At 41.4% G+C, this 144,179-nt stretch overlaps 2 protein-coding genes across 2 annotated transcripts; both read right to left on the reverse strand.

Annotated features, from left to right (window-relative positions):
- Positions 1–4,228: 4,228 nt before the first annotated feature.
- Positions 4,229–66,733, reverse strand: PGGT1B (protein geranylgeranyltransferase type I subunit beta). The gene is made up of 9 exons (XM_043554157.1): positions 66,560–66,733; positions 57,884–58,002; positions 40,399–40,466; positions 36,133–36,284; positions 34,182–34,314; positions 27,826–27,871; positions 18,270–18,454; positions 11,772–11,880; positions 4,229–5,671 (listed from the first exon to the last, which is right to left on the reverse strand). The coding sequence occupies exons 1-9, from the start codon at positions 66,697–66,699 to the stop codon at positions 5,490–5,492; spliced, it is 1,134 nt and encodes a 377-aa protein (XP_043410092.1). The 5' UTR covers positions 66,700–66,733; the 3' UTR covers positions 4,229–5,489.
- A 3,795-nt stretch (positions 66,734–70,528) lies between these two features.
- CCDC112 (coiled-coil domain containing 112) lies at positions 70,529–103,745 on the reverse strand. The gene is given in 14 exon segments (XM_043573337.1): positions 70,529–71,274; positions 71,482–71,600; positions 73,062–73,157; positions 73,872–74,285; positions 79,080–79,470; positions 79,874–79,949; positions 82,601–82,690; positions 86,066–86,187; positions 90,745–90,781; positions 90,784–90,865; positions 97,312–97,429; positions 101,171–101,284; positions 101,936–102,685; positions 103,738–103,745. Coding segments are annotated over 14 exon segments (2,460 nt in total). The 3' UTR covers positions 70,529–71,231.
- Between the last annotated feature and the right edge of the window lie 40,434 nt (positions 103,746–144,179).

A 144,179-nucleotide genomic window follows, 5' to 3' on the forward strand; every position in this document is an offset into this window, starting at 1 on the left:
AATTTCTCTTCTGTCCCACTGGACCTCCAATTCCTGGGCTGATACCAAACTTTTAATAAGGGAGGATTTAAAAGTGTGTTTTAATGTCTGGTAGGGCTAGTTCCCTCTCGTTCTTCTTTGTAGTTTCCATAGCTTTTCTTGTATGCTCTCTCAAATAGAAGCAAACATAATTTTCCTTGGGAGAAAAGCATGTTTTTATGTTGAGTCTTCCTATCTAAGGATAGGATACATCTTTTCAACTGTTAAAGTCTAATTTTCTATCAAGAGTTTATTTTTTAAAAGTTTTCCTTAATGCGGCACCTGGTTGGCTTGGTCGGGAGAGCACGCGATCTCAGGGTCGTGAGTTTGAGCCCCGTGTTGGGCTTAGAGAGTCCAAAAAAAATAATAATAATAATAATAAAGTTTACATGGTTTTCTTTTTGTAATTACAAAAGAGATCTTCAAGTACACCTCCTAACTAGTTCAGGTTTGTATATATATGAAATCTTTTATCCTTTTTAGTAAACATTTTTATTGAACTGTAATTATACATACAGAAAAGTGCACAAACCGTAAGTGTACGTATCATAAAGCGAATGCACTTATGTAACTAGCACCTGAACGAAACAGAACGTTACCAGCACCATAGAAGCGGCCTCATACTCTTCTAGGCCTCGTTGAGCTGAAGAAGGCAGGTGAAAAATAATGTATACGATTCCACTTCCATAAAGCTTAAAAACAGACAAAACTAATTGATGGTGATTTAAGTCATGATAGTGCTTACCTTTGGAGGGGGAGGTGGTGACTGAAAGGGGGTGCTGATTTTTGACACCCGTAAGTTTTGCCTGTTTTGAACTTCATTTAAATGGATCCAGAGTTAGATACTCTTTTGAGTCTGGTGAGCACTTATATATATGCATGAGTTTTGAATGTATATTTGTACGTAATTGCTACTTTACTAAGTTCTCTTAGAGCATTTCAACAAACTTCTTTCAGTTTTTCAGATATAAATGTGTATCTGCAATTCTTTTCCATGAAATTCACATGGCTTTTGTCAAACTGCACTGGCTAAAATCAACACAATGCTAAGTGGCAGAGAGAGATAGGGGCACGTCTTGTTCTCGACTTTAAGTGGAAAGGTTCTTTTGTTTTGAGGTTAAGGTGCTGTCTTTTGGGCAGAGGTACAATGTTAATGAATTACTCATCGATTTCTGTTAATTGAGTACATTCAGCATGAATCGAATGCTCAATTCTATCAAATGCCTTTCCTGAAAAATGGAGAAAAAATGATTTTCTTCTTAACTCTTTTAATACAATGAATAGTAACAGTCTACTATTGAATTACCCTTGCATTCCTGTAATAAACCCAACTTTGTTATGATGTATTATTTCTTGAAAGTGCTTTGGGGTTGTTGGCTAATACACTGTTAAAGTTTTTGCATTGATATTTGTGAGCGGTCTATAATTTTCTCTTTGGTATGGTCTTTGTCAAGTTTTGGAAACAATGCTATTATATTTGCTTTACAAAATGAATTTACAAGTCTTTAAATTTTTTTTTTTTTTTTTCACTTTGAGGCTCAAGATTCTTTTTCTAGCTTCTGGAATTGTATAAACGCCAGGATTATTTCATCTTAGGGTTTGGTAGAAATCCCTTGAAATAATCAAGACCCAACACTTTTTTTGGTAAGGAGTCCTCTATTAGTTTCTTCTATGATAATTGATTTAAATTTCTGTATCTACAAGGTAAACCCTGGCAATTTCAATTTGCATTTTTCTAAGAAAAGTTAGTCTTCTGATTGTATAAAATTATTTAAAGTAGTCTTAGAATTTTGAAATTTCTGTTTTATGGTTATTTCTCCCATGTCATTTCAACCTTTTGTTCTTGAATAGGTTAGGTGGTGGTAATCTTCCTCTCTCCCTTTTACAAATTCCTTTCTTCTGTTTTCTTTTGGTTTGCTTTTCTGCTCCAAGTTTTTAAGATTTAATTTTCAGCTTCTTCCATTTTTAATGCTACAGTTCTAACTACTATAAATTTCCTAACTGCTTTTTAAAAGAAATATATTGAAGTGTTCATCAGCCCTGTGGTCATGTCTTTCTGGTGTGCTTGCCCTGTTTATTCTTGTCTTTGGAGGAGATTTGATTGTAATCCTTCTCACAGTTTTTGTTGTTTGAAGTTTTCCTGTACTTTTTAGAAGAGAGGAGTGCTCTTGGATTTTTCTTAGCTCCTGTCCTAAAGCTTCTTGTTCATTCTGAGAAAGTAATCGACAGGACATCAGCAATGACATTCCTTCTCAACGTTGACCTGGACTTTCTCTTTTCCTTGTCCTCTCATACCTGTCCTGTCCAGCTGAAATCCTACTTTCAGCAGTTTTCTCCCTGTGCCAGGCTTTGTGTCATCAGTTCTGAGACATATACAGCCCTGGGGCCCAGCTCACTACGTTGCTAGCACACCCACTGGCGGAGGGAACCTGTAGGAGCCTGGCCAGTCTCTGCTTCTGGTGACAGGCCCCCTGCCAGGCTGCCAAGAAACCGTGCTGTCAGCGAATAGCTGCCTGCTTTCCCCTTCCCCACAGGCAGACGCCGAAACTATCTGTCGGTCAGTGGTCTGTCCTTCCTTGCTTGCCTCACTCTTGAGGGTCATGGGGACAACTGTCATCTAGTTTTGTAGAACGGGGTCTGGGGCTATCCTGGTTACCCTGTATTCTTATGCTAAGGCTCAGAAAGTACACTATTGCTGTCATCTTCCTGGAGCTTAACCCCTGTGAAAGCTCTATTACAGAAGAGATTTCAGTAACAATCATTTTATGATGGTTGTGACAGAAATTATACTTAGAAATTTACTGGATTTCAGGTGCTATGCCAAATGCTTTATATGCATTATCTCATTTAATCCTTGAATAACCTCAGGAGTTAGTCCCCCCCCACTCCCGGGTCCAAGATCATACTGCTGAACTGGCAGATCTGGGATTTAAACCCAACTCATCACACTCCAGAGCACCTCCTTACTAAACTGACTCTCAAATATTATCAGGTGCGACCATTTCCAAACTATCTACCACTGTAATCAAAACCTCTATGTGAACTGAAATTAAAGAATAGCTATTTCAAGATCTGATAAATACACACACACACACACACACACACACACACACATACACACACACAGTATAGGTCAAATCTAAAGACACTGCAGATGATGAATAGGTTGAACTGTGTTGTGTGACCTGATGAATCTTGTTCTCCTGCAGATGCTCTAAACAAAGCTTCTACCAACATCTGAAAAATACCATACTCAGGGTAGGGGCAGAACACAGGGAACAGAGTTCTTGTGGACTTCCTCTTTCCCTGCTCATTGTAATAGCACTGCTAAAGAACAAAGCATATACGTGAAATATTACTTATCGCTTAGTTTATACTCTTCTTGTAAATAACTATTTAGAAACAGGAGTAGTTTCTCTGTAGGTTCACTGGGTTGTTTCGGTCGGCACGCTGCTATGGAAGGTAAACACCTACTGGGCCACAAGGTTTCATAAAAAGGCCCCATTCAGAATCATAATGTAATTTATAATCTCATGCTATTAAATTATACAAGGAGCTAGGAGATACTTCTTAATAGTTTTATGAAATACTTTTAAACTTGGACTTCCCTCGCATTTACAAATACAGTTACCATTATTACTAACTTTCTTACCTTCTAACCACTGATGGCAATTCAGAAAAAGCAATCAGGGCTTTTTGTAACAGATCTAAAGCCATATCATATATGCTATTTTAACTTCTAATGTTTAGGAAGTGACTTAGTTTGAGATGGGGATGTTTTAATTTGCCAGGATTTAAATAGTAGCAACTGAAATAATTCATCGAAAGATAACATCTCTTGTTAAGCTTATATTTTCCCCACAATCAGAAAATGGATTTTATTTCTAATTAAAAACATAATAAAGTTGACTTTGGCAAGGTGAGGTTTAAGACTAAACATGCCAACTACAAATGAATCATTTCTCCAAGCATATACCAGATTTCCCTTTGGAAGGACCATTATTTAAGAGTATTTCTCCCTCCAATTTAGGAAATAAATTAAAATTTAAATATTTTAATTCCTAAAGAGTAATGCTAGTAATTTAGTTTTTGTACTGATAGTTGCAGAATAATTCAACATTTGTAATCCCCACGACTTTAACTTAAACCCAGCTTCTTTAGTGAAGAGATCTTCTCCATTTCGGTACTCGTCTCACATCTTTGAACGTCATTCAACAACAGTGATGGAAGTGATTTATTGATAAACTGGTCACGAATGAAGATGAGTTATTATGCCATTTCCTTTACAATTAGGTAGTTCAAAGAATTAAGAAAACAAAACTGAAAGAAGAAAAGCGAAATCCCAGTCCTTAACCCCTAAAGAGAACGTTTCCCTTCCACTTACCTGAAAATATAAAAATATAAATGACCATGTATGGAGCTGCACCATTAAATCTACTTTAGTGGTTCTGGTTTTTTACTGAGATTTTTACTTATTTGCTTTGAAAAAATTAGAAAATTGTCAGTGTGAAATCAGAACCACTAACACACTAGAGGCAACAAACTAAAAAAAAAATCTAAATGGCTAAAAATAACTCTGTTATAAAAGTACAAGTATAATTTACAATATCACATATTTCAGAAAAATAAACAAAACCACTAGATGTCTTTCCTTCTAGATGACTGTTTTCTCCCCAGAAAGGAAAAGCAACTAATAATGAACTTAAAATCAAACCTGTTATTCACTCCAGCAACATCTAAATAAGTGACCCACATAGCACAAAACCTTCTCATTCACAATCACATACAGTTAAATTATTTTTTCCTTAGTTACATAATAGTCTTCTTAAATCAATGTCCACTTAGAAAATTACTATATTAGTTAAGCCTATTCATCCTTGCTATGAAGTTCATTTCATTTATATAGGCCACGTACGTTTACTGGCACACTTTACTTAATAAGACAAAATAAGTCATTCTTCTTTTTAAAAATTATGGAATCATCTGTTTTCAAAGAAGAATCCTAAATACTTCATTCATTAAAGCAATTTTTTACCATCAGCTGGCAAGCTTTTCAAATGATCACTAAGTGTTCACCCGCAGATTATCAACGCTCTGTGAACTGTAAACTTGTTCTGAAGATTTGTGTCCATTTTACAGTATGATACAATTCGCACTGAAGAGTTTTTTTAAAAAGATAACCTACATACATACAGTTAATTTGCCCAAAGAACTTCTTAGAAATACAGTATAAACATTTAAGAACCACAACAGAGTCCGCTGTGGTTCAAACTTCAACAAAGATTTTCTTGAAACCCAGTCCAAAGGTTACTGGCTCAAGACCATATTCCAAAGTGACATCAGCACGCAATCTGACTGTGAGACTCTACCTCTTAAGAAAAGAGCACACTTGGTTATACATGGCTTTGAACCTTGAGCTACAGTTATGCTACAAACTCCCTGCCTCCCCCCCACCCCCCAAAAGAAGTCAGTCACGTGGAGATGTGCACATTCTCGGAACACTGTTTAGAGTCCTTGGTTTTCCAGCTCTGATGGAGATCTCGAAGGCGTTCAGAAGTCCGTGTGCTTACATTCAGGGCAGGATGAACTTTGCAAATTCCACTTTCCTCCATTAGTGACAGGCCACAGATCCCAAAGTATGCATGTAAAGCATCTGAAAACAAAGCATTTTTTTTTCTTTTAATCACAACAGGCATTCTTATTTGTATATGTTGCAAAGTATTACAGCGACATATCTATGAGCCCATAACAATTTAGAAAAATGTTAAATGCAGTTCTTGAAACATTTGCTTTCTCAATCTCTGAAAACACCAATTAAAAAAAAGATGACCAAAATCAGATATTTTATTCAAGAAAATACCACTAACAAAGGTAAAGAGTTCTCAAATGAGGAGGTGACACTCCCAACATCCTCTGTGATGAAAACACCAAGGAGAGGAGCCGTGCTACAAGACTTCTCACTTAGTGGGTTTTCCCTTTCACTTACTACAGAAAACAGAAACAAGGGGCTTTAACTGTGTATCATAAAAGGAAAAAATTTCCTTAAAAATGAAAATAACCCTGTGACTGTAAGTAGCAATACTCCTCCCTACTACATTGTACCTCTGACATTTCCTAAACCAGTAAGTACTATCCCAATACTGTGTTCAGTGAAAGAAGCCTAAACAAAATAATCCGTTCTGGAATGCTGTACCATATTTAGTTTTCCTATTTAGGGGAATGTCAGTCATTCAAAAAATGTCTGACCTGACAGTAAAAACAAACTCACATTCTATGTGGTTATAAATACCATAACCTTTCTTTTATACTGGCCTCACTACTGGTGCCCATCTTTCAGGGGGCACTGGCCCTCTTCCATTCACGTGGCCACTGAAATCACATGGCTGTTGCCTGCTGGACAGCCTTATATGGACCCTGAAGAGCTCAGAGCTCTGCAGTTATGGGAATACTACAAAAAACAGGCTTTGTAGCTGTCAAGCCATCATATATGGCCTCAAGAGCTACGGATGTTCAAAAACACCTTCCCGATTCAAACTTTTGTCAAAAGAATTAAAGAGAATGTTTTACTAACATATCATTTACTTTTCAAAACAGGAATGACAGCTGTGCTCACTCAAAGTTATCAGTGAAAAAGTTATTCTACTAACAGAGGCCCATATCAATCCTCTTTAATGTCTTTTCACAGACTGCTTAGGTTTCTTCTGGCTCGCTTTTCTCTAATTTTCAGACCACAAAAAAATAAATCTGATTTCCCCTGTTCTATTTAATTTTCCTTATAGTTACTCTAAAAACTTGTCTAGAAAGGAGGAAACTTTTATGGTCTAAAAATGAGGGAACTTTTCTAGGGAAAAATGCAACTGAAAGAGAAACAAAATCCATCCAGAGTAACATAAAATAGGATCTTCTACTTTCCACGTAATATAAAAATAAAACATTTTTTTCTCAAAAAGATTTTTGTAAAAGCCAATGAATCAGCCCTTAATTGTTTCAAACCTCAAAGAGAAAATTTTTTTTAAACTTCCTGATCTGTATGTGTATTAAAGCATGTCAGATGCTGAAGTATATAGTTTCTTCATAATAAAAGTTCATCCTTTTCTTCTGTAAATGTATATAAAATTGTTTCGTGTCAAATCTCCTACTAAACCTACTAGAACCAAGAATAAGCTAATTTTAAAGACTTGTTAGAAAGGATTTTCCTAAAGGCTCTGTGAATAGGTCTTCCAGATGAATTCAATTTATTATACAAAGACTTTCACTTTCTATGCTTTGCAGTGTACAAGTTCTGGAGACATTTTACCACATCTGTACAAAGTATTAAATTTAAGTATTTACACAAATGTTAAAGTTAGCAACTGATTGCTAGAAAAAAGCTTCAAGAATTTTCTTTTAAAAACTTATTGTAAATACTCAAAATGTATTTCAAATAGGTTTATGTGTGAAATGCTTTCCAGGGGCACCTGGGTGGCTCAGTCAGCTAAGCATCTGACTCTTGATTTCAACTCAGGTCATGATCTCAAGGTTCGTGGGATGGGGTCCCGCACTGGGCTCTGCGCTGACAGTGCAGAGTCTGCTTGGGATTCTCTCTCCCTCGCTCTCTGCCCCTCTCCTGCATGCGCGTGCTCTCTCAAAATAAACAAACATTTAATAGGAAAAAAAAAAAGAAATGCTTTCTAAGATACTGTCATTTCCCTATTCCTACTTGTTAAAATAGTACATTGTCAAAATAGTTCAAGTCCTGATGAAAAATAATGGCATCAATTCTGTTTTCTTAAGGTAACACTGTAACATATTTATAGCTATGGTTAGATACTAAATTATTTAAAGCTTGTTTATTTTGAGAGAGTGAGCATGCACAAACAAGCAGGGGAGGGGCAGAGAGAGAGGGAGAGAGAGAATCCCAAGAAGGATCCACTCAGTGCAGAGCCCACAACCATGAGATCTTGACCTGAGCCAATATCAAGAGTTGGACACTTAACCAACTGAGCCACACAGGTGCCCCTACAGATACCAAATTTAAAAATATTATTTCCCTTTATAAAAACAAATAAAGAACTCATACAACCCAGCAGAAAAAAAACCCCAAGCAACTCAACTGAAAAATGGGCAAAGGATTTGAATAGTTATTTCTCCAAAGAAGAAACACAAAAGGCCAACCAATGCTCGACATCAGTGGACACAGTGACCGTTAGGGAAATACAAATTAAAACCACAGTGCCATGTGACTCCCGTTAGAACAGCCATCATCAAAGAGAGAAAAGATAACAAATGCTGGTGTGCATGTGGAGAAAGGGGAGCCCTCCTACGCTGCTGGTAGGAGTGTAAATCAGTGCAGCCACGAAACAGTATGGAGGATGCTTAAAGGATTAAAAACAGAACTACCACACCACCCAGTAAGTCCACTCATGAGGGTGTACACAAAGGAAATGAAAACAATAACTTAATGTTGACACCCTGATGTACACGGCTGAATTATTTATAGGAGCCAAGATATGGAAACAGCCTAACACTCCATTGACAGATGGACAAAGAACTTGCAGTATATACACAATGAAACCTGATTCAGCCATAAAGACCAGGGGGAATCCTACTACTTGCGACAACATCAGTGGACCCTGAAGGTGTAATGCTAAGTGAAATAAATCAGAAAAAGACAAATACTGTATGATCTCCCTTCTATGTGGACTCTAAGAAAAAAAAAATAAAAAAAAGACACCAAACTCCTAGAAAAAAAAGACATCAGACCCATGCTTACCAGAGGTGGGGGCTGGGGCGGGGCATTGGAGGAAGGTGGTCAAAAGGCACAAACATCCAGTAATAAGTAAGTACTGGGGATGTAATGTACAACATGAGGACTACAGCCAAGGCTGCTGTACGATGTACAGGAAATGTGTTAGGGTAGTTAATCCTAACAGTTCTCATCACAAAATAAACTGTTTGACCTTTATTATTTTCTTCTTTTTTTCTGGCATCTACATGAGAAGCTGGGTGCTAGCCGAACCTATTCTGGTAATCATTTCACATAAATGTAAATCAAACCATAATGCTATATGCCTTAAACTCACTAAGTGATGCATGTCAATTATTTCTCAATAAAACTGGAAAAAAATATTCTTTTGCTTTAGAAATTAAAAGCACTGTACATTTTTAAAAAAGAAAGCATATTTTGGGGGTGCCTGGGTGGCTCAGTCAGTTGAATGTCTGACTCTTGATTATGGCTCAGGTCATGATCGCAGAGTTCATGAGTTTGGTTCTGCATCAGTGGGCTCTGCTTAGGATTTCTTTCTCTCTCTGCCCCTCCCCAGCTCTTTCTCACTCTCTCAAAAACAAACTTAAAAAAAAACATATTTTGCATAAAAATACAGGTAAGGGAGAATGTGAGGAAATATTTCTGCTTGCTTCAGGTACAAAAGTCTGATTTCATGAGCCCCATATTTATTATTTTCATTCAAGTACATATTCCGACTATAGCAGTTTTATTAATGGAGATGACCTGAAGAGATTCTAAACTAATAATAAAAACCATGGTTCTACTGCAATGCTATAAAAACAATCATTCCTTGTATCTAGTTTCATATATTTATAGCTAATATTTTATTAACTTGCTCATCCATAATGCTCTGAATTATTTATAACAAACTTTCAAACTGACTTTTGGGAAGGCTGTCAATAGAGTAATTTTGCTACAGGTGAAAACATAATGGGGAGGAGCAGGCAGGCCTGGAGAATAACACTAGAGGTGGGAGAGGAGCCAGATCTCAGGAGGGCCCTTGTGGGCCATGCGGAAGAACCCACTCAGGGAGCTAAGAGTCTCTGGATGATTTTAATGGATTTAAGAGTTCAGATTAGACGTTCTCAACCTTTTTTTAAAAAATATATATACTGATGTCTACATTTTTTTTAATGTTTATTTTTGAGAGAGAGAGACAGAGCATGGGTGGGGGAGGGGCAGAGAGAGAGAGAGAGAGAGAGAGAGAGAGAGAGAGAGGGAGGGAGGGAGAGAGAGAAAGAGAGAAAGAGGGAGGGAGGGAGAGAGACACAGGATCCAAGCTGTCAGCAGAGTCCGGTGCGGGGTGAGATCATGACCTGAGCCGGAAGTTGGACGCTTAACTGACTGAGCCACTGAGCCACCCAGGCACCCTGTTCTTAACCTTTTTTGCATGAGAGATCCTTTGAGAGTCGGGAGGAAAGCTGTGGCCTTTCCCCTGTCATTTAAGCACGTGCACACGCACACACGCATGCACAGTGTCAACGTGAGGAGGACTAGACCAGAAGCAGGAAGACTATGATACTAAGACTATTGCAGAACTGTAGGCCTGAACCTGGCCTGGGGCCACTCAAGCTTTGAGGTGGGGTGGGGCACAGAGACCAGGCTCAGTTGCAGGCTGGGTCTGAGGGGCCTGTAGGTGGCATCTGAGGAGTAACTGAGCAGGCTGTTTTATATCAGAGTATGCAGCTTAGAATGAAATCTGTCTAGGTTTGGGAAATGGCAGAATTATCTACATTTTTAAAAAAATGTCATTATTAATAAAGATTATCCGTTATTTGTAAAGAACCCATTTGAAAGTACAATCGACCCTTGAACAATGTAGCAGTTATGGCCACTGACACCCCGTGCGGTCAAAATTCTACATAGAAGTTGGACTCTCATAAAAGTTAGCTACTGGCAGCCTACTGTTGACAGGAAAGCCTCATAGGTAACACAATCAGTAAACACATACTCTGTATGTCCTACATATTATGTATTATATTCTTCTAATCAAGGAAGCTCAAGAAAAGGAAATGTTATTAAGAAAATAACAAAAAGGGGAGCACCTAGGTGGCTCAGTTGGTTAAGCGTCCAGCTCAGGTCAGGATCTTGCGGTCGTGTGATTGAGCCCTGACTTGGGCTTCTCACTGAGTGGAACCCACTTGAGATTCCCTCCATCCCTCCCTCTTTCTCTCTGTCTCCCCCGCCTCCCCTGCTTGCTCTCGCACATGCACACTCTCTCAAAATAAACAAGAGTAAAAAAAAGAAAATACATTTACAATACTGTGCAATACTTATTGAAAAATTCCATTTATAAGTGGACAGGTGCAGTTCAAACCCGTGTGGTTCAAGGATCAACTGTACTTACTAAATACAAGAATCTTTTTGTTCGTTACTTCGTCATTCCTGAGTTTGGAAAACAATAAATATCACATTGTCTGAATCTATGTGGCTCTTGAGTTTTAGACAATGAATGGTAAGAGTTTGAATAGCAAAATATTCTTCTAAAAACAATAACCTGAATCTGCTAAAATTCAGAAAATAGTTTGGACAGTGAGGGACACCTAACTTCAGGATTAGAGATTTTTGATTTAGTGCCTTCTGAACAGAAATAAGAACCGGTTCCCTTATGGATTTAGGCATTTATTCTACTTAGCTCTAGTGACAGCTAGATTCTGGACGGACCAAATGATCCTCTATTACGGACAGGGCCAATTCAGACCATCTGCCTTACTGCCTCAAACGAAAGAAAACTTCGGTAAATGAAATGGAAAAAAAGACAAACGATATCAACACATCTTGATAACACAAACTTTCCTTTATGCCCCTCAACATGATACATTTTCACCCAAACTTAAACAATTTACCTTTTTAAAAACTATTATTTAAGTTTACAACTGTGGCTAAATTTTCTATCTTATGCCCTTTCTGACAAAGATGCCTGAAGATCTATCTACTCAAGAAACAAACAAAAGTAAAATTGTTCTAGAGCCCTATACACAATTACCTGGATGACTATCTGGCCACTTGGCAAATCCTCCCACGAGCCGATCTTGAGTTGACAAGATGTAATTTCTATTTTTCTCAAAGTTAGTGTACTGAAAAATTTTCAGAAGCTGAAATGACAGGACAAACATACATTTACTGCATGCAACTTCCATATTGACCTTTGGCTCAATTTTCAGATACATATCAATTAAATACACTTTTGTTTAGCTAAGGCTCTTAAAAGCAGGCCTCTGGAGACTTGAGCACTTAGAATCAGTTAACCACATTATCATTTTTATCATCTGATCACTACTCTCCTTTCCTTGACCTACTCACGATTTACATTTTCTGAATCACACCCAACTAATCTCTTTGCATCACATTCAGCTAGGTTCAAATCACAACTTTCCCAATCTACTCAACTTAATCCGTCATAAAAAAATATTTTTTTCATGTTTATTTTTGAGAAAGGGAGGGAGGGAGGGAGGGAGGGAAAGGGAGAGAGAGGAAGGGGCAGAGACATGGCAGGGTGGGGTTGGGGGGGGGGGTGGGGTGAGGGTAGAGGATCCCAAGCAGGCTCCAGGCTGAGAGCCACAAGCTAGATGCAGAGCTTGAACCTATGAACCACGAGATTAGGATCCCCACCAAAGGTAGATGCTCAACTGACTGAACCACCCAGGCGCCCCTTAATCAGTCATCTTAAAAAGTGCAATTTTATGTACCCATATTTTAATTCTTATGATAGGCTTTTACAATTCTTATGGTAGGCTCTTTGTTATATACTGGTAGTAACTTAAACCAAAAATATTTCAAAAAAGAGCAACAGAAATTATTAACCAGGTGCTATGGGAAGTTTTGAGAGTAGTAAAAAATTAAACCTCTGTAATCAGGAAGTGTAATTTTAGCATCAAAAAAACTATGTAGCTTGGGGCACCTGGGTGGCTCAGTCGGTTAAGTGTCCGACTTCGGCTCAGGTCATGATCTCGCGGTTCGCAGGTTCCAGTCCCATGTCGGGCTCTGCTGACAGCTCAGAGCCTGGAGCCTGCTTCAGATTCTGTGTCTCCGTCTCTCTCTGCCCCTCGCTTCCTCACACCATCTGTCTGTCTGTCTCTCTCTCAAAAATAAATAAACGTTAAAAAAAAAAAAACAAACTATGTAGCTTTAAGTTTTAGGACATGTATTTGTGATCTCTCTCAAGATCCCATTAAATAGAAAAAAAAGAATAAATCAAACCATGAATAGGGGTGGGGGTGGAGTAGTAGCAAGGGAGTTCAAAAAACTTCTGTAAGACACAAAGCAGCTGAAAGCATGTTAATAAATCAGAGAGCCATACAAGATATTAGTGATTAAAGCAGCATTATTTCTCAAAAAAAGAAAAACAAAGCCTAAAACAATTATGATACAAATAAGAAACATACTTATTCACTCTTTTAACTTAGTTAATACAATGTAAGGAAAGAGACTCTATACAATCCACCAACTAGGGCTGGGTGGTTCAGCTGGCTGAGTGTCACACTTCAATTCAGCTTATGATCTCATGGTTTTTGAGTTCAAGCTCCACATTGGGCTGGGCTCACTGCTGTCAGCACAGAGCCACTTTGGATCCTCTGTCCTCCCCCCACGCCCTGGCCACACTTTCCCCACTTGCGCTTGTATGTGCTCATGCACACGCTCTCTCTCAAAAGTAAACATTAAAAAAGAAATCCACCAGCTAGAAACATTTTCGATCAAGTGGCCTATAGGTCATTACATAAAAAGAAGAAACTATATAATCTTAACATTGTACTTGGTTCAGCAATAAACAATATTTACATGATCACAGTAAGTGCTGACTCTTGGTTTTCTAATTTTATTTTATTTTTTTTAAGTTTATTTATTTTGAGAGAGAGAGAGAGAGAAAGAGAGAGAGAGAGAGAGAGAGAGAGAGAGAGAAAGAGAGAGAGAGAGAGAGAGAGAGAGAGAGAGACGGTCAGAGAGAGAGAATCCCAAGCAGGCTCCATGCTGTCAAGTGCAAGAGCCCCACATGGGGGCTTGAACCCATGAACCATGAGATCATGAACTGAGCTGAAATCAAACGTTGGGGACACTGAACAGACTGGGCCATCCCTTTAGTTTTCAAATTTTGTAATCAACCTACAGGCAAAACATAAAATATGTGATTATTGTTGCTGAATAAAATATGTTACTTGACATTATAAAAATAAAGGTACTATGACAGAATTAAAAGGTGCAAAGAGGAAAAGGTTCAGAACTAAAAAATAAATAACCAGTAACAATGTGTTTTTAAAAAGGAAGGCTAAATCTTCATTTTTCATGTGAGGAATCAAAGATAATGTCTAAAGACAAGTCAAGAAATCAGTTAAAGTTGGGGCACCTGGGTGGCTCAGTCAGTTAAGCGTCCGACTTCGGCTCAGGTCATGATCTCTCAGTTTGGGGGTTCAAGCCCCGCGTCGGGCTCTGTGCTGACAGCTTGGAGCCTGGAGCCTGCTTCAGATTCTGTGTCTCCCTCTCTCTGACCCTCCCCCATTCATGTTCTGTCTGTCTCAAAAATAAACAATAAAAAAAATTGTTTTTAAAGAATCAGTTAAAGCTATGGTGATATCCGTAAGAATTAAAAAAATTTAAAGATGCTTAAAAATGGTTGCTTTCAGAAAGTTGTCAAAGACTGTACCAAGGTCATATCCAAAAGATTCAATAGCCAACATGAAGGAGCTTCAACTGGCTAAAAATGGTACAATCTGAGCGTCAAAAAGAACAATGTATTAGATTAAAACATAAAATATGTTGGGGGGCATGGGTGGCTCAGTTGGTTGAGCATCCTACTCTTGATTTCGGCTCAGGTCATCATCCCAGGGTTGTGGGATCGAGCACCACATCAGGAATTGTGCTGAGCATTCAGCCTACTTGGGATTCATATTCTCGTTCTCTCTCTCTCTCTCTCTCTCTCTCTCTCTCCCCCCCCCCGCCTCTCTTTGCCCCTCACCCCCACTTGCGCTCTTGTTAAACATTAGCAACATAAAATATGTTAACCCCAATGGCTGTTAAAATGATTTTGTAAAAAAAAAAAAACAAAACAAAACTAGGGGCGCCGGGGTGGCTCAGTCGGTTAAGTGTCCAACTTCAGTTCAGTCATGATCTCACAGCTCGTGGGTTTGAGCCCTACATCGGGCTCTGTGCTGACAGCTTGGAGCCTGGAACCCGCTTCATGTTCTATGTCTCCCTCTCTCTCTGCCCCTCCCCTGCTCATGCTGTCTCTCTCTGTCTCTCAAAAATAAACAAACATTAAAAAAAGAAAATTAAAAAAAGATGGTGGGCTTTTTTTTTTATACACCAGCAACAAACAATCCAAAAAGAAATTATGAAATCAATTCTATTTACAATGACATATAAAATAATTCAATATTTGGGAATAAACTGATCAAGGACTACAAAATACTGCTGAAAGAAATGAAAGATCTAAGTAAATGGATGCTCACTAAAGGAGGATTTAACACTGTTAAAAGTCAATACTACCAAAAATGATCTTCAGATTCAATGCAATATTTATCAAAATGTCAACAGCCTTTTTGGTAAGAAACGGAAAAGCCAGTTCTCAAATTCATTACGAGATTGCAAGGTGCCCTGTATTAAGGGCCCAAACAATACTGAAAAAGAATAAAGTTGAAGGACTCATACTTTCTGGCTCTGAATTTTACTACAAAGCTGCAATAATTAAAACAGGAGGAGAATGGAGTAGGGACACACAGACCAAAGGAACAGAGAACCCACAAAAAAAAAACCAAAAACAAAGCGAAACCAAAAAAAACCACATGCATATGCTCAGCTGATTTTCAACAAGGGTCCTAAGGCCATTTAATGGGACAGAGAACAGTCTTTTCAACAAATAGTCCTGGAAAAGCTGGATATCCACCTGTAAAATAATGAAGTTGAGCTCTCATTTTTATACCATATACAAAAATTAACTCAAAATGCATCAGACCTAAAACTCAAGGCTAAAACTATAAAACTCTTGGAAGAAAATACTGGGGAAAATCTTTATGACATTGGCTTTGGCAGTGACTTCATAGATAGGACAACCAAAACCACAGGCAACACAAGAAAAAAAAACAGATAAACTGGACTTCATCAAAATTAGAAATTTTATACATCAAAGAACATCAACAAAGTTACAAGCAACCACAGAATGGGGAAAAAATAGGTGTATATCACAGAACTTGATAAGGCATTAATATCCAGAATACCTGAAGAACCCCTACAACCCATCAACAAAAAACCTAACAACATGATTAAAAAATGGACAAAGTCCCTGAATAAAAATTTTGCCAAAGACACACAAATGGCCCATAAGCACATCAAAAGAGGCTCAGTATCATTAATCATTAGGGAAATGCAAATCAAAATCACGATGAGATGCCACTTCACACCCACTGGTGTGGCCATTATAAAAACCAAAACCAAACAGAAAAATCAAGCGTTATTGATCATATAGAGAAACTGGAACCCTCATATACTGCTAGCAGGAATGTAACATGGTGCACACCCTCACTGTGGGAAACAGTATGGCAGTTCCTCAAAGAGTTAAACATAGAACTATCATAAGATCCAGCAATTCCATTCCTAATATCCAAAAGAAATGAAAGAAGAAAGTCAGTTATTTGTACAGCAATGTCCAGAGCTGCCTTATTCACAAGAGCTGAAATGTGGAAATAAACCATGTCCATCAACAGATGAATGGATAAACTGTGGTATAAACATACAACAGCATATTAATCAGCCATAAAAAGGATTAAATTTTGATATATGCTACAACATGGATGGATCCTGAGAGCATTATGCTAAGTGAAATAAGCCAGACACAGAAGGGCACATATTGTGTGATGCCACTTATACAATGTCCCAAGAATAGGCAAATTCATAGAAAGTAGAACAGAGGTCACCAGGGGCTAGGGGAAGGAGCGAGTACAGAGTTTATACTGAGGATAACCAAAGTTTTGGGTATAGACAGTGGAGAGGGTTCCATAACACTGTGAATGTATACCTAATACCACCAGATTGTATTCTTACAAATAGTTAAACTGATAAATATTATATTATGTATAGTACACCACCATAAAAGAAAAAAAAACGCTGATGGGGAACTTTACGGTGGATAAATCAGGTATGATGATTCTGGAGCACTTTGATCACAGGGAGATAAACAGAAATTATGTGCCTCTTGACGTGATGCAATAGGAAATATACATAATCACTGACTAGTTAATGATTTCATGGAATTGTGGTTGATTTTTCAGATGTGATAATGACACCATAGTTCTGTTTCTTAGAAAGTTATTTCTAGTTAGGAATTACACTGAAAATTTTCCAGATAATACGAAAAATGGTATCTGGAACCTGCCCTAAAATAATACAGTGATGGGGAGGGAAGGGAGCTGGAATATGGATAAGACTGGCTGGCTTTGTGACAAAAGCTGATGAGTCTAGCTGTGGACACACAGGGGTTCATTACACTGTTCTACTTTTGAATATGTTTGAAATTTTCCCTAATTAAAATCAAAGGGGTACACTTGAGGAATGGCAATAGAAGTGAGGAGAGAGAGGGAGATATACTTAGTTTTACATCATTCTGTTTTCAGAATTTATTTCAGAATTTTAGAAAATAGGATATTACATAAAAGATGAATGGACTTTTGTTAGATTTCAGAGTATCAGAATTAAATTATATATTTTAAAAGCGAAAAGGCAACTTCAAGATAGAGAAAACTTGTGGGTACTTAGTGGCTCATAACCTTATGGCATTAGGTATGACAAAAGGTAAGAGATGGAGGAAAATGTCAATCCGTTGGGGTTAGGCAAATAAACTGATAAAAAAACTAAAAATCACAAATAGTTTTTAAAGAAATGACCCATGGTTTACCTTTTCAGATTAATAACTTCCCATAAAGCCTTTTTTGGGATCACGTTCAGACAGAGCCCTACTCTAGAGAGACCACTGGTCATTTATGGTAACCAGTTTCTTACGACCTTACACCTTGTACCTTACGCTTTTTTACTACATTCTAGGCCACTTAAGTTTTATAAGAATGGAAATTTTCAAGAAGCACAACAGGTAATGAACTCTATGGAAAAAACCATACACAGAGTAGCTTTGCCTGAGCAGCAGAAGAAATGAAGCGGCCTGAATGTAGCAGTATTTAAAATTTTTTTTTTTTAACATTTATTTATTTTTGAGACAGAGAGAGACAGAGCATGAATGGGGGAGGGTCACAGAGAGAGGGAGACACAGAATCTGGAACAGGCTCCAGGCTCTGAGCTGTCAGCACAGAGCCTGACACGACTCTCGAACTCACGAACCGCGAGATCATGACCTGAGTCAAAGTCGGACACTTAACCGACTGAGCCACCCAGGCGTCCCAGAATGTAGCAGTATTTAATGAACATGACAAAGACCAAACCTTCTAGAGCACAGTTTATATCAACACAGAGCACAGGTTTCTCAATTTGACTTTTTTTTTCTTACCTTTAGAGTTGCTCCTACCCAAAAAGAGTAACAGGTGTCTACGGGCTTATTAGGTCTTCCATGATAACCATTTTGTTGCCTCATTATACACCACCTCTTTATCCGGTTCAATTCTTTTTCTGAAAAAACTTCTTCTAGTTTACCCATCAGACACAGTGATGCAATGCCACAAAAAGTCGATCCTCCTGTTAATTGAAACCACACAATACTTCAAACTTCAAACTAGATACCCACGAAAACAGTATAAAATGGCCGGAGGAAAAAAAAAATAGTGGTTACGAGTAAGACAGTCAGATACGAGTAAATTTAGAAGACAATTAATTACACCTTTAAAATAACCACAAAGCACTGAAGTCTTCAATATTAATTTGAAGAAACAGAAAATGACTGAAAATAATATGTAGCTGTAAGAAATACTCTACTTATGAAAAACAAAAGACTTGGGAGGGTAAGGAACGTGTTCAAAATTACACGGTTTAATGGAAGGGCTGAAACTCAAACCTAGGACAACTCCTCCCTGTCCAGGTCTCTGTCACCCAAGTCTGATTTAATTCCTCTGAAGATGACCCAATGCTCATGAACCGTGGTGCCACTTGCCTGAGACTACGGACTAATTATGACATGTAGCACAGACAAGCTAGAAGTGGATATGCAGAAAGACCTACTCAGCTTAAAAAATTTAAGGAAGGAAAGTCTGAGTGAGAGTGCTGGGGGTGGGGTGAGGAGAAAAGCCTATCAGGAAAGACATGCACGGTGAGTCCCATTCACTGTGGTAGATTGAAGGACGCACCCCAAAGAGAGACACGTCCAGGCCCTAATGCCTGGACCACGTCAATGTTACCTCCTATGGCAAGAAGGACTTTGCAAATGTGATCACAGATCTCTCATTGGAGGGATTGTCTTGGACTATCTAGGAGGGCCCTAAATGCAACCACAGTGTCCTTATGAAGCAGGGCAGAGGGAGATTAAACTACAGAGGAGGCGCTGTGACTATGGACTGACTTGGCAACACAGCGGGGACACCGGCAGCCACCAGAAGCTAGCAGAAGCAAAGGAAGAGATTCTCCCTTGGTGCCTCCAGAAGGAACCAGCCCTGTCAACATCTTGATTTTAGCCCTGTAAAGTGCAGTTCAGACTTGTCTTCCAGAACTGCAAGAGAATACATTTGTGTTGTTTTATACCCCTAATTTTGAGGCAAAAATGTTACAGCAGCAACAGGAAACCAATACACTTGGAAAGGTGATTCCTTTCCTTTGGAATTGAAAAGTCAGTCTTTTTCCACAAAGGAAAAGAAACAACTTTGCACTGGCACTATCTGCTGTCAAGTCCAAACAATATGAAAATACTTATATTTCCAATTTATCACAACTTCAGCTAGTGATAAATTTCAGCAATATACATGGATGGTTTCTAATATGCTTCTTCCCTTTCCCCTTCCCCTTCCCCTTCCCTTCCCTCCTTCAACTTTCCTTTTGCTGTTACAATGCTTGCATGCATTCTCTGGCAAAGGAAAGTGTGCATTCCCTCTAGAAAACTCAGGGCAGCCATCACATTAAAAAAAGTCACTGTCAGGGTACCTGGGTGGCTCAGTCGTTAAGCATCTGACTTCAGCTCAGGTCATGATCTCATGGTGAGATCGAGCCCCGCTTTGGGTGAACTCGAGCCCCGCTTCGGGTGAGGCCCATTTCTCTCTCAACACCCCCCACCACCTCGGCCCCTCACTCACCTGTGCCCTCTCTCTCAATAAAATAAAACAATAATACTATTTAATCCTCAGAATTTTTTCCAGTGACTTGAGAGATCTATGTTAGTCATGAATGAATTAGAAAAATAAAACAAATTTATAATAACCTTTTAGAATAATTCCTATTAAGCAACTAATTTTATTGCCTCTTTAGTAACCTACCAATTTCAATTTCTCTTTCATGACAACCTGGCCACGACTTCAGGTATCATTACATCATTAAAAATAAAGTCTCCAAAAGATAACAAATATTCATTAATTACAAAAAAGTAAGGGGGCCTGGCTGGCTCAGTCAGAGGAACATGTGACTCTTCATCTCAGGGTCCTGAGTTCAAGCCCCACGGTGGGTGGAGAGATTACTTAAATAAAATTTTAAAAACAAAGCCAAAAGAAAACAAAACAAAAAACTACCAAAAGTAAAAAGAGGCACTTAACTGTTACTCTCCAAATTACTTGTTAGGATTCTTTAAAAGCAAACTGGCACAATTCAAAGTAAAAATACTCTTTACTTTGCCCAATCACCAGTTTTGCACAATGATAGCTTCTTAAGTAAGTCTGAGCTCTGAGTAGCCAAAAACACTTACTACAAAGTCTATGCTTTAAGCTAAAATTCATTTACCAACATTTACCCCTGAGAGGCTCTTGTTTTACACAAAATTCTAAAAAAGTATTTCTAAAACCTGGATTAAAAGTATTATGTTAGAAGAGTATTAGAGGCAGATATAAACACAGCAAGAAAAGTCAGATAACATCTCAGTAAGTCAATTAAGAAACACCATAAAAAAGTAGGCACAGGAACTCCTATTTAAGTTTATTTATTTATTTTGAGGGGGGCGAGAGAAAGAAGGAGGGAGAGAGACAGAGAGAATCCCACGCTGACAGCACAGAGCCTGACACAGGGCTCGAACCCATAAATTGTGAGATCATGATCTGAGCGGAAACCAAGAGTCAGACACTTAACCAAATGAGCTACCCAGGTGCCCCAGAAACTCTTTTTTCTCTCAGGATTCATGATATAAAAGTAATAGGCCAGAAAAGCTAATATGATTCCATGAGTCTTCCAAAATATTTCTACTTAATCCAGAAGAGAAACAGTCAACTCTCTGACATAATTTCCTAAATTACTTATGTATTTATTTATATATTCTATATATTCATATATTTGTTTATATAATAATTATTATTTATTTAGCCCCCAAAGAGCTAAATAAGGTTATGTCAATGACCCTACAAGCTTCAAAAAATTTCAAGAATATTACATCGTTAAAGTATAACACAAAATTGCTTCTCATAATAATTATCTGAATTCAAGAGAAGGTTAAGTTGTGTTCATTATGCCTTGGTAAAATACCCTTCTTTACCGAAGGCTATTATGGCAAGAGATATTAACACACACACAAAGAGAAAGATCAAAACCGCTGAGTTTGCCACCTGAAGCACGACACTTCGGCCACATGGATAGTTACCATGTGCAGAATGCTGTAGTCACAAGACATCACAGATGGAAGGGACCACCGAGGTCGGGTCTCTCTAACAATCTACCTCAGTTCTCCCAGGGGCAGGGTGAAGGAGGTATTCCTGACTCTAGTCCTGGATGCTAGGACTTACCTACAGTTTAACAGTATAACAGGTGTAAGTTAACTAAATGCTCCCATAAGGTGTTAAAACCCAATTTTAAGCATTCTCTTAGTATTTATTTGCATGTACCAAATTATGTGAAGGAATCCACGTACTCTGAAATACATAATTTAAGATGGTTAACAATCACACAGCTAGGAATAAAATGGTACATAAATAACAGTAACTATACCATTTTATACTTAAACACCTGGAAAAGGTAAAGTGAGGAAAACTCAAGGGAACTGAATGCTTAGGTGAAATTAGGCCCAAAAGTTGAGTATTTCTCTTTTGGATTAAAGAATAGAGATGTTCTGGAAGACTCATGGAATCACATTAACTTATCTGACCTATTACTTTTATATTATGAATCCTGAGAGAAAAAACAGCTTTAATCCTAGCAAAGCAGGAAAACCCAGTTCTTCCAGACACAAGAGCATTTTACCCTACAACTGTACTAGCGCGTAAGCCACTCACTCACTAGGATAAGAAGGGATCGTCATATCTGATGGTCACAGCCTAGAAGGATATCATGTGCCTGTGTTGTCTGCAGGACGAATGGGTTCTCGGCAGCAGCGGGAGAAAAGCAGATGAACCACGGCACAGGTACACAGCCCAGACTCGGCCTCCCCAGCTTCAGGACGCAGAGAAGGACAGAGCACAACCAATTCAAATACTTACTGGACAACCACAACGTACGAGGGCAAGCGGAGTCAGACACGAATGAGACATCTGACACAGAAGACAAGGCACATGCGAAAATGGTATGAGCCAGGTGTTACAAGGAACACAGAAAAGGGAGCAGCTGCTCGGGGCTGGGCGATGAGATACCACGGACAGCCTTACACAGGGAATGGAACAAGGCACAGGAAGACAGGCAAAACTCTGGAGGTTTCAGGGGAAGGGAAAAGAGGAGCAGCAGGTGGAGGAAAACACTTCAGGCAAACGACGGACAGTATTCGCCAAGCCCGGAGGTGAAAGGGCATGTGAGGACATTTGGGGAATATGTGTTCTCTGCAGCCTGGAATGCATGGCAGGGGTCACTCACGAGCGGTCTACAAAGCTAGGCTGGAAAGGGGCATGGAGAACTAAAATGAGAGCACAAAGTCACTGCTGAGAAGCACCTGGGTGACTCAGTTGGTTGGGCAGCGAACTCTTGGGACTCTTGATTTCGGCTCAGCTCATGGTCTCCAGATTGATGGGATCAAGCCCCACGTCAGGCTTTGCGCTGACAGTGTGGAGCCTGCTTGAGATTCTCTCTCTCCCTGACTCTCTGACCCTTCCGTTTGTGCTCTATCAAAATAAATTAAAAAACATTAAGAAAGAAAGAAAGAAAGAAAGAAAGAAAGAAAGAAAGAAAGAAAGAAAGAAAGAAAGAAAGAAAAGAAGAATAATGAAAGAAAGAAAAGGAAAGGAAAGGAAAGGAAAAAAGAAACGAAAAAAGAAAAGAAAAAAAAGAAAGAAAAAGAAAGAAAGAAAGAAAGAAAGAAAGAAAGAAAGAAAGAAAGAAAGAAAGAAAGAAAGAAAAAGAAAAAGAAAAAGACACTGCAGAGCAAGCACAGGGTTTCATCTGGGCTGACACGTACCAGATACATAAGCCTACTAGGTTAAGTCACACTCAGTAAAATGACAATGGCTAATGTGGTGGTTTGGTATCATGTCAACTTGGCTAAGCCAGGATTCTGCTTCCCAGAATCCCCTTCCCTATCCGGTCTGGAGTCTGAAAAATCTGGGTAAGACGTGTGAGAAGGAAGAGAAGCAGCAGCCACTATCCTGGCTGGGGGTTCAGGGAGGCGGGGGACAAAGGCAGAGGTGCTGGGAGGTTTCAACTCGGCCCTCCGCCCCCCCATCCCCCAAATATTCAGAATGTGAGTCCGCTTTACTCCCTGCCCTGGGGACCCGAGGCCCATAGCCAGATGCCGGAGCAGCAGCCCCCACTGGAGTCCACTAACACAGTCCTGTTCGGGCAGCCCCATGTGGCTTTCCAGATTCTCCAGCCAGGTCTCATGGTCCACCTGGGCCAGGGCTTCACGAGGGCTTGTCAGTGACTTTTCTCCGACAAATCAACTTCCCCTTTTAGGCCTTACTTCTCCATCCTCTTCCAAAACTGTGTGTAACCTTATTCCTACAATAAATCCCTATTCTCTACTACTCATGGTGGTTTTGCTTCTCTGATCTCATACAAAGATTCCCACTCTCAGACGGCTGGTGTGAGGATTAAAGAGACTAAATGGTAGCTGGCACAGAGCAGCTGCTCAATAATAACTTCCTGTCCTTCCACTCTGTAGATCAAGGATTAAAAACTATGGGGGAAAACTGGTATAAATGCAAATAAAAAAACAGAACAGCAAAATAAAATAGAACATGAGATCATATGTCCCAAATTCTGGATATCTGGCTCATACGGACAGAAAAACCAGCAGATCTGGTAGTAGCTGTTGGGCATTCCTGAATAGCAAACACACGCTTGGGTGAAAGAAGAAAAAGATGTTTTAAAAGTGTGCAACTTGAGATGAAGTGCTCTGAAGGGAGAGGTGCCTGGCAGGCAGGTGGAAGGGAGCTTGTACGTCCAAAGCAACAGTACAGATCTGGACAGAGAGTGCTGGGAGCCATAGCACAGGGATGATTAATAAAGAACCAACCATTAGTTCATCCAAGTGTGTGCCACACTTATACGTGTGGGGGATAAGGAGTGACTAAAAGAGGCAAAGATCTCTGTTCTCAGGTGGGGACAGAGAGACAATGAACAAACCGATAAAATATAATTCACAGAAAAACAGACAAGGGGATAGGGAGCAGAGCATGTGCATGTGATGTGGGTGATTTGCAATCTCAAAAATGATCATTAAAAGCAAATCATCTGAGCCAAGACTTGAGAGATATGAAACAAAGCCAAATGTAAGCTCGAGGTGAGGGTGGAGAACACAGAACAGCAAGTACAAGAAAGAACAACCTGGAGATTCAGAAAGATGAATGGCTCAAAGGGAAGAAGAAAGGTGGGTCGAGGTACGGGTGAGAGGGGAAGACACAAACACAGTGAAGGAGCCAGAGACAGCCTGTGAGGAAGCCAGGCACTTGGAGCGTATGCTTCCAGAAAGGAGGGGAGAGGCTGACAGCTCCCGGGGCTTCAACCAACAAAATGAGGAGTGAGAAGGCGACAACGGTTTGAAATGTCAACCACTCAAGACTTTAAATGAGAAACTTCCAAAGTTGCTGAAGGCTTACACAGAAGGCTGAAGAACAAGCCACTCGTGCAGAAAGGTGAATAGTGTATTTGGACTGCTAGTCTAAAAAGATTAACAGAAAGAAGAAGGGAGAAGATAAAGACGAGAAGGGCGGCCAAACTGTAGGCTGACTTCTGAGAAAGAGTTTTTGCAGCGCAGAGAAGGAATGGAAAGCAGGGAAGGAAAGCCACAGCCACCATCTAACCTCACAGCACACCAAGAACACGGTAATACCTGACCTGTGTAGGCGCACTGTGTAGGCTCACTATACAGGCTCATTGTATAGGATCACTGTGGTAGACACACTGTGTAGACGCACAGTGGTAGACTATGTAGGCACACTGTGTAGGTTCACTGCATAGACACACTGTGCAGACACATTGTAGACGCATTATGGTAGACTGCAGGTGCACTGCATAGACACGGTGTAGTCTCACTGTTTAGACACACTGTGTAGATGCACTGTGTAAACTCACTGTGGTAGACTGTGTGGGCACACTGTGGTAGACTCACTGTGTAGGCACCATGTAGACACACTGTGTAGACACAATGTAGTAGGCTCACTGTGTAGACACACCATGTAGACACAATGTGGTAGGCTCACTGCGTAGACACACTGTGTAGGTGCACTATGTAGACACACTGTTGTAGGCTGACTGTGGTGCCCTAAGAGGGGCTCCTGGTCAAAGGCCATCTTGCTGGAGATTCCAGACACACAGCTCTGCTCAGCTGTCCCAAAGGTGGAGGGAGCAGCATCCCGGCATACCTGGAGCCCACTCACAGGACACCAACACACTGTGGCACTCTGAGTGGGACGCCTTTGGGTCCCCAACCCACAACTTTAGAGAGAAAAGAAAGATATAAGCTTTCTGGCTGGAACCACGGTCCATGACTGATGATCTTGATGGGCGTAATCCTATTCAAGTCACACAGACTTAAAATCACGCCTAGCGTGACTCGGCAAGATTTTTTCCTGACAGGATCTGTCAAAGAGTATCATGTCTGAGCGGCCCTCGGTTTCCTGTCCCGGCGAATGCAATCCCAATTGCCCGGGAACAACAGCGTCTGTTCCACAGTCTCCCCTACTGGTAACGTCTCCCCTCAGCCAGAGTGCCTGTTAATACCCTCTACAACAGCGAGCACGAGACCTTCTCTTCTGGGAAATTCGCAGACACCAGACTTCCCCTTTGCACAAGTACGGGTACACATCCCTCCTCACCAAGTGGTGGTGACCAGTGATAGAAAGACTATGGCGGCTTGCTGCAGCCCCGATCTCACACAGACTCAGGCACACATGGAATCATGGCGTCCCAACTACAGGATGGCTTCAGAGGAAACGCTGACACAGTCCGCTACATACCCCTTAGCGATACACACTTTACAAATACCTACATCGAAGGAGGGAGTAAAGATGTGTGACAGGGAGGAGAGACCTGAGAGGACAAGGTCCCCCGGGGAAATCCAAAGATACGGGGCCAGAGAGTGTATGTAAAAAGTGTCCTTTTATAAAACGTGTTTTATAGTTTACAAACCACTTTCCCCCTTACCTCTCAGAATCCTAACAACAATCTTAAAGTTAAAGAAAGATCCAATTATTTCCAGTCTGTCAGAGAGACTGAGGAGCCAGGTCCCATTGCGGGTACCAGGGCTGAGACCCATTCTCACTGCTCTGCCATGCTGCAGGCACAGACAGGTTGCTGTAATAAAGAGGAAACCTAAGGAGTTCACTCAGAGAGCCTCCTTGATCTAGGCTCTCTCTCTCTCTCTCTTTTTTTTCCCATGTTTATTTATTTTTGAGAGAGACAGAGACAGAATGCGAGTGGGTTGGGACAGAGAGAGAGGGAGGCACAAAATCCGAGGCAGGCTCCAGGCTCCGAGTTGTCAGCACAGAACCTGACGCGGGGCCCGAACCCACGAAGTGCGAGATCATGACCTGAGTCGAAGTCGGATGCTCAACCAACTGAGCCACCCAGGCGCCCCTAGGCTCTCTCTTTTTTTTAAAAAAAGAGCGTGGCTGGGGCGCCTGGCTGCTCCCATAGTGGAGTGTGAGACTTTGATCTCGGGGTTGTGAGTTCGAGCCCCACACTTGGGGGTAGAGATTACCCAAAAATAAATTTTTTAAAAAAAAGAAATTTAAAGAGCATGGCAGTTTATTTACTCCTACATGCGAATAGTCAATTTGAAAGACATCAGGCTACTGATGTGCTGACAAATGAAGTGCATTATCTCCCTGTATTCTGGTTCCGCCCAAAGTGGGGAAAATGGGGAAAGGAGAAATTGTATCAATGCACATACTCTATGCAGCAAAACGTTTTCTGACTATGACTAAAGACTATTAGATTAAAAATGTTCCTTTCTTGGGGCGCCTGGGTGGCGCAGTCGGTTAAGCGTCCGACTTCAGCCAGGTCACGATCTCGCGGTCCCTGAGTTCGAGCCCCGCGTCAGGCTCTGGGCTGATGGCTCGGAGCCTGGAGCCTGTTTCCGAGTCTGTGTCTCCCTCTCTCTCTGCCCCTCCCCTGTTCATGTTCTGTCTCTCTCTGTCCCAAAAATAAATAAAAACGTTGAAAAAAAAATTTAAAAAAAAAAAAAAAAAAAGTTCCTTTCTTCACAAATTCATGCCTAACAATTCTGCATCGAGCCCTTTAGCGTTATGCCAAACAAGAAAACTTGGTGTTTTCTAGTGCTAGCTTGAGAAATCACCCCAGGATATTTTCATGCAGCTAACACTCAAATAGGTAAATAGAAAACATTACTAGAAAAGTATGAATATCCCGTCTGAATAATCTCTGATTACTGACCAAGGAGCGGTTCAAACTGGCACAAGTTGTCAAAAGAAAGGAGTAGGAAAGAAGACAGCCAGGCCGTGCCACAGGCTGACACAAACTTCTGGGGGCCTCCATGTCGAAGACACCATGATGTTATTTAAAGGGACAAAAGAAACTACACGTTCATTTATGTTAAGATGTCTTACCATGAGATTCAAGTCCAGCTCCCTGTGCCAGCCCATTGTCATAGGACTGAAAAAGAAAAACATCGTTCAGTTTAATAGGGAAAGGATAAAAAATAAGTAAGTCCTCATGCTAATTTTTTGTTTCTTGATCCACTTTTATTTCTCCCTTATATCTTCTAAAATACTCACTCTTTCCTACAAAGGGGTAGTTCGAGCATTTTCAAGTACCTGATCTTATCTTATCCACCAAGTGAAATCACTAAACGCATACAGTTTGCACATTCTGAGATAGATTGTTCAGATAGCATCTATAGATTTGACTTCTACCAATAAAAAGACCCAAGTCTTACTCTTTTCCTATTGCAAGAATATACAAGTTTAAGGAAAATGGAGACTCTATGCTCATAAAATATTATAAACATGAAACAAGTCTATTTTGAGACTTTTGGGCAGCCAAGGATCACAGTGCCTGCCTACCTTTGGATCTCCCCACACATCCTGCAAAATCAAAACAGAACAATGCAACTATATAAAACTGAAACCTTAGAGAAGCTGGAAGACACACGAAGCTATAAATTACCTGCCTGTAGAAAAAGAAACGTCAAATCCCAGCAAGCTGCCTCTTACATCCCGCCACCTTTCTGCAGAGAGTGAGGGAAGTATACGGAAAATCGTGAGGAAGGGAGTGGCAGGGAGCCAATGGGAGGCCTGAGACTCATCTAAAATTACTGCCAAAAGGAGAAGGTCCACCCTAGGCTGGAGGAGGACAGGCAGTCTTTGCTTTGTGCAGATCTGATATTACGAAGTCTGGGTACCATAACTTAAACAACACGATACAGATTCAAATGTCAGTCCCCACGGTGTATTAACTGTGGGCAACTGCGCGGAGTACAAACTTGATGCTAGCACCTCAGCTCACAAATCGCTACGTGAATAACAGATGTGCATCACAATCAGTAACCAATCCAGTCCTCTTTTTCAAAGTCTGTTAGTCACGGGTCACTGCGCTTATTATTCAGTTCATGCACGGACAGCAAAGCGTAGGGGTGCGTTGTCTCTTTGTCTTAGTAATAAACCCACATGACGTTTTCCAAAAACAGAACCAGAATAGACTGGCCACCAAAGATAAAAGTGCAGTAAAGAAACGAAAAGCAGTACCACTAGAAGTGAAAATGAGATCAAACACGGAGCTTAGAAATAGCTGATCATAAGAATATGGACAGCACCACTGTCTGGGACGAGATACGACGTCAGAAGAGTAAGTGAAGGCAGAGCATCTAAGTGGGGACAATGGCCATGATGACAAGGATGGAGACATTCTAGAGAAGGGATGCTGGCAAAAAACTTCACAGGAAAGGAATCCTTCAAGTTATTTCACAACAATGACACCACAAAGGATAAAAGGTTGGATGCTGCTACAAACCTAGGAAGGAGTCCAATCATTTACCATGACAGAAAAGATGTTTACCCCATATCGTAGGTTACACAACAAAACCAAGGCAAACACCGTTCAAACTACTCCCTCTCCCTCCTCTCTCCCTCTATACATATACTTTTTTTCCCCCCAAACACTTTAACTCTCACTATTTCTAATGTTTTAAATGACAATGTACTAAAACTAGTTTCACCACTAAAAAAAATTCTCTGTACATCTGTAACTGCTAGAGAGTTTGACATTGTGGCAACAAGTTGGTACGGGTCACAGAGCAGTGCTGATTCCTTCCTGCCCCCCATGACTCAGATCACTGTCCTCACTTCAGCTGAAGTGACAGTGACAGTCTCTGTCACAGTCTGGCTCCACCATGCAAAGCGAGCGCTGCCTGGACGGCCCAAGTTCTGGCAGAACAGAGCCCTGACTGCTGGAAAGGACCTCAGAGTCTACAGCACTCACAGGGCATGACTTTGGTAAATCAAGTTAACAAGGAAGGGAGACAGGCCCTCTGCAGATCAGGTAATAAAGGATGCTCAAAGGAGCAACATTAAGAGACCCTGAGAAACAAGAGAAACAACCTCTCTCCTACCAGAAAATCATGAACACACAACACTTTCCCCAGCATGAAAAACACAAACACAAAACAACCACAAAATCAAACTCCACAAAAACTCATGAAAGAAGTCACACTTGGTTGATTGAAAAGAGTGCACTCTGGGTTTTTTAAAAATATTTATTTTTTGAGAGAGAGAGAGAGAGAGCGCGCGCGCGCGCCAGCAAGGGGCAGAGAGAGAGGGAGAAAGAAATTCCAAGCAGGCTCGGCACTGTCAGCACAGAGCCCGGTGTGGGGCTCAATCTCACCCAACTGTGAGTTCATGACCTGAGCCCAAACCGAGTTGGAAACTTTACCAACTGAACCACTCAGGCACCCCAAGAGTACACTCAGATAGGGGCTTGTGTAAGAAAAAAGAATATCCATGAAATGACTAAACAGACAAATCTTTATGAAGTAACTCTGGAAAGAAAACACAGCAAAAGAATGAAAACATCTCGGTGTATGCAAATCTGCCCCCATTTCCCCAAAATGGCCATAAAACAGAAGAAAATTGTAATACAGCACCCCAAACTCAGGTGCTTACTATCAAGCAAGCAGCTGGGGGTATGAAAATGAAACTGAAAATTAAGAACAGAAAGGACAAACAGTAGGAAGAAATGAAGTTCAATGACTGCAGGGAAGAAACAGAAGAAAATAAGGAATAATAAGACCAAGGAATAGTAGTCTCAAAAGAAAAGACAATAAGGGACACTGAAGAAAAGGCAGAAAACAGCCAACAGACTAAAACTGGGATACAGAAGTCAAAAAGGTCAGAGAGAAAATGACTGAAATGAAAGACAAGCAAAGAAGAAAGAACATACACAAAATTGGAGTACCTAGAGAACAAAGCAAAAAACGGACTGGAACTTGGGGTTAGCTAACTATGGGCTATAGGCTAAATGTGGCCTGTGGCCTGGTTCTGTAGAGTCCTGGGAGTGCAGAAAATGGTCAAGCTCACTCGAAATGCAAATTAAAAATACACCGAGAGAGCACTTCTCACCCACACAAGACGGATAAAAATTAAAGAGGACGACAACTCATTCCACTGAGAGGCAGTGTGGAAAAGGCACTCTCCTACAGTGCTGGGAATATAAACTGGTCCACCCCTTTTTTGGAGAGAAAATGGCAACATCTGATAAAACTAAATATGTATTTTCCTTTAGATCAAAAAACCGCACTATTAGGAATTCATTCTGAAAATCTGTCTCCAACACATAAACGCATATGAAGATGGTTATTAGTTTCAACACTGTTTACATTCGGAAAATATGTACTCCACCTATGGAAGAATTCAAAAAAGTCATTTATGGAATGGAATAGTACAAAACTAAGTATCTTAGTTTTTTTGATAAGAATGAACAATAAAAACGTACACATCTGGGGGTGCCTGCGTGGCTTAGTCAGTTAAGCATTCGACTCTTGATTTTGGCTCAGGTCGTGCTCTCACGGTCCCTGAGTTCGAGCCCCATACTGGACTCTGTGCTGACAGTATGGAGCCTGCTTGGGATTCTCTCTCTCCTCTTTTTCTCTCCCCCTCCCCCCCATGCTCTCCCTCATTCTCAAAATAAATAAATAAACTTTAAAAAAAAAAAAAAAAAGGTACATATCTGCTCATCAAGAAGAAATACAGGAAGACCAAACCAAACACTAATGAGATTGGTTCCCTACAGAGTGGTGGTAAAAACAAATGTTAGGAAAGGGGGAGTTAGGAAGGGAGCAAAGACAAAAGGGACAGGAGACAGGGAGTTACACATCTTGGAATATCTCTTTTTGTATAGCTCTCACTTTCAGAACCAAGTCAGTATTTCAAATATTAAGTAAGTTTAAAAAAATTTTTTAAAATATTTATTTTAGAGACAGACAGAGCACAAGCAAGGGAGGGGCAGAGAGAGCCAGAGACAGAATCTGAAGCATGCTGCAGGCTCTGAGCAGTCAGCACAGAGCCCGACATGGGGCTTGAACCCACGAACCATGAGATCATGACCTGAGCCAAAGTCGGATACTTAACTGAGCCACCCAGGTGCCCCCAAATAGTAAGTAAGTTTTTAAAAAAATCAACAAAATTGGGGCAAACTCTAAAATGGAATCCAAACAGAAACAAACTCAACTATATTTAAAAAAAATAACATAACCATAGTAAAGGGGGGAATAAAAGAAGTAACTCAAGTATTTCTTAAATATGGTATTTTGATTTACATACCCTCAGGTTCAAAACAAAGAGACAATGTATTCTGGATAACGGTAACCAGGTTGGTCACCATCAGAGAAGGGAGTTACAAAAAAACAAAAAAAAGGAGGATGATTAAAAAGGAACTCTGTGGAGGGCGCCTGGGTGGCTCAGTAGGCTAAGTATCCAACTCTTGGTTTTGGCTCAGGTCATGATCTCATGGTTCAGGACATCGAGCCCCGCAATGAGCACTAACTGACAGCACAGAGCCTGCTTGGGATTCTCTCTCTCCCTCTCTCTGCCCCTCCCTTCCTCCCCACCCTCTCAAAAATAAATAAATATTAAACAGAAAGGAACTCTGTGGTGTTGGACTAAAATCCGAGGCATCAACAGGACTCACGGTTTTTAATACATATGTAAAGTAACAGAGGGGTATGTGTAAGGGAGGGTGTGTTTGTGTATAGATGCATGCATGTACACATTTCCCAGCTTGGCTTGCTGAGAGAGGGGCTAGAAGCAATGCTACCCAGGACCATGATCATAGCCAGGGCCCAAATCCTCATTTCTACACACCATCCTCCGATAAGAACCAGGGCTCCTTGAAAAAATGATCGATTCCTGGGCTATGGCTAGGAAAGTAAAAGATGAACCTGGAATATCTTGTGGCAGAAAGCAAAGGGCTGCTCAAAGCATACAGGGGGAGAGACAAAAAAAGACACAAGCATCTGCTTGAAGGGGTTCTCACTGGCTGAATCTGGGACAATCTGACCATTAAAATATATAATGATAGTAACAGGTAATAGCCCACTGGATCAAATAAGAATCTGGAGTTCAAGGTGATATGGATAGACAGAGGTAAAGAGAAAGCTTTTTCTAAAAGCAGAATTTCAACTGAAAATTACAGAAGAAATGACACAGCTGGAAAATCAATTGCATACCAACACTAGCAGACAAAGAACCTGTTAGCCCAGACAATCTTATTATAGTTGGATAAAGTCTGATGAAGGACAGATTATTTGACAGTCTCCAAAACATCTCGCCACAAGATATTGAATCCTTCTAGGTGGAAAAATTCTAGCTCTACAGAGAAGAATACGGCATACACCACCTTAATTGAGTGATCAAAAGTTACTATCACTGGTAACAGGGCAAGTCAGTATGCTACACTCCCAAAGACAACACGCTGAGGAGTGACACAGGGTCACTTCCTTAGTGTTCATGCCAAACCACATCATCACCTATCCTTCTACAGCACATAAATCTCTGTTTCTTTTAAAACTCCTTTCAGGCTCTGTTCTTTTGGACTCCACAGGCTTTTAAAAATGCCTGATCCACATTCTATAAAATCTGATCCACATTCACACATTCAATTAAAAACAATTTCATTCCTCTAAGAAATTAATTTTCATTTTGAAACACTAAGTGAAAGTTGAATTAACAGCCGAAAATAGTCTAATCTTTAAAACTAAAAACTCAGTATTCGGGAAGTAATAAACTTGGGAAGCAACACTTCTACGTCTCCAGTTTCATATACGAGATGAAAAAGTAAAGCAAAAGATAATTCTGGCTGAGACTGAGCTTTCCTTACTACTGCCAATGAGAAGATTAAATTGTACTGTGAAAGAATAACATTTCCATTTGATATTCTCCTTAAAAATAAACCTTAGATTGAAAAAAAAAAAGCACACGTCAAAGTATTAACAAAAATGATCCAAAAATCTATTGCTAGCCCAGTCAATCTTGTTATATTTGGTCTCTGCTAGTCAAATGACTTATGGAACTCCCACCTCACACCAAATATAGAAACAGTCTCCTCAAAGACACCATAAATCTCTACTATGCTTGGCCAGGGCTCTCCACTGACCCCTGTGAGGACAGTTTATCAAACATGTGCCTTTGAGATTTTGCTTCTTTTTTCTTCTAGGGCTGACCAATCTCTTTCTAGTAAAGACATTTGTTTCTTCAGACATAAATTACATTTAAATTTTAATGGCCAATGAATCAATCTGCCCTTCACAATTATTTCTATATGGCTGTTCTGATTATACAAAGTATCTAAAAAGCAATGCTACTAACCTGATTTCCAGATTCTTGGTGGAAGAAAGAGGAGACATGCATTTTACTGCAGCTCCCATATAGCAGCAATAATGATGTAAAATAGTCGATTTATCAACATAACTCACCATACTTCTTCTAATGTAATTGATGGCTTTTTTCATATCCATGCCAGACCAGTTGTTGAGCATATAGCAAATGCAGGAAGCACAGTATACAAATCGCATGTCATTTTCACTGCCTTCAGGGACTGCGCAGAAACTGGAAGTAATAACAGTATGACACAAGATTACATGGCAGCAGAATTTATTTTTTTTTATTTTCTTGCTGGGTGGGTGAGAAACACGCACTTCATGTCTTTTGTCACAGAAAAACCTATTATTAAATACAGATTTAAAAACCATATACTACTTGTATTAAGTCAACAAATAGAACTAGTACTCGAAAAATATAAAATGATCTCTAAATCACCCTCTGCTCCCAAGTTCTGATTTCTGGGTAGCTTTCCACACTACCAGTTACTCCTTACCAGATGCTACCACTCAGAGTAAGTTTATTTGCCCCCTACCACAGTTGTGGCACGCTAGCGTGAGAATGGGGGGAAAGGAGCAGGTAAAACACAGGACCTACTGAATAGTAAGAAATTCCCAAACCCAAGTTTTGATGTGTGAAATTTCTTCCAAATGTATATGTAGATAACCACTAACTGATCATATTGTGCTGTAATTCAATTTTTACCTATTCCATTAATTTCAAGAGAAGTAACAGTCTGTGCCTGGTATCTATTTCTTTATTTATAAACAGGGATACAGTGGCAATAATCAAAGACTACACCGAAACTTGGAGGTATCAGTCACATATGCTGGCTGAGGTCAAGATTCAGTTTTGCAGTATTTCCAATTAATGATAAAATATCTTATGTGTCTACATTAGTCTTCCCCTCACCGAGAGGGGTGGTTGTTTTTTCTTTAATTGTATTTATCATCATTTGCTTTGACAATAACCTTTATCTTTCAGTTAATGACACCAGTGTTTCAAGATTTTAAGTAAACTCTACACCAAATGTGGGGCCTGAACTCACAACTGGGAGGTCAAGAGTCACATGCTCCACTGACTGAGCCAGCCACATGCCTGAGGGAAGGTTTTTTGTTTTTTTTTTTTTAAGTCTAGAGAGAGAGAGAGAGAGAGAGACAGAGAGAGAGAGCGTGCACGAGCAGGGGAAGGGCAGAAAGAGGGACAGAGAGAATCCCTAGCAAGCTCCTCCATGCTGCCAGTGCAGAGCCTGATGTGGGGCTCAGCCTCACGAACGTGAGATCACGACCTGAGCTGAAACTAAGAGTCAGACGCTTAACCGACTGAGCCACCCAGGTGCTCCCCGAGAGCAGTGTTTTTAAACCTTGACAGGAAAATAGAGCTATTAATAGATGGAGCACTGACTTAACAATATAGCAGAATTTGTTTACGAAATCTCTTCGCTAAACAGGATCACTACTACTTTGTCATTTCCTAGATTTGAAAACAATTTTCCCCTTAAAACTCTAGATATACCATACAAACCACCAAATATTAATAAATACACTAAGTTCTTTTTCTATCTTTTATAAATGTCATTGAAACCACTTACACTAGCATCTAATATTCAGCGTTCATCCCTTTCTCCCCCCAATCACTATGTCTTAAGTAATAAAAGTTCAGACTAAATGTATGCTTACTTCAAAATACCATTTTTTTCACCGAGAAGGTAAATTAAAATCCATGTTACAAATGAAACCATTCAACCACTTATTTATGAATCTATTTACTGTGTCACTTAAAAAGAGAGGGAAGAAAGGAGTTCTGCTAGTGTGATTTCTCTTTACTCACATAAAAAAATCTTGGATCTTTTTTTTCTTTTTTTGATTAGGCATTTAACTTTATGTATGTACAGTGAACTTCAGGTGGTTCTAATAAGGGTTTATGATAAACCCTAAAGTTCTAGTACAGTACTGTACCCATTTTTTACTTGTATAAAATGTTTCCAAGAAAGAAAGAGAGACAGAAAGAAAAGGGAAAAAAAAAAAATCAAAGAGTGACCCATACCTCCCATCTTCCAGCTGAAGAGCTCTCAAGCCCGCTAAGCAAGCTTCCTTATTTACTCGGCTTAGGTCATCTCCAAGAATAACTAAGCACGAAAGGCCAGTGTAGGTCATTGCTATGTGGCCACTATCATAAGGATGAGCTGTTCCAGGATTCTAAATTCAAAATAAACATAATGTTAATGAACTAGTAAACTGAAAACTTACTTCATTAAGCAATCTAATGCAAGGTTTCAGGAACTAGGAAAATGCAATGTTTATACTGATTTGTACTGACACCTGATTGAAAAAGCAAACCTCCATTTTACATGACTCAATGTAAGTATAATCACATACTTTTCAGGCTACACAATTCTTAAACTTATCCTGCAAATCTAAAGCTTCAGGGAAGTAGTGCTTTTACACAAATAAACCAAATTATTTGAACTTCAAATGTCATCAACCATATCACTGATAACTTAAGTCTCAAGAAGTTAGAAAAGCATAGAGCTTTTCAAACAGAAACAATTTATGAAAGAAATAAAAATCCTTTTACTGTACAAATCCAAATTAAAAACCATAGTGACCACCATATAAAAATATTACAAAACAACAAAACAACACAGTTGAAATAATGAGTCTTTAAAACATATTAGCACTTAAAATAACAAAAAGCAAAGAGCTCTGTTACCAAAACTGAAAAAAATCTCTAGAAATAAAACAGTGTAACTTTTAAAATTTAGAGCCCAACGCATCCTGCTGGCAAAAAGTGTTCTGGAAGACTACCAGACCAGCAAATTGCTGAGGCGGAGCAGAGAAGTCTTACCAGGAAGCATTACCACGTTGTGTCGGATTTGTTTTACCACTCTGACTGTTTCAACAAAAGATAACCACAGTTATCAAAGAACTCTTAAGCTACAAAATATGTGACTCATATAGGAAATCCTGTAAAGACCCTAGGCACTGGCACTGGCATTGATAAAATCTGGATTTAAAAAAAGTGTTTACTATGCCAAGTAACTTGATGTCCCACAATATACAAAGCATTCAGAGTTTTAGGGGGACCTGGGTGGCACACATGATTAAGTGTCCAACTCTTGAGCTTGGCTCAGGTCACAATCTCACAGTTTGTGAGTTTGAGCCCCACGTCGGGCTCTGCACTGATGGTGCAGAAGCTACTTGGGATTCTGTCTCTCCCTCTCTCTGCCTCCCTCCAGCTTGTGCTCTCTGTCAAAATAAATAAATAAACTTAAAAAAAACAAAAAAAAGCATTCAGAGTTTTACAATTAATTTCAAATAATCAGCTGATCCTATGAATCAGTCACTAAAAAAAAAATATTTCACCTGAAAAATGTAAGATTTCACAATGTACTAATTTATATAAGTTTAAGAATGTCTTAAGCGCTTTTTTTTTTAAATTGAAGTGTAGTTGACACACAACGAAGAACATTTTAATTTTGAAAGAATAAGAGTGTATTTTAAAATTCATCTCTCTCACTGGTTTCCCTTCTATCTCAGTTTAGGTTCATCAACAATTGCTCCAAATTCTAGAGTAACTGCTCAGCATACTGGAAAGCTAAAGTGAAGCTTGTACCAAGGTTCTGGTTCAAGCAGACTCCTCACCTACTATAATAAACGTTAACTTCGGGGCACCTGGATGGCTCAGTCAGTTAAACCTCTGACTTTGCTCAGGTCATGATCTCATGGTTCATGAGTTCAAGCCCTGAGTCAGACTCTGTGCTGACAGCTCGGAGCCCGGAGCCTGCTTCAGGTTCTGTGTCTACCTCTCTCTCTGTCCCTCCCCCACTGATGCTCTCTCTCTCTCAGAAATAAAAACATTAAAAACAAAATTTTAAAAAATTATAATAAATGTTAACTTCTACAACCAGTGAAATGCATCAAATCTTGGCTATACTACTCACTGGCCTGTTTCATTCCTCCTACTAGAATGTGGATATTAGTACCTCCCTCATGGGGTTATTGTCAGGGTTAAATAAAGTTACTGTGATAAAGATGCTGGTTACCTTGGTGACGATGCAAGCACAAGGCAGATACCCAAAGGGCCAGTACTTCTTGGGAGTCATGAACTAGGGTCCCGGAACCACCAGGCAGGAAATCACATTATTTTTCTGCTCACTGACCTTCTGTGGTTCCTCACAGAACAAGTTTGCACAGTGTTCAAGACCTTCTATAATCTGACACCACCCTACCCATCCGGCCTTACTTCTACAATTCCTTATATGGTCTCACAAACAAGCCAAACAAATTTTCATCTTGGTAACACTTAGAATTCATTCTGAGTTCCTCCCTTCAACTGAAACTCTGGTACTCCCAGCTATTCTACTCCACATTTGTAACAGCCTTCTTACAACTCCCACAGCCCATTTCATTTCTTGGTACTTAAAGTAAACACCTACTAGGTTAAAAGTACCAGGGGGAATCCAAACACAAATCAAATGTGGAGCTTAACCTTAAGGGCAGATCAAGTAATTACAATACGAAGTAGGACATAAAAGCGTCATGAGGGAGACAAAGTAACACAAAGCTTTAAATAAAGGATTCTTGTCTGTGCCAGAAGAGGAACTTGGAGGGTGGAGAGGGGTGGAGAGGAGAGGAGAGGAGAGGTGAGGAAAGGAGAGGAGGCTTCATAGGTAGAAAAAAAGTAAAAGCAATGCAGACAAAGAAAATTCTGGGTATTTAGCATGTACTGGGGACAACACATAATTTAACAGACAATACAGAATTTGTGAAGGAAAACAGTGAGAAGAGTAGGTGGAGAGGCTCCATCAGTGTTTCCCGAAAAGTTCTCTATGGCCCTGGAAGGTCCTGGGGCATTTACCAGACAGGGTGGTTTGGTGAATTCGGAAGAAAAATTACTGACACTACTGTATTTATGTACTGTGTCGGGAAATCCCATGTGCCTCCTCAGATTCTCGCCGACTCTGAGCCAACTGCTCCTGGGGGGCCTACGTGAGTCCACTGGAGTCTCCTGCTCCTTCCACCACTCAAATTCAGACGACCACAACGTGGCATGGAGTAGGACCCAACCTCCCCCAGAAGATGCCAGGGGTCTAGGTGAATTAGGGCCAAAAAGAGGTTTCGGGAGACTCTATAAACCAAAGCATTTAAATTTTATTCTTGTTATTTAAAAAAACGTGTTGGGGGTGGCGCCTGGGTGGCTTAGTTGGTTGAGCATCGGACTTCACCTCAGGTCACGATCTCGCAGTCTGTGAGTTCTAGCCCTGCACTGGGCTCTCTGCTGTCAGCGTGGAGCCCACCTCGGATCCTCCTCCCTTCCCCCTCTGCCCCTCCCCCACTCGCTTTCTCTTTCTCTCTCAAAAATAAATAAGCATTTAAAAACAAATAAAATTGTCTTCAGAAGGGGGTACAGAAGGGGATTGTCTTTTACAAGTAATGTTATCAAAGTCCAGCTTTATTTCAACGAGGGCAGGTAAGAGTCTGAATAAGGTACAGCACTATAAAGCAGTTGTCATGACCACACGGCACGGCACCCAGACAGCCTGTCCAATACGAGTAACGGGACAGCCATCTTCCTGAGGACCAGCATCAGCGGGAAAATATTACATGTACAGCAAAAAGGGAACAGATTTTGTGAATTCTTTGTTTTTAGATTCCTTGCTAAAAGCAGCGGGCACACGTGATTAGACACATCTTGGCAAATTACCGTGACCCTGACACAGGCAAGGTGATCTACAGTCTAAGGCAGAGGAAGAAAGTTGAACCAGTACCTCTATGAAAACATGCTGCCTTCTCCCAAATTACTGCTATTTATTCTAAAATTAGGAAGAGAGTATGAAAAAACAGGCAAAAGACAACCTGCCTATTGCCTCAAATTCGTTGCTCTTCACGTGTCTTCAATCACTGCCTTGGCAAGAGCTTTTTGTTTTATTCTTTAGAAACAGGAGCCAAATGTAAAGTCCTTCACTAACACAGAAGTTCACTGGCTTCCTCGAGAGCAAGCACCAAGCACAGGAGAGCTGTATTTCCAATTCTCCAGGAAATCACCAGTAATTTTGACACACGAACAATAGGAGGAGAGACATAATACTTGTGACGGTAGCAAATTCTGCGTGCACACATACTGTGCATAGTTCCAGGAAGTAGGGTGGGTATCACTTTCCTTTAAGTAAAGGTCATAATACACATTAGCAGACAATATTTAGCTATAATGAAACACAGAAGCCTGGCTTCTGTGTCATTTCTTAGTTTTCTTTCCCACTAAAATCCATCCATCTCCCTCCTCCCTCCTCCCTACCCAGAAAGAACTCACCTTTGATGGGTTGAATGGAATACCCAGGTATGAAGAGCCTCGGAAACCACAGCGATTTAGATTGGATCCTAGAAAATAAAACCATGTACTTATTTAAAGTATATTTTATTTTTGAACAGACTCTAAAGCAGATCAATTATATATTCTTTCAGAAACTGAGTATTTTAGTACCAAAGCTTTGTCACTGTCTCCATTTTCATTCTAGCATGTGCCAGGTGTGTTCTCACTTTATGGGAATCTCACTTAATTTTCCAACCAGTCAGAGACAAAATAATGATTTCCTACCACATACCTTTAGTTTATAGCCTACCTCACTGCAGGCAAAATGCTTTCAAACCTTTTCTATACGATTATTTTTCATGTGATCAACATAATCAACCCCGTGTTAAAGAGCAGAAAACAGAAGCTCAGAGGTTAAGTGACATGTTCAAAGTAACAATCAGTTAATTACACATCTGGATCTGGAATCCTAACTTCCCTTCCACTGCCTTTTTATTTTAACTTACTGCTTCTTTATATGTGAGCAAACTAAACATCTAAGATGCCCTAGTCACAAAAAAATGTATGTACTTTGTATTTTAAATTTAAAAAACTTTTTTTTTTTATTAATTTTTGAGAGAGACAGAGAGAGCGAGCAGGGGAGGGGCAGAGAGAAAGGGAGAGAGAAAATCCCAAGCAAGCTCTGCACCGTCATCACGGAGCCTGATGTAGGATTCAAACTCACAAACCACGAGATCATGACCTGCGCAGAAACCAAGAGGCAGGTGCTTAACCGAATGAGCCACCCAGGCACCCCCCGCCCCATACTTTGTATTTTAGTATGGACAAACCTTTGTTCTGAGTCCAATGATCCACTCTACTTTGTTTTTATTTTTTATTTTAGAGAGAGAGCACGCACACATGCAAGCAGGTAAAGGGCGGGGTGGGGGGTAGGGAGAGAGAATGTGAAGCAGGCTCCATGCTCAGCTCAGAGCCCAACGTGGGGCTTGATCCCTGGGATTATGACCTGAGCTGAAATCGGGTCAACTGAACCACCAAGGCACCCCATCCACTCTGCTTTGAAGTACTAGGAACTTGAGAAAGAAAATAAGCTGGAAACGAAGTCACATCCATGAAAAGGGAGCCCTGTGCATTGGTGGTGGGAATATAAATTGGTACAGCCATTATGGAATACAGTATGGAGGTTCTTCAAAAAATTATACACAGAACTACTATACGATTCAGCAATGCCACCACTGGGTAGATAGCCAAAGGAAACAAAATCACCATGTCAAAGAGATATGTGCACCCCCATGATCGCTGCAACATAATTTATAACAGCCAAGACATGGAAACAACCTAAGTGTCTATCAACAGAGGAGTGAAAAAATCTCTCTCTTTCTCTCTCACACACACACATACACACACACCCACTGGATGAGTGGATAAAGAAAATTTCTCACACACACACACACGCGCGCGCGCATGCACGCACATCCAGAATGTTAATCAGCCATGAAAGAGCAAATTCTGCCTTTTGTGACATTATGGATGCCACATGCAATAAGTCAGAGAGAAACAAATATTGTATGTTTTCACTTACATGTGGAATTTAAAAAGGCTGAAACATGGAAACAGAGCAGAATGGTAGTTGACAGGAGCTGGGAGAAATGGTGAGATGTTAGTCAAAAGTACAAACGTCTACCTATAAGATGAGTAAGTTCTGGGGAGCTAATGCACAGGATGATGACTATAATTAATAGGACTGTGTTATACACTTGAAAGTTATTAGGAGAGATCTTAAATGTTGTCACCACACACTCACACAGGGTAATTATGTAAGGGGACTGTGGTAATCATTCTGCAATATATTCATGTATCAAACATCATGTTGTATACTTTACATTTACACGTGTTATATGTCAACAATACCTTTATGAAGCTGCAAAAAAAAACCTATAAATGAATCAGTTATACCCACAACAAGAAAATGGTTATGGGTTTGATTGCTGTTAGAAAATCAGCATGATAGACACAGAAGATAGAAATGTAGTATCAGCAGACTGTACTGTATCATTAATAAAAAAAAAATCGTAGATTTATAAATACGTTCTGACGTGAGAAACCAGTTTCATATCTCTTAGGACTGGAACATGACTAAATCATAGTAACTGTTTTTCACTCTATTTTTTCAACACAGGTACTCTATTCAGCTTTCTATCTCTCATAAACTTACAACAGTAACTTAAACATTAATTTCTTATACAATTTAGGGAACTTTATCCACTAAATTTAAAATTCTCCACTAACTACCTTACACCATTAACAAAAAAATCTGAAAAAGGGTTATTACCTAATGGTGATGATATTAATGAACATAGTTCTCTTATCTCTGCTAAAGACTTTTAAATGAGTAAGCCACTTAAGACTCGCTATTATATAATAAGAGTCATAAAAAGGCTCAGACTCTGAACGGATAATGCTACATCTGAGAATTGACTCCAGGAACTTCCCATATGAGAAAGGTCGTATGCACAGAAACACCCAGGGCAGTATTACACTGGTGAAAATTTAGAAGCAACACAGAAGTCCAAGAGGTTAAATATAATACTATATCTCATCAAAGGAACATGATACTGCTAATAATTAGGGAAAACTATGTAGCAACATGGAGAAATGATCAAGTTAAGAGAAAAGGTAGGATGCGAACATTTATGTGATTATGTTTACAATTAACCAAAGGATGCTTATCAACAAAGCCCAGAAAGGAATAAACAAAATAATATTGTGTGGAATGACAGGAGAGTGAATTCTGTTCTTTGTATCAGTCAGTGTTGTCATAACAAATTATCACAGAACTTATTAACTTGAAACCACACCCACTTGTTATCCAGCAGTTCTGTAAGTTCCAAAGTCCAAGATCAGCCTCACCAGGCTGGAATGGAGAGCCGCCAGGGGCTGCACTCCCTACTGGAGGCTCTGGGGGACAGTTGGCCCCAAGTTCCTTCCGCTTGTCCAGTGTGTGGGACTGAGTCTCCACATCCTTGATCACCGCCAGCTCGGGCCCTTGCCACTGCTCACACCTGGGCCCCTGGACCCAAGCATCTGCAACGGGGCTGAAATCTTTCTCCTGTCCTAGGGCCTCCCCTGTACATGGAACACCTACAGATCATCTCCCTATTTTGAGGTCAGCTGACCGGTAACCTCAACTTCATCTTCAAAGTCCATGGTGCTTAGTGTTTGAATAAGTACGGTACAGGAACTTAGGGGAGACAGAGGGCAAGGGGGAACATCTTAATTCTAACACAGCTTCCAAACTCCAAACTGGGTGTAATGTTATACTTTTCTAAAAATAAACTGTCTTCACCAAGTCACAGATGTCTTTATCCCTTTATCACCACTTGTTTTAATCCCTCCTAATTGGGGGAGCGGCATGTCAAAGGTGTATTTTCCCTAGGCTTAACATTTCATCAGATGCTGAAATTATCTTAATTCCTGACATATTTTTTTAATGTTTTTTTTTCTCTCTTATTTCCCCTTAGGAATGCCCTTTTAAAGATCATCCTTTTTTTTTTTTTTAATGTTTATTTATTGGGGCACCTGGGTGGCTCAGTCAGTTAAACATCTCTTAGTTTCAGCTCAGGTTACAATTGCATGGTTCCTGAGTTCGAGCCCCACATGGGGGTCCATGCTGTCAGTGCAGAGCCTGCTTGGGATTTTCTCTCTCTCTCTTCTCCTCTTCTTCTCTCCCTGCCCCTCCCCCGCTTGTGCCCGTGCATGCGCACTCTCTCTCTCAAAATAAAAACTTAAAAAATGTTTTTAAATGTTTATTTATTGGGGGTGGGGCAGAGAGAGAGGGAGAGAATCCCAAGCAGGCTCAGCAGAGTCAGTGCAGAGCTGGATGCGGGGCTCAATCTCACAAAAAATAAGCCTTAAAAAAAAATGGGGGTTGGGGGAGAAAGTTGTGCATCCCTGTTTCAGGTCTGAGTATATACTTCACTTTGGAAGCCTACCTTGAGCCCCCTCCTAAAAGGGTCCTGCCTCAATGTTGATGGCTGCTGAATGCTGCTGAATGAAGGCTGGGGTGGCTGTGTCAATTTCTTAAAATAAAACAATGTCTCCTGAATGCCTGACTCTTCCTATCAGGCTCTGCAGCATTTTATCCATAGAACTGCTTTCAAAATTCAATCTTCTCTAAGAGACTAGAAATCACTTATATATAAATCTTCAGGTACCTCTGAATTATAAGGCAAAGGTTTACATTCAAACTTAACAGAAATTTCTTTTAAATGTTTTTATTTTTGAGAGAGAGAAAAAGAGCACACACGCATGGGAAGGGGCGGAGGGAGAGGGGGACAGAGGATCCAAAGCAGCGTGGACGCTGATGGCAGCGAGCCCGATGTGGGGCTTGAACTCACCAACCGTGACATCATCCATGACCTGAGCCCAAGTCAGAGGCTTAATCAACTGAGGCAACCAGGTGCTCCTACATTCAAACTTGTTAAAAGTTCTGCAGTGAAGTCATAATCAAAAACCAAAAAAACAAAACAAAACAAAAAAACCAAAAAACAAAAATTCAATCCTCTCAATTCCTGCCACCACTTTATCACCTAGGTTTATGTAATATTCTAAATCCTATATTTTTGAGGTGCCTGGCTGGCTCAGTCAGTAGAGCATGTGACTCTTGATCTTGGGGTTGTGAGTTCAAGCCCCATGTTGGGTGTAGAGACTACTTCAAAATAAAATCTTTAAAAAATAGTAATAGATCCTGTGCTGCCATTTCAACAATCTTCATAGCACTTTCACCAGGGGTAGGTTCCATCTCAAGAAACCACTTTTTTTGCTCATCCATAAGGAGCAACTCCTCATCCGTTCAAGTTTTACCATGAGATTGCATGAATTCGGTCACATCTTCAGGCTCCACTTCTAGCTCTCCTGATGTTTCCACTACATCTGCAGGGACTTCCTCCACTGAAGTCTAGGACCCCTCTAGGTCATCCATGAGAGTTGGAATTAACTTCTTCCAAACTCCTGTGAATATATTTTGACCTCTTCCCAAGAAACACAGATGTTCTTTGTGGTATCTAAACTGGGGAATCATTTCCAGAAGGTTTTTATTTTATTTTACCTAGATCCATCAGGGAAATCCCTACTTATGGCAGCTACAGCCTTACAATGCATTTCAATAAGACCTGAAAGTCAAAATGACTCCTTGACCCCTGAGCTGCAGAATGGATGCTGTGTTAGCAGGCATGAAAACAACATTCATCTCATTGTACATCTTCATCTGAGCTTTTGGGTGACCAAGTACACTGTCAATGAGCAATAATATTTTGAAGGAAATCTTTTCTGAGCAGGTCTCAACAGCAGGCCTAACATATTCAGTAAGCCATGTTGTAAACAGATGTGCTGTCATCCAGTCTTTGTTGTTCCATTTATAGAGCACAGGCAGAGTAGAGTTAGCAGAACTGAGGGCCCTAGGATTTTCAGAAATGGTAAATGAGGGGCACCTGGATGGCTCAGGGGGGCTAAGTGTCCAACTCGTGCTTTTGGCTCAAGTCATGATCTCCCAGTGAGTTCAAGCTTCACCTGGGCTTTGAGTTGACAGCAGAGATTCTGCTCGGGATTCTCGGTCTCCCTCTCTCTCTCTCAAACATAAATAAACATTTAAAAAAGAGAGAGAGAAATGGTAAATGAGCACTGGCTTCTACTGAAAGTCACCAACTGCCTTAGCTCCTGAAAAGCTAGGCACTGACTTTTCTCTAGCTGGGAAAGTCATAGGTGGTATTTTCTTCTAGAAGAAGGCTGTTTTGTCTACACTGAACATTTTTTTAGTGTAGCCACCTTCATGAATTATCTTAGTGAGATCTTCTGGATAACTTGCTGCAGTATCTGTATCAGCACCTGCTGCTGCACCTGGTACTTTTATGTTACAAAAATGGCTTCTTTCTTAAACCTCACGAACCAACGTCTGCTGGCTTCAAACTTCTCTTCTGCAGCTTCCTCACCTCCCAGACTTCATAGAAATGAAGGGAGTCTTGCTCTGGATTAGGTTTTGACTTAAGGAAATGTTGTGGCTGAGAACTTTCACCACCAGCAATATGGTCGTTGTGCTCTCCATTTATATGTTCAGTGGAGTAGCACTTTTTAAGTTTTATTTTTACTCAATTAATCTCTAGACCCAACATGAAGCTCAAACTCATGACCCTGATACCAAGAGTGGCATGCTCTTCCGACTGAGCCAGCCAGGTACCCCCGGAGTAGCACTTTTAATTTCCTTCAAGAACTCTTCCTCTGCACTCACAACTTGACTGACTGGCACAAGAGATCTAGCTTTTGGCCCGCTAGGCTTTTGACATGCCTTCCTCACCAAGCCTAATCATTTCTAGCTTATGATTTAAAGTGACAGATGTGCAAGCTCTTTCCTTTCATTTGAAGGCTGAGAGGCCATTGTAGGGTTCCTAACTGGCCTAATTTCAATATTATTGTGTCTCAGGGACTCAGGAGGCCTGAGGAGAGGGATGAGGAGGAACGGCCAGTCAGTGGAGCAGTCACAACACACACATTTAGCAGTTAAGTGCGCCATCTTATATGGGCACAGTTTGTCGCGCCCCAAAACAATCTGAATAGTAATGTCAAAGATCACTGATCACGCATCACCATAATACATGTAACAAAAAAGTCTGAAACACCGCGAAAATTACCCAAATGTGGAACAGAGACACAAAATAAGCAAATGCTGTTGGAAAAATAGAACCAATAGACTTGAATGACACAGGGATGCCACAAACTTTCAATCCGTAAAAAATGCAGTATCTGCAAAACACAGTAAACTGAAGTGCAATAAAATGAGGAACGCCTGTTAGGGTTTAAAAAAATGTTTCTGAATGAAATATCATTTCTTTACTGGTAAATAACTAAATGGCATTTTTATTTCCTCATTTCTATGTTGTTAGCTTATTTACATCAATAACTTTTCTGAAAAGGCAGCAAAAATACTGATGTTCAAAAATATCACCTAAGGTTAGGAGATGATGGCATGGACACGTGGAATCAAACTCAAGATCCTATTCTGACTAGTCCTGTGTTCCATAGGCAAGTAACAATCTCTCTGAGCTAGTTCTATTTCTGAGAGAGGAACACTAATGTACTGCAAGCAGTATTTTGCAGGGTTCTTACGAGGGTTAAAGGACACGTTCTGATTATGCGTACCACAGTGACCAAGGCACAAGAAACAGTAACCACTTCAAGTCAATTCATTAGATTTAAACAAAAGTGAAGAGGAAAGTAACAGAAGATTTCCTCTGAAACTGATTTTCTTTAAAATAAAAACACCTGCCTCCCCTCCATTTTCAAAAGAGTGCACACTGAAAAGAAGGCATTGGGCAATCCTAATCCTTTCTGGTTCTTGTCAAGATGTGCTTGCTATTGTGCTTTCGTTTATAATTCTAGTAAGCTTACCTATTCATGATAATTATTAAGTATAAACATGCAATTAATTCCAAATTTACAACTGGATGCATATTTAGGATAGTTTAAGCTTCCTTGGAGGTTATTAGACAGCGCCATCTAGTGCTCCTATTCAGTAGTAGCAGAATAAACTGGAAGTGTGGTTCAGGTCCCAGAAGAATCAAATGCATAATTTGAAAAAACACAGTACATGCCTCTTGGTCCTAACTCAGGTCCACATCAGAACCATCTGAGTGGGGCATGGACACTCATGTATATTAAAAGAAAAACAATCCCTGTTTGATATACAATTAGAATTGAGAACCACTGATGTGGTGAATGTATCCTCCACTATCACAGAGCCACAAAGTCAAACTAGTTTACTTTGTTACGTGGAAGCTGGTTTAGACAGAAATACATCATAAAAATCCAGGTTACTGCATAAAAATGAAATTGGGTACATGGGAAGAAAAAGAGAATCAGCAAAAATGGGAGTATGTACAGGGATATAATATGCATGTGTGTTTATTTGGGAGCATGTGGAGGGATGTGCTTATTAGAGAATGTGTTTAGCTGTCTATGGCAAGGGAAAACAATCCTTTTGTCTTTATTTTTTGTGTCTGCACGTGAAAGACAATCATTAAACTACAAAGCTGACTTCTTGATGATTGGAGCATCTCTCAGTTTAAAACTTAGGGTTTTAGGGGTGCCTGGGTAGCTCAGGTGGTTAAATGTCCGACTCTTGATTTCAGCCCAGGTCATGATCTCACATAGAGCCTGCTTAAGATCTTAAGATTCTCTCCCTCTGTCCCTCCTCCACTGGCACGCACTCTCTCTTAAAAGAAAATAAAAAAACTTTTTTCATGTTTGTTTATTTTTGAGAGAGATAAAGTGCAAGGAGTGAAGGGGCAGAGAGAGAAGAGACAGATCTGAAGCAGGCTCCAGGCTCTGAGCTGTCAGCACAGAGCCCAATGTGGGACTCAAACTCACTGAGCCGACATCGAAAGCTTAACCAACTGAGCTACCCAGGCGCCTCCCCCAAATATTTTAATTACTTTTTTAATGTTTATTTGGGGGGGGATAGAGAGAGAGAGGGAGACGCAGAATCTGAAGCAAGCCCCAGGCTCTGGGCTGTCAGCACAGAACCCACAAGTCTTGAGGTCATGATCTGAGCTGAAATCAGAAGCTTAACCAACTAAGCCACCCAGGCGCCCCCAAAAATAAAATCTTTAAATCTTAGGGTTTTACTATTAAGCTCGTAATAAACACCAACTATATGTCAAACATTATAAAGGCAATATGTTTGGGTATTCTTTAAACAAAACAGTTATAAACCTATAAAATGTAAAACCTCAATGGCAGTTTAAAAAGATTTTAGTCACTGAAGCTGCTTTTCATAAGAAAGCAGCATATTACCCACTCTTCTAAGAGAAAATTTTATTGTGACATAAAAATACATTAAAAATTATATTTAGGTACTTCTAATAAAGAACAGCTCTTGGGTTACAATATCTCCATGCTATTAATAGTGGCCATGCTAGTTAAATATAATTTAAAACCTGATTTGGTCATGTTCTCAATTTTCTCGTCCCCATTTTTTTAAAATATATTTTTAAAGTTTATTCATTTATTTTTAGAGACAGAGAGAGCGGGGGAGGGACAGAGAGAGGGAGACAGAGAAACCCATGCAGGCTCTGCACCCTCAGCAAAGAGCCTGATGTTGGGCTCGAACTCAGGAACCATGAGATCATGATCTGGGCCAAGGGTGGATGCTTAACCAAGCCACCCAGGCACCCCTCTAATTCCCATTTTAACCACTAGGTTTTTGCACTAAGCAAACAACTCAAGTGAGGAACGTGGCAATTTTTTTATGTACAAATGGATGTGTACATTTTATTAGCACAGAAATAATTCCTCAGAGGTCTCAAGAAACACGTGCAAGGTGAACAAAACATTCTAAAGCCTACCAAATGGGTTTGTAGATCTATTCTCTAAATTTCACAGGTAAGTTTCAGAGTCAGACCTAGGCCAACTACAGAAAAGGCATCCAACAAATGGATGTTTCATCCAACCAAACAGTAAATGGAGAATTCAGACTTGCAGCTGGATTGTGAACAGATGTGTGGTGTGGCCTACCAGACACACAGTGAGGGACACTGGACATTTGGGCACATCACCACTGCAGGGCTATCTTTGCAAAAAATATACTTTTTTTAAGGTTTATGTATTTTGATAGAGAAAGAGAGATAAACAGACAGAGACAGATACAGACAGAGACAGAACACCAGCAGGGAAGTGGCAGAGAGAGAAGGACACAGATAATCCGAAGCAGGCTCTGCACTGGCAGCATGGAGCCCAATGCAGGGCTCCAACTCACAAACCATGAGATCATGAGATGAGTTAAAAACAGGTAGACACTTAACTTACTGAGCCACCCAGGTGTCCCAATCTTTGCAAAAAATTCTTGACCTACAATGCTTCCAAAACAGACATTCTATATAATTTTTTCAATGTACAATATGCTCAGTTGAGCCACATGAGAACTATACTTACACTTGTGAGCATGTTATCAAACAAAGGCAGCAATGGATTGAAAAATCTAAACAAAATTCTCAACAGAAAAACACACACACGATACACAGAGCATCTATTGTACGGAATCAGTACTGGAAATATACAGTAATGGGAATATCAAAGGACTGCAAAACAGAAAACTGTGCTCTAAATCTTCCTCTAGCATTAACTAGTTATACATTATTGTGGACAAATTATTAATCCCTTTGGATCTTAACATCCTCATTTGTAAAATGACAGACTATAATATTCTTTGCTTTGTTCTAGCTGTGCCCTTAATGAGAAAAGGGAATACACAACAGCCAGACTAATCCTTTTTTAAATTAAAAAAATAATTTACTTATTTTGGGGAGAGCGCAAGTTGGGGAGGGGCAGACAGAGGGGGACAGAGGATCCAAAGTAAGCTCTGCGTTGACAGGCTGACACCAGTGTGCCCAATGTGGGGCTCAAACTCACAAACCACAAGATCATGACCTGAGCTGAAGTCAGATGCTCAAGCAACTGAGATACCCAGGTGCCCCTTTAATTTTTTTTTTATTGTTTATTTATTTTAGAGAGAGAATGAGAGAAAGAGAGAGAGAGACAGAGAGAGAGAGAGAGAGAGAGAGAGAGAGAGAGAGAAATAGACAGAATCCAAAGCAGGCTACAGGCTCTGAGCTGTAAGCACAGAGCCCAACCCAGGGTTTGAACTTACAAACTGTAAGATCATGACCTGAGCCCAAGTTGGATGCTTAACTGACTGAGCCAGCGAGACACCCCTCCCTTGTGTTTCTTAAACACTTCTGGAGGTTGATGAGAAGGGCTCCAAATCTCCAATGGTGTGACCACACACTTAGACTGACATACCATTAGGGTCTTTACAACCCCAGAGTTAAGTGGAAAACCAGGGTTAATTCTGATTAAATATTCACAATGCACTTAAGGGCCACACATGATGGTCTCCACTAGGGACCTACATACTTCACTAGCAGAGCAGCATGGGGACTTGGGAGTCAGAAGTCTGGGATTTCAGTCTGACTCTATCACTTAATATCTCTGTGTGGCCTCGGGCAGGTCTCCTCATTACTCTGCTTCTCATTTTCCATTATAAAATTTTAATTAACATATAGCATTATTTCTGCAATAGCAAAATATCAATATCCATACATAACCATACAACCTTAAGTTGTTTTTTTGTTTTTTGTTTTTTTTTTAACATTTATTTATTTTTGAGACAGAGAGAGACAGAGCATGAACGGGGGAGGGGCAGAGAGAGAGGGAGACACAGAATCGGAAGCAGGCTCCAGGCTCCGAGCCATCAGCCCAGAGCCTGACGCGGGGCTCGAACCCACGGACCGCGAGATCCTGACCTGAGCCGAAGTCGGACGCTCAACCGACTGAGCCACCCAGGCGCCCCCCTTAAGTTGTTTTTTATTTTTGTTGTGTTTTGAAGAGGTTAAAGCTTTTCCTAACTTGAATTTTTAAATATAGAAACATGATAAACACTTAAACAGTGCAGATATATAGAATAAAATGAAAGTACTACCTAATCCTGCCATCCTCCCACGTCTGTTTCCATCTACCTCCCCCTCTACAAAGATTTTCTATATAGCCTTACAGAGTTCTTCCTATACATTTTTAATCAAAGACTTTTATTAAAACATCTGAGTACATGCTGGCATATATAATTTAACCACAGCAGAACATTTTCAAATCAGTATGTATATACCTAGATCTACCTCAATCACTTGGCTACTGTGTACTGTTCTTGGTAGACCATAGTTGATTTAATTGTTCCACTTTTTTTTTTTTAATGTTTTTGTATTTAGTTTGAAGATCGAGCATGAGTGGGGGAAGGGCAGAGAGAAAGGGAGACAACAGAATGCTAAGCAGGCTTCAGGCTCTGAGCTGTCAGCACAGAGCCCGACACGGGGCTCAAGCTCGTGAACTGCCACCATCAGTGACCTGAGCCAAAGTCGAACACTTAACCAACTAAGCCACCCAGGCACCCCTTAACTGATTCACTTTTGTGAACACTGATTCCCCTTCTAATTTGTCAGTGAGATGAACAATGCCGAAAAATATTCCACAGAGGATTTTGCGCACACATATTAGTTTTCTGAGGTTAGTAACAACAAATTGCCACCAATCTAGAGGCTTTCAACAACAAAAAGTATTCTCTCACAGCTCTGGAACCCAGAAGTCCAAAATCAAGGTGTTGGTAGGGCTGGTTCCTTCTGGAGGCTCTGAGGGAAAGTCCATTCTGGCTTCTCTCTTAGCTTCTGGCAGCTCTGGGCAATCCCAGCAGTCCGGTGTACTAACCAGCACTCTAATCTCCGCCTCCGCCCTGGCGCCCCCTCTCCCGGCGTCTTCAATCTCCCTCTTTCCTTCTCCTATAAGGACACCACTCACCAATCTGGAGAGCTTTACCTTAATTACACCTGTGAAGGCCCCTATTACAACTAAGGTCATATTCTGAGGTTCTGATCGGACATAACTTTTGGGGCCATTAATCAACCCAGGACCACACACACGAGAATATGTCAGTTGTATAAAAAAATTATACTGCTGAAATACCTCTCAAAAGGTTACAATGATTTTCATTTCCACCAAAATGATACTAAAGTGCTCTTTCCCCTGATTCTTGCCAACTTTTAAAACTTCGGGCTAAATCTATGTGTTAGATAAAAAAATAATGCAATACTGTTTCTACTGCATCTCCCTGACTTTTCTAGTAAGGTTAATCCTGTATTTACTGTCTTCTTTTGAGAACCTCCTATTCTTAAATTTTGTCATTTTCTACGCGCTGATGTGTCATTTTCTTCTCAATCTTTCAAGAATTCTTCACAGCCTGGATATTAATATTTTATAATATATGTTGCCACAATTTCCAAGCATGTCAGTTATTCAACCTTATCTTTTACTGCATAACATTTAAAAGTATTTATTTAATCAAATTTACCAAGTTATTCTTTTACGGTCCTGGGCTTTTAACATTTTTAGATTTTTAAGCAGGACAAATATAGACAGATGAGTAACGGACAGCACATTCTACTCTGTCTGCAAATAAATGCCTTATGAATGAGAAAATATTTGAGGAGCCAGAGGAGGCTTAAATTAGGTGTTCTAAGACGTAATTTCCAACAAGCAATTCTCAGAACGCCAGCCATTCATTCAACGCAACTGAATATAGCTCAATATAATCAACTCTGACACTACTCAGACACAGCATCGGATTCCACAGGCTGAGGGCTCAGTCCTACTGGACTGCAAACCACCCCGAACCCACCCCCAACTTCGGACATCGTCAGCCCAGTTAGCTGTGCTTCTGACCCACTGGCTATGCACTGGAGGTTCCCACGAGCCCCTCTCCTTAGGTACAATTATTGTGCCAGCTCACAGAACTCAAACAAAACACATTATTAACAGTAAAAGGATGTAACTCACAAACAGCCAAACGGAAGAGGTGCAGAGGGCAAGGTATGGGGATGGGCCGCAGAGTTTCCCTGCCCTCTGCCCTCTCCAGGAGCGCCACCCTCCCAGCATCTCCACGTGTTCAACAACCAGGAAGCTCTCTGAACCCCGTCCTTTTGAGTTTTTTGTAGGCTACGTTTTTTGGACACGAACTATTAAATTGAAGCTGGCAACTGCTTCAACCTCCCTGGAGGTCAGGGGGTGGGACTGAAAGTGCCAACCCTCTAATCACTGCTTAGAGGCCAGCAGCCCCCATCCTTAGGTGCTTTCCAGAACCTCATTAACATAACAAAAGACAACTTTATCCCCCTCCAAAGGCTTAAGAAATGCTAAGGGTTTTGGAAGCGGTGAGAGAGGGGCTGTGGATGAAGACAAAACACACACGTCTCATAAATCACAATATCACAATGCTGTAGACCCAACGTGAAAATACGGAGAAGAGGAACAGCAAAGTTGGAGGAGGTATGGGTGATTTAATTAATAGTCCAACAACTCCTGATGCACAACAATGCCTTAGGCACTGAAAGAGAAGAAATGTAAGACAGACACATTCTCTGCCCTCCAGAAGTTTACAATTTGGACACAAGCAAAAACCTTTTAAGCAGTGGTTAAGCAACTACAAATGAAAAAAAAAAAAATTAGCAAACCAATGAAATCCGTGTAGTTGACAATCCGAAGGGAAATAAGAATTCTGATGGGTCTCAGATGGTGAGTACCAATCAGGATTCAAAAAAATTTTTTTGAACCTTTACCAAACTAAAATAAACATAAGAAAAGTGCACTATCATAATCAAACAACTCAATCAACTGTGCCAAGTAACGTCATCCACATAACCAGCACTCATAAGTCCGCGATGACACCCTAGAAGCCCCTCCTACTTCGCTCCTACTTTCCCTTCGCATTTCCTTCCTTCACTCCCCAAAAGGTCAGACTGGTTTTGTCTAATTTTGTACTTTGTGTAAAGAGAGTAAGACACTAGGTACTTTTTTCTCCCCCAAAAAAACCTGTCTGTGACATTCATCAAAAGTTTTGCATATAGTTAGAGACTGTTCTTTTCCATTACCATACGGTATTCCATTGTGTGAATATTTTAATACACCACTTATCGATTATACCAGTGATGGGTAGTTTCTGTGGTGCCTACATCTGGACTCCTGTGAAACACTGCTATGAACATTCTCATGTGCATCCTGTGGTGAACACGTTTTCACTTCTGTGGGCTGTGTACTAGGGAACACAAGTCCCGTGTCAGGGACCACACAGATGTGCAGCACTATTAAGTACCACCCAACAGTTTCCAAAGGATGGGCACAACCCCTCCAGCACTGTGTGGGAGCTCCAGGTGCACTGCACTTTCCCAACAACTGCTATTCGCTGCCTCTTCCACGTTAGCCATTCTAGTGAATCTGCAGCAAATGCAATTATTACGAATGATATGAGAGTTCAGATAATAGCAAATCCCTCACAACAGAGCAGACTTTAGAAAGAATGCAGGTTTTAATTAAACTAACTGCACACAAAAAAAGAGTTCACTGACTTGCTTAGTCACATACCCAAGGGATAACAAAATGATACATGTAAAGTCCACGTTTAAGAGTGTAAAAGTGGGGCACCCGGGTGGCTCAGTCAGTTAAGTGTCCGACTTCGGCTGAGTTCATGATCTTGCAGTTTGTGAATTCAAGCCCCATGTCGGGCTCTGTGCCGAGCCTGCTTCGGATTCTGTGTCTGCCTCCCTTCTCTACCCCTCCTTGGCTCACGATCTTTCTCAAAATAAACAAATGTTTAAAAAAAAAAAAAAAAGAACATAAAAGCAGCAGTCGATTATTCTATGGCCACTGCTCTTCCACTGGGAGAAGAATTAACCAGTTATTTTAACCACTCTCTAAAGTGCATTAAAAAAAGAAAAGAATATAGGTATTAATGGGTATTAGGCTGTTGTAAAAAAACTTACAACAAAATGGTAGAAGACAGTACACGTATTTTAAGAGAAGACAATCACGGAGCCAGCAAAGAGTGCTCAAGAGTGGGGAGAAATATGAAGACAAGACAGAAAGTAGAAGACAAGGTGAATAAACGTTCTGGTGACTAAAACCTGTATAAAAGAGTTCTCTCACTAAAATCTTAAGATCCATACTTTTCTATAGTATAGAAGCAATGGCTATTTCAGGAAAATGAATATCAGTAAATGTTTTATAAAAATAATATAAAATGTTCAGCAAAAATGTACAGAACAGCTTTTCTGTGACTCACTCTGTACAATTTCACATGTGCACTATGTGAGATACATCCCCTTAAGAAACTACAGCATAAAATTTAATCAGGACAGGTATTTTCAGTAAACAATAAAACATCAGAATCTATAATAATACTATATCTAATACTTATTTATTTTTATTAAAACAATTTTTTAAGTTGATTTACTTTGAGAGAGACTGAACATGAGCAGGGGTGAGGTAGAGAGAGAGAGAGGTGAGAGAGAATCCCAAGCAGGCTCCGTGCTGTCAGTGTGGAGTCTGAAATGGAGCTCGATCCCACAAACCAGGAGATCATGACCCAAGCCGAAATCGAGTCAGATGCTGAACTGAGCCACCCAGACGTCCCTAATACTTAACTTTAAAGGTTTTTAAAAAAATCCCAGACTCAAACTAGTAAAAAAACCAAAACAAATTACTTCAATTTTTCAGGTGTCTAGCACCGTGACCTCACGTCAGTCCCCAAGCTCCTAGAGGGTGAGCAGCACATCCTGTAATTTATCACAGCCTCTGTCCACAGGCTCAGCAGGACATTCAATAAATCCTACTCAATTCACCAACATGCTTGAATGTGTAACCACTGACCAGTATAGCATATATGCTGCTTCATGCAGCTGGTGAAAAGTGATCGGGTGTTTCCATAAGACAAACCTAGTTCAAAACGCTTAATCATTTTTAAAAAACAATCTGTAAACAGGCACAGATTTTAGAAATTATATAAACACAAGCACTACAAAATTCAAGAACAATAAAGTAGAAAGACATAAACTATGCCTAAGAGCATCTGCTAACAGAGCAAACCTCTTTCTAAACAAACTTTCAGTTTATTATTTCCTTAGAGTTTATCTAGGTTGGGACCTTCGTACACATTTACTCCAACCAATGAAACACATGGTTAATTTATAAATGTTGACTCTTAAGAGCCAACTGAGTGATGACCGTGCTAAAAAAACAAACAACTGTGTCATTTCCTGGGAGTTTATCTGCTTCTCTTTTCAAGGTTCGAATCTCTAACATTTATAACTTATATCAATGTTAGGTATGAACAGAGTAAGCAATAGGGTATATAAAACTTGTGTGCATTTAGTTGATCGGGTAATATATAAATTTTGAAAATTAATGTAACTGGCCAGAATTGATCAAGCTTAAGAAGCATCATAAAAAGGACTGGAGTGCTAGTAAGAGGTCTAAGAAACCGTTAAGGAAAGGCTCATGAAACATGAAACGTTAAGAGGGAAAACCACAGGGAGACTGAAATGAAACTTTGTGACGGAAGAGAGTTCACTGAGAAGAAAAAAAGAAATGGCTGGGAATGAAAAATAGAGCAAACGCTACCAAACTAACCAAACATAAACACCACATACAAAGCATCCACAGGCAGTCATCAACGTGGAGGCGCAGAACACAATATGCGGCTATAACTGCCAATCTCTAATCCCAGACAACCGCCAACTGTTCTCTCGAGAGATTAATGATCAGACTACTTTTTATTTCATTTTTTAAAGTAATCTCTACCCCCACCATGGGGCTCAAACTCACAACCCCAAGGATCCAGAGTCGCACGATCCACCTACTGCCAGCCAGGCGCCCCCATGACTAGACCTCTCAAGTTCTGTGCTGGAACAGAACAGGAGGGCAGCATTGCAAGCAAAAACGTGGCTGAACAAAACGTGGTAAGAGTTTACGAATAAATACTGCGATTTGCTAGTCCAACACATGTTATGCCGAGTACAACTAGCTAGTCATACTAAAAATAAAATGCTAAAAACTCACTCACTGTCTTCTGTGGGAAGGACCTGCAGGGAGTAAATCCACTCTATTATATCATCTTTGTTCACCACATCTAAGGAGTCCAACATATCCAGCCCGGAGAGAGCAAAAAATGCAATTGTCAACCTAAAAGAAAAAAAAACAAAGAAACAAACGTAAAATTACATCATAACTGTCTAAACACTGAAGTTTTTTTTTTTCAGAAAAATAAAGTCTTTCTAATTTTAAAATTAATTCAAACAGTACTCTCATTTTGCAAAAGCCAAAAAGTCATATTTATTCTTATAATTTAAAAATATCAATCAAATCTTTGTTTCATTTGTAAAAAGGAGCGTTTGGGGTAAAAAAAACAGTCATACACATTTGAAACTCATCAGCAACCTGAAGGCTAATGTAGGTTAAAAAAGGAATTCCCTGCACCCAATTAGTACAAGTAAGTCCAAAAGGCTGGAAAACATAGAGAATACCAATTTCCACTTACTTGCCAAGAACAGCTACACTTATAGTAGGTGCTTAATTCTTAAGGAAGGTTAGAATAAACCCATCTGTATTCAAATTTGTTTACAAATAATGTAACTGGACAAAACTTAAACTGAATTTTGGGAAATAAGGAACACTTTAAAAAATACACATGCATTTCAACTTCATTTTCCCAGAGAGGATTCTTCAATGGAATGAAAAACTGTAAGGCAACACATTCCCTTCCAAGACTGCATACTAAATGAGAAATGTAAACTCTGTGTTTTCATTTAAAACTAGTACTTAAGTGATTACTTTTCACATAAAGAGTTTGTTATATATAATTCTTTTCAGGCTGAGATACATTCTATACTGTTTTCTGAACATGGTTATCTTTTTTTTTAATTTAAGTAATCTCTACACCCCACATGGGGCTTGAACTCACAGCCCTGGGATCAAGAGTTGCATGCTCTATATTGACTGAGCCAGCCAGGCACCCCTGAACATGGTTATCACATTTCTATATTCTAACAGTTCCTATGACTAATAGTAAACAATTAATACTTTAAATCATCTGGTCCAAAATCTTACAGCAAAGCCACTTGACACATTCTGCAACCTTTTCAGAAAAGATTCCAAAAGAGAAATAAGCCCTAATGCCCTCATTATGTATAATAAATTAACTTCTTTCTCATGCATCTAGAAAAATATTACCAACTTAAGAAAAATGAGAAAACAGTCACTCTTTCTTTAAATTTTTTTTTTTAACCATGTAATTCTCTCTCTGACCCCTGGTTGAAAAAGGCTAGCATACATTAGATAACAGGAGGAAACACACCAAAGAGTAATTCCAACCAAAGCTTAAGGGCAAAACCTAAAACTGATAAGATATTGTTACACTTAAGAACAAAGATTTGGGGAAAGTTACATTATTGAGAGACTATTACCGTGTATTAGACAGGGAGCTAGCAAATTTCTCATATACTGTATCTCAACTTAATTCTAACCACCGAGAGCCACCAGAATTACGCAGGTGATTTATCTGAGCAAGATCAGGATTAAATTAAGGACGGTGGAACCCCTTTATGTGGGAGGCTACAGTTCAGAGTTCAGATTCTGCTGTCAAATGAGCTAGGTTCAAATCATATGTTGGCTGATTTACAGCCATTCATAACCTGGGCAGGATCTTTTCTGCCTTTTCTAAGTCTGCTTATCTATAAATCCTCATCACACTTCACACAGGTATTCACTACTTGCCCACACGCAAGCACTCACCCAAGGAGGCTATCATTACTGGTATTTTCCCTGATTTGACATGAGTTAGTGACTTCAGAATCTAATCACACTGTTACACTATAGGCCTTATCTCCAGGTCCCTGGTTGGCAACCTTCCTCCCCACAGAGAGCCCTGCCCTTCCCCAAAACAAAATGATACTTTAGATATGGGAAAGACCTCAAGCTAACAGCAGCCAAGTTTGAGAATCACTGTTCATGATAATTATGTCTCATGAGATAAGGTCTGCCTTGTGCAGGATATGTACTCACTTATTGAATTAACTAATAAATGAAAGACCTGTAATATTTCATCTAACCAACCTGGAGCACTCTCCCAGGGGTTTTCAGTGTTGGTGTAAATGATCACAGTCAGATACAATGAAATTATCTAATAATCTAGTTTATTAAGGTATTATAGAAAAAAAAAAGGAAGACAGAGGTGGAAATGGGGGACAACATGAGGTTGTTGATAACACAGCCTACTAAGGCTGGATAAATCAAAAATATTCCTGTTAATGAAAAGTATGTAATAAGAAAACATCTAGGGGCGCCTGCGTGGCTCAATCGGTTAAGCGTCCAACTCTTGATCTCGACTCAGGTCTTGATCTCAGGGTCATGAGTTCAAGTCCCAAGATGGGCTCCACACTAGGCATGAAGGCTGCTTAAAAAAAAAATAAAAGAAGAAAACAACTAAAAGTCTATAAAAATAAACGGGTATTCTTTTCTAAGTTAAGTACTCTCTTAAGTTTTTTAGCTCAAGATCATGAAGTCCAAAGAAGTCAAGTAATTTGCTTCAGATTTCACTGCTAGATAACCAATTAAACTATTTAGGAACACTGAGTCACACGGTGGTATTCTCCTCAGGGGTGTTTCTCAAACCTGCCTGCACATTCAAATCAGCTTAAAAAACAAAACTAGGGGCACCTGGGTGGCTCAGTTAAGCGTCTGGCTCTAGGTTTCAGCTCAGGTCATGATCCATGGCTTTGTGGGTTTGACCCTGCATAAGGCTCTGCGCTGGCAGTGTGGAGCCTGCTTAGGATATTCTCTATCTGCCCCTCCCCTATTCACACTATCTCCCTCAAGATAAATAAACTTAAAAACAAAACAAAAAACTAAAACACTGATATAACACAGAGAGGTCTAGGCCTTATTCCACGACAATGAAACTGAAATTCCGGGTGGAAAGTGGGGTCTGGGTAACTTGAATTTGGAGGCCAGGGGCACAGGTGTGGGGAACTTCCCAGGTGAGTGTAATATGCACCCAGGATCAGGAGCCCAGCTCTAGAGCAGTAAACCCCACTGGGGCAATAATGCCCCCAGGGGACACTGTAAAGATATTTTGGGTTGTCATGGGAGGAGGGTACCACTGGTACCCTGCTCCAAAGTCACACTGTTCCTGTGTTATCTGATCTGCTTTTCATTTTACTTGCTTCTGAAGACGGATGCGAACACTGAAAATTAGTCAGCTGCTGGTAAACTACTTTACTTCAGAAGTCCAGTATTTGCAACTCCCAGCAGTTGAGACTAAGGTTTATAGGATTAACACAGCCACAGTGAAAAGCTTATGTTGATAAAGAGAGGCACCCAGCAGCGGCTGGCAGAACCAAGAAGTCCACTGGGAGCAATGTCTGGCCTCCCTCTGAGACAGGCTAGGAAGATACTCCTTTCTGACCACACCTGAGTTCTCAAGCAGTCCTACAACTGTGAGACGGAGAGAATAAGCAGCCATAATAAAAAACGATTTGGGGATGTGGGCCTCTGAGGGAACTAAGGGGGGGGGGTCTTAAGGTGCCCCAGTGAGTCCTACTTGGGGTATGTATGGACTGTTGGGCAACCTACCGTGGGCACATGGCTGGGGCTGGGGCGGGGGGCAGGGGGGAATCATGCCAAGACATGTGCCTAAAATCAGGCCAGTGTAGATATTAGAACGTTGTTACTTGGGACAGCATTTGTGTTCTTTCTTCTTTCCCTAGACTTGAACTCTGAAACTATATGCTGAAAAAGCAAAGTAGGCCAGCTGCACCTTCCTGCCCTTTGTTCCCTCTGAACAATACTTGTGCAAAGGGTATCTTGCATGGATGAAGAAGTAACATTCGTCCCCTCTAAATCAAGCTGCTGCACCAGGGGGATCGATTCACAGATGGGAGGCAACAACTGAATGAGATCTCCAAAAGATGCCAAATTTTTCAAGCTTAACAACAAAATTTTCAGGTCTTAAAAAAACAGCCCAAAAAATGCCCCATGGATTAAACAGGAAAAAATAAATAAAAACAATCTGAGTGTGGGGGGAAAAAAAAACAACCACAGTAATACGATTTTCTTGTGCCACTAAATGAGAATGAGGAGTGTACTGTTAGGCTGGAGCAGATTACGTGACCATTTGGGAATATACTGGAAACACTGATTCATGGGCATTGACTAGATTCCTAAACTTTGGATCACCTACTCTGCCCCCTTTCTAATACAGTCTCTTTCCTGGCATCTCCAAGTGTCTTTAACAAGTGACTGCATTCCTGCCTAGATCTCAGGTGGGGCTATAACTAAATCATACTGCAAAGAGTTCTAAAATTATAAACAAGCAGCTATATTTAGAAATAGGAACACAGTTCTTGATAAAATTGCTAACAGTGGAAATGAGAGCCTTAGAGAACACGTGAAAATTAATCATAAAGTTAAATACACAGCACACAGAGGTCCCAACAAATACTCTGGAATGACCTACTGCAACACTGCAGAAATGCCACAATTTTAAGCCTTACTCTTCATCTGTAATATTCTTAAATAGCTGGCCCGACTGGTAAATATTCTTAAGTATAACCGCTCATCTCTGGAATTATTTTACATGCAAAATAATTTTTCAAGAAGAAATGTTTACTAAACATCTACTACATGCTGGATTTCATAACAAAAACAAATAAAACAAGCCTCCTAACCTGAAGCAGGTTAAATTATGAGGGGAAACAACTCAGTACCTATAGGAAAAGTGCTGTCACAGAAATCATCTTCTTCCTCTCTAAACCTGCTCCTTTGGCCTCATGCTCCCGAGACCAGATGGCAGTTCCAGTCCCAGAATCCTGGAACTCCTTTTTCCTCCACCCCTCCTTTCTATCCGTCCTTCCACTGCCCCAGCATCTGGCCTCCGGACTACTGCGACAGCTAACTGGTCTTTCTGGCTCTGATCTTGTCCCACTGACTACAACAACCAATTTCAAATTCAACGACGACTCTAAAACGCATATCTAATCAGGAAGATGCACTGCTTGCAACTTCACATCACTTATGTGACTTCAAATTCAGCTTTCCTGACTTGGCACACAAAGCCCTCTGTGATCTGGCCCCTGTCTACCCCCCAGGCTAAATTCCTACCACACCTGCCTTACACTATTAGACAAATGATTGAAGTTTCTCTGCTCGACACTCACTTATCCGCCTTTATTGTCCACTTGCCTATAACCGATCCCAGACTTCCCCCAAACTGAATATTTATTTAGCTCCAGGGTTACTTCTTCCAAGAAGCCATCTCTGAGATGTGTGTCTCTTCAGGTTGGGCTAAGGGGCTTCTGTAACACCCTGCACATACCACAATCACTGGCCACCAAACTCAAGCGCGGTGAGGCGATCAGCAAGATCAGCATCATCTGGAATCTTGTCAAACACAGTAACTTAGACCCTTCCCACACCTCCGCAATCAGAATCTGCATTTTAACAAGATCCCCAGGTGATCTATATGCACAAAAGGGTTGGGAGGCACTGTTACAAGAATCCGTTTGTAGATCTGTTTCTCCTATCAAGTGAACAGTCTCCAACTTTAGCGTGCAGGAGTACCCCCTGGGATGCTTGTCGTAATGCACACTCTCAGGCCCACACAGAGTTCCACGCAGAACTGGGGAGGGACCCAGGTATGTGTATTTTTATAAGCATTTTATTTTATTTAAAAAAATTTTTTATAATGTTTTTATTTATTTTTGCGACAGAGAGAGACAGAGCATGAGCAGGGGAGGGGCAGAGAGAGAGCGAGACACAGAATCTGAAGCAGGCTCCAGGCTCTGAGCTGTCAGCACAGAGCCCGATGCGGGGCTCGAACCCACAGACTGTGAGATCATGACCTGAGCTGAAGTCGGACGCTTAACCGACTGAGCCACCCAGGCGCCCCATGAGCATTTTATGATGTCACTAATGCAGAGCCTCCTGCCACAGTTATCACACTGAGAGATACACTGCTGGACTGTGATTTATTTCAGATAAGGGAGGGAAGGAGAGGGCAGAGTGGTTGCTACATGGTAGTCAGCTACATCACAGGCTATGTAGGGGAATATGGAAGGACCCGTGAACAGAAAGACTAGGTTGACTGTGGTGTCTTCTAAAATAAAAACCAAATGACTAAACCCTTCCTGGAGAGCAGCTGGGTCCATAAAAACAACATACACAAAAAATAGTCAGTATTTAGTCCTTTGATTAAAAAAAACAAAACAAAACAAACCTACCCTACCCTAACTTCCGTTACCCAAATACAATTGGCAACAGCAACTCCCAACCAAACAACTTTCTAAACCACTTACAAAAAAGAAACCTGTTAATGCACAAAGCTCACCATCCAAGGTTAAATATTCAGCTGAGTTAACTAATAACTACCACCTTTCAGAAATTCGTATGAAAAAAAGCCACAGGTAAAACTACAAGTACTTTATTTTCATAAAGGCACAGCTATTAGAAAAATTAAAATGTAGTCCTATTTCTAAGACTAAAAGAAACAGGGAAATGGAGGAATTTTGCCAAAATGGTGGGTCAGAAAATAAGTGTCTAAATGTCTAGCCTGTTCGGAGCCTTCCAAAGAGTCCCGTTTCATACCTATCAGTAAGAAAGAACACAGGACCACCACAAGCACTGGTTTCGGACTGTATGCCTGTACCCAGACACACAGCAGGCACTCAATAATTGTTTGTACAATAGCAATACTGAGTAAGAATTGTGACCTAGCCAACACATTGTTTTACCTGAAAACTCTGGTATCAGTAGAAATTTTGTGACCAGTCACCTTTGCTTAAGAGGTCAGAGACCCTTCACAAGCATCTTCAAGTCAATCATGAATCACACACACCTACCACAGAAGAACTTAATGCTAAACCAGGAGTGTGAATCAGCAAAGAGAAAAACTGAAAAACTGTTAAAAAATCAATACAAAAACTTCTACATACAGATGATCTTCAATGTGGCTACTAAGTGTGCTGTAACAAAACAAGAAATGATACTCTACTCAAATGATAAACATTAGACATATTAACTAATGCGCCAGGACGTTACACATGATTATCTAATATATGATGCCTGATGTAGATTTTAAGATTGTATTAAAGTTGTTAAATCAGTTTAATCAGTTTTTGCAGCTTTACTTATTCTATGAGCACCATTACACAGTTTACCAACATGCACTAGTATATATATATGGTTTTGTCCATGCTGGAATTTTAAATAGAGCAATCAAACACTGGCATTTAGAAAATGCAACCACAGACCTAAAATGATAGCTACAACTTTAACAGTCACAATACAGGTTTTTTTATCCAAATGCTTCAAATTCACATAAAATTTTTTTTTCACTTTTTTAACGTTTGTTTATTTTTGAGAGACAGAGCGGTACTGGGGGAGGGGCAGAGAAAGGAGACACAGAATCAGAAGCAGGCTCCAGGCTCTCAACTGTCAGCATAGAGCCCAACGTGGTGTTTGAACCCATGAATCGTGAGATTATGACCTGAACCGAAGTCGGACACTTAACGGACTGAGCCAGGCAGGCGACCCCCAATTTCACGTAAAATTAATCCCCCCAAAATGTGATTTATTAATATCATTTGTTTCATCCCATATCATTCAGTCAATGGAGTCAGTTTTGAAAACCTTAATTTAGGTCTAGGGATGTGCTCTGCTAGCCAATCAACACCTATGTATGGATAAAGGAATATACGTAAGGCTTCACTCTTTCTTTAGCAAGAATGTGTTCGTCCTTCAGGGCTCATCTCACACAACTCAACAAACACTTACTTAGTGCCTCTTATACGAAACTGTATGTTTTGCTCAGCTGTACTCCAGTACCTATCATAATAAATTTGTAGACCACGTAGGCAGAAGGAATCTGTAAACCTTCCAAAACTGACCCAGTCATGCAGAGTTCAAAATACACCAGGGAATCAGAATTCAGAACATATGGAGAGATGAGAGCAGAACCAATCTGCTCTCGTCTTAGCCCGTCCCAGGCAGCTTTGGAGGCTCGCTTCAAAACCCAGCAGTGCAGAGCAAAACCGCCTCCTTCTCCTCGTCCCCAGACTTTTACTCTGAATGACTAATTCACAGCTTCTTAGCCGCAGCCAAATCACACTCCTCAGCCAACTCCAACTCACAAGGCTACAGCAGATACACTTTTCACAGCCTGCTTTACGGAACACTGCACCTCTTCCGCCAACCTTCTCCTATCTTTCTATTTACAATTCCTGGAAAGTTCATTTCTCCTCAAACCTTTACAGGCTTTGCGCCGCTCCCACACCTCAAACACCATACAGATGTTCAGTGCAGAGTTAATAACGTTTTGCAGGAAAGGGGAGCACAGGACAGGCTATCTAAAATACGGAGACAAAATGGTTTGTCTTTTCCCTTTTACACTCGGAAGTAATGAGGCCAAGCGATTCACAGCCTACGAGAGGAAGTAAAAAAGGAAGCTCAGAGTTGACCGGAAAAATGGTTGGGAAGTGAAAAAAGGCGGAAAATGGAGATCCCACAAGGCCTGGCCTTACGGCTCCCCCAGTCCCCCCGCCGTAGCTCGCGGGAGGAGAGCCACGGCACACCCGCCCGAGAGGAGAGGCACCGGGCAGTGCCGGGTGGGCGGCGGCGCAGGCTCCGCGGCGCCTTTCCGCTGCGGCCGGGCTCCGTCCCCACCCCGATGACCACGGCCACCAATCACCTGCTGGTCTCGAGCGAAGAATAACGCTCAGGCAAGACCTGGAGGCAGCGCTGGAAGAACCGCACGTGCCGGTCTCGCAGGAAATCCAGCCGCTCTCCCTCACCGCTCCCCGCCGGACGCTCGTCCTCCGTGGCCGCCATGCTGCTGCGGAAGCGACGTCCGCCGCGACCCGGAAGCAGTTGGCGAGCGCCGTGAAGGAAGCCCGAGGGGCGACTCGCGGCTGGAGCGTGGGGATGGGGCGAGCGCCGGGGGCGGGGAGCTGACCCGGTCTGTGGTTGAACTTCCTCGCTGTTGACGGTCTTTCGCAGCACTTTAATCCCTGATTTCTCTCTAGACTCAACCTTTTCTCTTCCGAGCCCTACAGGATTGGGGACCCCTCTTAAGCCTTGTAAAATTCAGCCCACAAATCCTTCCAGAACTTGTATCCTCGATAATTGGGAGGAAGTGCAAGATCCAAAGCTCCTAGTTTGCTTTGAGAAAATCACGGCCCTGAAGGGTGGTATATATGAAAACGGATGGATCAGAATAAATTTGCCAACACACCTTTTTGGAAGGTCACAGTTTTAAGCTGAATGGGTAGGGAAACTAAACCTTCAAATCCATCTGTGGAGATAAATGTGTTTTAAATAATTATAGACGCTTCAAAGGTTCAGAGACGTTCCTAGTCCTCTCTAGAATACCAGGAATCACTTAAAAAATATATATACACACACACACACACACACACAAATGCAATATACACAGAAGATACATATTCCTAAGTGTGTGCTTCAAGTCTTTTTTTTTTTTTAATGTTTATTTTTGAGAAAGAAAGGGAGAGCACAAGGAAGGGAGGGGCAGAGAGAGAGGGAGACACAGAATCTGAAGCAGGCTCCAGGCTCTGAGCTGTCAGCACTGAGCCCCCAAGCAGGGCTCAAACTCACAAACGGTGAGATCATGACTTGAACCAAAGTCTGAGGCTTAACGGACTGAGCCATCCAGATGCCTCTCTTTTGCAAGTCTTAAAAAGATTTTACTCTTCATGCTTGAGTCAGTGTGTCATCTAGTAGCAATGTTGCGTCCATTTGCCATAGCACAAAATGTTCAACTACCTGTATGTTACAAAATGAAATAAGATGCTATTTTTTTTTTAAGAGGATCTTAATTTGCTTCTATTATATATTATTCCCTTTAAAAGTTCATGAGGCAAGGGGCGCCTGGGTGGCTCAGTCGGTTGAGCTTCCGACTTCGGCTCAGGTCATGATCTCATGCTCTGTGAATTCTAGACCCGCGTCTCGCGGTCTGTGAGTTCCAGCGAGTTCCAGCCCCGTCTCAGGCTCTGTGCTGACAGCTCAGAGCCTAGAGCCTGCTTCAGATTCTGTGTCTCCTTCTCTCTGACCCTCCCCCGTTCATGCTCTCTCTGTCTCAAAAATAAATATTAAAAAAAAAAAAAAAAGTTCATGAGGCAGTCTTTGGGGGAAAAAAAATCCACCCAAAGGACAGGCCTGAACCCAGGTTCTTTACAGTCAACTAAGCAAGAGAAGTTTGAATATAATTTTGATTGTTCACTTTCTTAGAAAATGTACTACTTAAAATAAGTACTGCGTGGGCAGGAATTGTCTTCTACTTACTCAATAACCCAAAGCACCTAATTTTAGGCCCTAGTGATTACTTATTCACTGAAAAACTGCATTAACAAAGGGTTGGGTATGGGCAGAGGGCTGTTCTGGGTGCCTCCTTACAAATAGGCCCCGTTGCTTGGTTTCCAGGTATGCCCAGCAGAGAGGAGTTTTCATTTGGTGATTACAGTTGAGATCTTTTTCTCACACTTACAAACATGTCTGAAGATGTTCAAAATGGAGTCATATCACACACATTTAACTAGAATGAACAATGCAGTCTATAAATGCTCTGAAAGATGATCCTACTCAACCGGGCCCTTAAAGGGAACCCAAATATTTCATTTGATTCTCAGCTCAGGAACCAGCAATCTCATCCAATTCAGAGAGGGCGGACTCACTGAGAATAATATCATATGCCTACTAGGTACGGAAAGGGCTTTTGAGGAGTGATTTTGACCACACAAGTTGCTGACGCATGCATGACAGAATCTAACCCCCATGTAAAATGCCACTCTACATGATTAGGTAAGAAGTATAATTAGCTCAAGTTTTCAAAGTATAGGAATGATACAACATCTATATAATGGAACATTGTTCAGCCATTAAATAATAATGTTGGAAATGTATAGAAACAGAAAAGTATGTGTAACATAATGTTAAGTAATTTAGTATAGTAAATAAAATGTACTCTACATAGTTATTTTATTTTAGGGTTTATTTTGAGAGAGAGAGAAAGAGTGCACACAGCAGAAAGGCAGAGAGAGAGGGAGAGAGAGAATCCCAAGCAGGCTCCATGCTGCCAGTGCAGACCCTGATGCGGGGCTCAAGCTCAGAAAGTGTGAGATCACTACCTGAGCCCAAATCAAGAGTCAGACACTTAATTGACTGAACCACCCAGGTGCCCCTCTTTGTAGCTACTTTAAGATATGCAAGTATATTTTTGGAAAAAGTTACCCTGGAGCGGTAGAATTATGGGTGCTTTATTAATATTTTCCCTTTAAAAAAAAAAATTTAAAAGGGGCGCCTGGGTGGCGCAGTCGGTTAAGCGTCCGACTTCAGCCAGGTCACGATCTCGCGGTCTGTGAGTTCGAGCCCCCCGTCAGGCTCTGGGCTGATGGCTCAGAGCCTGGAGCCTGTTTCCGATTCTGTGTCTCCCTCTCTCTCTGCCCCTCCCCCGTTCATGCTCTGTCTCTCTCTGTCCCAAAAAAATAAATAAACGTTGAAAAAAAAAAATATTTTCCCTTTAGGGTTTTTTTCTAAATTTCTTATTCCTATCTTTTTTAAACCAGTATAAGAAATGTTTATTTTGCCCTTCTATGAGCCTGTAACTGAGATATTATGTTTATGCTACATCCTTTATATAAAGGAACCATATAATAAATCCCTCACTTATTTTAGACTCAGAAGGACTGGTTTTGTCAAAGAAAATCCCATATTTTTATTAAGAAACAAACCAAAAAACAGACAAAAAGCCATAAGAATCACAGGACCTGGTATGCTTCCCTTAGATGCAGGAAATGGAGAGCTGCCTTTGTGTGCAAAAAAAAGCAACATGTTCAAAAACCATACATAAGAAACCTTCCTTTTGGGTATCTTGTAGTAGTTCCATTCTGTTTTTAAAATCCGTTGTCCATGTCTATATTTTATTTCTAAACTGTCTCCAATCATTTAATAAAAAGAGTTCTAGAGAACAAAGACTACCAAATAAAACAGGCATTCCTGATTAAGGATATTTTATGTTATTTCTCTCATTTTGCAGCAATAATTGTGTAATCAGAATTCAGCCTCCAAAATTTGGATGTCATCTACTTTGACTATTAACTGTGAGATAAGACAAGGTTTTGGCCACTACTACTAGTAAATTTCTAGGTCAAATGACCTAGATATGTCAAATTACAATTAAAGATATTCTAAGAGGAGCGCCTGGGTGGCTCAGTTGGTTGAGTGGCTGACTCTTGATTTCAGCTCAGGTCATGATCTCTCGGTTTCGTGGGTTCGAGCCCAGCATTGGGCTCTGTGCACAGCACAGCGCAGAGCCTACTTGAGATTCTCTATCCCCCTCTCTCTGCCCCTCCCCTACTCACGCTCTGTCTCCCTCAAAATAAATAAATAAACTTAAAAAAAAAAGATATTCGAAGAGAAAAATTAAAAGCAATGAGTTTCCTACATTTACCATGGACATGGTACCATTCCTATATGATAGGAACTGATTAAAAGTAGGAACTAAGATTTTATAATATGAAATGTTGAGTCAAACTAAGTTGTGTTTTCATGCACATAAATTTGGAAATGTTAAAATTCAATCTTTTCACCAAATATTTTGAGCCAAACAGAAGCAGTAAAAAAAACTGCACCAGCCAGGAAGATGTGAAAGACACAAAGGTTTTATAAATGTGTGAAGTCCAGAAAGGCTTTTTTCCCCTTTAGGCAAATTTGGAAGAGCTAAAGGAAACCAAAAAGATATTGAGAATACAAATAACAGGTTATATATGAGGGGAGGCATATTTTTTTTAATAAATATTCTCTATAAAACAAAGCATGCTTCAAACAAATACAAAAATGTTTATTACACAAAAATGTAGTAACTGAACAAACGGCCAATTTGTTAAACTTAGAAAAGTACCAACTTATTTCCAAAAAAAAAAAAAAAAAGGAAAACCTTTACATTTTTCTTACTTAAGCTGATTCATCTCCAAGTTATAAATGTTACAAAATTTTTGTTTAAAAAAAAATGTTCCCCTATGATTGTCCCAGTTTATTTTGCTATGCCATGACGAAAACAAAGAATCTTTGAAATGTTCCGAGTATTAAAATGAAGCAATGTTTGTAACATCAACTTATTCAGGGAAACTTTTACATCAGCAACAGGCCAGCATACCCATGAAATACCCTCTTAGTATAAACAGGAAATACGACAACGCCGCATGAAACTCAATACCTATCGGTTCACATACAACACAATTATCACTCTGACTGGGTTTAGGGCTGTTGAAAGAACATGGTTAGTGACTCTCTCCTGGTATGACTGAGTATGTTGACATTCTCATCAACTGAGTATCAACTTCATTATCTCATATTCTTTTCTCAATTCCTTGTCTCCAGGTTGGGATGGCCCTAAAAAGAAGAAGGGCAATTATAAATACAAAGGAAATTAAAAAAAAAAATCCTAACTAATTAAATACTAACTTAAAAAAAGTATAAGGATTTACTTGATCAACTTTTTGCTGTAAAATGTAGCATACATACAGAAATTGCATAAAATATAAACATGTAGTTATTAAATTATTATAAAGGGGACAGCCACTCTCACTCCTTTTTTACCTGTGTGGAATCTGCAGAAGTGGCCCAGAGCCTGTGGGTCCTGTCTTTTTGGTCCTTTCCTCCCAACCTTTGGTAGGTCTGTAAAGCCTAGAGGGATCTCTACTAATGTTGCTTTCAACCTATAATCAGAAATAAAATGAATGCCAGTTGATTTATATAAACTATTTATACAAACTAGTTTGGACTAGTGGGTGAGATCCCTAGCAACAGCAAGCAGTTTTAAGAAGCATCCTCAATATTAGCCAAACAGAAATAAAACTGTTAGTAACCTTTTCACCATAAACTTGTTTTTAAAATTTTATTTATTTTTTTTAAAGTTTATTTATTTATTTGTGAGACAGAAACAGGATGGGGGGTGCAGAGTGAGAGAGAGAGAAAGAGAGAGAAAGAGAATCATAAGCAGGCTCCGAGCTGTCAGCACAAGCCCGATGCGGGGCTTGAATTCATGAAACCATGAGATCATGACCCTGAGCCGAAATCAAGAGTCGGAAGCTTAACAAACCGAGCCACCCAGGCACCCCCTTTTCAGTAAACTTCTCATTGTGCTTCTAGAGCTAACACAAAATCTGGACTACATCAATCTATTAATAAACTGTTAATTTAGTTTATTTTTTTCTAATTCAATGATTTTATTCTGTTTCCATTGTTGTTCTAGTTTTTCTGTTTGTAACCTGAGGGAAATGTAAGTAGCCAAGTGTGATAGTGGGATAGGCAGACAATAACTTTAGGACAAATAACCACCAGAAGTTCTTGATTTTACCCATGAGAGTCACCAACATCTGTAGTTCTGAGTCCTACCAGGGAGATTAAGCCATGCGCCTAGCTCACTTGGTCTAAAATAGAGGCATATACAGAAAATAAGAAAAACAGAATGAAGAGTAGGAAGAGAGAACTAATTCAGGGTAAAGAAAATAACATGCTTCCGGGGTGCCTGGGTGGCTCAGTCAGTTGAGCGTCCGACTTCAGCTCAGGTCATGATCTCATGGTTCGTGAGTTTGAGCCCCGTGTCGGGCTCTGTGCTGACAGCTCAGAGCCTGGAGCCTGCTTTGGATTCTGTGCCCTCTCTCTCTGCTCCTCCCCTGCTCATACTTTGTCTCCCTCTCTCTAAAAGATAAATAAATTTTTTTTTTAAAAATTAAAAAAAATAAAAGGTACTTATAATGTGAAATGGCAGAATTCAAACAACAGTTGCCTAAGTTGTGCTAAGCTGTGCTTTGTAACATGTAAATACATAAGTATGGAATTTAGAGGAAATGATACAGAAATGGAGCACTGAATATAAAGAAAATGGATTTTAGGGTCACTGGGTGGCTCAGTCGGTTGAGCATCTGACTCTCGATTCGGCTCAGGTCAGAATGTTACAGTTTGTGGGATCGAGCCCCATGTCAGGCTCTGCACTGACAGCGCAGAACCTGCTTGGGATTCTCTCTCCCCCTCCCCCTCCCCCACTCACACTCTATCTCTTTTTCTCTCAAAATAAATAATTGTTTTTAAAGAAAATAGATTTTATGCTTGTATCCTTACCAATCAAGGAATCAGGACAGTAACAATAAAAATAAAGAAATCTCAGCAGCCAGTACCTTTTCTTTTAATTTTGCCAGTCTTCTTTGTTTTTCTGCCTTTTCTTCTTCCTTTGACTGTCTGTCTAGAATTTTCAGTTCAAGTTTATGTAAATCCTAAAAAATACACACCAAGAAAAGAAGGATAACATTAAGAAAACAAAGTTGATCAGAATTTGTTTCAAAGCAGCATTGATGCTGTTCCCTCTGCCAGGAAGGATCCCCCCTTTCTTCTCTTTCAAGACTCCACTGCGGCATCACCTTCGGTCTGACACAGCTACGAATGCTTCCCTTGCTGCCTATCTAATGCCTCAAGTGCCCAGGCCACACCTCTAGCACCGCACTCTGCTCTCTCCTAATAAACCCCACATATTGGAATTAACCCCCTTCCGCTGCAGCCTCCCACTTGAACGTCTCCCTTTCCCACGAGACTATAATTGCTACAAATTAGGGAGCACGGCTTTCTCATTTGGCTTATGTGAATGCTGGGTACGGGCCTGGCACATGAGAAGCACTCAATATTCGCTGATCTCAATCTGGAAGTAACACCTCTACGTGCAGCATCAAAGATCCAGGGGGCCACCTGGGTGGCTCAGTCAGTTGATCGTCCGACTCTTGATTTCGGCTCCGGTCGTGATCCCACGGTTCGTGGGATCGAGCCCTGTGTAGAGCTCCGTGCGGGGCGTGGAGCCTGCTTAGGATTCTCTCTCCCACTCCCCTGCTCTCACGCATGTGTTCTCTCTCCCTCTCCCTCTGCCCCTCAAAATAAAAAAATACACTTAAAAAAAAAAAAAAAGAAAAGAAACCGGATTCAGAACCCTATTTACTCACTCTCTCTTGAAACCTGGAAATCTCCTCAGCAGCCATTTTCCTTTTTTCTGCCTTTTCCATCTTTTCCCTAATCTCCTTTTCCAGTCTCAGAAATTCTTCCTGTTCCTTCTTCTGCTGGGTGTAACTTTCCAGTAGTAATTTTAGTTTAAACTGGCGCTGGTGCTCTTTCTGTCGCTTCTTCTCTTTCTCTTCCTCTTCTTCTTTCACCTGGCAGGCACGTCTCACTGACATTTCTATACTTTTCTGCTTTTTCCAAGCTTCGACTGCCAATTTCTGCTTCTTTCTTTGTTCCTCTTTTCGCTTTTGATTATCTTTTTTATTGTGAAAGAGCAGAGATATGTTCTCTGCCTTTTCCTTTAACTTAAAAATTTCCTCCTTCTTTTGCTGCTTTTTGGTTTTCCAGTTCTGAATAGACTAAGTGATTTAAAAAAGATAGCAAGAGAAAAACTTTTTTAATAACCAAGAGCACTCTTTAAAAAATTTTTTTTTAACATTTATTTATTTTTGAGAGAGCAGGAGCAAAGAGAGAGAGAAAGAGAGAGAGAGAGAGAGAGGCAGATTCCAGAGCAGGCTCCAGGATTCGAGCTGTCAGCACAGAGCCTGATGTGGGTCTCAAGCTCACCAACTGCGAGATCATGACCTGAGCCAAAGGTGGATGCTTAACCGACTGAGCCACCCAGGCACCTCTAACCAAGAGCACTTTAAAATGCAACCTCAGGGAGCCTGGGCGGCTCAGTTGGTTAAGCGTCCAACTCTTGATTTGAACTCAGGTCATGATCTCACGGTTGTGAGATTGAGCCCCACATCAGGCTCTGTGCTGACACAGCGGAGCCTGCTTGGCATTCTCTCTCTCCCTCTCTCTCTGCCCCTTCCCTGCTCATGCTGGCATGCTCTCTCTCTCAAAATAAATAAACTTTAAAAAAATGCAACGTCAAATCCATCTTTCTAGAAAGAATATTGATTGCAGAATGCCATTTCCTTAGGTTTTAAAGCTTTTTTTTTCCCCTGTGCAAATGCAATTTTCTACTTATGTTTTATAAAAAATGAATGTATCTTTTGAACAGCGAATAGTGGTTTATCCTTTTGGCCTTCCTCCTCCTGTCTGAATCCCCAGGTTCACATGGACTGTACCTCATCAGTATCCTTCTCTCCTTTACCTCCTTTGCTTGTGTGTTCGTGGGGAACATCTGTTTCCTCCAGTTATCTCGCTCTGTTTCCAAATCCTCTTTCTAGGCTTGGAATACTTTCTGAGTGACCTTTCTCTGGTCAAATATCAGAAGAGGAATTTAAAAAGGGCTGGTTGAGGGGCACCTGGTGGCTCAGTTGGTTTAACATCTGACTTCGGCTCAGGTCATGATCTCATGGTTCATGGGTTCGAACCCTGCATCAGGCTCTGCGCTGACACCTCAGAGCCTGGAGCCTGCTTTGGATTCTGTGTCTCCCTGTCTCTCTCTGTCTCTCACAAGTAATAAATTAATAAACTTTATAAAAAAAATAAAAATAAAAATGGGCTGGTTGAGAGCATGAGGTCTGGAGCCAGGCTATTTGGGACCAAACCCTGGTTCTGCCATTTAGTAGGTGTAAACTTGGATGAGTCACTAAACTTCTCTGTCCTCGTGTTGCTCCTGTTGTAAATAGGCTTGTCATGAAGATGAAGTGAGTCAGTGCCTGGCACATAATGATTCAGAGGTGTGAAGAAAAAAAGTAAAATCGCTTCACTGCATTACATATGGGTACATAAATATTATTGAAAATTCTAGCGGCCTTCTGGCAGCCATAAAAGATACATCTATTGAATTTTTTGCCCTCAAGTCAGGAAACCATTTCTTCATCTTTTCTCATGGTGTATCACTCATTCATTAAATAAATCCCTGTGGTATATGTACCATACGCGAGGCAAAGTGATCGGAGCCATGGACAATTAAAACAATAGCAAATGCCACTTTGTACATAGTTACTCAAAGTGCAGGCCCACAAACGTATCAGGAATTCATGCCAGAATGTAGATCAATGCATTGCTTTCTTCAACAAGAAAGTTTTCTTTGGAAAAAAAGGGAACTGAACCAAACAGTATGCTTACTGAGTAGACGGTTCTAGTGCAATCGCTTTATCCTACTGGAAACCAGTTAACGCTTTACAAACCCAGCCAGTCCCTGGATCAAGCACTGCTCTAGATGAGGTAGGTGCAAACACACCAGAACACAGAACGTGCCCTTGCACATCATAAAAGAGGTATACACGAGGTGTCTGTGGATCCTGAGGGGGCCTCCTGTGTGTGAGTGGGCAAGCGGGAAGTAACACCTGATCTGGGCGGGTTTTGAGAGGCTGGCGGTGGAGGGGAAAACAAAGAAGAAAGGGTCTAGAAAGAGAGAATAGGACAAACAAGGGTACTCAGGCCAGAAGGTTCAGGGCACGTCTGAAAGTAAGTATCTTCACTGGGGCAAAATACGGGACATGTGAAGGGACGTGGGAGAAACAAATGGAAAATTTCCCACGTATCATCTTAAACTCAGTAGAGTTTAAACTACATTCCTGACGCTCTCCCCCAAGCTTCTCTCTTCTCCTCCACCATGTCCTACTTCAGTAAATGGCCCCTCAACTTGCATACTCCACCCGCCTCACTCCTACATTCAGGCTGTCACCAAACACCAGGATACAGAGCGGCTGGGAAGAAGAGCCAGCTAGAATCCAGGTGGTTTACCTTTATGACAAGAAGCACTGTGTCTGCTCCCTTCCCTGGAGAGATGGCTCTCAAATGTTAGCTCGTAACAGCACAGCCAAGTGGCCTTGTGACAACACAGACTGCTGGTCCCATACCCCGAGTTCAGATTAGGTCTGGGGTTGGGGCCCTATGAATTCTAACAAGTCCCCAGGTAACGCTGACTTTGCTGGTCCATGGACCATTTTGCTGGTCCAGGGACCCCATGTTTTCAGTATCCTGGGAAAAAGGCCCAAATAATTTTTAATAGCTTGCTATTTTGAGGTTTTTAAAATGACTTGTTTCAGGGGCGTGGCTCAGTCGGTTAAGAGTCTCCTGATCTCGGTTTAGGTCAGGATCTCAGTTTGTGAGATTGAGCTCTTCATTGGGCTCTGTGCTGACAGCACAGAGCCTGCTTGGGGATTCTCTCTCTCCCTCTTTGCTCCTCTCCCATGTTTGCACATGTGCTCTCTCTCTTAAAACAATTTTTTTTTTTTAATTTTTTTTTTCAATGTTTATTTATTTTTGGGACAGAGAGAGACAGAGCATGAACGGGGGAGGGGCAGAGAGAGAGGGAGACACAGAATCGGAAACAGGCTCCAGGCTCTGAGCCATCAGCCCAGAGCCTGACGCGGGGCTCGAACTCCCGGACCGCGAGATCGTGACCTGGCTGAAGTCGGACGCTTAACTGACTGCGCCACCCAGGCGCCCCTCTCTTAAAACAAATTTTTAAAAAAGACTTGTTTCAAAAAAATTTTCTTAAAGTCCCAAATATCAATTTTCCTACATTCAACTTATTTTGAAGGAAAAAAACACAACAATGAACCCCAGTTATTTTCCCTAAGGTTTTATTTTTAAAAGCTATTTTTTATGTTTATCTATTTTTGAGAGAGAGAGAAAGACAGGAAGAACGGGAGGAGCAGAGAGAGGGGGACAGAGGATCTGAAGAGAGCTCCATGCTGACAGCAGAGAGCTCAATGCAGGGCTCGAACTCATAAACCGTGAGATCATGACCTGAGCCGAAGTCAGATGCTTAACCAAATAAGCCACCCAAGCCCCTTTTAAGATTTTAAATTAAAAGCATGTAGGGGCACCTGGGTGGCTAAGTCCATTTAGCACATCTGACTTAGGCTCAGGTCATGATCTCCCAGTTCCTGGGTTCGACCCCAAAGGCCCCACGTCGGGCTCTGTGCTGACAGCTGGGAGCCTGGAACCTGCTTCAGATTCTGTGTCTCCCTCTCTCTCTCTGCCCCTCCCCTGCTCTCACTCTCTCTCTCTCTCTTTTTCTCTCAAGAATAAACATTAAAAAAAACAACAACTTTAAACATGGAATCAACATTTCTTTAATGCTCCTTAGGTATGTCATCTGTTGAACAGTCATACCTTTGCTGTCCAACCAACCTAGATGATGTTTATTATAGCTGAAGTCCACAAAAAAGTGACTCAGACCTCGACCATCAAGCAGGGGCAATTTTTGCCCTCCAGTGGGCATTTGGCAATGTCTGGAGACATTTTTGATGATCACAACTAAGGGAGTGTTAATGGCACCTTGAGGGTGGAGGCCACGGATTCTGCCAACCATCTACAACGCACAGGACAACAAAGAATTCTCCAGCCCAAATAGTAACAGTGCCAAGATTGAGAAGTCCTGATTTAAACCAAAGCCAAAATAATATTATTGTGAAAATGCAACTTGTCACGTATTTGCTACCATTAAGAGTTACCCTTTCCTCTGGGTAGCCAAACTTTTGAGTCTTTTAAAATAAGCAATGAGGGGGCGCCTGGGTGGTTCGTCCAACTCTTGATTTCAGCTCAGGTCATGATTTCATGGTTTACGAGATTGAGCCCCACGTTGGGCCCTGCACTGAGCGTGGAAGGCAGTTTAGGATTCTCTCTCTCTCTTTCCCTCTCTCTGCCCCTCTCCCCTGCTCACATTCTCTATCTAAAACAATAAAATAAAATAAAATAAAATAAAATAAAATAAAATAAAATAAAATAAAATAAAATAAAATAGTAAAATAAAATAAAATAAAATAAAGTAAAATAAAATAAAATAGGCAATGAGGCTTAAGCTCCAAAACTCAAAGAAGCTTTTAAGAATCAAAGACACTTTTTTTTCCTACTGCCTCTTTATTTTCTATTGACAACAATCTGGCCTTGGTGGTAAGATGACTTCTACCAAATGCCTAAAACAGCTCTGGATTTCCCACATTTCAGGTGCACACAGAGGGTTCTGCCCACAGTCCGAAGTTTTCTGGACCGCTGTTTTATTTCTTGGGGTAGAAGTGTCTGGCCTTGAGGAAATACAACTGTACTTCACTGGCTGGGTAAAATGTCTACCTTCTCGCGGCCTCCGTTTCTCTTTGAAAAGAGTGGGGGGAGGGGACTCTAAACACACTTCCCGGAAAGGCTGTAACATTAACGACTAGACAGTGTCAAAGAGTTTACGTAGCACAGTGCCTAGAAGACAGAAACATACAACAGATGACAGCTCTTGTAATGATTCTTACCTCTTTTTTTCTTTCTTCCAGGGCCAGAAAGGTTTGATACCATTTCTCATGCTGCTGAACTTCATCCTGTGTTCTTGCAGGAAGGTTTTCGAGAACCTCTCCCATAAATGCCGGCTTCCCTTTATGTTTGTTTCTCACCTTTACAAAGTTCTGGTGGTCATAGTCGTCCCAGCCCCCCTGTCGCCCTCCTGTCTGCTGAAGGAAGTTTTCAAAATCTACCACTTCTTCCGGAAGGGTGCCTGGCGTCATTTTGTCTACAGGAACCTTGCCCGACGCTGCTCTGCAAGCACGTTCTGCTCCTGAATGACCCAAAGCCCAGGTGTCGATTTTTCTTGATATGGCACTCAGCTCATTATTGGTTGTTTTCTCTTCTTTAATAAGCTCTTCATACCTACAATTTTAAAGGTAAATTGTCAATAATAAGATACAAACCAATCCATATGAACCTTTCCTTTTCCGCCCTCAAATTTCATTATTCCTGACTCCGTGTCATCATCTCCACTTAGAATTATTAACATTATAAGCCTCAAAAGAGTTTCCTCAGAGTAAAAAAAAAAAAAAAAACGTCGTTCAAATTCTTATTTGGGACATTATCTTGTCCGAATATAAATGAAAATTCAGTTTAAACATAAAAAGCAGTCTGAAACCTAAAACAAAAGAAGAGAGGTGTTATACTGCTTTTGTGTAAGACCAATATTAAATACAGAACAATAAAATGATTTGTGAACAACCTATTGAGAGGCAGTGAAACATAAACGTCAATCATTTTATATTAAAATGAGTTTGAAACATACATCAATCTCTGCTCTTCCTTGAAAGTATTAATTGCATTTTCAATTTCTTCCATCATTTCTCTGAGCTTTTCAACAACTGTAAAAAAACAAAAAAATATGAAAAAACTGTTATGTCATATCTTTGAAAAAAAAATTTTTTTAATGTTTATTTATTTTGAAGGAGACAGAGACAGAGTGCAAGCAGGGGAGGGGCACGGAGACACGGAGACACAGAATCCAAAACAGGCTCCAGGCTCTGAGCTGTCAGCACAGAGCCTGACGCGGGGCTCGAACCCACAAGCCGCGAGAACATGACCTGAGCCAAAGTTGGACGCTTAACCGACTGAGCCACCCAGGCACTCCTGTTATGTCATATTTTAATATGACTAAGAATTAAATGTTAGGAGAAAAGGGAATGTCACACCTTAACTTAAAAATGCTTTGTAGGGGCGCCTGGGTGGCGCAGTCGGTTAAGCGTCCGACTTCAGCCAGGTCACGATCTCGCGGTCCGTGAGTTCGAGCCCCGCGTCAGGCTCTGGGCTGATGGCTCGGAGCCTGGAGCCTGTTTCCGATTCTGTGCCTGCCTCTCTCTCTGCCCCTCCCCCGTTCATGCTCTGTCTCTCTCTGTCCCAAAAATAAATAAACGTTGAAAAAAAAAAAAAAATGCTTTGTAACCTAAAGGATAAGACAGTTGCGCTTTTATGAAGCTAATGTTTATGACTGCAATTTTTTTCTGACTATAAATTTATTCCTATACACACATATTATTAAACCTTAATATCATTATTTTTCCCATAGAAATGTTTTACACTACACATGCTGTCTTGTGACAACCAGTTTTTATTTAACAAAATGTGCTTAAACACATGTGGCTAGCTTTCCATATCAGTATATATATATGTCCCCCTCATTCTTTTCATGGCTACATAGTCTTTCATTGTCTACATCTACCCTAATTCATTTAATTAATTCTCCAAGCGATGAACCTTTCGATAGATGCAATGCCATGCTAAATATTTTTTTGTGTACTGATTTTGCATGCTTGCTTGGATGTTTTCAGATGATAACAGAGAAATCTGAAATGCCAAATAAAACAGCATACGCACCTCATGGTGTGGAGGACGCTGGCGCACTGTCCTCCTGGGAGGCTCTACTGACTTACTGTTCCTGAGTGCCCCCTCCTGCGCACCTCGAACTGTTTCCAAAACGGGAGGCCAAACCGATTGTGACTGATTTCAGTGACATTGTTGTGATTATTAATGAGCCTGAGCAGTATTTTCACATGTGTTTTGTATTTCTCTTGTTATAAACGAGCACTTGATAATCTTTACCCCCTACTCTATTAGGTTATTTACCTTTGTTGCTCCAATTTGTGGGCACTCTTTTTTTTTCTTTGAAAGAGAGAGAGAGCTCAAGGAGGGGAGAGGGGCAGAGGGAGAAGGAGAGAGAACCTTCAGTAGTCTCCATGCTCAACGTGGAGCCAGACACGAGGCTCGATATCACAACTGTGAGATCATGACCTGAGCCAAAATCAAGAGTTGGATACTTAACCAATTGAGCCACCAAGGTGCCCCTGTCGGCACTCTTTATATGTTACAGAAATTAGTTTTTTTATAAGTTACATATGTATTGCTGATACTTTCCTAATTTGTTTTTCAACTTTATGGTTTGGGGCTTTTTTGTAAAGTAGTCAGGTATGTTCACTCTTGTCTTTATGGCTTCTCATTGTCATTCTTATAAACTAGAATACAATGATAAAAATATTAACTCATATTCTCTTCTAGGATTTTTATGGCTTCATGTATGAATTTAATAAATAATAATTAGGAGAGTCACAGTTACTTTTTTTTTTTTTTATTAGTGCTTCCTAGATTATAAACACTGAACAAATGTTTTACATGCACTGTCTCTCTATCTCCCAAAGACTCCTGAGTCAGGTCCTATGACTATCTCCTCTTTACAGCTAAGGAAATAAAAGCTCAGAGAGATCAAGCAATCTGCCCAAAATCACATAATGAATAAGGGATTTGATCCTTCAGGAATGAATGTTGGTGTATGCAGGGAGGTAAAGACACTGTTTCATTTTTTCCAAATGGCTGACATTTGCCCCAATACTACTTAACCTCTTCCTTATGTATTCTAAATGCAATTATTTGAAAGGTAATTGTTTCAAAAAGTAAATGATGGGAAAAGCACTGGGTTTAGGAATCAGGAAATTAGTCTTTTTCCTCTTTGTCAGCTGAATCTGAACTCCTCCAAACCAAAAGTTTCATCCTGTAGGTGACAACATTACCTGTTCTATCTGCTTCATAATTTTTAAGGATATGATAGCATTTTTAAAATGTTTATTTATTTATTTTGAGACACACAGACAGAAAGCAGGAGGGGGAAGAGAGAGAGGGAGAGAGAATTTCAAGTAGGCTCCACACTGTCAGTGCAGAGCCCGATGCGGGGTTCAATCCCGCAAGTATGAGATCATGACCTGAGCCGAAATCAAGAGTCCAGCGCTTAACCAAGTGAGCCAGCCAGGCGCCCCAGGGTGTGATAGCATTTTAAAGCAATTACATCAGCACCAGATATTAGAAGTAATTACCTAATACATCTTTATTAATCCCTAACCAATAAAGTAGGGCCGAGTTCCATTAACGCCAAACAGAAAACCTGCTTATTAGGAAAGTATAAACAATTCTAACAAGCATCAGGCAATACTAATACAAAAGACAGAACATAAAATCTAAATTTACTTACAGTCAGGTGTAGGCTTCACATCTTTTAACTGATGCTGAAGTTTCTTTACATTGTTATGTATTTTGGCCAATTGTTGCTGGATTTTTGCTCCTATAAGGAAGAAGTATGTACTTTACCGACAGAGGTGGTTGTAAGACTGATCACCATCACTTAGTAAAAGACAGCCAAGAGCAATTACATAATGGACAAAAAAAGGTTATTTGTGTCAAAACAGCCTGAACATTTTAAGTACTCTAAACAAATAAATAAACAAACAAATAAATAAAGCATCTCCCAATCTCCTCCAGTATTTAAAAGCACCATGGGTTAAATCTTACCATAAAAGGAAATGTTCTTTCTCTCTCTTTTTTTAACTCTTTGGGGATTGAGTGATTGGACACTGCTCTGAACACATGAACACAGAGAACAGTAGCTTAGATGTGGTCGTGTTTTGTTTTTAAAAAGTTTTTTCTTTCTTTTTGAATTTGTTATAATTTACGGAAATAGAATTTGATCTCAACTCTATCGTTGGCATATTAAAACTGCCTAACCAGTATTAATTCTACGAACACTGACAAACTTCCTAATGAAAATTAACTTCATCTAATCACATCCTCCAAGACAGGGGCTGATAAGACATGTGATGTAACAGTGACACCAGCCATGACCTTGAGATGCCCAGCAGCCAAGGAGTGGTACTTAGGCTACCGTTTGCCCACCTCAACCACGGGACTAGCCTGGAGTCACTCACTAGGCCCACAAAAAAAGCCTGGAAAGCAGATGAAGGTCTCACAGACATTTTTAGATGTTCTGTAGCAGCAGCAGAAAGACTGGATTCATCTTTTGTATTTTCGCTCTGAAGTAATAACCTTACTTTAATGTTTATTTAAATTATTAGGCTAATATATATTCACAGACATATGTTCATATAATTGATATTATTATTTATTGTTTATCATCTTTGGGTATTTTATGTGCTTCCCCTTTACTTTCTGGCAACTTTCCCACAAATGAGCATGAACCATCAAACAGCTCTGTCCAAAAGTCCTCAGAACCAATTAGGTTTTATGTGTTTATTTACTTATACTTTATTTATTTATTTTGAGAGAAAGCACAAGTTGGGGAGGGGCAGAGAGAGAGGGAGAGAGAGAATCACAAGCAGGCTCCACTCAGTCAGCACAAAGCCTAACGCGGGGCTTGAACTCACAAACCGTGAGACATGACCTGAGCTGAAAGCGGCTGCTTAACCGACTGAGCCATCCAGGTGCCCCCCAATTAGTTTTTTAAAAGTTTACCCATAGGACCAGAGACAGTGCTAACGTTCAAAACAAACCATGTGTATATGTGACTTTGGTTTCTTCTACTTTTTACTAAAATCCAAGAGTTCCATAAAATCAGAAACTTATCCAGTGTATTTTATAGGGTCTCATTCATTCATGGTTGCAGCTCTAGGTTGGGTAACTTTTCCATCAAAGTGTAGGTACTAGGAAAGCATTCAGTTGTTTTGTTTTTGCCATAGTCAGATCAACTACAATGACACTGCCACAGGGCAAATGATCTTTTAATTATTCACTATGGAATTGACATTATGTATGGCCAAACCATTAATTACAATAGTATATAAATGCAGGCCAAAATTGTGGTGTGATAGTTCAGGCAAGGAAAAGGTATTTACTACTTCTAAGTTGTAATATTGGAAGAAGAAACTTCTACATGCTTATATTGAAGTAATGCATTCCTTCCTCTCTTAGATAAGCCTGAAGTGCAAATAAAGAAGGGAAAAAGGGTATAACAATGGGAAATGAAAAGATACAAATAAAGTTGCCTTAAAAATCGGAATGCACATAGGGGTGCCTGGGTGGCTTAGTCAGTTAAGCGTCTGACTCTTGATATCAGGTCAGATCTTAATCTCAGGGCTGTGAGTTCAAGCCCCACATTGGGCTCCATGTGTGAAACCTACCCCCCCCCCCAAAAAAAAAAGGAAACACACAATATGGAGACACTCTAGTAATGGTATGATTAAGAGACAGAAATATCAGGGGTGCCTGGGTGGCTCAGTCAGTTGAGCGTCCAACTTCAGCTCAAGTCATGATCTCCCAGTTCGTGAGTTTGAGCCCCCGCATCGGGCTCTGTGCTGACAGCACAGAGCCTGGAGCCTGCTCCGGATTCTGTGTCTCCCTCTCTCTCTGCCCCTAACCCACTAGCATTCTGTCTCTGTCTCTCTCAAAAATAAATAAACATTAAAAAAAATTGAAAAAAAAAAGACACAAAAATATCAGTCTCTCAGTCTATAAAAGAACTGACAGAGAAAGTAAGAAATATTAAATTAAGGATGCTTAGATTTCTCCATGAATCAAAGAGGAGAACTGAACATTTGGTAATTATCTTAGGTCCTGCCGTCATTCCAACAGAGGAGGAAGAATGATTTTTGCTACTACCTGATAGAAGATGACTTTTTGCAACACTGCAATCTTATATTCTGCAAGAAAAAATTTATTAAGAATTTCTTTTAATTGACTGTAAAGGAATACCATAAGCAGTCTACTCTCCATATAAGTGTTAATATTTTATAAAGCTTAGTTGATAACCATTTTTTCCTTTATGCAATGCTAAGCAGTTTTTTTATTAGAACGTAAGGATTTTGCAACATATAAAGTCTACAACAAAAGATATTTTTGTGGAATTCCTTTTTTTTTTTTAATGTTTTATTTATTTTTGGGAGAGACAGAGACAGAGTAAGAGCAGGGGAGGGGCAGAGAAGGAGGGAGACACAGAATGCGAAGCAGGCTCTAGGCTCTGAGCTGTCAGCACAGAGCCCGACGTGGGGCTCAAACTCACAAACCGTGAGATCATGACCTGAGCTGAAGTCGGACACTTAACCAACTGAAGCACCCAGGCGCCCCTGTAAAATCTTTTAAGGGGGACACTTAGTACACAGTTAACAATGATTAATATTCATAACAAACAGCAGAATATATTTACCGTGCACTTTCTCATATATTGTCTTATTGGACGCACAGGCAGCTCCCTGAGGCCAAAATGGTAGGTTTTCTGCCACAGACAAGTAAACTCAGGTTTAAGCAACTGTGTAACTTGCCCACTGCACACCGATGCTACAAACAGCTTCTGCGGCTGCTGCTGTTCACTTACTCAGTTGACAGTATCAGAGTGATGAGCAAAGATCAGAGCCGAGGAACCCATCTCCCTTCATTTAAGATATTTTAATGGCGTTTAACTGGTTTGGCCACCCAAAACCAAAACCCTCTTTTTCCTATTACATAGAAAGAAACGCACACAGAAAACAATCTAGTTCGAATGACCAAATAGTGACCTGAGAAAATAAATACACATCCCTAAAAGACAGACATTACCAACTAGAAAGTACTTTCATAGAGAATGTAACACAGTCAATGCACAAAGGCAAAGTAAAACAACTCCAGCTTGATGTTACTCAACGGGTTGTAGTTCATCATGAGCTCAACTTACTTTCTGTTTTCCTGCTGTTGATCAGTTTATTTTCCAATTCTTCCAGCATATTCTGCTCACTTCTGAAGTCACATTTTTGGTTGTAGAAATGACTGCGTTTATCTTTTTCTATGTTAATAACTCTTTAAGAAAAGAAACAAATGGCATAAATATGATTGAAATATCTTTTAAATTGTTTAAAATATGAAGACACTCATTATAATCAGTACTTACAGACAGATTAATTCGTCTACAGAGTCAAAATATAATTACTAGAATTAATAAGGCTAAGGAGTCAAAATAGTAGTTAGAAAAGGGTCAAGTTCAATTATAATCATAAGTAATCTGAATTGTTATTTAAATTATAAAATGTGAGTTTAAGAAAAGGCAGTCATGGACTTGTTTTAAAGATACAATAGCAGGGCATCACTTTTCGGCCTTTTGGCTAAGATCAAGTATAAAAACGCAGTAGCAGGGCGCCTGGGTGGCTCAGTCGGTTGAGCGTTCCACTGTGGCTCAGGTCATGATCTCATGGTTCGTGAGCTCGAGCCAAATGTTGGGCTCTGTGCTGACAGATCAGAGCCTGGAGCCTGCCTCAGATTCTGTGTCCCTCTTTCTCTCTCTTTCCTTCCCCCACTCGCTCTCTCAAAAATGAATAAACATTTTAAAAAATAAGTAAATAAATAAAATAAATAAATAAATAAATAAAAATATAATAGCTATTTGGCTCTTGATTCCAACTCAATCTCATTGTAACCTGAAAATGACCACCATTGCTGATGGCTGCTTTCAATAGGGAGATACAGTTAGCTTTTGTAAACTAAATCAATACCTTTAACCTCACCTGAGGTGAACCTCCTTATCACTAAAATGTGAATCATGACAGCTCTCTACTACCTAAATAGGGCTGTGATTATACTACACGAGGGCAGGCAGTAGAAATATAACATGGAAATGGAAGACATTAATATAATTAATAAAAATAAAATTTCAGGAGGCAAACCATCTACATAGATAGGAATTTTAGTATATTTAGGGATATTGTCTACATTGACTTCAAAGGTTCTTCTGTGTCATCTTTGGTCCTTGGATTTAGCCCATCTACCAGTAAGTAAGCAATTCTAGTATTAGTTTGAACCCCGGGGTAAGACAAAACAAATACTAGCAAGATTTTCTGGTTAGACAAAGACACTTATTTTCTCAACACCTGTTTTCTTTCTCCCAGAAATTAACACAAACTCTTCTTCAGTAATCCTGTATCGAATGAATGGTGGAAGGTCTCTGGCCGTTGACTTAATTTCATACAACGTGAGGGGCAACTATTTAAGGGAGAGCTTCCCAAGATTCTCCATTTTGCCATCCATTAAAAAAAAGTTAAATATTTATAAGGTGCAGCGGGGTAAACAGATGAGACTGCCCTGGGCCCTACCCGGCTGCCCCCATGGCTGAGAAGATCACACCGTAGTATGTGGGTATGGGAGAGGAAGTAACAGGTAGAAGAGAGATGTCAGATGGATCTCGGTCTACATATGAACTCTAAAGGACTGAGGGTGGTTACTGGAGTCTTGTGCTGAGAAGCCCACCTCGGCTCTGGTTGCAGGTGGGGGAAATTATACTATCATCTAGAAATGTCTGCATGGACACAGGATACGCTATGATAATAAGTTATGTTTTGCCATTCCTGGATTAAAAATATTCACCTACAAAGACATTCAAAATATACTAATGGAGACAAATAGCTAGACACATGAAAAGATGCTCAACCTCACTCACAGTAGGAGAAACACAAACTTAAACTATAACACGGTTGGGGCGCCTGGGTGGCTCAGTCGGTTGGGCGTCCGACTTCAGCTCAGGTCACGATCTCACGGTTCGTGAGTTCGAGCCCCGCGTCAGGCTCTGGGCTGATGGCTCAGAGCCTGGAGCCTGCTTCCGATTCTGTGTCTCCCTCTCTCTCTGCTCCTCCCCCATTCATTGTCTGTCTCTCTCTGTCTCAAAAATAAATAAACATTAAAAAAACAAACAAACTATAACACAGTAACAGCGTACACCTATCAGATTGGCAAAAAATCACGGGTGTAAGTAATATACTCTTGCTAAAACTGTGGGGAAATAGGTCCTCTCACACATTATTGGTGGAATTGCAAATTGCTATGGAGGGCAATTTAGCAGTATTTATTACATCTGCAAACCCATGTGCCTTTGACTCAGCATTTCTACCTCTAGGACTTTTTCCGAAAGATACACTCACTCATATGTAAAACAGCGTGGACCCATGCAGCTACAGTGATTAGTTATGACGAAGGAAGACTGACTATAACCTAAATGTCCACTGCTATGGGGCAAGTTAAATCAATTATGGGGCGGGGGGGGGGGGGACCTTGTGCCTGGGAATACCACGAAGCAGTACTGTGTTCTGTATGCTGATAGGGAATGAACTCCAAGATCCACTCTTCTTCCATCAAAGGTTTTTACAGCCAAATGTTAGACATGTCCCAAAGTAGAGAGGCTGGAATGTCTCCCTTCGCATTCCCTCACATCACTCTGATTGGACGATGTTACCTTTCTTGGTTCACCTGGCTCTTTTTCCTTGTAATCTCTCTCTCTCTCCCTCCCCGTTCCTCTCTCTTTTTTTTACTTAAGCCTTCTGAAGTAAATCCACTACATTATGTAATCTCACTCCAGCATACTTCAGCGTGCCTCTCGGGAGATTGTGAATATTAGACTTCACTATAACGCCATTATCATGTGTGATAAAAATCAACAATTCCTAGGTATCTTAGATGCAGTCTTAAAAAAAAAAAAGCAAAACAAGATGCAGACTAGTGTGTGCATTATGCTACCATTTACATAAAAAAGGAAACATCTGAATATGTATTTTTATTTCCTTCAAGCATATAAAACTTCTGTGGAAGGATACACAAGAAGCTAAAACTAGTGGCTGTCTGAAGGAAGAAGTAGGTGGCTGGGGTTCCAGGGTGAAACAGAGACTTTCCACTGTGTACCCTTTGATATACGTTCATTTGTGAACCATGTGAATGCATTACCTGTGCCAAAAACAGAACAGATTTGTACTATGATAAACTGTCTTTGGTTTTTTTGTATTCAGTGAAAATTGTTGGCTAGAGACACTCTACCAATGGATTTTTCTAATACCCTTTCCGTGACTTTTTCCAAAACCTTACAACAAAATGAAGAAAGCCGAAGTGGAGCTGTAAAACCAACACATACTCATAAACGAGGTATCTACACTGGCATTTATCTACACTGGTTTGCTATAGATAGGGCCCTTAACCACTTGATGGTTTATCCTGTATCTAGAGGGAAACATAAGCCAGACTCCTATCCTAGAGTCCGGTTGTATCTAAATTCATGCATTTTAGGGGTACCTGGGTGGTTCAGTCGGTTAAGCATCCAAACTTGGTTTTAGCTCAGGTCATGATCTTACGGTTCGTGAGATCAAACCCGCATCGGGCTCTGCACTGTCAGCTTGGAGCCTGCTTGGGATCCCCACCCCCTTCTCAAAATAAAGTAAAAAAATAAAATAAAATAAAGTCATGCATTTTAGAAATAAAATAAAAAATAAAATGAAATTGTATTTTCTCAAATTCTGAGTATTAAAAATAGAAGTACTACATAAACACAGGGTGAATTCAAACTTCCAAAGCTACATATGGTATAACGTTTCAAAATTCAAACAGTATACTTTTTTGTTGGCAGAATTTCTAAACAGAGAACTGCCACTAATTCTGGTCCAAAAACCATTCTGTACAACAGGCTCTATATCTCCTGATTCCTTACCAAATCGATACTATACAAATTCAAAGCAGGGTTTATATAAAGCTCTCAACTGCAGGGTAGAGCCGGGCATTATGAGTTCTAATTCTTTTGATCATTCTTCGCAATATTTATCATATCATGGAGCTGCTGACAATGTTGACCATTCAACATATGTCACTGGCCATTTAAAGAAATACTATACATACACTAAAAATTAAAATAAATGGCAACTTGTCAAGGACCCTATTCATGATGTGCAGGACGGATCTGAAAGGGGAGACTGAGGGAGGGAGACCAATTAAAAGGCCATTTCCAGAAAAGTAACTCCAGGGTATAGACTCTTCATTAAAATTATTGATTCCCTCCAAGTTATTTAACAAGTGCTTACATTGGTAAATGAAAATGCATTGATATATGCAATCTAAAATTTTTGTTAATGTTTATTTTTGAGAGAGAGAGAGACAGAGTATGAGCAGGCAAGGGGTAGGGAGAGGTGGAGACACAGAATCCGAAGCAGGCTCCAGGCTCCAAGCTGTCAGCACAGAGCCTGACACGGGGCTCGAACTCATGAACTGTGAGATCATGACCTGAGCAGAAGTCAGATGCTTAACCGACTGAGCCACCCAGGTGCCCCCGATATGTGCAATCTAAAGAAATAAATGTTTTGTTTCCCTTGAAATACACATATTCAAAATAGTAGATGAAATTGAAATAGCTCTACTTAAACTTTATATTAAACAGTCTGTAACAATTTGTGTACTTCATACCTCCTGCCTTTTTCTTGTTCATCTTTGAAAAAGCTGGTGCCTCAAATTTTGTAATTTAATGTGGGATGGGATTGGGTGGAGTAGAATCAACTTTAGACTGTCCACAATAAAATGGCTTGTTATGTTAACTAAAGATAACATTCTTATACTTACTGATTTTTTAGTTTTTCTGCTGTGCGTATAAACTCCGCTTTTTTGTCCGATTAACTTTCTGCTTCCAGTTTTGAAGCTGAAAAGGACGAATCCCACCTGAAGTACCAAGACAGCTATCATTCTACGTGGAGAACAAAACCAAGTTTAGGGTAAGAGGTGAAGGCAGAGTTTCTTTCAGAGACATAACGTCAATAATGAAGTTTCTCTCAGGGGATAACATGGGGGCTGATCTTATTTAATTTTTAGAAATATATTTTGTGGAAGAAGGAATATCTTACCTTAAAATGCTGAATTACTGAGTAGGAAATGTTAAGTCTCCAGGGATTCCTACAGAAAGATCTAATTCTTCCATTCAGCCATTTAGCAATATATATTGAACACTTAACGATGTGACCTGTGGTGCATGAGACACCAGGGAAACAATGATGACCCACATGAATATGGCCCCAGCCTTAAAGTCTAGTGAGGGAAACAAATTTAAAAAGAAAAGAGTAAACAAGCAATAATAAAAAAAAAAAAATCACCAATTGCAATAAGTGCTACTAAGGAAATAAAAAGTACTGAGATAGAGATAATGGGTCAAAAGTTTGTTTTTTCAGTTAGAATTAGAATGGCCACAGAAGTTCTATTTGGGGGGATGACATTGAAGACTGGAACCAGCCAGTAGGGAAAGAGGTCCCAGGGCGAGGCCCAGAATGTGAAAAAGCCCCAGGGCAAGAAAAGACCTCAGGCTGGTTTCAGCAGAGAAAGGGCAACGTGATATCAGAAAAGATGGAGAGCTTGATATAAGATGAAGGCAGATGGGCAGGTATATCACATTGGCATTTTAAGTGACTTGGTGGGGGGGGGGGGATTCTGGAGTTTACTGGAGGGTTTTGAGCAGGAGAATACCATGATACATTTAATTTTTTAAGAAACTCTTTCTGGCCATTTTTGGAGAATAAACTGGTGGGAGGTGGGGGTGGAGGTAAAGCAAGACTGGAAGCAGAAGGATTGAGGTGGTAGCTGGTGCAGCAATACAGATGAGGAACCGCGGTGTCTAGGACCACTGGGGTGGCGGATATAAAAGGAAGAAAACTAAATACATTTTGGGTCTATAACCAAGAGGAATTGCTGACAGATCGATGTAGGAGATGAGAGAGAAAGGAAACAAGCCTTTACATGTCTAGCAGCAGACAAAACAAAAGTAAGGAATTTAGGAAATATTTTTTTGTGGAGATATAGTTCAAATTACCATACAGTGTACCGTTCTAAAGTGTACAATTCAGGGTTTTTAGTATATTCACAAATGTGTGCAAACATCACTACTAAGTGCAGAAAATTTCCATCATACCAAAAAGAAACCCCATACCCGTTAGGAGTCACTGCCCACCTGCCTTCCCCACAAGCCCCTGGCCACCATTCAATCTATTTTTGACTCCATGGATTTGTCTGTTCTGGACAATTAATATAAATGGGATCATACAATGTGCAACCTCTCGTGTCTGGCTTCTTTCACACAGCATCTTTTCAATATTTACCCACACTGTACCATATATCTGTACTGTATTCCTTTTTATGGCTGAATAATATTCTATTATATGGATCTACCATATTTTGTTTATCTACTCATCAGTTGATGGGTAACAGGCTACTTCCACTATTTAGCCAACATGAATAATGCTACTATGAACATTTGTATACAAGTTTTAGTATGAATATGTTTTCTAACTCTCCTGGGCATACACCTTGCAAGGGAATTTTTGGATCATATGGTAACTCTATGTTTTACTTTCTCATTTTAAAAATTGGATTGTTGGGGCGCCTGGGTGGCGCAGTCGGTTAAGCGTCCGACTTCAGCCAGGTCACGATCTTGCGGTCCGGGAGTTCGAGCCCCGCGTCGGGCTCTGGGCTGATGGCTCGGAGCCTGGAGCCTGTTTCCGATTCTGTGTCTCCTTCTCTCTCTGCCCCTCTCCCGTTCATGCTCTGTCTCTCTCTGTCCCAAAAATAAATAAAAACGCTGGGAAAAAAAAAAATTTTTTTTTTAAAAATAAAAATTGGATTGTCTTTTCATTGTTGAGTTGGAAACATTCTTTATATATTCTGGATATATCCTTATCAGATAAAAGACTTGCACATTTTTCCCCCATTTTCTTGATAACATCCTTCAAAGCACAAATGCTGTCAATTTTGATAATGTATTTGCTTGTGTATTCAATATCATATAGAAGAAACAATCAAAGGTCATGAAGACTCGCACCTACACCTTTTTAAAGAGTTGTATAGTTTTATCTCTTAACATTTCAGTCTCCATCTATTTTGAGTTAATTTTTGCATATGGTGTATGTGGATATCCAGTTGTCCCAACACCACTTGCTGAAAAACATCTTCTTTCCTTATTGAATTATCTTGACACCCTTGTTGAAAATCAATTGCCCATGAACATAGAGTTTACCTCTTAACTCTTTTTGATCTGTATGTCTTCTCTTTAATGCCAGTACCACACTGTTGATTACTGAAGCTTCATAATAAGTTTTGAAATCAAAAGTAGGGAGTCCTCCAAATTTGTTCTTCAAGACTGTCTTGGCTATTTTGCATCCCTTGCATTTCCCATATGAATTTTAGGATCAGTTTATCAACTTATGCATAAAAAGGCAACAGAGATTTTCATAGGAATTGCACTGACTGTGTAAATCAATCTGGGGAGTATTGCCATTTTAACAATATTGAGTCTTCATATTCATGAACCTGAAATGGCCAATGATGTAGGTCTTCCTTACTTTCTTTCAACAATGTTTTTCAGTTTTCAGAGTATAAGTTTTGCACTTCTTTTGTTAAATTCATTCCTATGTATTTTCTTCTTGTGATACTACTGTAAATGGAATTATTTTCTTACTTGCATTTTTGAACTGTCCATTGCTAGCATATAGAGTTACAACTGATTTTTGTTGACTGTTTTTTAATCCTTCAATCTTGCTGAATTTATTTATTTGCTCTAGTAGTCTTTACATGAATTCTTTAAAAAATTTTATATACAAAATCCTGTCACCTGCAAATATGAATAGTTTCACATCTTCCTTTCCAGTTTGTTTTTCTTGCCTAATTGCCCTTGCTAGAGTCTCCAGTTAATTAGTGGTGAGAATGTACATTCTTGTCTTGTTCCTGATCTTATGGGGGAAGCTTTTAATCCTTTGTCATTAAGTATTATGTGAGCTGTGGGCATTTTATAGATGCCTTACCAGATTGAGGAGTTCCCTTTTATTGCTAGTTTGTTGAATATTTTTTATCATGAAAAAGTGTCAGATCTTGTCAGTTGCTCTTTCTAAATCTACTGAAATGATCATGTGGCTTGTCCTTTATTCTATTAATATACTCTATCACACTGATTGATTTTTATATGTTGAACAAACCTTGCATGTCTGGAACAAATCTCATTTGACCATGGTGCATAATCCTTTTTGTATGTTGTTAGATTTAGGTCGATAATATTTTGTTGGGGAATTCACATCTGTATTAAGAAATACTAGTCTGTTATTTTCTTCCTTGTAATGTCTTTGCCTGATTGTGTATCAGGGTAATCATAATGGTTCCACACAATGAGTTGAAAAATGCTCTCTCCAATATTTTCTGAAAAAAGTTTGTTACAAACAAAAAAATGTTTATATTGACTTCTATATTTACCTCTCCACTTACTTCACCAGTACTCTTTATTCATAATCTTCCTCAAGTAGATTTGAATTTCTATGTAGTCTTTTTATTTCAGTCTGAAAGACTTCCTTTAATATTTCTTGTAAGGCATATATGCTGGAAATGAAGTCTGTTAGTTTATCTGGGAATGTCTCAATTTCTCCATTTTAGAGAATACTTTTGGTAGACATAGATTTCTTGACTGATAGTCCTTTTCTTTCAGCACTTTGCATCATGCTACTGCCTTCTGGAATCCAAGGTTTCTGATGAGAAGTCAGCTGTTAATCTTATTGAAGATTCCTTATATGTGTTCAGTTGCTTCTCCTTTGGTGCTTTCAAGATTTTTTTCTTTTTTTTTAATTAAAAAAAAATTTTTTTTTTCAACGTTTATTTATTTTTGGGACAGAGAGAGACAGAGCATGAACGGGAGAGGGGCAGAGAGAGAGGGAGACACAGAATCAGAAACAGGCTCCAGGCTCTGAGCCATCAGCCCAGAGCCCGACGTGGGGCTCGAACTCACGGACTGCGAGATCGTGACCTGGCTGAAGTTGGACGCTTAACCGACTGCGCCACCCAGGCGCCCCAAGATTTTTTTCTTTTTGTCTGTGTTTTTCAACAGTTTGATTATGATGTGTCTAGGTATGATCTCTTTGATTATTTCATTATGTACTCAGAGTTCATCAAGCTCTAAAATATGTAGAATATTTTTCACCAAATTTGGGGAGTTTTCAGCCATTATTTCTTCAAATATTCTGCCCCTCCCCATTTCTCTCTTCTCCTTCTGAGACTCTCAGTCCAACCTTCATGGTGTTTCATGGGGCTCTGAAGCTCTTTCACTTTTCTTCTTTTTTCCTTCTGTTCCTTAGTCTGGATAATCTGAATTGGCCTATCTTCACAATTCCTCTTTCTTCTGCCAGTTCAAATCTGATGTTCAGCCCCTTTGGTGAACTTTTCATTTGAGTTCTTATACTTTTTAACTCCAGAATTTCTGTTTAATTTTTTTAAACAATTTAAATCTCTTTATAAGTATTTTTAATTTGGTGAGATATCATCCTCATACTTTCTTTTAGTTCTATAGCCATGGTTTCCTTTAGTTTTTTGAATAATTTAAAACTGCTTATTTAATTAACAGAAAACCATGGGGAAAGGGAAGAGGGAAAAAAGTTACAAACAGAGAGGGAGGGAGGCAAACCATAAGAAACTCTTAAATACAGAGAAAAAAACTGAGGGTTGATGGGGGGGTGGGGGAGAGGGGAAAGTGGGTGATGGGCATTGAGGAGGGCACTTGTTGGGATGAGCACTAGGTATTGTATGGAAGCCAATTTGACAATAAATTATACTTAAAAATAAAAAAGAAATAAATGAAACTGCTTATTTAAAAGTCTTTGTCTATTATTTTATCTAGTTTTCCTTTGTATGTCTCATAATTTTTTTTGTTAAAAACTTGACGTTTAGGGGTACCTGGGTGGCTCTGTCAGCTAAGCATCCCAACTCTTGATATAGGCTCGGGTGGTGATCTCACAGTCAAGAGATCGAGTCCTGCTATGGGCTCCTCACTGAACTGGATCCTGCTTGGGATTCTCTCTCTCCCTCTCTCATTGCCCCTCCTCCACTTGCATACATTCTCTCTTTCTCTCAAAATAAATAAACATTTAAAAAAACCTTCACTTTCCATTTGCAACTATGTGGATGGAACTAGAGGGTATCATGCTAGGTGAAATTAGTCAGAGAAAGACAAATATCATATGACTTCACTCATATGAGGACTTTATGACACAGAACAGATGAACACAGGGAAAGGGAAGCAAAAAATATATAAAAACAGGGATAGGGACAAAAACATAAGAGACTCTTAAATATGGAGAACAAACAGAGGGTTAATGGAGGGGTTGTGGGAGAGGGATGGGCTAAATGGGTAAGAGGCATTAAGGAATCTGCTCCTGAAATCATTGTTGCACCATATGCTAACTAACTTGGATGTATTTTTTTTTTTAATAAATAAATAAATAAATAAATAAATAAATAAATGAAAAAGAGAAAAAAGAAAAGAGTAACTTTGGAGAGAATGGGATATAAATATCCTATTAACAGCAAGAACAAAACATTGGGAATTAATAAAAATATATAAAATCTATATGAAGAAAAGTATAAAAGGATGTTAAAATATACTTAAAATTAAAAGTAGATTTTTTTTTTTTAGGAAATGAAAAAAAAGCTACCATATTTATGAATGAGAAGCCTAAATATTTTTAAACATGTTTTCTTCATGAAATATTTGTCAATTTCTTCTCCTTCCAAATATTTGTCAATTTCTTTTCATTCCACTAAAAATGTCATTTTGGTAAAACAAAACAAAACAAAACACAAAACCCCTTGACTTTTAAAAAATGTATTATTTGGTAGCTCTGAATACGAGATTTTCTTCCATGCCCAACATGTGTTGTTGTTGCCCTTTGTTTAGTCACCTTCCTGAACTAATCCTGTGAAGTCTGTACTCTGTGAGGCAGTTAGCTGTCACCTGACGGTTGGCTGGTCAGAATGTTTCCTAGATGCCATGAACCAGTTTGCCTCCCAGCCTTTGCTGACGTGGTCTGTGTGCGTGGCAGGACATACTGTCACCCCTCAGACGGAGAGTTTACAAGTCAACCTTAGTCTTCACTCGTCACCTGCACGGAGCTTCAAGGTTGGCCAACCATGAAAGCGTAGGGCCTTCTCACGCCCTTCCCTGGTGTATTAGTTTCCTACTGCTACTGTAACAGCTCACCAGGAATCACTTTCACACAACCTCCCTGGCTTAACACAAATTTATTCTCCTCCAGTTCTGGAGGCCAAGTGTATATTAAGGTGTGGACAAGTTTGTGTTCCTCCTGGAAGGCTTCAGAGGAAAATCTACTTCCATACTTCCTTTAGGTCCTTAAAAGCTACCTTCAGCCTTGGCTCATGCCACTTTCTCACGTCACTTCTTCCTCTTGCTTCCACTGTCACATCTCCTACTGCTGGCTCTGGTCCTTCTACATTCCTGTTATAAGGACCCTGGTGAACACATTAGGCTCAACCATTTAATCCAGGATAATCTCCCCATTTTAAGATCAGTAATTCAATCACATCTGCCAAGTCCCTTTTACCATGTAAGGTCACATAGTCACAAGTACTGGGGATTAGAATGTGAATGTCCTTGGAGAGCCAAGATTTAGCCTACCACACCTGAACATGGACATAACCCTATGCATGTGTGTGATTTTCTCTTCTTTTTTTTTTTTAAGATTTTTTTTAACGTTTATTTATTTTTGAGAGAAAGAGAAAAAGACAGAAGGTGAGCAAGGGGGGGGTAAAGAGAGAGGGAGACACAGAATCCTAAGCAGGCTCCAGGCTCTGAGCTGTCAGCACAGAGCCCGATGTGGGGCTCAAACTCATAAACCACAAGATCATGACCTAAGCTGAAGTCAGACGCTTAACCAACTGAGCCACTCAGGTGTTCCTTTTTAAGGTTTTTTTTTTTTTTAAAGTTTATTTATTTAGGGCACCTGGGTGGCTCAGTCGGTTAAGCGTCTGACTTCAGCTCAGGTCATGATCTCGTGTTCCGTGAGTTAGAGCCCCATGTTGGGCTCTGTGCTGACAGCTCAGAGCCTGGAGCCTGCTTTGGATTCTGTGTCTCCCTCTCTCCCTCCCTGACTCATCTCTCTCTCTGTCTCTCTCAAAAGTAAATAAATAGGGGCGCCTGGGTGGCGCAGTCGGTTGGGCGTCCGACTTCAGCCAGGTCACGATCTCACGGTCCGGGAGTTCGGGCCCCGCGTCGGGCTCTGGGCTGATGGCTCAGAGCCTGGAGCCTGTTTCCGATTCTGTGTCTCCCTCTCTCTCTGCCCCTCCCCCGTTCATGCTCTGTCTCTCTCTGTCCCAAAAATAAATAAACGTTGAAAAAAAGAAGTAAATAAATATTTTAAAAAGTTTATTTATTTTGAGAAACAGAGTGTGCAAATGCGAACAGGGGAGGGGCAGAAACAGAATGAGAATCTCAAGCAGGCTCGGCACTGCCAGCACAGAACCCAATGGAGTCGGGGCGGGGGGGGGGGGGGGGCGGGCTTCATTCCACGAACAGTGAGATCACGACTTGAGCCGAGTTCAAGAGTCAGAAGCTCAACAGACTGAGCTACCCAGGTGCCCAGCATGTGTGTGATTGTCTAGAGGAAATCCCTTTTGAGTAATCATTTAAAGTCAGAGAAGGAATGCGCTTCTTAACCAAAGGACTACTCCAAGCAGCCAAAGGCCATAATGTTTAGGCCATCAGAGGGAAGTTCACTGAAGAAACAAAACAAAACAGAAGACACAGCGCTTTCCTGGTAAAAGCAGAGACATACGCTAGTGTGATACTGTTACAGATACCTTTAAAAACTCATCATTCGTCTATTAAACTGATTAAGAGGGAAACGGCATTTGAGAGGAGGGTAGACAGATCTGTGGTATTCAGTGCTGAAAGGCATCGGTGAGGAAATAATATACAGATATTAGAAAGGATAGACAGGTGACATTATTACTTTTTGTTACGGGTAAGAAATTTATAGGGTTCCACACCCTAAGGAGGTTGTAGAATAAAGTACGATACAAACTGTTTCTAAAACTTCAAAGAGAATTTCTCCAAAATAACATAAAGGAACCGTTATGGACTGACTTATGTCCCTCCTAAATTCATATAGTGGAGCCCTAACCCCCTTTGTGACTGTATTTGGAGATAAGGCCTTTGAGGAGGTAATTAAAGTTAAATGAGATCATGAGGGTGGGGTCCTATTCCAAAAGGACTAGTGTCCTTATAAGAAGAGGAAGAGACCGGGCACCTGGGTGTCTTAGTTGGTTGAGTGTTTGACTTCAGCTCAGGTCATGATCTCGCGGTTCATGGGTTCGAGCATCGCATCGGGCTCTGTGCTGACAGTTCAGAGCCTGGAGCCTGCTTCACATTCCGTGTCTCTCTCACTCTCTCTCTGCCCCTACCCCCGCTCATGCTCTGTCTCTCAAAAATAAACATTTAAAAATATTTTAAAAAAAAAGAAAGAGGAAGAGACATTGGTGATCTCTCTCTGTCACTGCATGTGCACAGAGGAAAGGCCATGTAAGGACACATGAGAAGGCAGCTGTCTACAAGCCAAGAAAAGAGCTCACACCAGAAACCAATACTGGTGGTACCTTGATCTCGGACTTCTGGCCTCCACAATTGTGAGGAAAGTAATTTCTGTTGTTGAAACCACGCAGTCTGTGGTATTTTGCCACGGCAGCCCTAATGGACCCAGAGAGGAATTTTAGATATTTAAGTGAACCTCTCCTACATCATGAGGTTGTCATTAGGAAAATTATGTCTCTTCAAGAAAGCATTAGTTGGTTTTACTATTAGAGTCACTAGAAATATTCACTTAATCATATGACAAATATTCAAGTTCAGTGTTAGGCTGAGAATCTGTGTGCATAGGTACGTGTGTGGTACACTGAAGGAAGTACGAAGATGGGTAACACATAATTAAAATCCTCCAAAACCTCACAATTTGGTACGGCAGTGACCGTAATTCCTTTTTAAAAGTCCAAACACCCTTGGATTCTACTCTATCAGTGCTGTCATCATCAACTGTGAGGCTCTACCCTTCCCCCAAGTGATGAGAGCATATAAAGCAGGGTGTCTCAACCTCAACACTCTGACATTTTGGACTAGATAATTTTTCGTTTGGGCGGGGGGGGGGGGGTTGTCCTTTGGCCTCTGCCCACTAGTAGTACACACAGCACCCACCCCGGTGTGACAACCAAAAATGTCTTAAGACATCGCTAAATGTCGGGAACAGATAAAACACCTGAAACAGCTCCACAGGTGGCTCTGATCCAACCCCTGGAAAGGCAAATCTCTGGGGATCATCATGGTAGCGTGATAAAAAGGCTCATCAATTAACAGTATTAGGCAACTTGTGAGAAATGCAAATCAGGAGGCAAAACATGGTTATAAGAATTTAGAGAACAAATCACTTTGAACTAGAATGAGCCAGAAAGATTTCATGGAAAAAGCCAGCAAGATGGCTACACTACTAGGATCACGCATGAAACAAATTTTTAAAAATTATTCAATAAATATTTTCTGTGTTATGTATTTTTATAAATTTTACCCCCCCCCCGAGATCTCTGGGCCAGAGTTAGAATAATAAACAGAATTGCTGTGTGAAAACATTTGCCTGAGGTGGAATTTCCTGAGCTTATACAAGTAAAGACAGATAATCGCTGTATTTCCTTAGAAGAAGAAAATGATGGTACCTGTCCTCAGCTCACAACAGCCTTCCCTCAGTTTTGGATCGATCCTCAACTATTTAGGGAGTGCCTACTATGTTCCAGGACTACACACGATAGTGGACCTGGGAACACAATAGTGAATAAAACTTCCAAAAGTTTCTGCCCTCATACAGCTTACATTCCCACGGTGGGGGCGGACGTGTGGAGAAAAATGAAAATATGTAAGGTAGCATACGGTAATAAGGGCTATGGAGCAAAATAAAACCAGGAAAGGGAATAGGGCATATGCTAACTAAAGAGATTCGGTTTCGGGAGGTTATGAAAAGAATCACTGAGCTGATGGCATCTGAACAGAGTTACCTGGAAGGAACACAGTTAGCCGTAGAACAGACCGGGAACAGCATTCCAAACAGAGGGAATAGCAATTACAAAGGTTATAAAGTAGGAGAGTGCTAGGAATGTCTGAGGGACAACCAGGAGGCCAGGATGGCTGCAGCCAACTCACAGCAGGGGACTGGAGAAGAAGTCTAGAGAAGAAGAAGAGAAGAAGGGGGATGGTGGGGGTAACTCATGGGCCCTGTAGACAATGATAAGGACCTTGGCTTTTACTATGAGGGTTCTGAGCAGAAGAATGCCATTATTGGCCTGAATCGCCCTGGCTGTTGAAAATACTTTAGGAAGGCAAGGCTGTTAGAACACAAACCAATTAGGAAAGTATTTCAGCCAGGGAGAAATGATGGTGGGGACAAGGGCAGTGGCACTGGAGGTGTTAAGAGTGGGATTCTGGATTTATTCCGCAGCTAGAACATGGAGGAACTGCCCATGCTTTTGGGTGTGGGCTGTGAGAGAATGAGCGCAGTTAAGGGCTTTGGCTTAAGCAATTGGATCCAATAATTCCCGAGGACCCTCTGGTCCTCACTGCAGAGAAAGGGGTCCTATATGCAGATCTCTGGAAACACATCTGCCTCGGACCACCCCATATTTATTCCTCCTTGTATTCCCGGCGCAGGTACAATAACAAAGCAGCCACCAATTACTTGGCACCGAATCTCTCTCCAACCAAGCACTGTGCGAGGGCCTTCCCACACATAAGGACCACTGCTTGGTAAGATACAATGACCAGATCCAGTTTTTCGAGAAGGCACTGAGTCGCGGAGAGAATATGTTCCCCTCACAGGGCTAAGAAGAGGCAGAGCCAGGGCTTCCACCCAGGTCTTCCCTCGACTCCGAAACCACATGGAGGTAGCTCTGTAAAAGCAGATAAACGCACACGCCAAAAGCGCACAACGCCCGGCGTGGGCCAGACCGCGAGCAAAGGGAGGCTAACACCGCGCCTCCCGCCTCGGGGACCGTGCCGCCTAGGACACCTGTTCGGCGAGGGCCGGGTCCCCGTCCCGCCCCCGGCACCCACATCCCCTCGGGCCCACGCTCGCCGCCAGAGAGGCTTCCGGCCCTCCTCGATTTACCTGTTGCGGCACCGCCGCTGCTCCCATGCCGCTCCCGGTGGCCGCGCCCGCCCCCGCCACAGCCCCGGCTACCGCGGTGGCCGCCGCGGCCACCACGACCGTCGTCAGGGCGGCCATCTTTCCTCGCCAAGCTGTTCGGGCCGCAGCGGCCACCCGGGCCAGAGGGTTCTGGCCACGGGAGCTCCTGGTCCTGCAGACCGTTCCCCGTGCAACGGAGCTCTTCTGGAAGCAGAGCAAGACCTAGCCGGGACGCAGGGAGGGGCCGAGATGTGGGGCGGGGCCGGGGATCAGGGCGGAGCCGGAGCACGGGGTTGGCAGGGGGTGGGTACTGAGGGCAGGGCGGGACCGAGGGCAGGGCGGGGCTGGGGCATGGGGCGGGGCCGAGGTGCGGGCGGTGCCGAGGAGCAGGGTGGGGAAGGGGAGCATGGGGCGGGGCCAAGGGCTGGGCAGGGCCGAGATGTGGGGCAGGGCCTGGACTGGGCTGGGCCGGGATGCAAGGAAGGGCCGAGCTGGGCGGGGCTGGATCACAGGGTGAGGTAGGAGCTCTGGCCTGGCTGGAGCGCAGACGGGGTTGAGAGATGGGTTAGGGCCAGTGCGCAGGGTGGGTCAGGCAGGGGCCGGGTCAAGGTGTGGGGCGGGGCCAGAGCGCGGGACCGAGGCGCCCCCTAGCAGCCGTGGGGCAGGGTGGAGGTGGAGACTGGGCGGGATGCGGGGCGGGGCCGGAATGCGGACTGAGCTGGGCCAGAGTGCAGGCAGGGAGGGACCTGGGTATCTTCAGGGCGCGGCCGGATTACAGGTGTGGGCGGAGCAAGGGGCGGGGTGGAGGGCAGGGGGCGGGGCCTGAGTGCGGGGCGGGGCTACAGGCCAGAGCCTCACTATGCCTGCGGGTTTGTGTACACTTTGACCCAGCACTTGTCTACACTCGTTCAGCAAAATCTTGCTAATCCCCTTATTCACCTCTGATTCCGGACCCCCCTTTTACTGTCAAATCTATTCGTGTCATATATAGATACAGCTCTACCTATAGATGTACAGAGATATTTTACATAGTAGAACTTCCTTCTAGGTTTCTACAAAGCACTGGTAAAACTGAGTGAAAATGAAAAAGCACTTATTTATGGGCTTGAACAATAAACTCTATTTCACACTTTAAAAGAAACGAAACAGGGCATTCTGCACACTGTCAGATACCAGAGGCAAAAATGCCACACTTGGTCAATAAGAAAAGAGATTCCAAAGATACTGTGTCAGGGAGGTGGAAAAAGGCCACAGATGATCCCTCCAGTCAAAGCATAGTGGAATGCACCGCCTGTTTGAAGAAATGGATTCATTCATTCATCCCTTCACTTAATCAACATCCAGCTCCTTCTAGATGCCAAGGGCTGTTCTAGGCCTTTGGAATTCATCGTAGACTTGGACAGTGTAGACTTAGACACACACACACACACACACACACACACACACACAAGGTTCCTTCCAACTTTTAGTCGGCAATTTAAACAAGTAAACAAATAGGGTATTTTTTGAGTACTTACTTTGTGTCCGCACTGTTCTAAGTAACCCAGTTAAGTATTATCATCTCCATTTCACAGATAAGGATACAAACCTAGGCATCCTGACCAGGGACAATCCTGATAGAGAAATTACACAGGTAGGTGGATAAATGTTTCTGTACCCCAGGAGGCAGACTGGAGCTAAAGATGTGACTTTGGCCTTCATCTGCATTTAGAAAATATTTTAAATAACTCTGAATGAGCTCACACAGGGAGTGTATAGATTGAAGTCTGACAACTGAGTCCTAGGGCCCTCCAACATAAGTGACCATGGACAGGAGGAGAAGGGAGACTCAGAAGGAGAGAAGGGAGAAAAACCACAAGTCTTTGGAAGAAAAACATGTTTTGAGAAGGAGAGAATGATCAACTGTGCGGTTTGCTCCCTGGGAGGTGAGTGAGATGAAAACAGGGAATGATGGTTGGATTTGGCAATGGGGAGGCCATGGCCACTGGACAAGAGCACCACCAGCGGGATGGTGAGGACCAAAGCCTCGCTGAGAGGGATGAGGAGATATCGAAGGCGAGGAATAGAAATGACAGGTATTTCACAGATTGTGTGATGCAGGTGACCAGATAAATGAGGTGCTAGCTGGAAAATGTGTGACCAGAGAAGATGTGTGATCCTTGCTGTGTTGTGTTCCCAGGGTGAGGACTCGTAGAGGGTGTTTGTGCCCTGGAGCCCAGGGCACAAGTGAAAAGGCCGGTGTTTGACCTTTTTTTATTTAAAAACAAAACATTTTTTTAATGTTTATTTTTGAGAGAGAGAGACAGAGTATGAGCAGGGGAGGGGCAGAGAGAGAAGAAGACACAGAATCTGAAGCAGGCTCCAGGCCCTGAGCTGTCAGCACAGAGCCTGACCCAGGGCTGGAACCCACGGACCATGAGATCATGACCTAGGCCAAAGTCACACAGTTAACCAACTGAGCCACCCAGGTGCCCTGGGGTGTGGACTCTTCCTGACTGGAGTGTTTCAGCACAAGGTGGTTGGTAGATGTGGGGAGACCAGAGGATCTTCTCTCCTTTCCCTGTTAAGTATATAAATTATGTGTCATTTATATACTTACATTTTGTCCCAAATGAGGTCTGTTGCTATAGCACCGCCTGAGCTCTTGTTGCTGTTAGTCTAGAAAAATCTGGCAGCCTCAGGGGAAAAACAGCCAATCAACAATTTCAATTCAGTGGTCTCTGCAAGGGGCAACACAGGAATGGGTGGACACTCTACGGGAATATACGTGCAACAATTAAGATGCCGGCTATGTTGAAGGCTTTCAGTGGTTTATCAGGACGGAGAATTCCAAGAAATGATTAAGAATCTCATAAACAGAAAACCAGAGCAGGCTTTTGCAGTGAGATTAGGAAGCTGCCTGGGTCCTCACTTCCAGGCCCCTTTCAGTGATCAAAGCTACAAAATATATTGTTATTACACGGTGTCATTGTCTTGCATTTTGCACTAATTCTAATTTAATATCAGAGGTTTGTCTTTCCTTAACCTCTTTTGGATTTGCCTTTCTCGCATACCGAAAATCTTAGTTCCTTAGGCCACGAACATATTACTTAATTGCTTTTTCTCGCAAAAATTGCATACTCTCAAATTAGAGTTCCACTATCTCCACTAATAGTCAACCCACTGAGTGAAATTTTTGCAGTTCTTTTGTCCTTAGACTATGTCCTGCACTGGCTATCCCATCAGAGTATTTATTTTTTTAATGTTTATTTATTTTCGAGAGACCAGAGAGACAGAGCACAAGTGGGGAAGAGGCAGAGAGAGAGAGACACACAGAATTGGAAGCAGGTTCCAGGCTCTGAGCTGTCCGCACAGAGACGGTTTACTGAAATCTGTCTTTTCTCTCTATGGTTATGGCATCAATTTGTTTATAGCTGGGTTCTTTCGATTGTATTTGTGTTCAGTTTCAGTGCTTCCTCTTTTTTATTTTCTTTCTGGTTTACTTTTTTAAAGAGATGTAAAACATATGTGACATATGTAAAGCCAAAATGATCTGACAAGGTCTATTTAAAGAAGTCTTACTAACACATCCTCTCCGTGCCATTTCAAATGATCCTCGACATGTAAACATTTTTATTAATTTCTGGCTTGCCTTTCACATTTCTTTCTGCAAAAATGAGTGTATACACACACACACACTTATACCTATGCCTACATATATAACATATATATTATGTGCTATATATCTTACATGTGTCATATGTGTGTCATATATAACATATATGTGTTACTTATGTAGGCATATGTATAATCTTATATATATATATATATATATATATATATATTTCCTTTCTCTTACAAAAACATGTAGCATATTGTATTGTCTTATAGCTGCCGTGACAAAGTATCGCAAACTCAGTGGTTTATAACAATAGAAACTTATTCTCGGGGCGCCTGGGTGGCTCAGTCGGTTGAGCATCCGGCTTCAGCTCAGGCCACGATCTCGAGGGTCCGTGAGTTCGAGCCCCGCATCCGGCTCTGGGCTGATGGCTCAGAGCCTGGAGCCTACTTCCGATTCTGCGTCTCCCTCTCTCTCTGCCCCTCCCCCGTTCATGCTCTGTCTCTGTCTCAAAAATAAATAAATGTAAAAAAAAAAATTTTTTTTTAAATAAAAATAAAAAAAAGAAACTTATTCTCTCACAGTTCAAGAAGCTAGAAGCCCCTTCTTGGGGCTCAGAGGGGATATCTGTCCGATGGCGCTCTCCAACTTCTGACGGTCACTGGCAAGCCGCAGTGCTCCCGGGCTTGTGGAAGCATTACTCCAGCGTCTGCTCCCATCTTTCCATGGGCTCTCCCAGCATGATGGCTCTCTGTGTCCAAATTTTCCTCTTCTTATAAGGGCACCAGTCATTGGATTAGGGTCCATCCTAATCCAGTATAACCTTATCTTAACTTGACTACAGCTGCAAAGGTCCCATTTCCAACTAAGTTCACAGGTACTGGGCGTTCGGACTTCAGCATCTCTTGGGAAGACACAATTCAACTCATAACACATACTGTATATAATCCTCTACATGTTACGTTTTTCACCTAATAATATCTCTGGGAACTCACTTGGTATCACTTCACAGAAATCTTCCTCTTTTTTTTTTTTTTTTAAGTTTGTTTATTTTGAGAGAGAGAGAGAACAGGAGGGGTGAGAGAAGGAGGGAGAGAAAGAGAATCCCAAGCAAGCCCCACCCTATCAGCACAGAGCCCCATGTGGGGCTCAAACTCATGAACTGTGAGATCATGACCTGAGCTAAAACCAAGAGTCAGATGCTCAACCGAGCCACCCAGGCGCCCCTACGTTTGCATCTTTGAAGAGTGAAGATTTTCCTTTAAATTTATTCCGAAGCTTTTTAAAGAAAAATTTATTTATTTTTGAGAGACAGAGAGAGCACAAGCAGGGGAAGGGCAGAGAGAAAAGGAGACACAGAATCCAAAGCAGTATCCGGGCTCTGTGCTGTCAGCTCAGCTAACATGAGGCTCAAACCCACAATCTGTGAGATCATGACCTGAGCTGAAGTCAAATGCTTAACCTACTGAGCCACCCAGGAGCCCCTATTCCTGTGTTTTTTATTGCAACTATAAGTGTGATTTTCCTTTCTTTCATATCATCTCACTAGTTATTCTTTGAATTTGAATATGTGAAGATAATAGATTTTTGTTAAATTTTTATATTGCTGCTTGAATCAATTCTCTTAATTTTGGTCTTATTTTTAGAGTGATTCTTTTAGGGTTTCCATTTATGCTACGATATTATCTGCAAACAGAGATCATGTCAGAGCTTCCCTTCCAATTCTCATATTTATATTCCAACTAGAAAGAAGGAAGAGGACTGCAAGTTTGAGTTTCCCTGAAATCAGATCATGAGTCAAGGACGTGAGCAAAGGGAGGGACCTTATTTGGGCTGTGGTCCCAGGAAGCCAAGTGAAGGAAGGGAGAAAACCCTAAAAAGAGGCTTTATTAGTTATTGCTGTGGACAGTTGGACTAACTCTACCTAGATCTCCTAAGGAAGGTCACAGAACAATCCTTAGAATAGCTCCACCAAGGGATGGAGACGCTGAGGTATCCAATTAAGATATGCCTGTTAAGGGGCACCTGGATGGCTCAGTCGGTTGAGCGTCTGACTTTGGCTCAGGATATGATCTCGCTGTCTTGTGAGTTCGAGCCCCACATTGGGCTCTGTGCTGATAGCTCAGAGCCTGGAGCCTGCTTCCGATTCTGTGTCTCCCTCTCTCTCTGCCCCTCCCCTGTTCTCTCTCTCTCTCTCTCTCTCAAAAATAATAAACATTAAAAAAAAAGATATAGCTGTTAAGGAAGAGTGAGGGAAGGTCTGGATAAAAGAAGAAAGTGTGAGCATGTATTAGAAAATAATAATCCTTACATTTGATTGCCTGTTGTGTACCAAACACTCTCATTAATCTCATAACTACCCCTTGGTGTAAATAAAGTTGGAGTGGGTGGCTCAGTCAAGCGTCCGACTTCAGCTCAAGTCACGATCTCACAGTTTGTGAGTTCAAGCCCTGTGTAGGGCTCTGTGCTGACAGCTCAGAGACTGGAGCCTGCTTTGGATTCTGTGTCTCCCTCTCTCTCTGCCTCTCCCCTGCTTGTGCTCTATCTCTCTCTCTCTCATAAATAATAAATGAATAAACTTTTTAAAAATGCATTTATTTCTTTATTTTGAGAGTGAGAGAGAGCACAAGTGGGGAGGAGCAGAGAGAGAGGCAGGGAGAGAATCCCAAGCAGGCTTGGATTGCACTGACAGTGCAACCTCATGTGCAAACTCATGAACTGTGAGATCATGACCTGAGCTGGAATCAAAAAATCAGACGCTTAACTGACTGAGCCACCCAAGGCGCCCCTAACAAACTTTTATAGATAATATGGCTTGAATATGACAGAGCCAACTACAGAGCCTGGATCTGACTTAATAATTAATACTTACTTTCCTAAACCACAATAACCTCCAGGTCTGTTTTGCAGACTACTTTTTTCTAAAGGCCAGTGGAAAATAAAGAAGATAATCAATTGTGTTTGAATGGGTGTTGTTGTTTTTTTTTTAATTTTTAATGCTTATGTATTTTTGAGAGAGAGAGGGATACAGAGTGTGAGTGGGAGAGAGGCAGAGAAAGAGAGACAGGGAGACCCAGAATCCGAAGCAGGCTCCAGGCTCTGGGCTGTCAGCGTAGGGCCCGATGCGGGGCTTGAACCCACAAACTGCGAGATCATGCTCTGAGCTGAAGCCAGACGTTTAACCAACTGAACCACCAGGCACCCCTGAATGGGTGTTTTTTATTCTTTTGCAGGCAGTCCTAGGTTGGCAACCCTCACATCAACCTCAGGGAAATGAAAAATCTCCATTTGGTAGTTTTATGACTACACCACTTAGTCCCCAAAGAACACTTTTCCCTGCGAATTTCAACCTATGTGATGAGCATAAATCCATCATTTCTGAAAAAATGAATTTCAGAAAAAGTTATTGTAGGGTCATTCTTTTGCAGGTTGATAGAAAATTAAACTCATATGTCATCTCTGTATTTCCTTGGGTTTCTAGGAAAGTTTTCAGAAACTTCTAGCTCATAGGAATGAAATAACTTTTCGATACGTATTTACTCTTGCTTGAGAATTTTCAACAAAAAGCATAGCCCTAGACGTAAGTGTGGAAGTTAAACAATTGTACATCAAGAAAATAAAAAAGAAAATAAAAAAGAAAATACCAAGTAATGTTTGGGACTTCCATAATGTTGGAAATTTTTAATAATTCTCATGTATTAATTTGAACAGGTATGCTGGCTCTCTCTGCGCTCTTTCTTTCTTTCTTTCTTTTTAATATGGAATTTATTGTCAAATTCGTTTCCATACAACACCCAGTGCTTATCCCAACAGGTGCCCTCCTGCGCTTCTTTTTATGTGAGAAAAATAATCGTCTATTTTTAAAACCACTCCTTTTTTTGGATTTTTATTACACATAAGCAGAGATAATCCTGATAATGCCAGTTTAACATTTACTGGTGCCTGTAAAACATAACACAAAATAAATGTCTAGTGACGTGCACAGAAACATTTTACGGCTTGCTCACACTGGAAGGGCTATAAACGTTAGGGCTATGGTGAAGGAAAGACTGTAGATACCAAGCCAAGGTGCCAAGGACGGGGATATACGCAGAAGTGGATGTCCCACCCCAATCTGGGCATGAAAATAGGCGGTATCGAGAGGCTGCTCCCAGGCTGTTATAGATCACTATGCGCGAAGTACCTGGTGGCAATCTTGGTAGAATCAAGGATAAAATAAGGGAAAACAGAAAGGTTTTGGTTTTGTACAAATATGTATGTCCAAGCGTGTGCTTGACCTGGCTGCTGGCCAGTATAAGTGAATGACTGCTTGTGTAGGTCTGTTTCCTCCACCTATCAATATTTCTGTAAGGACTGGTTTTTAGCTTGGGAGGCAGGGATGTTCACTCTCTTAGGATCATAGCTGTCAGACTCCTATAGCAAAACCACTCTTTTCATTTAAGGCTGCCAAGCCATGGGGAGACAACCTGGAGCCTGGAGCCTTCAGTATAGAGTAGACTAAATGATCTATTTTATAAGCTAGATCTGACATATATTGAACTCTGTTCACTGAAAAGAAATAATACTTCTTTTTTTAACACTCATGGAACATTCACAAAAATTGACCATATATGTAGGCCACAAAAACCTCAATAAATACCAGAAAGCAGAAATAACACAGACCTGGGGCGCCGGGGTGGCTCAGTTGGTTAAGCATCCAGCTCTTGATTTCAGCTCAGATCATGATCTCATGGTTCAAGCCCCACGTTGGGCTCTGCCCTGACAGTGGAGAACCTGTCTGGAACTCCTTTTCCTCTCCCTGCCCCTCCCCCTGCTTGCATGCACGCTCTCTCTCTCAAATAAATAAATATTGAAAAAAAAAATAACACAAACATAATTCTCTGATCAGAAAGCAAATCAACTGAGAAGACAAAAAGACCCTGTGACCTGAAACTTTAAAACTCTAAAAGAAGTCCAGGGGTGCCTGGCTGGCTCAGTCAGTAGAGCATGCTGGCTCAGTCAGGGTCATGAGCTCAAGCCCCACGTTGGGCATGGAACCAACTTAAAAAAAAAAATTAAAAAATAATTTTAAAAACTCTCAGAAAAGTCTAGAGTCAACGAAGATATCAAAACTAAATTTGCCATTTAATTACAAAAAACACTGGTAATGCTACATATTAGTACCCAGGGATTATAGCTAAAGCAATCCTCAGAAGCAAATTTGTGGAGCTAAACATTATATTAGTAAATAAGAAAGAATAAAAGTAAATTAATTAACCACCTGACTCAGGAAGACAGAGGCAAGATCAACAACCAAAAGGAAAGAAGGAAAAATGAACTGAGAAATGTGAAAGCAGAAAACAATAAAATTAAAATCAGAGAAATGATCTCAATGAATACATTTATCAATTAAAAAGGGTAGGGGCACCCGATGGCTCAGTCAGTTAAGTGTTCAACTCTTGATGGTTCGTGAGATCAAGCCCCGAGTTGGGCTCTGTGCTGGCAACGCAGAATGAAAGAAGGAACGAATGAATGAACGAATGAACTTTAAAAAAAAAAGGGTAAACTAAACTACTAGCTAACCTGATTAAAAAAGCACAAATATACATACTATAAAATTCAAAGCAAAATTAAAAAAAAATCATAGATGACTATTTTGCTTAATTGTCTGCAAATAAATTTGAAAATCCAGATGAAATGAATAGTTTTTCTAAGAAAATACAATTGATAGGGGCACCTGGGTGGCTTAGTTGGTTAAGCGTCTGACTTCAGCTCAGGTCATGATCTCACAGTTCATGAGTTCAAGCCCCGTGTTGGGCTCTGTGCTGACAGCTCAGAAGTCTAGAGCCTGCTTTGGATTCTGTGTCTCCCTCTCTCTCTGTCCCTCCCCTGCTCACGCTCTGTCTTTCTCCCTCTCTCAAAAATAAACATTTAAAAAATTAAGAAAATACAATTTAATAAAATTGGTAAAATAAAAATCTAAAAATTACCTATTAAAAACCTAAGAAAAAGGATAAAAATTGTTACAATGGTAGACTCCCAAAGAACACCAGGCCCAGAGGACCTCACAGGCTGATCCAGAGGACTGGATCCTTAAGGAGAGTCCTCCTTATTCCAGAGGACTTCACAGGCTGATCTTAACCAAATCTTAGGAACTAAATAGGCTCTAATGCTTTTCAAATTATTCCAGAACAGAGACAAAAGAGAAAAGCTTCACAATTCTGGTAGTAAAAGTGACGTATGCTTACCAAAAACTGACAGGTAGCATAAAGAAAATTACTGACAAAAATCAATTATGAACATTGAACGCAAAAAACGTTCAGCAGTTTCAGAAACTGAATCCAGGGGCACCTTAGAAGAATTAAAGGGAAAACAGCTCCCCCCCCCCCCCCCGGGATTGCATTGCAAGAATAATTCAGGATCACTCACTATGGTAGGAAGCAGTTGGGTTTATTTGGTTGGCTCACTCAACATCTATTTTAGTCTCTTTTTGGCGTGCCATCCCATACTGCGGAGACTGGTAAGCTCGGGAATTCTCATTTCCCAGAGTCCCTTGCAGCTAGGGTCCTCAATGTATGTTATGTTCGCCCATCAGAGGCACTTGTGTGAAACTCGATTTCAGAACTCAATTAAATAGGGAAAGAGGTGGTGCCTGAGGCACCCGTTTTGCTGGAGTTGATTGTAGCAGACGTGGTGAAACAGTGGAGCTAACGGTCCAGCATCAGTTCATCAGTTTTGAAATCCAGAGGCGACAGATAATTCTGGCAGCAACGCCTCATTCCCAGATTACATTAAGACAGTGTGCTCCTGGGGGCGCCTGGATGGCTCAGTTGGTTAAGTGTCCAACTTCAGCTCAGGTCATGATCTCACAGTTTGTGAGTTCGAGCCCCACATCGGGCTCTGTGCTGCCAGCTCAGAGCCTGGAGCCTGCTTTGGAATCTGTCTCCTCTCTCTGCCCCTCCCCACTTGTGCTCTCTGTCTCTCAAATAAATAAATAAATAAATAAATAAATAAATGAAAAAAAATTTTTTAATTACATTAAAAAAAAGACGGTGTGCTCCTGGAGCTAATGGATGGGAGCATGGCTTCCTGACCATGGTGGAGGGAGCCCATCTCTTGGCATGGCTTTGGGAATTATTCTTAGAACCTGCTCCCCCCGCCCTCCCGATTTGTGAGCACTTGATTCCCTGTATTAAATCCCTTTCTATTTCCTGCAACTGAACTCAGGCTGATAAAATAGATTAAAAGAGAAAAAAGAATTGTATGATTTTCTGCAAAGATGATGCAGTTGATAGATTTCAACATCCACATTTGATTTTTAAAAAATCTTCCCGGGCACCCGGGTGGCTCAGTTAGCATACAACTCTTGATTTTGGCTCCGTTCATGATCTCACGGTTTGTGAGTTCAAAGCCCACATTGGGCTCTGTGCTGGCAGTGCGGAGTCTGCTTGGAATTCTCTTGCTCTCCCTCCCTCCCTTCCCCTCCCACACACACGCGTTCTCTCTCTCTCAAAATAATGAAATAAACTTAAAAAAACCTTCTTAAAATAGGAAAGATGAATCTTTTTAAAAGCCAGCAATATGTCTAATGAGGAAACACTGAAGCATTCCTGTGAAAATCAACAGCAAGGGGCATCTTGCTGGCTCAGTTGGTAGAGCACGTAACTCTTGTTCCTGGGGTCGTGAGTTCAAGCCCCACGTGGGGCATGGAGCCTACTTAGAAAAACAACATAAAGTGGAAAAGATGTTTAATGTTAAAAAAAAGAAAACAGCAAGACAATTATGTCTACAGTCTCCATTATTATTTAGCATAGTTCTGGACATTTAACCAACATAATCAGACAAGACAAAGGCACAGGGGGTATAACCATTAGAAGAGAGATACATTTATTACTATTTAGAGATAACTGTATACCTAGAAAACTCAAGAAACTCAATTATAAATCTATTATAAACCATATGAGAACTTATGACCTGCAAGGATATAAAATTCATGTATGAAAATCAACTGATTTCACCTATACAAACAGTAACGACCAGTTAGCAAACATAAGGGATACATATCAGTTATACCTCAGTGAAGAAAGAAGAAAAAAAGAATGAAAGGAAGGAAGGAAATAAAGACCAAATAAAGACCCAGTGGAAATAAAGACCCAAATTACAATAGCAAAAAATAAAATCCCTAAAAACAAACTGATAAAGACGATATTTTAAATGCTTTTGTTTTGCTCACATCTGAAGGAGAGTCGGCTTAGTTGAGAACTCTAGATAAAAGTAAAGTTCCCTCAGAATGCTGAAGAAACTATTCTGTTGTCTCTTCTATCCAGTACTGCCACTGCGGAGCCCAATATTAATCTGATTCTTGTCTGCCTGCAGCTGATCTGCTCCTTCAGTTTGGAAGTGGTTTTGTGTTGTTATTGTTGTTGCTGTTGTTTTGGGTGGTTTTTTTTTGTTTTTGTTTTTTTTTTTCCCCAGGATTTTAAGTAATCTCTGTACCCAGCATGGGGCTGGAACTCACAACCCCCAAATCAAGAGTCATTTGCTCCACCCACTGAGCCAACCAGGCACCCCAGGAAGCTCTTTTGAAAAGCAAACACAAAAGCAAATCTTCTAGCTATTAATTGCCAGAGGGTTGAGCAGGGCTAAAAGCCTGCCACATCCAGTAGAACATTACCCTTCTCTCCACCACATCTCCTACCACAACGCCTACTTGCTGTGGATCACACAATGCCAAAAATCTAAGCAAAATCAGTCTTCAACCAATTCAGCTCAAATTCTTCAATGATTTCCTACTCAAAGAATTTGACCACCTCACCTTTCCAACTACATAAAACTGCATTTCAGTTTTTAACCACCAGATGTCACCTGAGAAACAGTAAGCAAGAGTCTATATTTGAATCTTCGCAGAAGAAAAATATTGTTATCTTTTATGCATGAAAATTAGAATGTTCTTGGTAGGATATATCAGCAAGAGGGGTAGGAAGGTGCATACTAGTTGAAATGTGGCAGATAAATAAAAATATTTACGTGTATTTAGATTCTCAAATAGAGTCAACTGACGATATCAGTTTTCCAAATGTTATACTAACACTAAGAGCTCTTTTTAGCGGAAGTCATTGGAATAGTTTTTAATGCTACCAATTTCTAATATCTATTGGTATGAAAAAACACCCCAAAACTTACTTACTTACACCAGAAGGTAAACCAAAATAATAGAGATGAGTAACTTTGAAGTTCATGAACTAATTTTTATCGACAACCCCATTCCCTCTTCTGTAATCTATTATTTTCTTATGTGTGTGACCAGACTCCTTCAATGACCTATAAAACCCTGCATGATCTGGCCCCGACCACCTTTCCTGCTTCTCTCTCCTACCTTCCTGGCTCTCCCCAGCTGCCCTGGGCTTCTTACAAATCCAGGAATGTGGCAGTGTCCCTTTGCATATGTTAGGGGTTCTGTCTGGAATGAGCCTCCAACCCTCTTTTATCTTATGAGTCATGAGCCTCCAGGACATAGTTTGAATGCCAGCTCCCAAGGAAGCCTTTCTTGGCCACGGTCAGTGCTGTCTAGATTTGGATTCCTTCCAATCTGCTTTTCCTTCATAATAGTTGACACCATCTGTTATTATCTACTTGTGTGGTGATTTGATCTAGATGAGAACCACCTCCATGGGGCACCCTTGTATCTCTGCCATCTAGGCCACAGTAGAGTTTCAATTTTTTTTCTAGTTTATTTATTTTGAGAGAGAGCGTGCAAGCCTGAGTGGGGGAAGGGGAGAGAAAGAGGGAGAGAGAGAAAATCCCAAGTAGGTCCTGTGCTGTCAGTGCAGAGTCCAACTCAGGGCTCGACCTCACAAACCTCCAGATCATGACCTGAGAGGAAACCAGGAGTTGGACGCTCGACCAACTGAGCCACTGAGACACCTCAAGTTTTTTTGTAAAGTGTGTTTTTTTTAGTTTATCTAGGCCACAGTAGAGTTTACTCAATAGCACTTAATAAATATTTGTTGAAAGAATTATTGAATACAGGTTACAATGTTTGTGCACATCTCCCATTAGAATGCAATCTTCATGGAGGATGATCTTTGTTCTGTCCACTCTTGCAACCCTATGCCTAGAAGAGGCCCACTGTAGGCATTAATGTTGTTAAATGGATCCTTGAACAAATGAATGAGTATACATGGTTGACAAACAGTCTGGCCAGCTATGAGGCAAATTTGTTTTTAATTCTTTTGGAGAGAGAGAGAGAGAGAGAGAGTAAGAGTGTGTGCACGAGTGGGCAAAGGGTGGAGAGAGAGAGAGGGAGAGAGAGAGAATCCCAAGCAGGGCCAGCTGCCAGAGCCTGACTTCGCGCTTGACTTGATCTCACAAACTGCAAGATCGTGACCTGAGCCGAAGTCAAGAGTCGGCTGCTTAACCGACTGAGCCACCCAGGTGCCCCATCTATGAGGCAAATCTTAAGTGAAATAACATTTTTTTTTAAAGTAGAAATTTAGTTTCTTATCACCTTCATTTGCTGACTCAAAAACCAACCAAACATGGACGCTAAACCCTTTCCTAGGGTTTTCTTCCTTCCTAGGGAGATCACAGGGATTTTTCACTAGGACCATGCAGTGCAGTTATGACTGATTCACAGCTGGGTGGAAGGCTGGAGAAGCTCTTCCACGTGATGAAGGGCTTGCAAAGGGGATTTTTCTGGGTGCTGCCACAAGCTAGCTCAGAGACTCTGATTGGAAATACTCAATTATTCCGCAAATATTATCCATTTATTCAGTAGCGTTTTACAGAATAACCATTATGTGTCTGTGACACTGCTTGAAGCTAGGGCTATAAAGCCAAATGAGACATGGTCCTGGCCCTCAAGAAGCTTGTCATCTTTTAGGGAAGACAGACCAATAAACTCATCGCTGAAGTCCAGTATGGCCCACATAAATATTCTGCACAGTGTATCAGTAGAATACACAGCTCAAATTAATTTGAATTGTGGTCAGGGGTCTTCGGGAGAGCTTCCTTAAGGAGGAGACACCCAAGCTTAGTTTTCAAGGGTAAGAAGCCTTCAGTTACAGAAAGAAGAGCAGGGCCCCCAGATGGCTCAGTTGGTTAAGCATCTCACTTCAGGTCAGGTCATGATCTTGTAGTTCATGAGTTCGAGCCCTGTATCAGGCTCTCTGCTATCAGCATGGAGCCCACTTCAGATCCTCTCTTCCCCTTTGTCTCTGCCCCTCCCTTGCTTTTGCACTCTCTTTCTCTCAAAAATAAACGTGAAAGAAAGAAAGAAAGAGAGAGAGAAAGAAAGAAAGAAAGAAAGAAAGAAAGAAAGAAAGAAAGAAAGAAAGAAAAGAAAGAAGCACCACTTTCTAGAAAACAACTTGCAGAAGGGCACAGAGCACCGGGGCACAATGGCTGGTTTAGAGGACCTAAAAAAAAGTCAGCATGGCTCTAACAAAGCATGGGGCTGTTTCAACCAGAAGCTAAGAGACTCTCAGTGACCCTGAAAGAGTTGGGAAGCTGATTCCTCCACCCCCACTCTCCCAGCCCAATCTCCCAATGAATAATAATTCTCTTTTTGTACATAAGGCAACGATAAATCAGAGACAGAAGTCTTCAGCATGAGTGACAGCTGAAGCAAATATGGGTTGATAAATCAGCATGAGTGTCTATTACTGGTTTTCTAGGGAAAATCACTGAAGCTGGTTATGGGAACCCGGCAAAGAGGAGTGAGAAGACAGACGTTGCACCTGCAGTAAGCTGTGCTTACAGCGTGGGTTCCCTGAGAAACCAGAGCCTAAGGGAAAAGCCTGTGCACTGCTCCCCTTGTAGGGAGGTGCAATCCCAGGGAAGCAAGGGTGAGGGAGAAGGGGGAATGAATCAGGGGCGAACGTGAGAGAGGCTGGAGTCAGCCTGTTATTGGTTGCAAGTAGTTACTACTGCATCTCATGGGACGTGTTCAGTAAGACCAAACAAACTGCGGCATCTCAAGGCAGCCCCGCAGGAGAGAGGAAGGAAATCGATCTACCAGCTCGTTCCCATTCCCCACGTCCTGCTAGTAGAGAGCCTACCCTGTGGGTCATTAACTTCCCTGGAAAGACGTGCTTCAGCCTCTCCAGGCCCCTAGGGGAAGCCGAAGTGGGCATCCATCATGGTTTTTGGCCACCTGTTACTTTTGAGCCCTTTTTATATATGGAGGATGTCCCAGTTTCGGAGAGTTTGCTCTCCAAAGAAGTCAGAACGTCTCTTGACGTCTTAGATTTGAGGATGGGGGTGCTCCAGGTGCTGCCAGTTAGATCCACACCAGGGAGACCTCCATGCAGAAGGAAGTGAGGCACCTCACAGATGCCATCCTGACAGGTGAGGGGAGAGGAGGCCGCGTCCAGGGACCACTGCTGGAGATTCTAGCGGTGGCCTCTAGAGTCCACCCCTGGGGGTGAGTGCTGGGCTGTCCAGGCCCCGGGAAAGTGGGGTACTTGGGGGAGCCATCCTGCTGTGTAACTTGCATGTGGCTCCCGGGCTCAGAGCATCCATGGTTCATTCAATGGCCCCCACCAAGAGTCTGACAACTACTTTAAACTTTTAATAAAATTCTTTTTCTGCTTAAACGAGTCAGAGTGGGTTTTGTTTCTGAAATCAAGAACCTTAAAAGATTCATGTCACCTAAAAATAAACTTGAGGTTGTCTTCAAGTCATGACATATTTTAGTTTAATGTTTATTCCATTTTTGAGAGACAGAGAGAGAAAGGGAATCAGTCAGGGAGGGACATAGAGAGGGGGACAAAGTCTGAAGCAGGCTCATGTGCGGACAGCAGCCAGCCTGATGCAAGGTTCGAACTCACAAACCGTGAGAACATGACCTGAGCTGAAGTCAAACGCTCAACCAACTGAGCCACCCAGGCACCCCAGGTTGTGACATACTTCTACTCCTAGATCTGCTTGTTTGTGTGGAGCAGATCTCATTAATTTCCATTCTATACCCTATAATCATAGAATTCTGTGGTCCTAGAGACCATTGTATTTGATCACTCACCTTTGGCTTTGAGCAGATTTTCTTACCACACCCACTGAGAGAACCGAATTTCTCCTGGAACAAACAAGATAATTTATTCTAGCTGAGATGACTGTGCCTGTCATCCAATGCGTAGGGCTGAAATGGCATTCTTGGGAAATTTTATTTATATGAGAGACAGGTGACAGGGCTGCAGGCCATAATCTAATTGAGTAAGACACTGCTGGTAGGAAAAAAACCACAAAAACAAAAAAACAGTGACCTATAAATCTGTAATTTTCCGGCTATATCTAGCGAAACCAGGTCACTGTTTCCAGCCCTAACTTTGTTCCCTGGTCTCTTAAGCATTGAGCTGTGTCACAAATTTCCTTTGGATAAAGTTGATGAGTAAACTGTGGGGAAAAAGAAAAATGTAAGGCAAAACCCACAGGGATCTTTGGAAAGCCTAACTCCTTAAAGTAACCACTTGTGTCCCAGCAGTATAGTACAAGGATCACAAATTATTAAAAGGGTTATGGTAATGTTCTTCCTTCTAGCTCATTAAGAAGAATGTGGTGACATTTTCTTTTGATTTGGTGTAACTTCCCTCTTGAGAGGAAAGATTTTTCGTGGCCAGTGGGCACCAGCGTGATCTTATATTTAGAGCTATTTATTCCTCAAGGATGACTGAGTGAGTATGGGTGTTAAGTTGGGACGCGTATCAGAATCACCAAAGGACGCTATCACCACTCTCCTTCCCCATGATTGTCCTATGCTAGGCTTTACCTTAGAATGGCAAAGAAACAGAATGTTCTACTGGGTATAGGTCACACTACTCAGAAATATTTTATTTTATTTTTTTTTAATGTTTTATTTATTTTTGAGAGAGTACAAGTGGGGGTAGGAGCAGAGAGAAAAGGGGACAGAGGATCCAAAGCAGGCTCCATGCTGACAGCCACGAGCCTGATGTGGGGTTCAAACCCACGAACTGTGCGATCATGACCTGAGCCAAAGTTGGACACACAACTGACTGAACCATCCAAAGCATCCTCTCAGAAACACTTAAATACATTAGCTGCCAAAGTGGCCCTGTGCAGTCCAGAGAACTCTGCCCCAAACAGAACACACAGACATATTTTTTCAATGTTTGTTTGTTTGTTTGTTTGTTCGTTTTAAGAGAGAGGGTGAGCAGAGGAGGGGCAGGGAGAGACAGAGAGAGAACCCCAAGCAGGCTGTCAGTGCAGAGCCCGACTCAGGGCTCAAACTCACAAACTGTGAGATCATGACCTGAGCCAAAATCAAGAGTCAGATGCTTAACTGAGCCACCCAGGTGCCCCAACGCACAGACATATTTAAAACAAATAAACTAACCTGGTCGCATCAGGGGATGCAAACCAATTATTCTTACAGAAGTATGTTTAATAGTTTGATAAGGAGGTACTTCTCTAAAGGAACCCATTCTGTGATCACATTTCTGGGAATATTTCAGAATACTCTGGGTGGGCAAGCAAGGGAGCAAGGGTCAACCCTCAGCACGAGTAGTTCCCGTTCTCAAACCTGCCAGTGAGGACACATCCTCCACCTCCACTGAGCCAGAGTAACTGAGGCATCAGCAGGAGACCAGGAGTGTACCAGTAACTCAGCATCCTTCGCAGACAAGGAAATCTTCGGAGTGGATAAGAATGCACCCCATCCACGGGGCGCCTGGGTGGCTCAGTCAGTTAAGTGTCTGACTTTGGCTCTGGTCATGATCCTGCAGGTTGTGAGTTCGAGAGCCCCGTGTCGGGCTCTGTGCTGACAGCTCAGAGGCTGGAGCCTGCTTCAGATTCTGTGTCTCCTTCTCTCTGCTCCTCCCCAACTTGTGCTCTGTTTCTCTTTCTCTCAAAATTAAATAAACATTCAAAATATAATAATAAAACAGAGAAACAGCCAAATGAACCATAACACTCTCCTGATTCAGATTCAAGTTTATTGGACATTTCTCAACTGAGAGAGAGGCCCCAGGAAAGTGGTTGAGTGCTCGTGGACCCCAGAGTCAGGCCTGAACTTGCTGACCCACTAGCCACGGCAACCTTGGGCAAATGGTTTAACTCTGTATCCCTAACTGTCTGGTCAGGTTGTTTGAAAGGTGTATTGTATTTATTTATTAAAAGATTTCTTACTGAAGTGTAACTGACACACAATATCGTATTAATTGCAGGCATGCATCATAATGATTCAGTAATTTCATACATTACAAAATGATCCCCGTGACAAGCGTGGTCACCATCTGTCACCGTACAAAGTTATTACATTATTGACTATATTCCTGAGGCTGTACTTTTTATCCCCGTGATTTATTTATTTTATAACTGGAAGTTTGAACCTCTTAATCCCCTTCACTTACTTTGCCTGCTCCCCAAGCCCTCTCCATCTGGTAACCACTTGTTTGTTTACTGTATCTATGGTTTAAGGGAGGTCACAGCTGTAAAGCCCATAGAGGGCCCGGCACCCAGCAGAGACGGAACGATCTGCAAACACGGCCTCTGAGTTTTCCTATACAGGTTGGGGCCCCTCTTCAGAGACCCATCAGGATGTGCTCTCTGTGGAGAAGAGCAAAATGCACCACTCCATGAAAGACTAATCTTTCTAATCCACCAAATACATAGAAAGCTATTTTATTTGATAAACTCCATTTAGACGATACTTTTTGTTACGTGACGAGAACAAATGTCCCATATTTAATTTGCTCCAGTAAAATCTGAGTCCAATCCTCATTCAGTGCAATAAAAATGTAATCCTCCTGGAAGACACGCTTCTCGTCTGCCCCACTTTGAAATTCTCATTCAAATCTGCCATTTATGTGAAATTCAGAATTCTCACTAGAATGAATATCCCCTGGGTCTGTCCAGATAGATGTTAAATAATTTATGTGAAGAGTTTAAAATTTTTTTTTAGTGTTTATTTCGTTTTGAGAGATAGAGACAGAGAGCGATGGGGGGCTCAGGCTCCAGGCTCTGAGCTGTCAGCACAGAGCACGACGCGGGGCTCAGAACTCACAAACTGAGATCATGACCTGAGCCAAAACCGAGAGTTGGATACTTAACCGACTGAGCCACCCAGGGGCCCCAATTTTCTTTCTTTCTTTTTTTTTTTTTAATGTTTATTTACTTTTGAGAGAGAACATGAGCAGGGGAGAGGCAAAGAGATGGAGACAAAGGATTTCAAGCAGGCTCTGAGCAGAGAGCCCAATATGGGGTTCAAACTCACAAACTGTGAGATCATGACCTGAGCTGGAACTGGATGCTTAACCAACCAAATAACTCAGGTGCCCTAAATCCATTTTCAATAAGACATCCATGTGCTGTTATCCAATGACCTGGACGTGCTTGGTCCTCGGAGTGGATTCTGAAGGACCCGATGCCTGCTTTCGTGGCATCCCTAGTTCACTGGTGTAGGTAATTAAAGGGGCTGCTTAGATCTTTCATTCTGTGTGGAATGTCTGTCTAATTTTAGTACTAGAAAAAAGAACTCTGGGGGTGCCTGGCTGGCTCAGTCAGAACAGCGTGCAATTCCTGATCTCAGGGTCGTGAGTTTGAGCTGCATGGCGGGTATAGAGATTACTTAAATAAATAAAACATAAAAAAAAAAAAAGACTCTAATAGAGGGATAATGACGTCATGTCTTTCCTATGCCAAGCCTAGTTTTACTTTTTGGGAAAATATTGAAGATCTAGTCTCAGGTACACAGTTATTTTCATTAATGGGCTTTTATATGTTAATAACTTTTCATACATATATATATGTTTTGTTTGTTTGTTTATGGAGCCATAAACAAAAAGTGATTTGTGTTCTCTTCTGAAAACAGAACTAGACTTTTGACCATGATCCCAGAGACACTGAAGGGAAAGATTACCTTGCAAGCATTGAAGGGGACTCAGTGCTCAGGGGAGTTGCATCTGTCTGCTGGTTTTACAGGCAGCTTGATGAAGATTAACAAGGTGGAGTGTAATTGCTGGTTAAAACACATTTCCACAGGCTTTCCAAGTCCGTTGCCTAAATGGCAGAAGAGAGGATGTGTGTATCAGAGGAATGCATTTTGAAAGCACATTACAAATAGTTCTGTTCCACACAGTCTTTCTGTCCCCCTATGCCCTCCAACTACATACTGCTCCTGACCTAGATGAATGTTGCCTGAAGAGTTATTGTCTATGTCAGCCTTTTTTTTTTTTTTTAAGTTGTGGGGCTAAAAACCTTGCCAGTTCATTCATTCATTCATTGAACAACTTTTTTTTTCTTTTTTTTTTTTTTTTTCAGTACGCACCATACCCAGCTTGGAGCCTCACACAGGGCTTGAACTCACGACCCTGAGATCAAGACCTGAGCTGAGATCTAGAGTCCAATGCTTAACTGACTGAGCCACCCAGACACTCCCCCTACCAAAGGAAACAATTTCTTAAGTGCCTAAGAAAACTGGCCATGGTAAAGAACTTCATCAAAGAAATATTTTTGCATCAGTGCTTAAAATGTCTCTTTCTCCACAGGAGCAGGAACCAGGGAGAGACAGAGCAAAGCGAGGCAGGAGCAGGCTGGACAAGCCCTTGCAACCACAGAAGGCCTTTGTGGTCAGCCCAAGTGAGCAAGGGGAGAGAGAGGGCAGACTGAGGTCAGAGGAGCAGACGGAACAGGATCATGGAACCTGGACCAGGTGCTAAGATGAGAAGTCCAGGGACGATGCTGGTCAAGGGAGGGACATAACCTGACAGGTGTTTTCACAGATCACTCCGCGTGCCGTGTGACGAGTGGATCTTGTGACTGGGGCCGATACAAACTAATCCAGGAGTTCTACCTGGGCCAGTGGCAGGATTATTATTTTTGCCTTCCACTTGTTGCAAATCCAGATTAGTGTATGGTCCCTCCCTCCCCTTGGTTCTACCTCAGCTGTTTCCTCCAGAAACAGCAGGCCCTTTTAGGTAATGACACTTCCCCTCCCCAGAGAACATGACCATAATGACCTAGCATGGGAGGGGAGGGGGGCGAAGCAGCCCATCCTCTCATGATCTCTTAGCAAACGCATGGGTTGGCATGACCCAGAAAAGTCATGCGGCAACTATGCCCCAAACCAAGATTTTTTGACCAAAAAAACAAACAAAAAAACCCCAAAAAACCCAACCCAAAGATTAAAGTGACTATAGTTTTTTCTCTGTAAGGAGAAGCCTGTTTTACCAGGTTACTGCCTTCATAACACAGGCCTAAGTTACAGCCAACTGTATGGGTTTTCTAGATGAATTATGATTGGGGCTAGCTCAGTCGGTGGAGTGTCCGACTTCAGCTCAGGTCATGATCTCACAGTTTGTGGGTTTGAGCCCCGCGTCAGGCTGTGTGCTGACAGACAGCTCAGAGCCTGGAGCCTGCTTCCGATTCTGTGTCTCCCTCTCTCTCTGCCCCTCCTCTGCTCGTGCTCTGTCTCTCTCTCTCAAAAATAAACATTAGGGGTGCCTGGGTGGCTCAGTCAGTTAAGTGTCTGACTTCAGCTCAGGTCGTGATCTCACGGTTTGTGGGTTTGAGCCCCGCGTCAGGCTCTGTGCTGACAGCTCAGAGCCTGGAGCCTGCTTCAGATTCTGTGTCGCCCTCTCTCTGCCCCTCCCCTGCTTGGGCTCTGTCTCTCTCTTTCTCTCAAAAATAAATAAGTAAATTATGATTGAAGCACATGTGACTTGAAGTATGAACTGTGCCAGGCCCTCCATGGAGGGGGCAGCCTGTTCTCCAAGCCTTCAGTGTGAACTTTAACAGCAACAGGGATGACAGGAGCCAACATTTCCTGAACACTTAGCTTTTGCCACGTATTCAACTAGATCAGGTGTCGGCAAACTTTTTCTGGAAAGGACCAGATAGCAAATGTTTTGGGACTCTCTGGGCCCTGATCTCTGTCACAACTACTCAATTTTGCCATCGTAGTGAGAAAGCAGCCACAGATAACATGGGAGGGGCGAACGTGGTTCTGTTCCAATAAAACTTAATTTTCCAAAACAGGCAGCAGGCTGGGCGGGGGCCCACAGGACATAGCTTGAGGGCTCCCGACTGAATGATTTACAGATTTACATGTATCAAGTTATTTGATCCTCAAAACACTGCCACTAATTTACAGATAAGGAATCTGAGGCACAGAGAGGTCACATAACCAGCCTGGCACAGCACAGCTCACACATGGTAAAGCTGAGATTCACACCCATGAAGCTCGGCTCCAGAAGGTGAAAGCCAAGTCACCGTGAGTGTGGCTGGGCCAGGACGAGCCCCAGGCTCGGTCATGTATACGTTTCTTCTGCAAATTGGTGAGTTATGTGGTTTCTTTACCTATAAGACGCCTACCTCACACAGTAATAAGGAGAATAAAATGTCGGAAAATGGAATGAACTGAACATTGTTTCCATCGGCACAGTGCTTTGGAAGAGTGGTCAAGTCACTCCACATGTTTGGGTCCTTTTGGTAGACTAGGTGAGGGTGGTGGTGGTGGGGTGTCTCTGGGTTACTGGGGACACCTGCGTCTGCCTATGTGTGATCATCTAGGCAGTTTATTCAAGAATGGTTGCGTTAGCAGCCTATGATTTTTCCGCTGCTGTTCTTTCCTCTACATACTTCCTGCAATTATTGTGAGAATCAAAGGGAAGGGAAAGAAATAGAGCCACTTATGGAGAATAAGGAATGTTAACAGAAATTCTGTAGTATGCATACAGGGAGAAACTTTATGCTTCATGTTCTTTCTCCAAAAATATAGATAAGTATGCGTATTCTTTAACAGCTATGCTGGAGCTTTCTTGGATTTTTTTAAAAATAATGTTTATTTTTGAGACATAGAGAGAGAGAGAGACAGAGTGCAAGTTGGGGAGGAGCAGAGGGGAAGAGAGAGAGAGAGAGGAGAGAGACACAGAATCCGAAGCAGGCTTAAGGCTCTGAGCTGTCGGCCCAGAGCCCCATGTGGGGCTCGAACCCATGAACCGTGAGATCATGACCTGAGCTGAATTTGGACGCCTAACCGACTGAGCCACCCGGGTGCCCCTGGAGCTCTCTTGGATTTTTAAGAGATGAATAAAAATGTTTGGAGTTCAAGTTTAATTATTATTTTGGAGAGCCAAATTTTTATGATTCAATCGACTCCATCTGTGTTCACAAGCTAAGTCAAAAGGAAAGTTTGCTGGGTTACATTTTCTAGTTCCCTTTCTGTGTATCATTTGTAATACCACGTGGCTCCCTTTTTAGATAAGTCTACTGAAAAAAACCTAATGTCTGCAATGGAAATTTATTTTGTGTAGAACTTCTATTTTTTCTTTTCTGTATTTTTGTTTCAAAGTTTTACTTACTTTTTAAAAAAAAATTTTTTTTAGGTTTATTTATTTTTGAGAAACAGAGTGAGACAAAGTGTGAGCGGGGGAGGGGCAGAGAGAGAAGGAGACACAGAATCTGAAGCAGGCTCCAGACTCTGAGCAAGAGGTCAGCACAGAGCCTGACGCAGAACTCGAACCCACAAACTATGAGATCATGACCTGAGCCAAAGTCAGACGCTCAACCGACTGAGCCACCCAGGTGCCCCAAGTTCTACTTTTTAAAAAATTTTTAATGCTTATTTATTTTGAGGGAGAGAGAGAGTAGGAGAGGGGCAGAGAGAGAGAGAGAGAAAGAGAGAGAGAATCCTAAGCAGGCTCCATGCTCAGCATGGAGCTGGACATGGGGCTAGATCTCATGACAGTCTGCTATGATCTGCTCATGATCTGAGCAGAAATCAAGGGTTGGATGCTTAACCAACTGAGCCATCCAGTTGCCCCTAAATTTTCATTTTATTAAAAAAATTTTTTTAATGTTTATTTTTGAGAAAGAGACAGAGACAGAGTACGAGGGTGGGGAGGAACAGAGAGAGAGGGAGACACAGAATCCAAACCAGGCTCCAGGATCTAAGCTGTCAGCACAGAGCCTGACACGGGGCTCGAACTCATGAACGGTGAGATCAGACCTGAGCTGAAGTCTGATGCTTAACGGACTGAGCCACTCAGGTGCCACAGTAAACATTTTTTTTTTTTTAAAGAATGCTACATAAAGTTACATGGTATATAACCTTCTGAGATTGACTGTTTTCTTCAGCATAATTCCTGATGCATATATCTGGAATTTATCCTTTCTATTGTGGAGTAGTGATCCATAGTACAGAGCACAACAATTTCTTCAACCGTTCACCATGGAAGGACATTTGGTTTATCTCCAGTTTGGGATATTATGAGTAGAGTTGCCATGATTATCCATGGACAAGTTTTTGTATGAACATAAATTTTCATTTCTCTGGAATAAATACCCACAAGTATCATTGCTAGATTATACAAAGTGCATGATCAGTTTTCAGGAAACTGCCAAACTGTATTCTCAAGTGACTGTGCTATTTCATCATTATTTATCTTTGAAGTATATGTTAAACAGGAAAACTCTTTGTGAGTTCAACATTAACTGTAATATCAAGTATGCATATTTTTTAAAGATTTAACTCAATGATATCTTTTGTCAGCTGAGAAATTACACAATTCATCTTACATAAGATCTATTGTTAAATTATTTTATTTTATTTTTAAGTACTTTATTTTCAAGTAATCTCTACACCCAATATGGGCCTTGAACTCAGAACCATAAGATCAAGAGTCACATGCTCTTCTGACTGAGCCAGCCAGACACCTCATATTTTTTAAAAAAATTTTTAATGTTTTTATTTATTTATTTTTGAGACAGAGAGAGACAGAGCATGAGCAGGGGAGGGGCAGAGAGAGAGGGAGACACAGAATCTGAAACAGGCTCCAGGCTCTGAGCTGTCAGCACAGAGCCCGACGCAGGGCTTGAACTCACGGACTGTGAGATCATGACCTGAGATGAAGTGGGAAGCTCAACCTACTGAGCCACCCAGGCTCCCCAAGGCACCCCACATTTTTAACTCAAAATCCACCCAATGGTGGAGGAGAATTTAAACCTCTTCATGTTCCTACTATTGAATATACTTCATGTAGGGGATCTTTACTGATATTTAACCTTTCTCATCTTTCAAAAACAAGACAGTCTCTGCTGCATTCAAAAATGTGTTATCCTCAACAAAGGTCAAAATGAATAAAAATTAAATTGCTAATGTGCTGAGGGAGCCTGGGGGGTTTAGTTGGCTAAGCGTCCAACTTCAGCTCAGATCATGATCTCGCAGTTTGTGGGTTCAAGCCCCGCGTCAAGGCTCTGTGCTGACAACTCAGAGTCTGGAGCCTGCTTCGGATTCTGTGTCTCCCTCTCTCTTTGTTCTTCCCCCAGTGGCGCTCTGTCTCTCTCTCGCTCAAAGATAAAATAAAACATTAAAAAAATTTTAAATTGTTAAGGCACTGAAAGAAAATGTGCTTTTCTCCTCTGTTTTTACAAGTGGAGAATACAAAGCACAGTGAAATCAACTTTCCCCCCAATATCCTATAGTTTAAGAGCAGAAAATACAAGCTCTTAATTGGGTTGACTCCAAAGGTGCACTTAAAAAAACCCACAAAAGAATGCGATTTTTATCCTTCCTTTTCTTTTACTTCATGTAGGTAGACCAGAAGATCAAACCACAGAAACTTTTTTTTCTAAACAAAACAAACAAACAAACAAAAAAATCAAAAAGTGCTTGGAAGTCAAGGTGGTATTCTCTATAAAGGAGCAAACAGATACAAGGGTGACTGGGGAGCACGATCTCATGGACCGCGAAAGAAAAGATAGCGCGTGAGCTCAGCTACACTATTTATGACTCAGCTGACAAATGTCTGTGGAGAACTGACTGTATGCCAGACACTGGGCTGGGTGTTGTGGGGAGACGGGAGGCCACAGGCTATAGGAGAGTATAATGCCATCCAAGCACTTTCTGCCCAGCTGTGCCACACGTGGCTCCCCCGTGAAGAGGCTGGAGAGAGGGGCGCCTGGGTGGCTGAGTCAGTTAAATGTCTAACTTCAGCTCAGGTCATGATCTCACGGTTCATGAGTTCAAGCCCCGCGTCGGGCTCTGTGCTGACGGATCAGAGCCTTGAACCTGCTTTGGATTCTGTGTCACCCTCTCTCTGCCCCTCCCCCACTGCTTGTGCTCTGTCTCTCTCTCTTTCAAAAATAAACATTAAAAAATTTAAGATAAGGGGCGCCTGGGTGGCTCAGTCAGTTGACTGTCCGACTTTGGCTCAGGTCATGATCTCACGGTTTGTGGGTTCGAGCCCTGTGTTGGGCTCTGTGCTGACAGCTCAGAGCCTGGAGCCTGCTTTGGATTCTGTGTGTGTCTCTCTCTCTCTCTCTCTCTTCCCTTCTCCTACTCACACTCCGTCTCTCTCCATCTCAAAATTAAATAAACATTAAAAAAAAAAAAAAAGAGGCTGGAGAGTGACACAGGACAGCATATACCTAGGTGACAATAGCCCACATTTGCACTGACCTCAGGACAAATGCTGGGCAGACAGCTTTATACATATTACTTGTTCAGTCCTGTGAGGTCACTGTCATCGCTCCATTTTACAGATGAGGACACTGAGACTTGGAGAGTTAAAATATAACAGTCATGGGGCGCCTGGGTGGCTCAGTCGGTTGTGTCTGACTCTTGATTTCAGCGATGCGTGAGTTCGGGCCCCACATCGGGCTCTGTCCTGACAGAGCAGAGCCTGCTTGGGATTCCCTCTCTGTCTGCCCCTCCCCGACTCTTTCTTTCTCAAAATAAATAAACGTTAACAAATAAAATATAACACGTCATTTACAACTGTCTGGTTTTCCATGTGCACTGAAAATGCCTCCCATCCACATGATCTTTCCTGCCCCGAGGATGGCATGCCCCTGTCCACAGAGGTGCAGCCTGACCTGGGAGGCAGCTGTGGGCTACAGTCTCCTTTGACCCCATGTGACTTTGGGCCAACGTCATCTTTGACCAAGACTTGTATACATTAGTCGCTGCAAACCGAACTCACCCGAGCTCCAGGAAGCAGGAATCAGAGCGTTCTTCCGTTCTAGAGAACACAATCTCCTTCACTCTTGGTTTCCAGCTTTATTTAGACACAGGACTCCCCTTTCCAACATTTTACCCTGAGGGGGAAAAAAAAAAGGAAAAACAAGGAATTGTTTTGGTAGAAGAAGGTAGAGGAGTGGCCAAGGTCTCACCGATTCTCACCACTTTCCTTCCCTGGAGGCTGTCGAGGGGCTGAGCAGTTACTGCTGGAAGCCTGGCTCACCCTTGGCTCTTCTCTGAACCTGAGACCATGAAAGTGTCATCCTGTTGGCCGCAACCACATGAAAGTCTGGTGAGAAGCTGGAAGTGGCACCCAGGTGTGCAGACGAAGGAGGCCACCCCTCACCTACTAGGGCACGGGGGAGTCCCTGGTGCCCACACAGTTTGGCTTCACCTGCTCGCTAACCCCTGGCTTCCATAATTACATGCACCCATGTTAACATGCAGGTATTTCCCAAGCAGTAAAAAGTTTAAGGGGCGCCTGGGTGGCTCAGTCGGTTGAGCATCTGACTCTTGATTTCTTTTCTTTTTTTTTTTTACCTTTTTTAAAATTTTTTTATTTTTTTTCAATACATGAAGTTTATTGTCAAATTGGTTTCCATACAACACCCAGTGCTCATCCCAAAAGGTGCCCTCCTCAATACCCATCACCCACCCTCCCCTCTCTCCCACCCCCCATCAACCCTCAGTTTGTTCTCAGTTTTTAAGAGTCTCTTTTGCTTTGGCTCTCTCCCACTCTAACCTCTTTTTTTTTTTCCTTCCCCTCCCCTCCCCCATGGACTCCTGTTAAGTTTCTCAGGATCCACATAAGAGTGAAAACATATGGTATCTGTCTTTCTCTGGCTTATTTCACTTAGCATAACACTCTCCAGTTCCATCCATGTTGCTACAAAAGGCCATATTTCATTCTTTCTCATTGCCACATAGTACTCCATTGTGTATATAAACCACAATTTCTTTATCCATTCATCAGTTGATGGACATTTAGGCTCTTTCCATAATTTGGCTATTGTTGAGAGTGCTGCTATAAACATTGGGGTACAAGTGCCCCTATGCATCAGTACTCCTGTATCCCTTGGGTAAATTCCTAGCAGTGCTATTGCTGGGTCATAGGGTAGGTCTATTTTTAATTTTCTCGGAACCTCCACACTGTTTTCCAGAGTGGCTGCACCAGTTTGCATTCCCACCAACAGTGCAAGAGGGTTCCCATTTCTCCACATCCTCTCCAGCATCTATAGTCTCCTGATTTGTTCATTTTGGCCACTCTGACTGGCGTGAGGTAATATTTGAGTGTGGTTTTGATTTGTATTTCCCTGATGAGGAGCGACGTTGAGCATCTTTTCATGTGCCTGTTGGCCATCCGGATGTCTTCTTCAGAGAAGTGTCTATTCATGTTTTCTGCCCATTTCTTCACTGGGTTATTTGTTTTTTGGGTGTGGAGTTTGGTGAGCTCTTTATAGATTTTGGATACTAGCCCTTTGTCCGATATGTCATTTGCAAATATCTTTTCCCATTCCGTTGGTTGCCTTTTAGTTTTGTTGGTTCTTTCCTTAGCTGTGCAGAAACTTTTTATCTTCATAAGGTCCCAGTAGTTCATTTTTGCTTTTAATTCCCTTGCCTTTGGGGATGTGTCAAGTAAGAAATTGCTACGGCTGAGGTCAGAGAAGTCTTTTCCTGCTTTCTCCTCTAGGGTTTTGATGGTTTCCTGTCTCACATTCAGGTCTTTATCCATTTTGAGTTTATTTTTGTGAATGGTGTGAGAAAGTGGTCTAGTTTCAATCTTCTGCATGTTGCTGTCCAGTTCTCCCAGCACCATCTGTTAAAGAGACTGTCTTTTTTCCATTGGATGTTCTTTCCTGCTTTGTCAAAGATGAGTTGGCCATACGTTTGTGGGTCTAGTTCTGGGGTTTCTATTCTATTCCATTGGTCTGTGTGTCTGTTTTTGTGCCAATACCATGCTGTCTTGATGATGACAGCTTTGTAGTAGAGGCTAAAGTCTGGGATTGTGATGCCTCCTGCTTTGGTCTTCTTCTTCAAAATTCCTTTGGCTATTCGGGGCCTTTTGTGGTTCCATATGAATTTTAGGATTGCTTGTTCTAGTTTCGAGAAGAATGCTGGTGCAATTTTGATTGGGATTGCATTGAATGTGTAGATAGCTTTGGGTACTATTGACGTTTTGACAATATTTATTCTTTCAATCCATGAACACGGAATGTTTTTCCATTTTCTTTATACCTTCTTCAATTTCCTTCATAAGCTTTCTATAGTTTTCAGCATACAGATCTTTTACATCTTTGGTTAGATTTATTCCTAGGTATTTTATGCTTCTTGGTGCAATTGTGAATGGGATCAGTTTCTTTTTTTGTCTTTCTGTTGCTTCATTATTAGTGTATAAGAATGCAACTGATTTCTGGACATTGATTTTGTATCCTGCAACTTTGCTAAATTCATGTATCAGTTCTAGCAGACTTCTGGTGGAGTCTATCGGATTTTCCATGTATAATATCATGTCATCTGCAAAAAGCGAAAGCTTGACTTCATCTTTGCCAATTTTGATGCCTTTGATTTCCTTTTGTTGTCTGATTGCTGATGCTAGCACTTCCAACACTATGTTAAACGACAGCGGTGAGAGTGGACATCCCTGTCATGTTCCTGATCTCAGGGAAAAAGCTCTCAGTTTTTCCCCATTGAGGATGATGTTGGCTGTGGGCTTTTCATAAATGGCTTTTATGATCTTTAAGCATGTTCCTTCTATCCCGACTTTCTCAAGGGTTTTTATTAAGAAAGGTTGCGGAATTTTGTCAAAGGCCTTTTCTGCATCGATTGACAGGATCCTATGGTTCTTATCTTTTCTTTTATTAATGTGATGTATCACGTTGATTGATTTGCGAATGTTGAACCAGCCCTGCAGCCCAGGAATGAATCCCACTTGATCATGGTGAATAATTCTTTTTATATGCTGTTGAATTCGATTTGCTAGTATCTTATTGAGAATTTTTGCATCCATATTCATCAGGGATATTGGCCTGTAGTTCTCTTTTTTTACTGGGTCTCTGTCTGGTTTAGGAATCAAAGTAATACTGGCTTCATAGAATGAGTCTGCAAGTTTTCCTTCCCTTTCTATTTCTTGGAATAGCTTGAGAAGGATAGGTATTATCTCTGCTTTAAACGTCTGGTAGAACTCCCCTGGGAAGCCATCTGGTCCTGGACTCTTATTTGTTGGGAGATTTTTGATGACTGATTCAATTTCTTCGCTAGTTATGGGTCTGTTCAAGCTTTCTATTTCCTCCTGATTGAGTTTTGGAAGCGTGTGGGTGTTTAGGAATTTGTCCATTTCTCCAGGTTGTCCAGTTTGTTGGCATATAATTTTTCATAGTATTCCCTGATAATTGCTTGTATCTCTGAGGGATTGGTTATAATAATTCCATTTTCATTCATGATTTTATCTATTTGGGTCATCTCCCTTTTCTTTTTGAGAAGTCTGGCTAGAGGTTTATCAATTTTATTTATTTTTTCAAAAAACGAACTCTTGGTTTCGTTGATCTGCTGTACAGTTTTTTTAGATTCTATATTGTTTATTTCTGTTCTGATCTTTATTATTTCTCTTCTTCTGCTGGACTTAGGCTGCCTTTGCTGTTCTGCTTCTAGTTCCTTTAGGTGTGCTGTTAGATTTTGTATTTGGGATTTTTCTTGTTTCTTGAGATAGGCCTGGATTGCAATGTATTTTCCTCTCAGGACTGCCTTTGCTGCGTCCCAAAGCGTTTGGATTGTTGTATTTTCATTTTCGTTTGTTTCCATATATTTTTTAATTTCTTCTCTAATTGCCTGGTTGACCCATTCATTCTTTAGTAGGGTGTTCTTTAACCTCCATGTTTTTGGAGGTTTTCCAGACTTTTTCCTGTGGTTGATTTCAAGCTTCATAGCATTGTGGTCTGAAAGTATGCATGGTATGATTTCAATTCTTGTATACTTATGAAGGGCTGTTTTGTGACCCAGTATGTGATCTATCTTGGAGAATGTTCCATGTGCACTCGAGAAGAAAGTATATTCTGTTGCTTTGGGATGCAGAGTTCTCAATATATCTGTCAAGTCCATCTGATCCAATGTCTCATTCAGGGCCCTTGTTTCTTTATTGACCGTGTGTCTAGATGATCTATCCATTTCTGTAAGTGGAGTGTTAAAGTCCCCTGCAATTACCACATTCTTATCCATAAGGTTGCTTATGTTTGTGAGTAATTGTTTTATATATTTGGGGGCTCCTGTATTTGGCACATAGACATTTATAATTGTTAGCTCTTCCTGATGGATAGACCCTGTGATTATTATATAATGCCCTTCTTCATCTCTTGTTACAGCCTTTTTTTTAAATTTTTTTTAACGTTTTTTTATTTATTTTTGAGAGAGAGAGAGACAGAGCATGAACGGGGGAAGGCCAGAGAGAGAGGGAGACACAGAATCTGAAACAGGCTCCAGGCTCTGAGCTGTCAGCGCAGAGCCTGACGCGGGGCTCGAACTCACGGACCGCGAGATCATGGCCTGAGCCGAAGTCGGACGCTTAACCGACTGAGCCACCCAGTCACCCCTCTTGTTACAGCCTTTAATTTAAAGTCTAGGTTTTCTGATATAAGTATGGCTACTCCAGCTTTCTTTTGACTTCCAGTGGCATGATAAATAGTTCTCTATCCCCTCACTTTAAATCTGAAGGTGTCCTCAAGTCTAAAATGAGTCTCTTGTAGACAGCAAATAGATGGGTCTTGTTTTTTTATCCATTCTGATACCCTATGTCTTTTGGTTGGCGCATTTAGTCCATTTACGTTCAGTGTTATTATAGAAAGATATGGGTTTAGAGTCATTGTGATGACTGTAGGTTTCATGCTTGTAGCGATGACTCTGGTACTTTGTCTCACAGGATCCCCCTTAGGATCTCTTGTAGGGCTGGTTTAGTGGTGATGAATTCCTTCAGTTTTTGTTTGTTTGGGAAGACCTTTATCTCTCCTTCTATTCTAAATGACAGACTTGCTGGATAAAGGATTCTCGGCTGCATATTTTTTCTGTTCATCACATTGAAGATTTCCTGCCATTCCTTTCTGGCCTGCCAAGTTTCAGTAGAGAGATCCGTCACGAGTCTTATAGGTCTCCCTTTATATGTTAGAGCATGTTTATCCCTAGCTGCTTTCAGAATTTTCTCTTTATCCTTGTATTTTGTCAGTTTCACTATGATATGTCGTGCAGAAGATCGATTCAAGTTACGTCTGAAGGGAGTTCTCTGTGCCTTTTGGATTTCAATGCCTTTTTCCTTCCCCAGATCAGGGAAGTTCTCAGCTATTATTTCTTCGAGTATACTTTCAGCACCTTTCCCTCTGTCTTCCTCCTCTGGAATACCAATTATGCGTAGATTATTTCTCTTTAGTGCATCACTTAGTTATCTAATTTTCCCCTCATACTCCTGGATTTTTTTTATCTCTCTTTTTCTCAGCTTCTCTTTTTCCATAACTTTATCTTCTAGTTCACCTATTCTCTCCTCTGCCTCTTCAATCCGAGCTGTGGTCATCTCCATTTTATTTTGCAGCTCATTAATAGCATTTTTTAGCTCCTCCTGGCTGTTCCTTAGTCTCTTGATCTCTGTATCAAGAGATTCTCTGCTCTCCTTTGTACTGTTTTCAAGCCCAGCGATTAATTTTATGACTATTATTCTAAATTCACTTTCTGTTATATTGTTTAAATCATTTTTGATCAGTTTGTTAGCTGTTGTTATTTCCTGGACGTCTTTCTGAGGGGAATTCTTCTGTTTCATCGTTTTGGATGGTCCCTGGAGTGGTGCGGGACTGCGGGGCACTTCCCCTGTGCTGTCTTGAGTAACTTGCGTTGGTGGGCGAGGCCACAGTCAGACCTGATGTCTGCCCCCAGCCCACCGCTGGGGCCACAGTCATACTGGTGTGTGCCTTCTCTTCCCCTCTCCTAGGGGCGGCATTCACTGTGGGGTGGCGTGGCCCATCTGGGCTACTTGCACACTGCCAGGCTTGTGGTGCTGGGGATCTGGCGTATTAGCTGGGGTGGATCGGCAAGGTGCCCGGGGGCAGGAGGGGCAGGCTCAGCCTGCTTTTCCTTCAGAGATCTGCTTTGGGAGCGGCCCTGTGGCACCAGGAGGGAGTCAGACCCGCCGGAGGGATGGATCCGCAGAAGCATAGCGTTGGGTGTTTGTGGGGTGCAAGCAAGTTCCCCGGCTGGAACCGGTTCCCTTTGGGATTTTGGCTGGGGGATGGGCGAGGGAGATGGCGCTGGCGAGCACCTTTGTTCCCCACCAAGCTGCGCCTTGTCGTCCGGGGCTCAACACCTCTCCCTCCCGTTGTCCTCCAGCCCTCCCGTTCTCCGAGCAGAGCTGTTAGCTTATAACCTTCCAGATGTCAAGTCCCGCTTGCTGTCGGAACACACTCCGTCCGGCCCCTCTGCTCTTGTAAGCCAGACTTGGGGGGCTCTGCTCAGCCAGCGGGCCGCCCCTCCGCCCCGGCTCCCTCCCGCCAGTCCGTGGAGTGCGCACCACCTCTCTGCCCTTCCTACCCCCTTCCATGGGCCTCTTGTCTGCGCTTGGCTCTGGAGACTCCATTCTGCTAGTCTTCTGGTGGTTTTCTGGGTTATTTAGGCAGGTGTAGGTGGAATCTAAGTGATCAGCAGGACGCGTGGTGAGCCCAGCGTCCTCCTATGCCGCCGTCTCCCCCTCTGACTCTTGATTTCACCTCAGGTCATGATCTCACAGTCTTGTGATCAAGCTTCACGTCGCGCTCCGCCCTGACAGCATGGAGCCTGCTTGGGATTCTCTCTATCCCTCTCTCTCTCTCTCTGCCCCTCCCCTGCACTCACAGCTGATTTCTCTCTCTCAAAATAAATAAACTGTAAGAAAAAGTTTAAGCAACCGTCAGTCATTTGCACTAATAAAGAATCTGCAGGTGTTTCAGGACTGGGAGACAGAAGAAAATGCAGAGATAGAGGGAAAAAAAAGCTGCCCAAATTGGGAAACCGGGGGGCGGGGGGGGGGCGGAATCTCACTGCTTCAAAGCATTGCAGAGATCCAGCCTTGAGGGTGGGGTATGTGGCCAGAAACCTTCCTGCAGAATTGACAAGGTGAAATCCTGTCAGAGCAGAGTCAGCTCAAAGCATAATGCCAGCTGGACAAAGCATTTGCTTGGACTATCGCACAGGCCTTTAAACAGAAAACAGAAGGCCTGTGTCCAGATTTGAGAATTTTGTATGGAACATGGGGTCATTTAGCTGCTCCTTAAAACAAGCAAATGTTTTAAAGTAGATCTTATTGCTTCCAAAATTATTCTTTATTCTTTGGAGGCTTGCTTTCTTTGGCACCCTGCGGTTTTCTTTTGGTTTCTTGGATTAAAAGAATATGATAAATACAGTCAATGTTTGAAAAAAAAGAAAAGCTCAAAGTTACACATTTTAAAGAGAGAGAACTTCTCCCCTTGCGTTTCTGCTGTGAGGCTTTGATACTCGGCCAGGATTTGATTTCGAGCCATTAATCCATTAGGGTGATATAAAAATCTATGCTCTATGTCCTCTCCTCCCTGACCCACAGCGAGAGGCATTCAACAGAAAAACTAACATTGCAGATGAGATGATGCTTCACAGAGCCCGCTGGCAGATTTCAGGGTCAGACGTTTCCAAAAGAGGAAAATTTCCTAGAGAGTTTCTATGTAAAGATCCTGAGCAAGTCTTTCTCTTTTGACTATTCTGAACCAGTCATCTTCCGTTCTGTAGAGCTGACAGATTAGAACAAGGTGTCAGACTGAGCACATATGCCCACCTCTCCAAATCCTTTCAATTAACAGCATATAGCTTAAAAAAAAATAAGTAATACCGTAGTGCTAGAAAACAAGAGCTGCCGTTAAATGGAAGACATTTTAAAAAATGTTTTATGTATTTTGAGAGAGAGAGAGAGAGACAAAGTGTGAGCAGGGCAGGGGCAGAGAAAGAGGGAGACGCAGAATCTGAAGCAGGCCCCAGGCTCCGTGCTGTCAGCGTGGAGCCTGACTCAGGGCTCAAACTGATGAACCATGAGATCATGACCTGAGCTGAAACCAAGAGTTGGATGCTTAACCAAGTGAGTCACCCAGGCACCCGGAGCCCAAGGATATATCTTAATGAAGGGGAACCTGGGGGCCAGGAGGTGCCCAGTGATCGGTCTCCAGTAAAGATGCTATGAGTGTCGTGTGAGTGTCCATGAGCCATGCTGGAGCAGGTGCGCACAGATGTGGGGCCTTCCTTCCCCATGGTGAGTACCCCCCACTGCCACACCGGGCTGGGGGGCCCATGTGCTCGGGAGAGGGAAATCCTCAGCTGTTCCTGCTCAGGACCACTGTCCCCCCAGATGGGTGCTGGAGGTGGAGTTCTAGCTGCTCTCCTTTGGGGAATGAAGCCGAACAGGCTCAAGACCACAGAGCAGGAAAGAAGATGGTGATTTTCCTCCCCAGCAACACGTGACGGGGGTCTTAACCCCTAAAGGGGAAATGGGACTGTTTTCTGGAAAGAATGACGTCTATTTTCCAGTATGAAAAGTATGGTTAATCTTTTTTTTTTTTTTTTTTTTTTTTTTTACAGTTTATTTATTTAGGGGCATGTGGGTGGTTCAGTTAGTTAAGCGTCTGACTTTGGCTCAGGTCATGATCTCATGACTCATGGGTTCAAGCTCCACATTGGGCTCTGTGTTGACAGCTCAGAGCCAGGAGCCTGCTTCGGATTCTATCTTGGTCTCTCTCTACCCCTCCCCTGCTCAAACTGTCTCTCTCTCTCTCTCTCTCAAATATAAATATTAAAAAAAAAGTTTATGTATTTATTTTGGGGGGGCAGGGGCAGAGAGAGAGAGAGGGAGAAAGAGGGAATCATGGAGCCCGACTTGGGGCTCAAACTCGCGAACCATGAGATCATAACCTGAGCTGAAACCAAGAATCAGACTCTTAACTGACTGAGCTGGCCAGAAGCCCCCAACGTTGTTGGTTAATGTTATTTAGATAGTGGCTAAAGGCATAGACACTGTCACCACACTGCATAGAATCCAGTCCTGACTCGGAGCCTTGCAAACTGTGACCATAGGCAAGAGGCTCCCCCTCTTCTCCTCATTGCTTTACTTCCCTGGAAAGTGGATATAAGAAACATAGGCCTAGGGGCTCCTGGGTGGCTCAGTCAGTTAAGCATCCGGCTTCGGCTCAGGTCGTGATCTTGCAGTTTGTGAGTTCAAGCCCCGCCTCGGGCTCTGTGCTGACAGCTGAGAGCCTGGAGCCTCCTTCAGATTCTGTGTTTCCCTCTCTCTCTGCTCCTCCCCTGTTCGCATTCTGTCTCTCTCTCTCTCTCAAAAATAAACATTAAAAAAAGAACATAAAAAAAAGAAAGAAACATAGGCCTGATGTGGATACTAAATAAGTTAGAACAAGGCTATGCACAGGGCAAGCATTCCTAAATTCTCAGCTGGGAATTACTGCCTGATTTCCTAGCACCCCTGCTTTTCACAAACACACACACACACACACACAGAAAATGTGGTGCCTCTTGGAGATGCAGGTACCCACAAGCTTTCTGGGCTTCATGACTCTCCTGTGATAAGTTGTGGACAGACGGAATAGGAAGCTAGGCATGTAAGCGACCATAGGGAAGGGGCCAGGAGTGTGATCTGTGGATAACGAGGCTAAGCAGGAGACAGGAGATGGACCGACAGACACACAGCAGTATCTACGCAAGGACCAGGGAGAAGAGGTATGTACTGAAAGTCAAAGCTGTTTTATAGATGGAAAATGACTGCCCAACAATGTTCCCTTCCCAGCAACCCCCACAAACTGTCCTCTGGGAAGGTGGTGGAGGAAGGCATTCTCTCCCCCGATGGCACTGGGGTGTGATATTGTCTACTTTAGAGACTGGATAGAAAGGCACTTCTGTCCTCTCTGTGCTCTTCACTCCGTATCACTGTGTCCACATTCACCCCCAAATTTAAGATGGCCTGGAGACATTACACTGCTCTCCAGGTCAACCACGCCTCTCTTTTTTTTTTTTTTTTTTATTTTTTTATTTTTTTTTATTTTTTTATTTTTTTTTATTTTATTTTATTTTTTTCTGAAATTTATTGACAAATTGGTTTCCATACAACACCCAGTGCTCATCCCAAAAGGTGCCCTCCTCAATACCCATCACCCACCCTCTCCTCCCTCCCACCCCCCATCAACCCTCAGTTTGTTCTCAGTTTTTAACAGTCTCTTATGCTTTGGCTCTCTCCCATTCTAACCTCTTTTTTTTTTTTTTTCCTTCCCCTCCCCCATGGGTTCCTGTTAAGTTTCTCAGGATCCACATAAGAGTGAGACCATATGTTATCTGTCTTTCTCTGTATGGCTTATTTCACTTAGCATCACACTCTCCAGTTCCATCCATGTTGCTACAAAAGGCCATATTTCATTTTTTCTCATTGCCATGTAATATTCCATTGTGTATATAAACCACAATTTCTTTATCCATTCATCAGTTGATGGACATTTAGGCTCTTTCCATAATTTGGCTATTGTTGAGAGTGCTGCTATGAACATTGGGGTACAAGTGGCCCTATGCATCAGTGCTCCTGTATCCCTTGGATAAATTCCTAGCAGTGCTATTGCTGGGTCATAGGGTAGGTCTATTTTTAATTTTCTGAGGAACCTCCACACTGCTTTCCAGAGCGGCTGCACCAATTTGCATTCCCACCAACAGTGCAAGAGGGTTCCCGTTTCTCCACATCCTCTCCAGCATCTATAGTCTCCTGATTTGTTCATTTTGGCCACTCTGACTGGCGTGAGGTGATACCTGAGTGTGGTTTTGATTTGTATTTCCCTGATAAGGAGCGACGCTGAACATCTTTTCATGTGCCTGTTGGCCATCCGGATGTCTTCTTTAGAGAAGTGTCTATTCATGTTTTCTGCCCATTTCTTCACTGGGTTATTTGTTTTTCGGGTGTGGAGTTTGGTGAGCTCTTTATAGATTTTGGATACTAGCCCTTTGTCCGATATGTCATTTGCGAATATCTTTTCCCATTCCGTTGGTTGCCTTTTAGTTTTGTTGGTTGTTTCCTTTGCTGTGCAGAAGCTTTTTACCTTCATAAGGTCCCAGTAATTCACTTTTGCTTTTAATTCCCTTGCCTTTGGGGATGTGTCGAGTAAGAGATTGCTACGGCTGAGGTCAGAGAGGTCTTTTCCTGCTTTCTCCTCTAAGGTTTTGATGGTTTCCTGTCTCACATTGAGGTCCTTTATCCATTTTGAGTTTATTTTTGTGAATGGTGTGAGAAAGTGGTCTAGTTTCAACCTTCTGCATGTTGCTGTCCAGTTCTCCCAGCACCATTTGTTAAAGAGGCTGTCTTTTTTCCATTGGATGTTCTTTCCTGCTTTGTCAAAGATGAGTTGGCCATACGTTTGTGGGTCTAGTTCTGGGGTTTCTATTCTATTCCATTGGTCTATGTGTCTGTTTTGGTGCCAATACCATGCTGTCTTGATGATGACAGCTTTGTAGTAGAGGCTAAAGTCTGGGATTGTGATGCCTCCTGCTTTGGTCTTCTTCTTCAAAATTCCTTTGGCTATTCGGGGCCTTTTGTGGTTCCATATGAATTTTAGGATTGCTTGTTCTAGTTTCGAGAAGAATGCTGGTGCAATTTTGATTGGGATTGCATTGAATGTGTAGATAGCTTTGGGTAGTATTGACATTTTGACAATATTTATTTTTCCAATCCATGAGCAGGGAATGTCTTTCCATTTCTTTAAATCTTCTTCAATTTCCTTCAGAAGCTTTCTATAGTTTTCAGCATACAGATCCTTTACATCTTTGGTTAGATTTATTCCTAGGTATTTTATGCTTCTTGGTGCAATTGTGAATGGGATCAGTTTCTTTATTTGTCTTTCTGTTGCTTCATTGTTAGTGTATAAGAATGCAACTGATTTCTGTACATTGATTTTGTATCCTGCAACTTTGCTGAATTCCTGTATCAGTTCTAGCAGACTTTTGGTGGAGTCTATCGGATTTTCCATGTATAATATCATGTCATCTGCAAAAAGCGAAAGCTTGACTTCATCTTTGCCAATTTTGATGCCTTTGATTTCCTTTTGTTGTCTGATTGCTGATGCTAGAACTTCCAGCACTATGTTAAACAGCAGCGGTGAGAGTGGGCATCCTTGTCGTGTTCCTGATCTCAGGGAAAAAGCTTTCAGTTTTTCCCCGTTGAGGATGATGTTAGCTGTGGGCTTTTCATAAATGGCTTTTATGATCTTTAAGCATGTTCCTTCTATCCCGACTTTCTCAAGGGTTTTTATTAAGAAAGGGTGCTGGATTTTGTCGAAGGCCTTTTCTGCATCGATTGACAGGATCATATGGTTCTTCTCTCTTTTTTTGTTAATGTGATGTATCACGTTGATTGATTTGCGAATGTTGAACCAGCCCTGCATCCCAGGAATGAATCCCACTTGATCATGGTGAATAATTCTTTTTATATGCCGTTGAATTCGATTTGCTAGTATCTTATTGAGAATTTTTGCATCCATATTCATCAGGGATATTGGCCTGTAGTTCTCTTTTTTTACTGGGTCTCTGTCTGGTTTAGGAATCAAAGTAATACTGGCTTCATAGAATGAGTCTGGAAGTTTTCCTTCCCTTTCTATTTCTTGGAATAGCTTGAGAAGGATAGGTATTATCTCTGCTTTAAACGTCTGGTAGAACTCCCCTGGGAAGCCATCTGGTCCTGGACTCTTATTTATTGGGAGATTTTTGATAACCGATTCAATTTCTTCGCTGGTTATGGGTCTGTTCAAGCTTTCTATTTCCTCCTGATTGAGTTTTGGAAGCGTGTGGGTGTTCAGGAATTCGTCCATTTCTTCCAGGTTGTCCAATTTGTTGGCATATAAGTTTTCATAGTATTCCCTGATAATTGTTTGTATCTCTGAGGGATTGGTTGTAATAATTCCATTTTCATTCATGATTTTATCTATTTGGGTCATCTCCCTTTTCTTTTTGAGAAGCCTGGCTAGAGGTTTGTCAATTTTGTTTATTTTTTCAAAAAACCAACTCTTGGTTTCGTTGATCTGCTCTACAGTTTTTTTAGTTTCTATATTGTTTATTTCTGCTCTGATCTTTATTATTTCTCTTCTTCTGCTGGGCTTAGGCTGCCTTTGCTGTTCTGCTTCTAGTTCCTTTAGGTGTGCTGTTAGATTTTGTATTTGGGATTTTTCTTGTTTCTTGAGATAGGCCTGGATTGCAATGTATTTTCCTCTCAGGACTGCCTTTGCTGCGTCCCAAAGCGTTTGGATTGTTGTATTTTCATTTTCGTTTGTTTCCATATATTTTTTAATTTCTTCTCTAATTGCCTGGTTGACCCACTCATTCGTTAGTAGGGTGTTCTTTAACCTCCATGCTTTTGGAGGTTTTCCAGACTTTTTCCTGTGGTTGATTTCAAGCTTCATGGCATTGTGGTCTGAAAGTAAGCATGGTATAATTTCAATTCTTGTAAACTTATGAAGGGCTGTTTTGTGACCCAGTATATGATCTATCTTGGAGAATGTTCCATGTGCACTCGAGAAGAAAGTATATTCTGTTGCTTTGGGATGCAGAGTTCTAAATATATCTGTCAAGTCCATCTGATCCAATGTCTCATTCAGGGTCCTTGTTTCTTTATTGACCGTGTGTCTAGATGATCTATCCATTTCTGTAAGTGGTGTATTAAAGTCCCCTGCAATTACCACATTCTTATCAATAAGGTTGCTTATGTTTATGAGTAATTGTTTTATATATTTGGGGGCTCCGGTATTCGGTGCATAGACATTGATAATTGTTAGCTCTTCCTGATGGATAGACCCTGTAACTATTATATAATGTCCTTCTTCATCTCTTGTTACAGCCTTTAATTTAAAGTCTAGTTTGTCTGATATAAGTATGGCTACTCCAGCTTTCTTTTGGCTTCCAGTCGCATGATAAATAGTTCTCCATCCCCTCACTCTCAATCTAAAGGTGTCCTCAGGTCTAAAATGAGTCTCTTGTAGACAGCAAATAGATGGGTCTTGTTTTTTTATCCATTCTGATACCCTATGTCTTTTGGTTGGCGCATTTAATCCATTTACATTCAGTGTTATTATAGAAAGATACGGGTTTAGAGTCATTGTGATGTCTGTATGTTTTATGCTTATAGTGATGTCTCTGGGACTTTGTCTCACAGGGTCCCCCTTAGGATCTCTTGTAGGGCTGGTTTAGTGGTGACAAATTCCTTCAGTTTTTGTTTGTTTGGGAAGACCTTTATCTCTCCTTCTATTCTAAATGACAGACTTGCTGGATAAAGGATTCTTGGCTGCATATTTTTTCTGTCTAGCACCCTGAAAATCTCTTGCCAATTCTTTCTGGCCTGCCAAGTTTCAAAAGAGAGATCAGTCACGAGTCTTATAGGTCTCCCTTTATACGTGAGGGCACGTTTACCCCTTGCTGCTTTCAG

Source organism: Prionailurus bengalensis, chromosome A1, assembly GCF_016509475.1.
Source record: "Prionailurus bengalensis isolate Pbe53 chromosome A1, Fcat_Pben_1.1_paternal_pri, whole genome shotgun sequence".
Taxonomy (NCBI): Eukaryota; Metazoa; Chordata; class Mammalia; order Carnivora; family Felidae; genus Prionailurus; species Prionailurus bengalensis.

Coding starts and splice junctions, on each gene's coding strand:
- PGGT1B (XM_043554157.1), bottom strand. CDS start 66,699: ATGGCGGCCACGGAGGACGAGCGTCCGGCGGGGAGCGGTGAGGGAGAG. Junction 18,455..27,825: donor AGCTGGACTTGAATCTCATG/GTAAGACATCTT, acceptor TTCAATTAACAG/GAGGATCGACTTTTTGTGGC. Junction 5,672..11,771: donor GTGGCCAGATAGTCATCCAG/GTAATTGTGTAT, acceptor CTTTGTTTTCAG/ATGCTTTACATGCATACTTT.